Here is a 144,179-nt window from a genome sequence, read left to right as displayed (position 1 = left end):
TGTGGCATTTTACAGCAGTCCTAGAAAACTAATATTTTAAATAACCATGAGCAACAGCATAAAACAAATCAAAGAAATAAACAGCAGGCAGAAAATCACATCCTTTACTCTCTCTGTCATTAAGGCTGAACATTCCAGGAAGGCACATATTGGTTCAGCCAAGAAAACCTGCTTGCACACCAGTCAAATGTCTGTGGGGCAGCTGTGCGGGTCCCTCATTGGCTGACTCAGAGCTTAGTGGGACTTGAGCCTCTCTGATTGGACTCTCCTATAATCCCCTTGATGCCAAGGTGCAAGTCATGAAGGCTTGCGTTTTCAAAAACAAAAGATTTAACTCTGGAAAAGAATAGAATCAGATTATCTGAACCAGCTATAGTAGTACTTCAGATTATAAGAAGTTGGGATCAGTTTTGTTTCTTGAACATTTTGATTTAGTTATTTCTGTACTGTGTTTGGGTCCTCCATTTAAATGAATTTCATAACAAGGGTAATGGTGAGAAAACCATTCACCATTATGAATGGGATATATTTGTCCTATGAATACTGTTTTCCCTTGGTTTAGGGCTACCATTTGTTATTTAAGCAGTGAACCCATTTCCCTCAATTTGTCTTTACAGTAAACCATTAGATCGTAATTGCTCACTAGGCTTCCATTTTTCCTTAATCATCCAATGAAATGAATAATTACTATTTATTGCTTCCCCTTCCAATCTTCAACATCAAACTCCATTTTTCCCTTCTCCATCCTAGATTTCCTGTGTGTCAGTCATCCCTGAGGTCCCAGTTATCACTCTTCAACCCAGTTATGGTGCATTTTAAATGTCATTTTACTAATGCTCCTATCTAATTCCTCAATTTACAAGTGTAAACAAAGCACATTAAAAAATATCTTAATATATTCATTTTATAAAAACGACTTTTCACACAATATATTTTTGAGACCAGTGTGCAAGAATAACTTTGGAAAAACATTTGTACGTCATATGTGCAACACTGGAATTTTGAAGCAGCGACAATTAGCATGATTAAAATTAAGTGATTTAGTGAAGTGCATTTTTTCCAATTGGTCCTAAGTGTTTCTCTGAAAGGGGTCATGGCTCTACAAAGAGCCTTTGGCTCCCAAAATTTTGTTTGGGTGTACACATCAATTTCTAGGAACCACAATGTGGCATCCACTTGAACTTCATTTCACAGTAGTTTTTCAAGGTCTCTTGTGCAGCAAGCTCTTTCTTCAAAGTGCTTTACAAGATTTTTCTAATATTCCAGAATAATAATAAGTAATAATCCTGATGAGGAGGCTTATTTGTCCTAAATCCTATCTCTATTGATATCAAAGAGAGCTCTGAAGGTAAAATTGCCCCCTTCATGCTTGCAACTCTCAGTGAAGCTCTTTCTACTAGCCTGACCTGCCCCCATTTTTCTTTAGAGCACGTGGTGCTCTGTCAAATGTGGAATACTCTGGTGTAGGTCTCTCCTGGGAGAAGCTTATCTCTCTTCTGATGGACTCAAGAAAAGTTTTTATTTTTGTAGTTTATCTAGCTTTTGTCTCATTGTTTGGCTGAGAGTAACATCCTTTCAAACTTTTTACATCCAAATAGAATAGTTTATTTAAAACTTATTATAAAACTTCAAATGAAACATTTAACAACCATGATAAAATACTGAGCTTTAAAGCAAAATGTAATACAATTCAAAGGATTGAATTCCCAGAGTATGTTCTCTCTCTACAGAGTAGGAAACTAGAAATTAATTTAAAAAGGAAAACATTTAGAAAATCATAAACTTCTTCAAAATTCAGCAAAATTCCTAAACTATATGTTTAGGAAAAATTGTACAATAAAAAGCCATTGGGACAAGAAGAAAAACACAATAAAAATTATAATATATTAACGTTCACATGAATATTAACATTCAAATGCTTGAAGAAAAAGAAAAATATTTGTTCTTCTAATTGCTGACCATCCTCCTCTTAATTTGATGCAAGGGCCAGAAACATGTCTCACTACCCGCTCTGGATTCATATCTTTAAATCACTGTGATTAAATACAAGAAAAACAAACAATAGGCAGAGAATCACATCCCTTCTCCCTCAATCTCCAGGCAAAATACCACAGGAATGCTATTATTGGTTCAGTTCTAGTCAAGCCATCAAACTTTGGGTGAATGGGGTTTGCTCATGGGCTGCCAGTCCTTCATTGGCTGCACCAGTGGAGATTGAGGCTTGAGCTGCTCTCATTGGACAATCCCACCACCCAGTGATGCAGAATTGAATGGAATGCAGCTTTGTGTTTTAAAAATCAAAAGACTATTGGGTGAAAAAGAACAGAAGCAGATAATGTGAATGAATTGAAATAATAATTTCAGAGTTTAGTTCACTGGAAGAGTGAATTGTTTCTTCAAAATTTAATTTAGCTATTTTATACTATGTTTGAGTCCTCATTTATGTATGGAGATAAATTGATCTTATGAAATATGTTGAAAAATTTTAAGTGGGGTGTGTTGTTGGGTATACCTGCTTCTTCACTTTATCTAATGGCATATCACAGATAAAGTACTTCTAAAAAATCCACAATGATTATTGGAGGAAGGAGAATGAAAATGGTAAATAAAATTATTAGGAACCTTTTGTTGACTGTCTACATCCCTATAAAGGGTGATGTAGAAAAATAATTAATAGAAATGACCATTTAGGAAAGAGATTTAGTGAAACATGATTAAGGAAAATCTATGATTTTCCTTGGAACCAATTGCTCTAAAATATGTATATTAAAGTAGAGTTGATAATGATTTCTTTGCGGTAAAAAATACTTTACATATCAGCCAAATGCCACGTGATCCAAAAACTAGAGTAGATCCCACTTTTTAGAGCTACAGCTCTTTTCCCGCCAAGTGAGGTGGCTCTGAAAAGAGCCTTTGGGTGGCGATGCTCAGGTGGTTCTGAGGCAGCTCATCTGTGGCTGAGGTATTTGACGAGGGCCTTGGTGCCCTCGGGTACGGCGTGCTTGCCAGTCTCCCCTGGCACCAGCAGGCGCACAGCGGTCTGGATCTCTCTGCAGGAGATGGTGGAGCGCTTGGTGAAGAGAGCCAGGAGTGCAGCCTCATCAGCGATGCACTCGAAGATGTCCTTTACGAACGAATCCATGATGCTCAGGGCCTCCTGAGAACGGCTCAGGCCCTCCTGAACCTGCTTCAGAACCCTGGGGAAATTGGTGGTGAAACCGTCGAGGCAGCGGCGGCAGCAGCGCCTTGGCTGCTTCTTCCTGTCAACCCAGTGATTATTTAAGAATGTCAGCTCTTAGAAGAGGGTGGTAAGATAATACTTGAGCTTGCAAATAGGTACGGACAGCATAATCTCTTTGTAGGAAAAGATATGAATATTGATAGACCAGTTTGAACGGTTATACACTCAAATGCTAACAGTTCTATTGGTGGGATTATAAGTGATTGGTTCTTATAAATTTTCAAGTTATGAAAGTATTGTTTCAGGAGAGAAAAAGTATCAATAAAATGGGAAATATTTTTAAATTAAAAGCATAACCCTTTAAAGAATCTTTGATAATACATGCAAATATATTTCTACATGTATGAATGGAAAACAGTTTAGAAGTCAAACCAAACAAATTATAGAACCAAAAAAAATTATAGAAATTGAACCAAACGTGGACTTAAGGGTAAAGAAGAATCGAAGAAATGGAGGTCATCAATAAGCTATCATACCAAATTTCCAGGCTTCCAAGGGTGTATCTGATCAGACCTTCAAGGAATAGGTAATTCTACGCTAATAAAATAGTTCCAGATAATGAAGGAAAAAAATTCCTTTTTGTTTCTAGAAAATATAATACAATGATAAAAACTATTGAAGAAAGCATGCTGTGAGAAATCTCATTTATAAATAAGGATACAAAAATCCTACTTCAAATATTATTAAATAAATCTAGTGTCACATTTCAGAAAATACTAAATAAGGGAAACAGCTTTACTGCTGTAAATAACAAATTACAAGCATAAAATCAGGGTAAATATTATCCATAAAACAAAATACCCCATACAAACTTTTTTCAACATGAACTTTATTGTGGAATTCATTTATATAAATAATCAAGGACCCAAACACAGTCCAGAAATAGCTAAATCCAAAAGTTCATGAAACAGTACCTTTTTCAAGCTTCCTAGAAACTGAAGTACCTAGTCTAACTTGTTCAGGTTTATCCGATTCTATTCTTTTCCAGTCTGTACTCTTTTGTTTTTTAACATGCAAATCTTCATGACCTGCAAATATGCATCACTGGATGATGGGAGTGGTCAATCAGAGCAGTCCAAGTCCCATCCTCCACTGGCTCAGCCAATGAAGGATCTGCAGAACCTGACCCACAGTCATTGGTTCAAAGTGGGAGCAGGTAACCCAGGAGTGAACCAGTAAGTGCCTTCTTTGGTGTTCATCCTTGGAGACTGAGGAGGAAATTGACGTGATATTTTTTTGGTCCGTTGTTTGTTCAGGGCGCTAAACCTCAATCCCTGTTAATAGTACGTTTATTGGAGAAGAAAAAAATCTCTCTGGTTAGACAGAGAAGTGATTCTAGTTACTAGAAGAGTAGCCCCACATTATGTATTTAAGAAATGCTGAGTAAAACTACTCTAGGTGAGCAATTGTTTTTCCCATCTCATATCTGTATGAGTACTCACTTAATAGATATATGTCTTGCACCTGCCACCATGTACTTCTCATCTGCTCCCACTCAGTTTAACACTTACACTGCTCTGGATGGAATCAATACATTAATGAAAAGAATGACTACCAAATACAACTGAACAATGGGAGTTACTATCCAACCCCAGCTCACCTTGCAACGTCCATTCTTTCCTTTAGGCCCTTTGAAATGAGCCTAATCTTGTGCAAATACAGCCTAAATAGTGTGCAAATGCGGAGGATGCTGAATCTATCATGGATGTACAGTATCTTTCTCAAATTCGTAAATGGCAATGTTGAAAGGAAAGCAAATATGTTTGAGCACATCAGCAACCAGCATGGTTCCCCATGTGTGTAACTTGGATCCAAAGGATCTGGGAAGTGTCATCAGGAGAAGACTTGGAGATATAGAGGCAGGCACACAACACCTGACCTCAAATACTGGAGGAAGGGTTAACTATGCTGTGTGGGTCTCCAGCACACAGTCCTAGGACTATTAAATAGAAGCTACAAGGAGGCAGGTTTGGGCACAGTGTAAGCAGCCTGTCACAGCAGGGTGCTGAGTGACTCTACTGGATAATTGTTTCAGGCAAGAGGTAAGGTATTGGTGACCAATATGATTACTTTCAATTCTCAAATCCTCTGGCTACACTAAGCCCTGTGATTGTGTCACTTCATTGACATTTGATCAGAGTTGACCCACCTACCTTTTTGCTTATCGAAGTTTGTTATTGCAGAGAAAACAGCTTCCACTTCCTGTAAACCCAGTGATTATTTAAGAATGTCAGCTCTTAGAAGAGGGTGGTAAGATAATACTTGAGCTTGCACATAGGTACGGACAGCATAATCTCTTTGTAGGAAAAGATATGAATATTGATAGAGCACAGTTTGAATGGTTATACGCTCAAATGCTAACAGTTCTATTGGTGGGATTATAAGTGATTGGTTCTTATAAATTTTCAAGTTATGAAAGTATTAAGGGCAGGGATCAAGACTTGCATATTTATATGTATTCCTTCTTGTATTAGTCAGATCGAGTTGCCATAACAAAATACCATAGACTGGGTGGTTTAAACAACAGAAATTTATTTTTTCACAGTTCTGGAGGATAGAAGTCTCAGATCAAGGTCCCACAGGGTCACTTTCTGGTGAGAACTCCCTTCCTGGCTTGCAGATGGCCACTCTCTTGTTGTGTGCTCACATGGCAGGGAGACAGAGAGAGATCTCTGGTGTCTCTTCCTCTTCTTTTAAGGCCACAGTCCTATTAGATTAGGGCCACACCCTTATGACCTCAATTAACCACCTTAATTACCTCCTATCTCCAGATCTAGTCACGTTTGGGGTTAGGACTTCAACATATGAATGTTTCGGAGGAGGGGGAACAATTCAGTCCAAAGCACTTACACTCCCCACAAACACCAAAAATACTTGGTTCATAAAACAGTGAATTAAGAACAAGACCAGAGGTTCAGCACTGTGGGTCATTAGCACGTTATTAGATATCCAAGTTTATGTTCAATAGATGTGATGTGCTCAGCACAGTGCAAGTTAGCAAGTGCTTCCTGCCCCCTCCCCTACCCAACCCCAGCCTTGGCTGTCCCCTCCCATTAAGTTGAAAGCACTTTCCAGAAAACAAGAGAGCCCAACTAAAATTCCAGCCCTTATTCATCTTAGATCACTTCAGACCCTGTGCTTTCATTTCCTCATCTCTGAAATAAGGGGGTTCTCTAATTCTATGATTCCATCTCTATGGAAAAAGCACCTAGCATCCCCAAGTCAGGACCCACTGGACCTGGACAGAGGAGAGCCTTTCCCATGCAACTAACCTGCTAAAGCGGCTTTCCTGCAACCATTTTGTTTGGCTGAAAAGAGTGCCCTTGTGTACTTCCATTCCTTAGAAGACCACCAAGAATGGACCACAGGAGTCTCAACATAATGATTATATTTATTATTTTATTGCTACATTAGAAATGAAAATAAACTGTTGAGAAGCTGCAAATGCATGCAACTTCATGAAGATTATGGAGCAATGGAGGCACCCATTGCAGAAGATTAAAAGTGGTTTATCCTGTAGAAACTGCATGGACTACACACACAAAGGTCATCAATGGTGAAATTACTGACAGCATCTGCCAGCCGGAATTTATGCACCAATGAAGAGTTTACAAATGAGCATAAGGAAACATTGGCTACCCCTGACTCTTAGCCAGGGAGTATGGGTGAGAAGACATCAGAAGATGCCTAAAATCTCTACAACACAAAGGTTTACAAAAAAAACAAGCCGAAATCCAAGACACTCAGGCAGTAGTGAAATTTGATCTTGGGAGGAGATGCCCATTTTACGATGTTTGAACACACTTTTTCTCCTGCTGGATAGCTGGGGAAAAAAAAACACAAAAAATCATTAAGAGGGTATTTTCCTAAGTTCAGTTTCTTCCAAAGGAGCTCTTTGCCAAGTCATTGAAAGCTGCCATACCTGCTTTAAATTTCGAATACCAAGGCACTAACCATAAATCCTCAGTCAGGGCTGTGTGTGTGTGTGTGTGCACGCACACATGTTAACCAGCTGAATGTTCACTAGAATCTACATCAACTGTGTGTTTTTTTCCCCTTTGAGAGGTAGATTTATGCTGTTGTCATTTTTTCCACAGATTATTCTGAGGCTGAGGAGCAAGTGAAGCATTTTCTTCAGATTTATTTATTGCTATACAATCAGGAAGTTTCTCCAGTAGGCTGTAAATCAGGAGGGCAAAATTGACCCCTTGATCCCTGGGAGACTTGAGTATACCCAAGATCTATACTAGTTCTCCCACCTCATCTTGTCATCGGGTAGAGAAGGACAAAACCCCAGAGTTTGTATGGCTCTATAGGGATGAGATCACAGACACAAACTGCTAGATGCAGAAACACGGCAAATAACCAAAAATTGGACAAAACTAAGATGTTTCTAATACTAAGTCTAATATTCCAAGATTGGTTTTAATGTGGTTTTTAGTAATTTTCCAACAAAGAACTCTTTTTTTTATTCCCCCATTACTACTATGGCCTATTTTGTAAGAAACACTTATATAGGCAAGGTAAGAAGGCAACTATTTGATATTTTTAAACGTTGCATTAAATACAGCGGGACTGTAATTATTGCTTACTTTGTGGCATAATTGACTAGAAGAGTTTATTTACTGAACCTATGAATGTTCACCATCGTTTTTCTCTACTAGAAACCCCTTGCCCCATGACTTACTTTCCTTCGAGGGGAGAGTATTTTTTTCTTCAGTATTAGTTTTCTTCAGTTTTGACCTGTCAAACTTCTCCACTTCGGACAAGTCTGGCTTATCACTCATCTTGACTAAAAGACTGAAAAAAAATTTTTTTTACTTAACTGGCAGAACAGTTATCATACTAAGGAATCACAGCCAAAAATTCTCACATTTAATATCATTGTGTATTTTACCTGGTGATTTTCTAGAGGAAAAGAGCAACAGATCTTAGAAGAGTTGTGTTTTTATTAGAATAGTTTTTATTCCACATCATTTACTGATAGACAGTAAATGCCATTGAAGCAGGATGCACTAGAAACCAAGATGCTCTAGAATTCTGGAGCCAATATGTCTGACTCTTTTAAAATCATAGCAAAGGTAAAATGGAGGTGATAGAAACACAGGAGTAATAGGGATAGAAGAAAAAATAAGGACTGGGTTCAACCAGCTAATGATTTTGTAAAAGGAGATAGCGTTATTTGAGCACCTTCACGTTGTACTCAATTACTTTTTGGGGACACTTTTCTTGAGGGGGGTTGAGAGCAGCACACAAAATAGGGTGGCATAAGTTGTATTACTTTCTTTCCATTTTATCTGCCCAAAGACACTAGATTAAGGAGCTACAATAAGAGAGGGAGGGATTTAATCTGGTCATAACTAATTACACCTCTCATAATAGCTCCTTATGGTACTTACAGGTTTGTAAATGCTGTAAGATGGCACAGCTAACTAGGATCAGACCAAAGACTTCAGCAGAAAGGGATAAACCAAATAGAGTGGCTTTTTATTTCACCATGTTCTCTCTGCAAAGGGAGAGGCTAGAAGACGAGGTGCCCTATGACCATTTCGGGTTTGTCCAGAGGAGGAGACAAGAGCAGACCCCAGAGACCGGAAAGCAGGGCTCTCTGCGCGTGCCTGGCCCCGCCCTGGTGGGGTCAGACACCTCTAGTGCCCAGAGTAGGACGGAGAGGCCCCCAAGCAGCCAAAAGTCCCCAGTGTGCCTCTCTTCCGTCGAGGTCACTCTAAAACCCTCCTCTGACAAGCGATCAGACGCCAATCTCCAGAGTTAGGGAAACCAGGACCAATACATAAATAATGACATGGCCGGGTGCATACGCCAGTTTGTCAGAGGTAGTTTTCTTACATTATCAAATCACCATCATCGTCGTCGGGCGCACAGCCTAACCTATCGGCCCCGGGAGGGGAGAGAGCGAAGGGCCAGCCCCAGAGGGCCCATTGCGGGTGCCGCCAAACTCCTCGTCCTCGCAGCCTCGGACAAGCAGCCCCCGCCGACGGGCCGCTCCGGGGGCCGCCCCCTTGGGCCTTCCAGGGACCCACCCGGGAGGCCCGGCGTCGCGCGCAGAAGGCGGCGCCGCGGAAGACAAAGGCGCCGACCCGCCAGGAGGCGCAGATACGAAACGCCAGTCCCAACCCGGCCCTTCCAGTTCCCGAAGGACCGACACCCCCCGGCCCGCGGCCGCTGCGTCCCCTGTCCCCACAGTCCTGGCTCCGGAGGGGCCGCCCGTCCTCACCTGAAGGCTTGAAGACCCGTGAAAGACAGACCCCTGGGCTGAGACGGCGCCGCACACTGAACGAGCCTGCCTTCCCGCGCCGAAGCTCCAGTTCTCTGCCGCGTAGCCGACTCCGCCCCAGACTCCGCCCCAGCCCTCTCCGATTGGCCGAGGGATCCCTGGCCCGCCTCCTCGCCCGTCGCTCCGCTTTAGCCCTGTCGGCCTGAGTCCAGACGGTCTCGCCTCTGCTCAGGACCTCCCCCGCTGCAGCAGGGTCTTGATGACGTCACACCAGACCCGCCTCCCAAGACCGCATCCAAGCCCTCTCTGATTCGCCGAGGGATCCAAATCCAGCTTGCCTCCCTTGCCTCTCCCGCTACTTTCGTCCTGAGGGTCCACTTCCCTTCTGAAGTATACTCGCTCCTCCATGATGATTGGGGCCTCTACCATAAGCAGACCCTTCTTGCCCAGTGAGCTTTCAACGTCTGGAACTCTTGAGATCCAAGCTGAAGGAGCCCTAATCAACCTCTCTGGGCTTTTTTAGCCGTAGGAGCCCAAGTACGCTGTGAAAACCAAACAGTGGTTTGGAAGCGGTGCTCAGTGTTATCTGTTCTAACCCCCGGCCAGGTCATGGAGGAAGGGTGCTCATGGAGAGGGTGGGCGGTTCAGGGTCATTCACCCCCACAGCTGGACAGTTCTGTGACAGTGGTGCTCTCCTACGTAAAAGTCACATTTTCGATTTTCTCAGCCACTGAACATGGTACTAGTCAGTTTAGGTAATCAGAGGAGCATGTACTGAGGCTATTCATCTTTATTTCCCCAATCCCTACCACTTCTTTTGGCCCACAGCAGACGCTAGATAAATACCTGTCTGTAGATTGAAGTAATAAGTCCATGATAGAGCAGAATTTTTGGACAGCAGCACCACCCAGTATGTATGTTGGGGGAGAAAAGTGTGGATCTGGTAGTTACTCGAAAGGACTAAATGTTCAAGGTCTTTCTGGATACTCACCCAGGACCTTAGAGCGTTAAGATAAAATGGAGATAGGACTATGTCTTTAGTTTGCACCCCATATGTTCCATATGGTTCCTGTATGGTGGTAGAGATCTGCATAGATCAGCAATCACTCTCTCCACAAGGATTTCTCAAGTTTTCCCCACCTCTCTCCGCCCTTTTCTGTGGTCTTGTAGCACGTTGTGTTAATTTGAGAGTTTTGTATGTTTGTTGGAGAAATTTTTAAAACAGAAAGCCACACTCATTCAACAAATAATTTTCATTGAGTCCCTACAATATCCCAGGCATTAAATGTAATAAACACCAGTGTTTCCACCACTCAGATTTGAATGTTGTTAACATTTGGGTGTATTTGCTTTGTCCTTTTTTTTTAAAGGAATAAAAACATTACAGAAAAACTGAGGTTTCCTTGCCCCTTGTCCCACGTCCATTCATCTTCCCACTTCCTCAGGGGTAGTTCTATCCTGAATGTGATATGTAGTTTCTAGTCCACTTTTCTATCATTACAGATTTATGTGATCTCTGTTTCCAGGAGCAATATGGAGCATTGTATGGATGCTCCAGGTCTAAGACTGAACTCCTAACATCACTGAGGGTTGATAGGGAGCCCCAGACACCCACCCACGCCTCCCTAGCCCAAACTTCAAAATCTATTTTGAGTTTATCTGCCTTGAATCCATCAGAACTCATCTAATGATGATGTTTGTCCCCATTTGTCCCAGTGACCATGTAACCGCAGGCCCTCCAGGACCAGTTCAACTGACCCCATCTTATCAACAGAGCAATTAAGAGTGGTTTTTCAGGAACTGAGAACGCTTGTCGAGTTCAGGCTAGTTGAGACCATCAACCCATCAACTGGGCCTGCACAAATGTTCCATGAGTGACCTTTTTGACGTCAAGGAGCTAAAAACTCCACCCTCAGATCATGGTAACTCTGCCCTTTGGTGAACATGTGTCCTATGAGGAGGTATGAAGCTTGATTACACTTATGCAGATCATCAGTTACCTCACTTCTCCTTACCTCCAATCATCTATCTCCACACTTCAGACTGTCCGGCTTTCATCCCATAAATTGTGCCCCAAGCCCTGGATCGTGGAGACAGATCTGAGAGCATATGCCCCTGTTTCCCTGCAGATCAACCTAGCAATAAAGCTGGTTTCTTTTCCCAAAAGCTGATGCCATAACAATTGGCATTTTTTATGCTCATTGGGCAAGAGTACTCTAATTTTGTGTGATAACCACAAGAACCCCTAAATCTGTACCACACCCCTCAACTTCCTCATTCTAACCGCCATAAGGTTGTGACCACATCCCCTGTTTAGTTCACTTCTCATACCCCTCCCCTACTCCTAAAATAATGTACCCACAATAATTCCTCTATATCCTCAACCTCTTCTCTGAACAGGCCCTTCATTGTCTTCCCCTAACAGAAACTAGGCTCTTCCCTGAGGACTCTGTGTCCCCTGAAGCCCACTCAAGAGGAGCAGGTGATTTTTCTCTTGCACCACCATTGTACCACAGAGCCTGAAGGTCAGGTAAAATGTCTTCCTTGCTTCTCATTGCTGCCTTTAAACCATTCCTTTCCCACTTCCCTGAAAACTTCCAGCTTTTGACAGCTTGTTACCAACTAGCTTTCATTGTTATCGTTGTCTACCAAACTTCAGTTTTCTCCCCCTGATTTCTCAAAGATTTTAGCTCCTGGAATGTGGTTGCTTTCAACGGTAGTAGTCCTGTCTTAATTCCTAGTGAGCTCAAGAATGATCATTCTGACACACTGATTCTTTCAGTTCATTGAACATTTCTCCTCCATGACATTGTCCTTGACCCCATCTCAGCTACTCACTGGCATGGCCATACCCTAGGCTTTGTCATTGAAATTATAGCAACACCTCCATAATCTCAATTTCAAACATCCCTCTCTATGACCATTACTTCCTTTTTTTTTCCAGCTCACTTCCTTTGGTACCCAGACTCCACTATTCTTCAATCTCACCAGAATCTCTAGTTCATTGGTCCTACCAGATTTTCACCATCACTTGCTCCCTTATTGTCTTCTCTCTCCTTCCCCAGCTCAAATGTCGTGTTCAGTCTTTATAATTATTCATTTACATATACTCTCCGCTCTCCTGCCCCTCTCTCACTTTGTATTGCTTCGTTGGCAAAATCATAACTCTAACCAATCTAAATTAGACTCTATCTAAATACACCTCAAGGAACCTGAACACGTGCAGCTAAAACTTTCTGGAGGAAAATACACAACCACATGACTAATTTCAGTTTAAATTCATGACTATGAACCTCAATTGGGCCCTTAATGCTGCCAGGCACTCGCTCTATAGGTCTCCTGTCCCTTAACTTTCCAACTTTTCTAAGTTACCATTTCATACCTTCTCTTTCCTCGAACTCCCAGCACCACCTTCATATCCCAACTCTTCACTTGTTTCTTATTTCACTAAAAAATTGAAGCCATCAGAAGAGAAGTTCCACAGACTGTTACCACCACATTGCTTCACCCACAAGCTCCTGCATCTGTATACATTTCCTTCCTGTTGATATCATATATGATTGTTATGGGCTGAATTGTGTCTCCCAAAATTCATATGTTGAAGTCCTAACCCCCAGTACCTCAGAATGTGACTCAATTACCTCTTTAAAGAGGCATTTAAGGTAAAATGAGGTCATATGGATGGGCACTAATTCAATATGACTGGTGTCTTTATAAGAAGAGATTAGGACACAGACAACACAGACAGAGGGATGACCATGAGAAGACACAGGGAGAAGTCCTGCAAGCCAAGGAGAGAGGTCGCACCAGAAACCAACCCTGTAGACAATTTGACCTCAGACCTCTAGCCTCCAGAATTGTGAGAAAATTAATTTCTGTAGTTTAAACCACCCAGTCTGTGGTCCTTTGTTATGGCAGCCCTAGAATAGAATAGAATATCCCAGATCCCCCTTTAAAGCCAGCCCCTCTCCTTTCCTACTAGATCTCTTTCTCTCACACCAATTCAGTGATACCACTACCATGTTTCTCCCCCTTATCTCCAACATCATCAGTGTTGTGCTCTCTGCTAGGTCGTTTCTTTCAGGATACAATCATGCTGTCATTTCTTATCTTCATACATACACATTTTCATCATTATATATGCATTATTTTATATATATGTTCTCTTGACTCCACTTCCCCCACCTACTATCACCCCATTTCTTTGCTCCCCTTTGATGCAAATCTCTTTTACAGAAATAGGTGATTTATGTTTCCATGTGCAATATTTGAATATTATTGAATACACAAATATTTGAAGGCATCATTTGAACCAATGTTCCTGATCTACGACTGCATTCCCATAGGCCTTCTACCTACATCAATCTGGTGTCAAGAAGGAGCCCCAGACAACCATCCTTCTCTAGCCCCCTACCCTCTCTCCCTGTTCTCCACCTCATTCACTCTGCCCCAGCTGTGGCCTTTCTGCTGTTCCTCAAACAAGCCACACTCACTGTTGCCTAGGGCCTTTTCAATGTCTGTTCCTGTCAGGAATGTTCTTCCCCCAGATATCCACTTGGACTACCTCTTCACCCATTTGTAGTAGTTGTATCTATTCACTGTTTGCAATTTTTCTCCTCCTAGTCTCATTTGAACACATTCCAATCAAGAGTTCATCACCACTCAACTGAAATTGCTCTTGTCGAGGTCGTGAATAACTTCCACATTGTTCAATCCAATGGTCAATTCTTAGTCCTTGTATTACTTGACCTATCAGCAGCATTTGACAAGGTAATTAGTCACTAGTTAGCTAATGAGTCACTCCTCCTTGGTTCACATTCTTCACTTGGCTTCCAGGACACCACATTCTCCTGGTATTCCCTGACCTCATTGGCTTCTCCTTCTCAGTCTCCTTTACTGGCTCCTCCTCTCCTCCGAGATCTCTTAAAATGAGAGTGCCGCTGGGCTGGGTCCCTGTTCTTCTCATTTCTGTCTACACTCCTTTGGTGATCGCTTCCAGTCCAATGGCTGTAGAACCATTTCTCTGCTGACAACTCCCAAATTCATGTCTGCAGACAAGATTTGTATCCCAAACTACAGTCTAATATATCCAACTGCCTACTCAGCACCTCCACTCAGATGTCTAATAGACATCTCAAACTCAAAATGTCGCAGACTGAATTTCTAATCTTTTCCCCAAAAACTACTCCTACAGCCTTCTCTATCTCAATTGATGGCAATTCCATCAGTCCATCTACTCATGCCGAAAATCTTGACATCATCTTCAATTCCTTCCTTTCTTTCCCACTGTATACCCAAACCACCAGGGAATCATTTTGGCTCTACCTCAGAATGCATCCAAAATCCAACCACTTCTCACTACCTCCATTGCTATATATCAGGTCTAATCCACCATCGTCTACCATCTGAATAACTGCAATAGCCTTCTAACAGGTCTCTCTGCTTTCATCCTTGATCTTGTATGGTACATTCTCAACACAAAAAACTAACGTAATCATTTTAATATATTAATCAAATCATGGTACTTCTCTGCGCAAAATCCTGCAAAGTTACCCAATTCCACTCAGAGTGAGAGCCAAAGTTTCTACAAAAACCCTACATTTTTTGGCACTCTATTATATCTCTGACCTTTCCATCTGCTCTCTTCCTCACTCGCTGTGTCCCATCTGTGATCTCCTTACTGTTCCTCAAACAAGCCAGGCTCACTCTTGCCATAAGGGCTTTGTAATGTCCCTCTGGAAGGAGTGCTGATGGTGCTCAGGGCAAGCTACCCCAGGAGGCACCACTCTGGTATGCGGATTATTTTGAGCTGAAGACGATAAGGACTCAGAGAACTCAGGAAGAATATTTGAGTTTCCCCTCCCAAACTGCCTAAAGAATTTAAAACAAAAGATCTGTTTCAAGAAGGAGTTATTATCATGATGGCTGTAAAGATAATGTAAGATAGAGGTTACAATAGGAAAGGCACCAAGCCTCTTTTATCAAAAACTCTGTCTCTCCCTGACCACATTATCTATAGATGACCCTGAAAAGAATTGTCTTCCTGGCCTCTGAAGTCCCAGACCACTACCCACCCCCAACACGTTCCTCGACTTTAGCTGCAATACTTAAGGAAGCAGCTTAGACAGAGGGACAAGTTGCTCATTTCTGAGTTTCTCCCATGTATACATGTTATTAAACTTGGTATTATCTTCTCTTGCTAACCTGTCTTGTTAATTATTTGGCCAGCCATAAGAACCTTAAGGAAAAGGGCAGAGGGAGATTCTCCCACTTCCCCCAACAGTGCTCTTGTCCAAGATATCCATTTGTTTAAACTTTCTCATCTCCTTCAAGGCTCAAATCTCACCATTTCAATGAGGCCTACTTGAACTATGCTATTTAATACTGCAACCTGCCCATCCCCGTTCTCTCCATCTGCCTTACCCCGCTCTGCTTTCATCACTGTATAACACATGACACAACTTATTTACTTACTATATTTATTGTTTTATTTCAATCTTTCCCCATTGAAATGTAAATCCACAAGGGCAAAGATCTCTGTTTTGTTCACTGAACCCAAATACCTAGAATTATGCACAAAATGAATTGTTTTCTGTTTTGTTTTTTTTTTTACTTCCCTGCCGTGCTCAGAAAGACTACTCACATCCTGAGATGATTAAAATATTTACACATTTCCTTCTAGTACTTTTCTGTTTTTATAATTTACATTTAAATCTTTGATCCCTCTGGAATTTATACTACAAGTTGTTATATAAAAATCAGCCTAGAGGCCGCCCTCATGGCCTAGTGGTTAAGTTCGTACACTCCACTTCCATGGCCCAGGTTCGCAGGTTCAGTTCCCAGGCATGGACCTACACATCAGCCATGCTGTGGTGGTGACCCACATACAAAATAGAGGAAGATTGGCACAGATGTTAGCTCAGAGTGAATCTTCCTCAAGCAAAAAGAGGAAGATTGGCAGCAGATGTTAGCTCAGAGAGAATCTTCCTCAGCAAAAAAAAAAAATTCTGCCTAAATTTTTTCCTCAAATGGTTACTTCATTATCCCATTGCATTTATTAGCTTGTCAAGTTTTCTGGTGATTTTTGCATCATGACATGTTATATCACACTATGTGTAATCTTCTACAACTTGCGTTTTTTACCCAACATTATGATTGCTAGATTTATGCATGTTTATACTGTAACATATGTACATCCATTTTAACTGATATATAATATTCCATTATATGGATTTGCTATAGTTGATACATTCTTATTCTTGTGGACATTTAAGTTGTTTCCTTTTTTTCTATTGCAAACAATGCTGCAATTAATATTCTTGCTGTAGCTTCCTGTTAGTCTATAAACATGTCCCCTAGACGTGAAATTGCTAAATGACAGATTATGTGCATCTTTAACTTGATTAGACTACCAAATAGCTTGCCACAGTAATTGCACCAATTTACATGCATATCAGCAGTGTAGAAGAGTTCCCATATTCCCCACATTCTTGCAAATAAGTATTTCCAGATTTCTTCTTACCAATCTAATGGATGAAAATAAGCATCTCCCTAGTGTTTGAATCTCCATTCCCCAGATTATTTCATGAGGTGAACATCATTGGTTTTCTGGCCATATGTATTTCCTCTTCTATAAATTGCCTTTTGATATTCTTTTCCCATTTTTCTTTTGTTTGTCTTTTAGTATTTCTTCTTACAGGTGATTCACATATTCTATAATCTAATTATTAGTCTATAATATTTTTGGCAAAATTTTTTCTGCATTCATATTTTGTTGGTTTGCAACAGTGTAAGTGGAATAAACCTGTTTGAGGAAAAGATGATTTGTGGTACACATGCAACTCAACTGGTGGGAGCCATGTATAAGAAAGTATCCTATTAGTCAGGTTTTCAAAATGTTTTATTTAAGTACAATATACATTCAGAAAAATGGACATATCTTAAGAGTACATCTTCATGAATGTTCATAAAATGAAGACACCCATATAACCAGCCTCTGGATCAAGACACAGAACACGACCAGCCCCCCAGAAGCCTCTCTTATGCCCCCTTTTAGTGACTATGCCCAAGGACTGTAACCACTCTCCTGACAATTAATTTTGTCTCTTTTGTAGGAATCATTCAGTGTATACGCCTTTGTGTCTGGCTTCTTTTGCTCAATATTAGGTTTGTGAGATTCATCCATGTTGTCATGTGTATTTGTAGTTAGTTTGTTCTCCTTTATATACTTATAACACTATTGATTCATCCTACTGTTGATGGACATTTGGTTTTTTTCCAGTTTGGGGCTATTACAAACAGTGCTGTTATGAGCATACTTATACATGCCTTTTAGTGAACATACATATGCATTTTCTTGGATATATACCTAGAAGTAGAGTTGCTAGTCATAGGACATGGGTATGTTCAGTTTTATTAGATACAGCCAACTAGTTTTCCAGAAAGCTTGTACCAATTATTGCTTGTCTTTTAACTTTTTTTCTTACATCTTTTATTACACAATTTTCACTAACCAAAAGTATCAATCTTTTCCTTCAAAACTTGTGTTTTGTTCAGGAAATTCTTCTCCATTCTGAGGACGTTATGATTTTTGTCTATATTTTTAAATGGTTTTAAGTTTTTGGTTGTGTACTTCAAGTCTTTTATACATCTAGACTTTATTTTGTATAAAGCATGGATCTAGATATTTTTTCCATAAGGGAGACCAATTTTCAATCATATTTATTAAATTATTCATCCTTTCCCCAATACCTTTGCAATGGCTCATCTTTCATATACTAATTTCTCACATATGCCTTTTCCAATTTTGTAATCAATTTGTCAAGTTCCACAAGAAAAGGGCCTGTTGATATTTTGATTGGACTATTATTGGATTTATGGATTAATCTGAGAAGAATTTCTAACTTACTGACATGAAGTCTTCCCATGCATGAATGCAGTATTATTGGGAGAGACAATCTACCATGGGCCCTGAGCATCCCTACATGTTCTTGCTGAGTATACCAAAAATACAAGTCCCTGACGACTCTTTATCTGAGCCATTTCTCAGGGTCATGTTTACAGTGAGCAACTCAGAGGGATAAGGAGACATCTCCCCACAGACAAAGAGCAGGCTTGCTTCTGCTTTCTATAAAAGCAGTGGAACCTCCAAGCTCATTTTTCCTCTCCTGCATCGCAGTACACTATGTGTGCAGCCACTCATCATGGGTCTTTTACATCATCCTTGTGGGACTTGGGGGGCATTGGGAACAGACATAAATCAACATGAAGCTCTGTCTACTGTGTTTGCTGCGAATAATAAAGTTCTTTGTCTCTCATCCAAGATTTTCATGTCTTATGCCAGAATCCATGAAACTACAGCAAGCTAATGTGTTAGCTTGTATATAGGGTAAAATCCCAGACCCTGTGCAGTTCTTGACAAGTATATTTCTCCACTTTCAGATATTTTTAAAATTTCCTTTAGTACAATTTTACACTTTTATGCATAAGGGCTTGAACATCTTTGTTAACTAACTTCCTAGCTGCCTTAAAGATTTTGGGGGTACCATGAATAGGTTATTTTTTCTGTTGCATTTTCTAATTGGCTGTTGAATTCTACATCCTTTTTACATGTTACTAGTGTAGGTACTCATGCGGAATAAAGTACTGTTTCCTCAATAGATGGTTGGCTTCTCTTGAGAGCAGAAACCATGCCTTATTCATGTCTGTATTCTTCCAATGAAACATGTCATTCAATGAACATTTACTGAACATCTATGCATCAGTTGCTGAATAAAGAATGAGAGGTATATAACCATAAATAAAATAGGGTGCCTGTTCTCAAGGAATTTACAAAATGTAAAGAAGATAGACACATCCACAAAATATTACCATTAAGAAAGTAACATTAAACAGACACACAGATCAATGGAACAGAGTTGAAAGCGCAGAAATAAAACCACACATATATGGACAGCTAATCTTCAACAAAGGAGCAAAGAACATACAATGGAAAAGGGAATTCTCTTCAATAAACACTGTTGGGAAAACTGGACAGCCACATGCAAAAGAATGAAAGTAGACCATAATCTTACACCATACTCAAAAATTAACTCAAAATAGATTAAAAACTTGAATGTAAGTCCTGAAACCATAAAACTCCTAGAAGAAAATATAGACAGTACCCTCTTGTGACATCGGTGTTAGCAGCATCTTTTCTAATACCATGTCTACTCAGGCAAGGGAAACAAAAGAAAAAATAAACAAGTGGGACTACATCAGACTAAAGAGCTTCTGCAAGGCAATGGAAACCAGGAACAAAACAACAAGACAACCCACCAACTGGAAGAAAATATCTGCAAATCATATATCTGACAAGGGGTTAATTTCCAAAATATATAAAGAATTCATACAACTCAACAACACCACAAAAAAAACAATGTGATCAGAAAATGGGCAGAGGATATGAACAGACATTTTTCCAAAGAAGATATACAGATGGCCAACAGGCACATGAAAAGATATTCAATGTCACTAATTATTAGGGAAATGAACATCAAAACTACAATGTGATACACATTACACCTGTCAGAATGGGTATAATTACCAATACAAAAAATAACAAATGTTGGAGAGGATGTGGAGAAAAGGGAACCCTCATAAACTGCTGATGGGAATGCAAACTGGTGCAGCCACTATGAAAAACAGTATGGAGATTTTTCAAAAAATTAAAAATAGAGTGACGTCAGCATCATGGCAGAGTGAGCTTTCCCGTAAACTCTTCCCCTGATAAGATACAACAAAAGGAACAGTCACAGACCAACAACGGAATCCTAGACAGTGAAAAGCAGGATCAGAAAGATCCACACTGCCGCACATCTGAGAGTGGAATGTGCTGGGCCCCCAGAAGAAGTGGGGAGAGGCAAGGAGAACTCCTCTCCCTCCCCATCAGATCAGCGACCCTGGTCCCCATGGCTCCCAGAGAGGGGGGAGGGGCAGCCCTCTGCGGGGAAACCGTAGCTCCTGGGGCCATAGCTCCTACGGCCAGTGGGAAACTCCCACACAGAGGACTCAGAATTGCTACAGGGTACCATCAACATCTAAGCACCCCAGAGAGCGGATAACGAGGTGCGAATGAGAAGCCCCCCACGCCAGGGACCCAGAGGGCAAAAGAGAGAGCCCCCGCCCCCCCCCCCACAAACCGGACCCTGCAGCTCAGCTGACCAGACCAGACCAACAAACCCGGGGATGGCGGATCTCAGCGAGCAGCCGGGGCAGAGCGCAGGGGGCTCAGATTACACAGCCCTTTGCCCCCACACAGTGGCGGCGGGTGGAAATTACAACCAGAGATTTCCAGGATGAGGAAAAACACAGCCAACACAGGAACCACAATGCAAAGATACATGAAATCACCAGACCAGAAGGAAAATGACAAGCACCCAGAAACCAACCCTGAAGACACAGAAATCCATAACCTAAACGACAGAGATTTCAAAATAGCTATCATAAAAACACTCAACGAAATATGAGACAACACAGACAAACAATTCAATGAGATTAGGAGTTTCTTCACAAAAGAGATTGAAATCGTAAATAAAAACCAATCAGTGCTGATGGAGATGAAGAACACAATGGAGGAGGTAAAGGAGAATCTGGAATCTTTAAAGAACAGAGGTGACAATATGGAGGAAAGAATTAGCATTTTAGAGGATAGGAATACAGATATGCTCCAGATAGAAGAGGAGAGAGAACTAAGACTAAAAAGAAACGAAGAAAATGTCTGAGAAATATCTGACTCTATTAGAAAATGTAACATAAGAATTATAGGTATTCCTGAGGGAGAAGAGAGGGAAAGAGGAACAGAGAGCCTATTCAAGGAAATAATAGCTGAGAATTTCCCAAATCTGGGGAAGGAGCAGGAAATACCAGTAAGCAAAACCAACAGGTCACCTAAACATGTCAACAGGAAAAGGCCCACACCACGACACCTAGTGGTAAGGCTAGCCAGAGTCAATGACAAAGAAACAATATTAAGGGCAGCTAGACAAAAACAAAAAATAACGTACAAAGGAACTCCCATCAGGCTCTCAGCGGATTTCTCAACAGAAACTTTACAGGCTAGGAGAGACTGGAATGATATATTCAAAAACTGAAAGGCAAAAACATTCAGCCAAGAATACTCTATCCAGCAAAAATATCCTTCAAATATGATGGAGAAATAGTAACTCTCCCAGATAAACAAAAGCTAAGGGAGTTCATGGCCATGAGACCCCCACTACAAGAAATACTCAAGAAGGCCCTCGGGCCTGAAAAAAAGAAGAGAAAGGGAATACAAAGCTTGGAGCAAGGAGAAAAATAGGTAGATAAAATCATAAAACTAGTAGATCTTTACCAGAATAGGTTAGCAACCACTTAAATACCAAAATCAGAGATCAAAGGAAGGAATTCACCAAAAATAAATTTAACCTCATCACTGTAAACACACAGCCACAACACAAGATAGGATAAGGTATAACAAGAATGACTTAGAAGGGGAAGAGGAAAGTGATTGAATTGACTTAGTATAAGGAAATAGGAGGCCATCAGATAATGGACTATCTCATACACAAGATCTTTTACACAAACCTCAAAGTAACCACTAAACAAATAATCCAAACAAAACCACATATGATAAACAAAGAGAAAACTAGAAGAGTCATAAGACAGAACAACCAAACTGAATTGGCAGTCTGAAACAAATGCGACAAGAAACAAAGGAAACGCAAAAGAATCAGAAAATAAGTGACAAACAGCAATATTAAGCCCTCATATATCAATAATTACCCTAAATGCAAATGGATTGAACTCTCCAATCAAAAGATACAGAGTGGCAGGATGGATTAAAAAGCAAGACCCAACAATATGCTGCCTTCAGGAAACACATCTTAGCACTAAAGACAAGCACAGGCTCAGAGTGAAAGGATGGAAGACAATACTCCAAGCTAATGGCAAACAAAAGAAAGCAGATATTGCCATACTCATATCAGACAAAGTAGACTTCAAGATAAAACAGGTGAAGAAAGACAAAGAAGGGAAATATATAATGATAAAAGGGACACTCCACCAAGAAGACATATCACTTTTAAATATATATGCACCCAACATAGGAGCACCAAAGTACATAAAGCAACTATTAACAAACCTAAAAGGAGACATTAACAACAACACAATAATAGTAGGGGATCTTAATACCCCACTTACATCAAGGGATAGATCATCCAGACAAAAAGTCAATAAAAAAATAGTAGACTTAAATGAAAAGCTGGACGAGATGGACCTAGTAGACATATACAGAGCACTCCATCCAAAAACAGCTGACTACACATTCTTCTCAAGCGTGCATGGAACAATCCCAAGGATAGACCATATGTTGGGAAACAAAGCAAGCCTCAATAAATTTAAGAAGATTGAAACCATAACAAGCATCTTTTCAGACCATAATGCTATGAAACTGGAAATGAACCGTGAAAAAAAACTGGGAAAGTGACAAAAATGTGGAGATTAAACAACATGCTACTGAACAACCAATGGATCATTAATGAAATTAAAGGAGAAATCAAAAACTATCTGGAAACAAACGAAAATGATAATATGCCATACCAAACCATATGGGATGCAGCAAAAGGGGTCCTGAGAGGGAAACTCATAGCGATACAAGCCCAGCTTAACAAACAAAAAAAAGCCCAAATAAGCAACCTTAAATTACACCTAACAGAACTAGAAAAAGAAGAACAAACAAAGCCCAAAGTCAGCAGAAGGAGAGAAATAATAAAAATCAGAGCAGAAATAAATGAAATTGAGACCAAAATAACAGTAGAAAGGATTAATGAAACAAAGAGTTGGTTCTTTGAGAAGATAAACAAAATCGACAAACCCTTAGCCACGCTTACTAAGAAAAAAAGAGAAAAGGCTCAGGTAAATAAAATTAGAAATGAAAGAGGAGAAATTACAATGGATACCACAGAAATACAGAGGATTATAAGAGAATACTATGAGAAATTATATGCCAACAAATTGGACAATCTAGAAGAAATGGATAAATTCTTAGACTCATACAACCTCCCAAAACTGAACCAAGAAGAAATGGAGAATCTGAATAGACCAAGCACAAGTAAAGAGATTGAAATAGTAATCAAAAACCTCCCAAAAAATAATAGTCCAGGACCAGATGGTTTCTCCAGTGAATCTTACCAAACGTTCAAGGAAGATTTACTACCCATCCTTCTCAAACTATTCCAAAAAATAGAGGAAGATCAGCACTTCCTAAATCATTCTATGAGGCCAACATCACCCTGATACCAAAGCCAGACAAAGACAATACAAAGAAAGAAAATTACAGGCCAATATCGCTGATGAACATAGATGCAAAAATCCTCAACAAAATTTTGGCAAACTGAGTACAGAAATACATTAAAAAGATCATACACCATGATCAAGTGGGATTTATACCAGGGACGCAGGGATGGTTCAACATCTGCAAATCAATCAACGTGATACATCACATCAACAAACCAAAGAATAAAAACCACATGGTCATCTCAATAGACGCAGAGAAGGCATTTGTCAAGATACTACACCCATTTATGATAAAAACTCTCAACAAAATGGGAATAGAAGGAAAATACCTCAACATAATAAAGGCTATTTATGACAAACCCACAGCCAACATCATACTCAACGGGGAAAGACTAAAAGCCATTCCTCTGAGAAAAGGAACGAGGCAGGGCTGCACACTCTCACCACTCCTGTTCAACATAGTACAGGAGGTTTTGGCCAGAGCAGCTAGGCAAGAAAAAGGAATAAAAGGAATCCAAATAGGTAACGAAGAAGTGAAACTCTCACTATTTGCAGATGACATGATTTTATATATAGAAAACCCTAAAGAATCCATTGGAAAACTATTAGAAATAATCAGCAACTACAGGAAGGTTGCAGGGTACAAAATCAATCTAGAAAAATGAGTTGCATTTCTGTATGCTAATAATGAACCAACAGAAAGAGAGCTCAAAAAGATAATACCATTTACAATTGCATCAAAAAGAATAAAATACCTAGGAATAAATCTTACCAAGGAGATGAATGACCTATACAATGAGAACTATAAGACATTTTTTTTTCACCTTACCATTGTCTTTATTTTTTTTTTAATTTTTTGTTTATTGCAGTAACATTGGTTTATAACATTGTATAAATTTCAGGTGTATATCATTGGACTTCTATTTCTGCAGAGAATACATCATGTTCACCACCCAAATACTAATTACACCCCATCACCACACACTTGTGCTGAGTTATCCCTTTAGCCCTCCTCCCTCCACTCTTCCCCTCTGGTAACCACCAATCCAATCTCTGTCTCTATGTGTTTGTTTATTGTTGTTATTATCTACTACTTAATGAAGGAAATCATACAGTATTTGACCTTCTCCCTCTGACTCATTTCACTATGCATAATACCCTCAATGTCTATCCATGTTGTCACAAATGGCTGGATTTCATCATTTCTTATGGCTGAGTAGTATTCCATTGTGTATATATACCACATCTTCTTTATCCATTCGTCCCTTGATGGGCACATATGTTGCTTCCAAGTCTTGGCTATTGTGAATAACGCTGCAATGAACACAGGGGTGCATGTATCTTTACGCATTGGTGTTTTCAAGTTCTTTGGATAAATACTCAGCAGTGGAATAGCTGGATCATATGGTAGTTCTATCCTTGATTTTTTGAGGAATCTCTATACTGTTTTTCCATAGTGGCTGCGCCAGTTTGCACTCCCACCAGCAGTGTATGAGAGTTCCCTTCTCTCCACATCCTCTCCAACACATGTTGTTTCATGTCTTGTTAATTATAGCCATTCTGACAGGCATGAGGTGATATCTCATTGTAGTTTTGATTTGCATTTCACTGATAGTTAGTGATTTTGAACATCTTTTCATGTGTCTGTTGGCCATCTGTATATCTTCTTTGGAGAAATGTCTGTTCAGGTCTTTTGCCCATTTTTTAATTGGGTTGGTAGTTTTTTTGTTGTTGAGATGCGTGAGTTCTTTATATATTTTAGAGATTAACCCCTTATCAGATGTATGGTTTGCAAATATCTTCTCCCAAGTGTTAGGTTGTCTTTTCGTTTTGTTGATGGTTTCCTTTGCTGTGCAGAAGTTTTTAGTTTGATGTAGTCCCATTTGCTTATTTTTCTATTGTTTCTCTTGCCTGATCAGACATGGTGCTTGAAAATATGTTGCTTAGACCGATGTTGAAGAGTGTACTGCCTATGTTTTCTTCTAGAAGTTTCATAGTTTCAAGTCTTACATTCAAGTCTTTAATCCATTTGGAGTTAATTTTTGTGTACGGTGTAAGGTAAGGGTCTACTTTCATTTTTTTTGCATGTGGCTATCCAGTTTTCCCAACACCATTTGTTGAAGAGACTTTCTTTTCTCCATTGTATGTTCTTGGCTCCTTTGTCAAAGGTTAGCTGTACATAGATGTGTGGGTTTATTTCTGGGCTTTCGATTCTATTTCATTGATCTGTGTGTCTGTTTTTGTGCCAGTACCATGCTGTTTTGGTGACTATGGCTTTGTAGTATATTTTGAAAACAGGGAGTGTGATACCTCCAGCTTTGTTCTTTTTTCTCAGGATTCCTTTAGCTATTCGGGGTCTTTTGTTGTTCCATATAAATTTTAGGGTTCTTTGTTCTATTTCTGTGAAAAATGTTGTTGGAGCTTTGATAGGGATTGCATTGAATCTATAGATTGCTTTAGGAAGTATGGACATCTGAACTATGTTAATTCTTCCAATCCAAGAGCACGGAATATCTTTCCATTTCTTTGTGTCTTCTTCAATTTCTTTCAGCAATATTTTATAGTTTTTGGTGTACAGATCTTTCACCTCTTTGGTTAAGTATATTCCTAGGTATTTTATTCTTTTGGTTGCAATTGTAAATGGGATGGTATTCTTAATTTCTCTTTCTGCTACTTCGTTGTTACTGTATAGAAATGCAACTGATTTTTGTATGTTGAATTTGTATCCTGCAACTTTACCATATTCGTTTATTACTTCTAAAAGTTTTTTGGTGGATTCTTTAGGGTTTTCTATACATAAAATCATGTCATCTGCAGATAGTGAGAGTTTCATGTCTTCCTTTCCAATTTGGATCCCTTTTATTTCTTTTTCTTGCCTGATTGCTCTGGCTAGGACTTCCAGTACTATGTTAAATAGGAGTGGTGACAGTGGGCATCCTTGTCTGGTTCCTGTTCTTAGAGTGATAGCTTTCAGTTTTTCACCATTGAGGATGATATTAGATGTGGGTTTGTCATATATGGCCTTTATTATGTTTAGGTACTTTCCTTCTATCCCCATTTTATTCAAAGTTTTTATCATAAATGGATGCTGTATCTTGTCAAATGCTTTCTCTGCATCTATTGAGAGGATCATGTGATTTTTATTCTTCATTTTATTAATGTGGTGTATTACATTGATTGATTGGCGAATGTTGAACCATCCCTGCATACCTGGAATAAATCCCACTTGATCATGGTGTATAATCTTTTTAACATATTGTTGTATTCGATTGCCAGTATTTTGTTGAGGATTTTTGCATCGATGTTCATCAGTGATATTGGCCTGTAATTTTCTTTTTTTGTGTTGTCCTTGTCTGGTTTTGGTGTCAGGGTAATGTTGGCTTCGTAGAATGAGTTAGGGAGCTTTCCCCCTCCTCAATTTTTTGGAAGAGTTTGAGAAGGATAGGTATTAAGTCTTCTTTGACTGTTTGGTAGAATACACCAGGGAAGCTGTCTGGTCCTGGGCTTTTATTTTTGGGGAGGTTTTTGATTACTATTTCGATCTCCTTACTGGTGATTGGTCTATTCAAATTCTCTACTTCTTCTTGATCCAGTTTTGGAAGGTTGTATGATTCTAAGAATTTATCCATTTCTTCCAGATTGTCGAATTGCTTGGCATATAGCTTTTCATAGTATTCTCTTATAATCTTTTGCATTTCTGAGGTGTCTGTTGTAATTTCTCCTCTTTCGTTTCTGATTTTACTTATTTGTGCCTTCTCTCTTTATTTCTTGGTGAGTCTAGCTAAAGGTTTGTCAATTTTGTTTATCTTTTCAAAGAACCAGCTTACAAGACATTATTGAAAGAAATCAATGATGACATAAAGAAGTGGAAAGATATCCCATGCACATGGATTGGAAGAATAAACATAGTTAAAATGTCTATATTACCTAAAGCAATCTACAGATTCAATGCAATCCCAATCAGAATCCCAATGACATTCTTCACGGAAATAGAAAAAAGAATACTAAAATTTATATGAAACAACAAAAGACCCCGAATAGCTAAAGCCATCCTAAGAGAAAAGAACAAAGCAGGAGGCATCACAATCCCTGACTTCAAAACATACTACAAAGCAATAATAATCAAAACAGCATGGTACTTGTACAAAAACAGACACACAGATCAATGGAACAGAATTGAAAGCCCAGAAATAAAACCACACGTATTCGGACAGCTAATTTTTGACAAAGGAGCTAAGAACATACAATGGAGAAAAGAAAGTCTCTTCAATAAATGGTGTTGGGAAAACTGGACAGCCACAGGCAAAAGAATGAAAGTGGACCATCTGCTATCGCCATTCACAAAAATTAACTCAAAATGGATCAAAGACCTGAAGGTGAGACCTGAAAATATAAAACTCATAGAAGAAAATATAGGCAACACACTATTTGACATTGGTCATAAAGGAATCTTTTCAGATGACATGCCTACCCCGACTAGGGAAACTAAAGAAAAAATAAACAAGTGGGACTTTATCAGACTAAAGAGCTTCTACAAGACAAACGAAACCAGAATCAAGATGAACAGACAACCCACCAGCTGGGAGAGAATATTTGCAAAACATACATCTCAAGGGGTTGATCTCCATAATACATTAAGAACTCACACAACTGAACAACAAAAAAAAAACAAACAGCCAGATCGAAAAATGGGCAGAGGAAATGAACAGACACTTCTCCAAAGAAGATATACAGATGGCCAATAGGCACATGAAAAGATGTTCAACATCATTAATCATCAAGAAAATGCAAATAAAAACAAAACTAAGATATCACCTCACGCCCGTTAGAATGGCTATAATCACCAAGACAAAAAACAACAAATGTTGGAGAGGATGTGGAGAAACAGGAACCCTCATACACAGCTGGTGGGAATGCAAACTGGTGCAGCCTCTATGGAAAACGGTATGGAAATTCCTCAAAGAATTAAAAATAGAGATGCCCTATGATCCAGCCATCCCACTACTGGGAATCTATCCAACGAACCTGAAATCAACAATTCAAAGAGGCTTATGCACCCCTATGTTCATTGCAGCATTATTCACCACAGCCAAGAAGTGGAAGCAACCTAAGTGTCCCTCGACTGATGGTTGGATCAAGAAGATGTGGTGTATATATACAAGGGAATACTACTCAGCCATGAAAAAAGACAAAATCGTCCCATTTGCAACAACATGGATGGGCCTAGAGGGTATTATGTTAAGTGAAGTAAGCCAGAAGGAGAAAGACAAACACTGTATGATCTCACTCATATGTGGAATATAAACCAACACATGGACAGAGAAAACTGTATTGTGGTTACCAGGGGCTATGGGGATGGGGGTGGGGCGTGGGCACAAGGGGTGAAGGGAGACATATATATGGTGATGGACAAACAAAAATGTACAACCCAAAATTTCACAATGTTAAAAACTATTAAAACATCAATAAAAAAATAAAATAATTAAAAATAAATTTAAAAAATCAAAAATAGAAGTACCATACGATCCAGCTATCCCACTGCTGGATATTTATCCAAAGAACTTGAAATCAACAATACAAAGAGATCTATGTACCCCTATGTTCATTGCAGTATTATTCACAATAGCCAAGACATGGAAGCAACGAAAGCGCCCGTCAACTGACGAATGGGTAAAGAAGATGTGGTATATACATATGTACAATGGAACACTACTCAGCCATAAAAAAAGACGAAATTGTCCCATTTGCAACAACACGGATAGACCTTGAGTGTGTGATGTTAAGCGAAATAAGCCAGACAGAGAAAGACAAATACTGTATGATTTCACTCATATGTGGAAGATAAACACTCATGGATAAAGAGAACAGATTAATGGTTACCAGAGGGGAAGTGGGTGGGGAGTGTGTGAAAGGGGTAAAGGGGCACATATGTATGGTGACGGATAAAAACTAGACTATTAGTGGTGAGCATGATGCAGTCTACATAGAAACTGATATATAATAATGTACACCTGAAATTACACAATGTTATAAACCAATATGACCTCAATAAAATAATTCAAAAAAAAAAAGAAAGTAACACTATGTGACATAGCAGAGATATAAACAAAGCTATGGAAGTAGGGGCAATTCATTGTGACTTGGAGGATTCTGGAAGTTTTCAGACAATAAGTAGTGTCTGAGTTGGGCCTCAAAAGGTAATCAGGATCTAGACTGGTGCAGATGGAAAGTGGGGGAAAGGAGATGACTTCTCATACCATGTCTGACATTCAAGGCCTTCCACAATTTAGTCCCAAGGTACCTTTCCAAATCCAGCTGTTAAGTCCTCCAGGAAATAAAAATTAGCCTCTCATCCGTTAACCATATTCCAGACTCATCATGTTTGAGTTCCCACCATGTTGCTTTGCATTATAGCACAATAATGAAAAGCAGAAGATCTAAATTAGACAAATTCAGATTCTTGCCGAGGCTCTACAATTTACTGGCTATGATTTTCTGGACAAAAGAAAACTAGTAATGGTGATTATCTCATACGATTGTGTGATAATTTAGATAATTCTTGTAAAGCTTTGGTATAGTACCTGGCACAAAGCATGCACTCAATAAACATTAACTATTATGAATGGTACCTCTACTTTATCCATCCCTCTGGTATTAATTCTCAAGTCAATTAAAACACACTTGTATATCCATTATGTGTAATAGATTGTGTTAGGTATCATGGAGAACACAAAAATGAAGACCCTATCTCTGCCCCCAGTGACCTGTCAAGGGAAAGACATAAAATATGTCCACAAATAAGTAAGAGGCAAGGCAGATTAAAAGACCTGGATTCTTGCTCTGGCCCTATATAGCATGAGGAAGTTCGACCACATGATCACCAAGACTATTTCCAAGTCTACCATTATGATTCTATGACTTCTGTGATTGTAAGTGCTACATCAAGATTGCTAAGTGCCAGGGGAAAGTGGAAAAGAGGTTAAACCTAATTTTACCTGGGAATGTTGGGGACACCTGCATAAAGGAAATGACATTTCAATTGTGTCATAATAGATGGCTATCATTTGGTGAGGGAAGAAACGGGAGCAATGGAATTCCATGTAGAGGGGAAAATAAGAACAAAGATAAGCGTAGGGCACACTCAGGGAATACCTAGTAGTCTTGTATGGTTGGAACATCAGGATTCATAATGTTTAAGTACAGAAAAATAAAGTGGAAACAGTAAACTGGTGTCAGATCATGCAGAACCTTGCATACCATGTAAAGCAGTTTGGATTTTGTCCAATGTTCACATTAGAAGGTGGTAAGGAGACCCATTAAAAAGAGTTGTGGCAGTTGTTCAGGTATAAAATAACAAGGTGCTGAACAAGGGCTGCAGGTCTAAAAGTGGGAAGAATAGGGACAGGTTGGTAGGGGAAATTGAGAGTTTGATCTTTGACATATTAACTTTGGGCTGCCTATAAGACATCTCAATGAAAATGTCAAGTAGGCAGTTAGATATAGACATCCTGAGCTTTTAGTGCTCCATCCCACAGTTCCTCTTCATTAACATAGTAATTTGTTTAAGGTGTACTGTTTATTTTTTGAAAACTTAATGAATTATTGGCATCTTTATAGATAATACTATATTATATTAATCAATATATAATATATTATATTGAACATGTCAATACGAGGGATCAAGACATATAAACTGATTTATTAACACAAGATATATTTTCTCCCTTAAAATAAAACAGAAGAGCATTAACTATAAGAAACTCATTATAATCCCATTCCTGAGAACCCTTTTTACTGTTAGCAATTTTTTAGAAAATTCTACAACTAATAAAAATCCAGCAAAAAATGTTAGACACAATGAAAAATATTATGAAACTTTGAGAAAAATTAAAATTAGAATCTACACCATTATTTTTGTCCACATACATACAAAATAGAGGAGGATTGGCACGGATGTTAGTTCAGGGACAATCTTCCTCAAGCAAAAAGAAGAAGATTGGCAACAGATGTCAGCTCAGGGACAATCTTCCTCACCAAAAAAACCAAACAAAAACAAAAACAAAAGAAACAAACTCAACAGTTATTTTGGCAAAAATTAAATTTTCAACAATAATTTTTGTAGAAAATAAAATCTCAGCATCTATTATTGTAGATATTGATAAGAACAGTTATGAAACTCTTGAAGAACAAAAATGAGGTCGGAAGACTTTCCCTACCAGATATCAAGACTTATTACAAATCTCCAGTAATGAAGGCAATACGATATTGGCACAAGATTACACAAATAGACCAATGGAATAGAACAGAAAGGCCACAAACAGTCCCAAAAATTTATGAACACTTGGTATTTGACAGAGTTGGCATTGTGAATGAGTGAAGGAAGGAGAGATTTTTCAACAAATGATATTGGGGCAATTGGGTATTTATAAAGAAAAAAATGAAATTGGATCTCTGTTCTCACACACTACACAAAAGTATATTAAAAACCTAAGTGTAGGGCTGGCCCCGTGGCTTAGCGGTTAAGTGCGCGCACTCTGCTGCTGGCGGCCCGGGTTCGGATCCCGGGCGCGCACCGACGCACCGCTTCTCTGGCCATGCTGAGGCCGCGTCCCACATACATCAACTAGAAGGATGTGCAGCTATGACATACAACTATCTACTGGGGCTTTGGGGGGAAAAAAATAAATAAATAAAATCTTTAAAAAAAAAAAACCTGTGTAAAAGGCAAAACTGTAGAAATATTAAATGTCAATACAGAGAAATATCTTCATATTCATATCAGAATATCTTTTGATGTTGGGGATAGAGAAGGATTTCTTTGAAAAGGCACAAAAAGCACTATTCATAAAGAAAAAAGATTGATAACTGACTATATTATAATTAAGAACTTCTGTTTATTGAAAGAGACCATCAAGAAAATGATCAAAAAATAAAAGACAAAGTGGGAAAAGACATATGAAACCCATGTATAGAACAAAGGACTAAAGTTAGAATATTTAAATAACTCCTACAAACTAATTTCAAAAAGGCACACTACTCAATAGAAAAAAATTGGAAAATGTCTTGAATAAATACTTCACAAAATAAGAAATCTTAATGTCCAATAGGCATATGAAAAGATGCTCAACATCATTAGTAATCAGGAAAATTAAATTATGAGAGGCCATTTTATGCCCACTAGATTGGCAAAAATTAAAGTCTGATAATACTGTGGGCCAGCAGGTGGAGCAATGAGAACTGTTAAACACTACTAGTAAGGATGTAAATTGGTCCGTGCCAGTTAGGAAAAGTTAGTCACTAGGAAAAGTTAGGCATCATCTAGTAATGTTGAAGGTGCCCATACCCTATAAGCCAGCAATTCCACTCTTAGGTAAATATCCTAGGGATACCTGTGTTTCTGTTTTGTAACAGTCAAAAACAGGGGCTGGCCTGGTGGCATAGTGGTTAAGTTTGCGCGTTCTGCTTCTATGGCCCGGGGTTCACTGGTTTGGATCCTAGGCACGGACTGCTCGTCAAGCCATGCGAGGAGGTGTCCCATATAGAAAAGCTACAACTCTACAACTATGATACACAACTATATACTGGGGCTTTGGGGAGAAAAAAAAGAAAGAGGAAGATTGGCAACAGAGGTTAGCACAGGGCCAATCTTCCTCAAAAAAAAAAAAATAAAACTGGAAACAACCAGAATGTCTCTCAAAGTTATCATGGATAAATTATGGTATACTCATATGATGGTATACACAGCAATAAAAGTGAAATAACCAAATAACAATGAGATACCACTACACACCAATTATAATGGCTGAAATTCGGAACACTGACAATAGCAAATGCTAAGGAGAACGTGGAGTGGCAGGAATTCTCATTCATTGCTGGTGGTACAGCCACTTTGAAGTTCGTCAGTTTCTTACAAAACTAAACATATGCTTACTACACAATCTAGTAACTGTGCTCCTTGGTATCTATCCAAACTTATGTCCACACAAAAACTTGCACACGGATGTTTACAACAGCTTTATTCATAACTGCCAAAACTTGGAAGCAACCAAGATGTTCTTCAGTAGACGAATGGATAAATAAAACTGTCATACATCCAGACAATGGAATCTAATTCAGTGCTAAAGAGAAATGAGCTATCAAGCCACAAAGAAATGGAGGAACCTTACACACGTATTGTTAAGCGAAAGAAGTCAATCTGAAAAGGCTACATACTGTATAATTCCAGTTATATGAAATTCTGGAAAAGATTAACCTATGAAGACAGTAAAAAGATCAGTGGTTGCCAGAAGTTGGGGGAAGGGGATGAATAGGTGGAGCACAGTGGATTTTGGGGGAAGTGAAACTACTCTGTATGATACTGTAATGGTGGATACATGTCACTATACATTTGTCCAAACTCATAGAATGTACAACACCAAGAATGAACCCTAAGGTAAACTATGGACTTTGAGTGATAATGATATAGGTTCAGCAATTGTAACAAATGTACTATTCTGGTGTTGGATGTTGATAATGGGGGCGGCTATGTTACCACACAAAATTGGGGTTCTCTTGCTCAATGCACATAAAGAGCCAATTATTATGGCATCAGCTTTTCGGAAAAATAAATAGCTTTATTGTGAGATTGATCTGCAAGGAGACAGGAGGGACGGGCTATCAGATCTATCTCCCTGATCCAGGGCTTGGGGCAAAATTTATGGGATGAAGGGCAGGGCGGTCTGAAATGCAGAGATAGATGATTGGAGGTAGGGAGAAGTGAGGTAATTGATGATCTGCGCAAGTGTAGTCAAGCTTCGTACCTCTTCATAGGACGCGTGTTCACAAAATGGTGGTGTTGGTATGATCTGGGGGTGGAGTTTTCAGCCCCTTGATGTCAAAAGGGTCACTTATGGAGCATTTGCGCAGGCCCAGTTGATTGGTTGGTGGTCTCAACCAGCCTGACCTGGACAAGGGGGAACTCTCAGATCCTGAAAAACAACTCTTAATTACTCTATTGATAAGATGGGGTCAGTTGAACTGGTCCTAGTAGGCCCGTGGTTACAGCTATGTATGTATGGAAGCAGGGGGTATGTGGAAACTCTCTGTATCTCCCTCTCAAATTTGCTGTGAACCTAAAGCTGCTCTAAGAAACAGACTTTTTTTAAAATTAAATTTATCACAATTTTAAAAATGAAATAACTACAACTACCTGAAACAACATGGATGACTCTCACAAATAGTGTGAAGTGAAAGAAGATAGTCACAATTCCAAGTATATAAAGTATATGAAGTTCAAATATCTGTAAAACAAAACTGTGTTGTTTAAGAATGTTAGTACGGAAGATAAACCTATAAAGAAAAGCAAGTAAATCATATCACAATAGTCAGGATAGGGGTTACCTCTAGGATGGGTGGAGGAATGTCACCAGTGAGGGGGCTGGCGGCTGGGGGAGTAAGGAGGTGGGTTATCAAAGTGTTCAATTTCTTATCCAGGGTGATCATTACATGAGTGATAGCTTTATAAATGTTCTTTTAATTGGCAGTTCTCTTCTGAATGCTTCTCTTTTCTTAATAAAATGGAAAGCAAACACATCAACTGGGATTGAAGATGGGGGAGGAGGTGTTGAAGATTTGAGGAAAAGATGGTATGAAAGAAACAGATAAGTTGGAGAGTGAACAGAATAGGGAAATATAGTATTTTTTAAATCTTATTCTTTTATGAAAACTTCATTTTTCTCCTGATTTGTTTTTTCTCTCATATATAACATTATTTTATTAACTTTAATATACTATGCTATATGCAGTTATCCCAAACATGTAAATTATAAGGCTATTTAATATTTACAAATAAATTTTGAAAGCAAAATTAAGTCTTAATGAACCATATAATTGTGATAATAGTTGTTATATATTAGTTATTATTTTACCTTGAGCATTAGAAAAACTGATGCAGTTTATAGTTAGACAAAAATACACAGGGCTTATACAGGGATTTTTATTCTTTTTCTTTCAACTTTTTATACCAAGTACCTTTAGTGTTAAATTCTACATTTTATAAGTTTTAAATAGACATATGTATTTATTACCTCCTTATTTTATTGATCTCAAGTCCAAAAGTAGTTTTTAAATGTCAGAAAATATAACCACATTAATATCACAAAACTAAATATTTATATTTCAAATTACTAGATAAAAAACTATTACATTCTTAAACTTTACTCAGAAGATTGAAATGGAAAAAAGTTGATAGATCTATATAATTTTATAATTTTGCCTGTTGTTACATGAACCAATTTGTAAAAATCAATTATTTAAATTATAACATGCCTTAGTTGTAAATCCGTGTTTATATTATAATTGCATACTTCAAGTAGTAACATACATAATGTAAATTTAAAGTTTTTATAAAGGCAAACATAGTAAATTTAAACAATTACCACCAATGTAGCTTTAAAATATGCCATGAGTTTTCATTTTCTAATATTCTACAATAACTAACTGTGACATTGTCATAGAGATAAAACACATACTCTTTTAAAATGAATTTGAATCTACAAATATTGAATGTAGAAATATTAAAATTGCAACTCTTGGATAGTTCAAGAAAAAAATATCGTGTGTGTAGATAGAGAATGAGGTGAATTTGGGTAAAGGGTATATGGGTGTTCTCTGTACTTTACTTATGCTGGCAACTTCTCTATAAGTTTGAAATTATTTCTAAATAAGAAGTTAAAATGAAGAAAGGGACATGAACTGACACAGTGACATAAGTGGAAATCGATGGCGTACTTGGAAATAAATGCGTCTCTTGGATAAGAGTGGGGGAGTATGGTAGTTTATGCCCTTCTTTTCAGCTTAAAAACCAAAGCCATAGCTAAGTTATGAATTTTTGTAAATAACGTTTTCTTCCTTCTGAGAGCTAGCCTTGAAATATAACTAGCTGCTGTTCTATTTTTCCTTCCCTTCTGCAGACCTTGTGTTCCCCATCCTTGAATCCACAAGCAGAGTTCTGTCCCACCCTGTCCAAGTCTGCACAGGGATCAGACATGGGAACTTGTCTGCAGCTATTCTGGACCAGCTGTTTTCTGTTAACCTCGCTGGTAAATGCTCTCTGATCTCATATCGCCTACAGCTATGTCTTTAATTTCTGTGATACTCAGTGAGGAATTATCACTACTAGGATCTATAATCAGGTCATTATAAATGACATATTCAGTTCGATAAGGAGGGGCAAGCGGAAGTCATCATCACGATATCATCTATAAGGGGAAATCTGCAACATTTGTCATCTTGTAAATCCTCAAAATTCCAGAGTTGAAATGAATGGGACAGTTATGCAATATGTTTCTGCTTGTGAAATTTCAGTTCCTATAGTATTGCTAATAGCACACATGCCATCAATAACACAAACTCATCAAATGTTCCAGTTGAAAGTCATTTTTATTACTGTTATTATCATCAGCAGCAGCATCATTATCATTAGCACAAAACTAAATCCAGTAATAAAAGAAAATAAAATCACACCTCAAAGGCATGTGCCTTGCTGACAGTGAGTCAACATCATCTTCATGTACAAGGGACAGCACCCTGAGGAGAAAGACCGTATCACAGCTTGACAATCAATTCAAGAATTCAGCCAACATTACTCAGCACCTAGGCACAATGGGAGATTTTAAAATGTGTACAAGAATCCCTGCTTTCAAGGATATTTACAGTCTAGTAGGAGGTATAGAAGAACACCAAAAAGAACATGGGGCCACATGAGATCAGTGACATAATGGAATCAGTGCCATGTATGAAGTGTTATTGGAGAGGGGCTTCACAAGAGATTAACATCATATTCAGTGGGCAATCAAAAGAGGCTCCATAGAGAAGGTGGCATATGAGCTGGGCTTTGAGGAACTAAAAGGATTATGGCAGACTGGCATGTGGAGAAGGGACACTACAGATGGAGAGAACAGTGTGGGCCAAAGCATGGCTATGGGAAAGTTTGTGGCTTGTTTGGGGAGATAATAATAGTCCAGTTTGGCTGGTGTATGAGATCTATTTAAGTGGCAATGGTGTATAAAATGCTGCAAGTTATATGGGGACCATATTTTGAATGGCTCTGAATGACAGGCTAAGATTTCTGATCTTTAATTCATGTCACAGAAACTATATTTATTCACAGCAATAAAATATGCAGTTATTTGTGAAGAGATATGGTCATTTCACTTCCAGATTTCTTAGGGAAACTCAAGTGGTTTCTAGGAAATGTTATTGCCTTGCTATCAAAAATGTCCCAGCAGATAACACCAAGCAATCTATAGTAAATTTTCCTATTTTGCATATAACTAAATCTCTTTCCTCAAAGTCTATTCTTTCCATCCATCCAGGGACCACATCTCTTCTCACTCCCACCTCCAGCCCCACCAGTTCCTGTGACACTTGATCCCTTGAGGCAAGTCTAATTTAGGATTTCCAGCCACAACTGCCACCTTGAAACTAGGACTTACAACCTTGAGAAGTGAGAGTAGTGGTGGTGGGGGTAGTAAACAATGTCATGAAAATGTAGCCATCTGAGAAGTTCTATGGAATCCCCATCATAAGAGTCAAGCTTAGTTCTTTGAAACTAGAGTTCCTGGTCTTCCGCTCAGTTTGGTCTGGAGGACAAATGGAGGGGTCCCAGAACTCATAGTGCCTAATTAAAGTCATCTTTTAAAGTTTCCTCTTATTGTCAAGGGATTCCTTAAAGGAATGGCATTTCATCTGGGTTACAAGTTATTCAAAGTCCTCCTGAGTCTGAGGCTGTTGAAGCTGTGGATAGACTGAGGTGACTTTCTTTTTCTGACCAAGGAATCCTGTTGGGCTTTGTCTGTGCCCAACAGGCTGGTAGTTGGGAACTTCTCTAGGGCACTGACAGTTCAAAGATGCTATAGAGTGGTTGTATTAGGTAACCAAGCCAAAGAAGTAAGCTACTTAGACCAACCTGGAAAAGCTTAGAATAACAAAGTTGCCATGGCCACACTTTCTGCAGCTAGTCAGTCTTTCAGCTCTTTCCTGAAATGAGACTTCCTCTGTAGGAAGTCATGGATAGCTGTAGTGAGGCCCCATGTCACACTGGACCTTAGGATGACCAGGGAGCCTCCACGGTAGATCAGGAACACCTTTCGGCCCCGAGTGTCCCACACGTCCTGGGCAGAGGCCCACAGGCTTGGCATGCTCTGCCAGCCAATTTGGGACTGCATATTGGCAACTAGCACAATCAGAGGATACAGAACCAGGCAGGTGATTGTTCCATTGACACTCCCAGACACCAAGGCAGGAACCCAGTGGGGCAGGCCTTGCTCTGCCAAGCCATCCTGGATGGGGTCCTTGAAGGAGAAATACAGAGCACTCCCCAGGCTGTTCCTGAGAAGGACAGGCCAGAAACCACGATAGTAGCCCAGGGACAGCCGCCCCCAAAGCCCATAAGAGTTGAATTCCTTGAGAATGCTGAAGGTGCTGGGGAAGCGAGCTTGCTTGCGACCATCCTGGAGCACATTTTGCACCCTTTCAAAGGGGCTGAGTGCCACAGCCTCCACCACACCAGACATGAGCCCTGCAGCCCAGCGGTGTGCCAGGGAGTGTGGCCCAACAGGGGAGAGAGAGCACAGCAGGCTGTCATAAGTCCCAAACAGTAAAGTCCCTTGCAATGTCTTGGAGAGAAGAGGTGGGTAGATTCCCCGGTAGAAGTACTGAGGGCCTTCATGCCAAAGCTGTCGCACAGCCTCTGACACTGCCATAGCATGGATCTGTTGCCGGAACACAACCTTATAAATAGGAAAGGTCAGAAAAGTAGACATAAAGTTGGAAACAGCCCCGAGGGCGTAGGCCTGGGAATGCCAGCTTTTCTTTGCTGGAGCCTCTGCTCGTGTCCGGTGCTGAAGCTCCTTCCCGGGAGAGTGGTCCTGTTCCCCCATGCTGAATACAACTGGGTGCAGATGCAAGAAACTGGCAAGAGTGGAAAACAAGAAGTTAGATGGACCATTAAATCTGTTGGTGATCATTTTCACTGCTTAGAAACAGAGCCCCAAGAAACTCAGCTCTAAGGAAACAAGCAACTCTTCGGGCCAATTTCTGAGAAATAGGCACACTCTTAAGAAAGAAATCAACCTTAAATTAAAACAAAGGCAGTTAGTTTTTCTGAACAGTCGCCTCTATAGTGTTTTGCTGACACAGCAAATATTCTAATATTCAAAGAAGGTTTAAGATTGAAGAAAGTGAAATTGTGGAAGGAGGGCTCCAAAACCTATTTCATTCAACTTTCACCCCATGAAATTCTGCATTTAATAAACCGCTAAAATAATAACTTGTTTTCTTTCCAAAAAGTGGCACTATCTCGTAGAGGCAGAAAGACATTCAAAAGTTACAGTGTGATACTTTCTCTAAAAGTTGGTAGTAAATTTGGGGAGCAGGGAGTCTCCCCTGCCTCTCTTTCTGTAGATTCCTGACCATGTTGTGGCTGTTGCATGGCAACGCCCTGCCCTCCCCCACCCACCAGTTGAGGAACAGAAAAAGTAGCTGTTCCTGGTAGTTCGGCACCAAAAGACTTCACACCTGGCAATTTCCAAGCCTAACCTTGTAGACCTGTAGCTGTATAATAGAGCAGGGGTTCTGAACCTTGACACTATTGACATTTTGGGCCCGATAATTCTTTGCTGTAGGTGCCCATTTTGTGCACCGTAGGATGTTTAGCAGCATCCTGGCCTCTTCTCGTTGGATGCCAATAGCACCATTTGTGACCCACTCAGCTATGACAAAGAAAAATATCTCCAGACACTGCCATATTTCCCCTGGAAGTGGGGGCAAAATCGCCCCTCGTTCAGAACCACTATACAGAGGGAAGAGGCAGTGCGAGGACTCTAAACTATTGCTCCCATCCCAGAATGGTCCAGGAGCAGGTGAGGTGGTTTGAGAGGTAAACGGGGAGTCAGGGAACAAGAAGGAAATTTGGAATCAAGGGAAAATGAATGCTCAGTGCAGATCTGAGAAGCTGAGGGATTTTGTTGTGAAATAAATAGGGTCCCCACTGGGCGGAGGGCAGAATGCGCTGCAGTGGGAGATGGTGTGTGGAGGAGAGGACGCATAGAGCTGTATGGCTAGGGGGGAGGAGGAGAGGGGAGAGGGCACCATGACCCATGACCAGGCAGGGGACTCACATCTAGATTGACACGTAGCCTAGCAGGAATTGCAGACCCAGAGGTTTCACACAGAACCCTGGGCTGTGTGGTCCTGAGGGAAGGAGGGTGTTGGGGCTCTAACTATACTAGCAGTTGATGGCCTGCTGATAGGGACAATAGAGTCAAAGGGGCCCGAGGCTAAGGCCCCGAGGGAGAGGTTGAAGCCAGGCACTATAAGAAGCCCACTGCAGCCTTCCCTGGGCTGCCACACCCAGGACCTGCCTTGAAGTGCTTCTCCTCCCAGAACCACCCCCACCAGCTCCTCCTTGGTTTCTTGCTCCTGCTCCATCCTTGACCCCACAGTCTGACCTTACAACCCTCCCCTCCCTGGAGCTACACTCTCTCTTCATGGAGGGGGTGGAGGCTCAGGCTCCTGTGCTCTGCCATCACCCCTCCTCCACCCCCACATTCCAGGTTTGCCTTAAGCCTCACCGCCTTAACCCTCATGGCCAGAAGGAGACCGGGAGGGCCTCTCTGCCTCCGACACTTTAGCTGGGAACTGGCTAGGAGCAAAGGCTCAAGATGCCCACTCCTTGCATCCCTCTGGGGCACTTCTGGGCCCCTGGCAGCCACCTCCATCTCTCCCCCACCCCAGGCAGGAGGAAGCTCCACTCAGGACCCCAAAGCCACAGGGGCCCCCAACATTCCCCAGCTCTCCTACCAAGGGACTTCTTCCCCAGGTTTTACCAACACCTAAAGAAGGATGTGTGGTGAGGGAAATGTCTGTCCCCTCTTCTATCTCAGAGTGCAATAATGTTCCACTTCCTTCCCACCTTTTCCTGAGTAACCTATAAACATGTGTTGACTAACTGCACAAGGCAGGCTGACTTCGCAGAAAGACAACTGGGCTAGGATTTGGCAGGCCAGCATTCCAAATGCCAGATCTGTTATCAACCTCCTGTATGACCTTTAGAAATTCATTGACATCTTGGAGCCTCATCCACCTCAGTTATAAAATGAGCAGACAGGGTGAACCGCTCTCTAGGTATCCTCATACTGTGCATATCACAGGGGGTTGACACCGGGGAATTTGGGCCAATATTTGATAGAGGAATTATGCTTTTATATCCCCGATTCCTTCTGCCATTTTTGCCAAGCATTTTTAGGGATTAAAGGTGAACAATAATTTAGAAATACCTTACCTTAAAAATCTAATTCAACATTTTATAAATCTAATTCTTTCCATTTAACAGGGAAAGAAGGAGTCCACTTTTCTCCCATGTATTTTTCTGTTAAGATGCCAGGCTTTGAGGGCAGACAGACTCGAAACTGAATTCTGCCTCCACCACTTAGCTGTGTGACCTTAGGCAAGACACTTCACTCAGTCTCCATTTCTCAGCTACAAAATAGGACAATAGACCTACCTCCAAAGGTTGTTGCAAAAATTAATAGAATAAAATGAGATAAAGTGGTTGAGCATCCATGGCATGGTGGCCTTGATAAAAAGTATTTAAAGAAAAAAAGAAAAAGATGCTTCCCAACCTCACCATCTGTCTCCACAGAGCGCGTGCTCCTACAGGTCACTCTCAAGCCAGCCGGAACCAGAGGCAGTGGTATGGTGGAACAAATTCTGTGTTCACATGGGAGGCAGGAAAGATCTTTCTTCTGTGAGTGTAAAGGTGTCATAGAAACAATCCTGGTCAGCCTGGCCCCTTCATATGAATTCCAAAGTAGGGACCACAGAATGGGCCTGGAGTCGGCCTTGAGCAGTTATCCCTTGTATCCTATGATGCGCCTCCTGTGTTTAGAGCCTAGTAAAGTGAGCCCAGGGATTCCATACTCCCCTGGCCAGTCTAGTCCAGACAGACAGCCTCTGTGACTGCCCCAGGATCCAGCCTCCCATTCGTCGGTTCATTCAGGGCATCCCTCAGCTGGTCCTTTGGTTAGCTCACAGACACGTAGTGATCATCCACTAAATCACCATGGGTAAAGCACCGTGGAGCTAGAGGTGAATAGTACTTGGTGCCTGCCCTCAAGGGCTTGGGAATCTAGTGGGGGAGACTGGTGAACAATGAGCTAAACTATACTAGAAGGCAAAATAAAGTGTACATTAATCAAGGTCAGAGTGGAAAGGCAAGAGCAATGTAGTCCACCTGAGAGAGGGAGTGTCTAAAAAATTTCTCTGAGGAGGAGCATCTGACTTGATCCTTAACTGACAAGTAGGCTCTCATTAGGTTGAGGAGTGAGGGCAGGCATTCTAAGCTGACGAAGAGGCTTAAGGCACAGAGGCTTACAAGCATGAGCAGTGCATGGCACTGGGACACAGGCCGTGGGGAGGAGACAGAGCTGTGGCTGACGGATTTAGAATGAGGGCCATATTTGTTTTCCCCACTGCAGCCCATTATAGCATAAAGACACGGGCTCTGGAGTCAGACAGCGTTATGTTTGAATTTCACTGTGCGACTTCTTAGTTTTATGACCTTGGCCAAGTCTCTTCACCTCTCTGAGCCTCGGTATCCTTATCTGTATAATGATTGTCATGGAGGTTGCATGAGATGAAGTATATAAAATGCTTAGCATAGTACCCGGGATATTAGTTACTCCATAAGATATATTAGTAGTTTCATTAAAAAGAAAATGAAATCCAAGAATAAAGGTAAGGTTACAACTACATTGTTTTAAAGGCTGAAATCAGTCTAATGCACTGGGTTGTCTGCAGAGTGCACTTTAAATTGCTTGTTTGGAAGACAGCAGATAAGAGTTGTTCATGGGCTTTGGAGTTTGACAGCCCTGGGCTGGAGTCCCAGTGCCTCCACTTACGAGTTATGTGGCCTTATAGAAGTTGCTTAACTTCCCTTAAACTCAGTTTCCCCGTCTGCAAAATGGGATAAAAATGCCTGTCTCAACAGGGTTGCTGAGAAGCTTAAATCAGACAACAGATGGAAAGTTCCTGGCACAGAGCAGGCAGGCAGCCAAGGGCAGCTATTATTGTTTCAACTGAAAGCTTTATCTCCTAACCTTCAAGCTTTTAAGGTTTCTTTGTTGAAATTGGAAAATGTGGTCTCATTAGAGCCATGAATTGGAACACACTCTCACATATGAGGCCAGAGATAAGGGATGCTCTGTATCCAGTTGGAGCCAGCTTAGCAAATCCTCCTCCCAGCCTTGCATGAAGAGCCCCTCGCTTTGTTCTAATGGCCCAATCCAGGCACCTTTACACAATCCATTTCCTTTCACTTTTTTTTTGTTAGAGCTCTAAAACCTATTCTTTGTCATATTTGATCTCACCCCACCAGGCCGAACTGCAGATCACCTAATTCGGTGATAAAGCCAATTTAAACACAGAACAAGAGTCTGCTGAGACCCAGGATCAGATGTCATGGTACTGGGGAGAGCAGAAGCAAGAGTCTGAAGGAAGCCCAAGAGCTACTGCCAGCATCGCCCCTGATTGTGTGAGGTGAGCCTTCTCTCTACCTCTCACACCCTCTACCCTCTACCACCCCCCACTGATCCATCTGCAAGAGAAAAGCCACAGTACTCATATAGAAGGTGCTTCACCTGCAAATTTGAATTGTTTACTCCAAGGAACTCTAGGTCTTGGGGTTGTGAATAAGAAGGCAGAAAGGTGCAGGTAAGGTACCTTGGTGGGCTGAAGACAAACCCAACAGCAGTCGAGGGGCATCAGACTGTTCATTTGCTTCTAAGCATCAGGAGTCAAGAACAAGTCCCACAAGGGGCCTCTTAGCCACAATCTACAGAAGGGAAGTAAGACTTGCTCTCCAAGAACCAGAAGTCATGGAAAATGGAGGTTTCTCAGTTACTGGGCTTCATGGCCCATTCACTCTAGACAGCCCTGCATGCCGTTTCCATGGAGTTGCTCCTTCTCTGGGGCCAGTGATGCCAAATCCAGCAAAGGAGAGGTCCCCTCAAGAGCTCACAGAAGGGCAACCTAGCAACCTATCCTCAAGCCAGGAAATGAAAGAGCTGTATCAGCGGCAGAGAGCTGTGGTTCAGGGGTTAGGTTAAATTGTGTTTCATTTCTCACACTTCTTCCTCAAGTACAAGTTGAAAGATGAAGATGTTACAAAGAATGCTTGTAGGGGAGTGATTATTAACCATTTCTGGGCCACAGACTCATCTGAAAATCTACAAAGCTATGGACTTAGAAAAATATAGAGTCCAAATTCTTTGTAAACAGTTTTAGGAAGGAGCCTAGGTAGTAACCTCTGCTCTGCAGTTACACTTCATGACAGATACACTGTGAACAGATACACTGGCAGCAGGCGCATTTACTTATTACCCTCAGCATGATATGGTGTCATCACAGTGGTTCACAAACCTCCCTACACCTCAGAATTAACTACAGCACTGGTTAAAAATATAAAACACACTCCCCACCCCTAGTCCTAGTAAATCCTAATCGCCCAGAGGTGGAACTCAGGAATCTGTATTTCTAACAAGATCTCCAAAATGATTCTGAGGCAGCCAGCCTTGTACCTATACTTCGGTTAACAGCATGGGTTCTGGCACCAGAGAGACTTGGTCCAAATTTTGGCTTCACCTTGTAATTTCAGGCAAGTCATTTCACCCCTCTGAGCTTTGTCTCCTTTGGGGTCATAAGCTGTAGAAATCATGTTTTACTTTTTTTTTTTTAATAAACAGGCAGCTTGTTGTAGTGTAAAACATAGTGTAAAAAAGAGAAAGTGCCTCAGTTTCCTCTTCTGTACAGTGGATACCATAAAAATTGCCTGCCTCTTCCCCACACCTCTCCCCGTTGCCTTCCCACCCCCTCCCTCAGCACTACCATCACATCAAGACTGCTACTGAGATGGTTTGAGACCACTGATGTAAAAATGCTCTCTGGCAGCTCAGCTGGGCAAATAGTTGGAATTTAGAGAATAGACTTGAGTGCAAAATCAGATGCTGATACTTATCTGCTGTATGATGCAGGGCAAGACGCCTAACTTTTGTTTCCTCATCTGTAAAATGGAGATAATAGTCCTTGCTCAGTAATTCTACATAGTTCCAAATGGGCCCTCCCGTCTCCACTTGGGCTTTTCTCCACTAACCCTCAATCTGAGAGTAGAGAGGATTGTTTACAAGGGGCAGTCTTTGAAATCAGACATGTCGACTTTGGTGTGAGCTGTTAGCTCTGCACCTCCTAACCGTACTGCCTGGGTGCTTAAGTTCCCTCTCTGTTAAATGGGCATGCTGCTACCTCCCTCATAACGCCGCTGAGAAGAATAAATGAGACGTCCGTGCAAGCGCATTTGCACGCAGAAAGCGCTCAGTAAGTGCTTTTTCCCCGCCTCCCCGTATACAAAGGTGAGGAACTCATTGTTCACTTGATTTCTGTCCCACCTCGTGTTTAAGGCATCCGGTCTCAAAGCGCGGAGGAGAGTGGAGGCGGAAGGGGAGAGGGAGAAGGGAAGCGAGGGGGAAGCAGCAAACTCACGGGTAAAATGCAAATCGGCCCGGTCCGTGCGTCCCAGCTGCACTTGACACCGCGCCGGCTCCCGCGCCTGTGTGCCGCAGCCCCCGCCAGCCGGCTCCCCCTTTTTGCTAGCAATGGCCTGGGGCTGGAGGCTGAGCGGGGAGGCCGCCCCCGCGCCCCGCGGATTGGCCGCGCCGTCCCGCTCATCACGCTTTTTTGTCTCAATGGGCAGAGGCTAAAAGAAGCAGCGGCTGCTGGGAGGGCCCAGCGGGTGGGCGGGGGCGGCCGCGGCTGCCATGGGAACCGTGCTGCCTCTACTGGGCTATCCCTCGCTGGGCGGCCGTGCGAGGCAGCTCCATCCAGCAGCTCTGGGTCGCTTAGCGGCCGAGGAGGCGTCATCCTTTTCCCCTGCAGGGCTGCAGAGACCAGAAGGCGGCATTCGCGGCTGTCCACATCAGAGCGTCCGCTGCCCTCCAGCTGAGCACAGGTAAAGAAAGGGGGTGCTATTGCTGGGCGCAGAGAGAGAAGGGGGAAGCCCCAGCAGTACTGGGCGGCTCCCGGCTTGGGGAATCGATAACTCTGAGGCAGGGTAGGGAGCACTCTCGTGGCCCAGCTGCGCTGAGGGTGGAGGTGGGGGTTCAAATGGATGTTGCTGAATGGGTAGGATTTGCCTGGATTGAGGGGGGCGCTTTCAGGGGGTAGGAAGGGGCGAGGCGAGGAGAATTGCAAGCTGCCCGCCTTGATCCCCTCTGCATCTCCTCATTTCTTCCCGGGGAGGAATACTTGGGTGTGCGTGTCCAACTCCTATTCCTTTTCGCCATGGCAGGCCATCAAAGCCGAATCCAAACTTGAGTTGTGTGTGGCTGATTGTAGAGCTGGTAGGCCGACGGTTTCCCCGAGAAAATGTAATGGAGGGTTCGCTTTGGCTTGTATTCAGAAGGTGGGAGAGGGAATTTTCCGTCTGGCTAAAGCTGAGAGTGGGGGAGCAGGATGAGGGATGAGACGTGTTTCTGATCCTTCCCTTCCCTGCCTTCCGCGACCCCGCAGTCTTGACACCCTGAGGACTGGGATCTGCAACCCCCGCTGGACAGAGGCGAGCTTTTTCACGGAGGGCACCTGTTGCAGAGACTACGAGTGAAATAAAGGCGCTCACTGGTTTCCCAGCTGTGTAAGAATCTAATAACGGGGGAAACTTGGAGAAGGGGGTGTGGTTGAGACCTGAGGCCATGAGTTTGATGGAGATCTTATTTATTAACACAAATCTGTGAGACTTAGACCATCGCACTCTATTTTGAGAGCCCAATATTGGCTCCATACACTATTTCACCAAGAATTTGAAACAACAGTTGCCCTCGCTCCTGGAGGACTGGCAGGAGGGGATGGATGTGGCTCCGAAGAGCACCCTGCTAGCAGGAGAACACCTGCTAGCTCCTGAAGGTCGTAATTGCCAGACTCCTGCAGGGTATTTTTGGGGCAGTGGGCAAATGTACAATGTATTCCAGAGTGTTCAGGAAGGTAGAGAGAGCGACTGCAGATTGCTTCCCTGCAGTCCACTACCTTATAGACCTTTTTTTTTCCTTTTCTTTACAGTCCCTACCGAGATACAAGGAAGGCAGAACCCGGGAACATTGCTTTTGGGATTCCTCCTGCTCATTAGGCTTTTCTAAAAAGCTTGAGCATCTTGTTAAATTCAGATAGACCGTCATCGTCTGTCATGGCTAGCATCATTTCACGTGTGGGTAATAGCTGGCGGCAGAACACAGCCTTGCCGCCTTGGGCCCATTCCATGTTGAGGTCCCTGGGGAGGAGTCTTCGTCCTTTAAGGGTCAACATGGCAGAAAGAAACATGAAGTTGTTCTCCGGGAGGGTGGTGCCAGCCCAGGGGGAAGAAACCTTTGAAAACTGGCTGATCCAGATCAATGGGGTCCTGCCAGATTGGAATATGTCCGAGGAGGAAAAGCTCAAGCGCTTGATGAAAACACTTAGGGGCCCCGCCAGGGAGGTCATGCGTTTACTCCAGGCGGCCAACCCCAACCTAAGCGTGGCAGATTTCTTGCGCGCGATGAAATTGGTATTTGGGGAGTCTGAAAGCAGTGTCACTGCCCATGGTAAATTTTTTAACACTCTGCAGGCACAAGGGGAGAAAGCCTCCCTTTATGTGATCCGTTTAGAGGTGCAGCTCCAGAATGCTATTCAGGCAGGGGTCATAGCTCAGAAAGATGCAAACCAGACTCGCCTGCAGCAACTCCTTTTAGGGGCTGAGCTGAATGGAGACCTGCGCTTCAGACTGAAGCATCTTCTCAGGATGTATGCAAGTGATCAGGAGCATCTTCCTAATTTCCTGGAGTTAATCAAGATGATAAGGGAGGAAGAGGATTGGAATGACACTTATATGAAACTGAAGCGGCCCAAAAGATCTGAGCTAATCATGGAGAGGACAGCAAGCCCTGTGGCATTTCAGGGCCTTCAGCTAATAGTGATCAGCAGTGCTGACTGCAACGTGATAGAGATAGATGATACCCTCGATGACTCAGATGAGGATGTGATCCTGGTGGAGTCTCAGGACCCTCTACTTACCTCCATGGATGCCCCTCACCTCAGAGGCAGGGCCAGACCTCAGGATCAAATTCTGGTCATTGATTCTCCCAACAGTTCCCAGGCTCAAGCTCCTTCCACCAGTGGTGCTTCTGGGTATAAGAATGATGGTCCTGAGGATATACGTAGGGCCAGGAAGCGAAAATACACAATCCGTTGTTCATATTGTGGTGAGGAGGGCCACTCAAAGGAAACCTGTGACAATGAGAGCAACAAGGCCCAGGTATTTGAGAATCTGATCATCACCCTGCAGGAGCTGACACGTACAGAGGAGGAGGGATCAAGAGAGGTCCCTGGCGAACACAGTGACCCCTCTGAACCACAGTAAGGTGCTAGACCCATGCCTAAGTGAACCCTTAACTGTATTCAGAGACTAGCGATGGGAACAACGACGGTATGTGTTGGGGGGGGTGCGGTGACAGAAGGCTTCTTTCTATCTGCATGAATTAATCCACAAAGTGGCTTTCTTTGGGGAAGAAGAGGTCCTGGATACCAGCAAAGTGGAGGTGATCGCCTGACCTGTCCCTGCTCCCTCCTCCATCTGCACAAGGGTCTATTTTCTGTATGTGTCTATTTCCTTGATGACTTTATTCTTTTTATGAAAGGAGTATAACTCTTTGTTAAACCTTCAAAAATGAAGGAAAATACAAAAACGAAAGTACAAATTACCTGAAACTCTCTACCCGTATACAACCATTGTCAGCCTTTTGATGAATGTCCTTCTGGATATTTCCCTATACCTGTGAATCCAGATAGATATATGTATAGATAAAAGTGATCAAATATAGCTGCTGTTCTATACTGTGTATTTTTTCACCAGACAATATATGCTGCGGACTTCTATGTCAATGAATATATATAAGCATCAAGTTTAATGTCTCTGTGTGTGATATTACTTTTAGGAATATAAAAGAAAAATAAACAAGAAAACTAAATATGGAAGCTATAATGGAGGGAGATCATACTGCAAAGTGGACTTTTTATGCACCTCATTTACAGATGAGGAAAAGGGAAGCTGAAATGGGCTGAATATCTCCCAAAGAGCCCTTTATCAAACCTGACCTGTCTCCTCGATCAGAGTCAAATCTGCACCCACTGTTGCCTGGGCTGGTGTGGGGCACAAGACAAAAGATAAGGCACAAGAAAACTTTTGAAGGCAATAGATATGTTTTTTTTTTTTTTGCTTGTGGTGATGGTTTCACGGGGGTATGCATGTGTCAAAAGTTATACATTTTTTGAATACACTTTAAATATGCGCTGTTTGTTTTGTCAATTATATCACAATAAAGCTGTTGAAAATTTTTTGAAAAGTCTGTACCCACTAATAATGTCCCAATGCTTTCTTCTCTAATGCATCCTGAGAAATCTGATGATGGGATGGGAGTGGAGTCAAAAAATGGGAAATGGGTATTTCAGGGGCTCCATTCCCGTTCACTTTAGGTAGAGGCCGCTTGCCCTTCCCTGGGTAGATTCATTAGATTGCTGCTACTGCTGCTTCTGGACAACGCCTGGTGGCAACAAGACTGTCCTTTGGGCTGACACTGCCTTCTGCCTCCTCCCCAATTACAGAGAAAGCAGCTACTCATGAGAGTTCAGTACCAGGAGCCTCAGCACCCCCCAAGCCTCACCCTAGCTACAAGCTAGAGGACACCAGCAGCCCAAGGACTCCAGGCTAACCTCTCCCCGACCCCAAAAATGGGAATAGCCAGGGAAGGATGAAAAGCAATCCGGATGCCAGGGCATGTGAAAAAACGTGGGAATTAGCCCTCATACCCTTTTAGAACTGAGAGCATTAATAGGGGAGAGAGAGCACAGAAGGACCTTCCTGGACACCAGCTCCTGCCCCACCTCATGGTCTCATATGGGAGGGTGAATAAAAATGACGTGTGACTTCAGTCCTTGAGGGTTCCATGTTCCTTGTAGGTATATCACTTCATATCCTTGTGAGCAGGACAAGGTTGGTGGGGGGATGATTTCATTTAAGGCAGGGAGTGAAGTGAAATGAATGCAGACGTGAGGAAGTTTGTCAGGAAGGAAACAGGGATGAGCGGACAGAATGCACTGCAGTGGGAGATGGTGTGTGGAGGAGAGGAAGCATAGAGCTGTATGGCTAGGGGGGAGGAGGAGAGGGGAGAGGGCACCATGACCCATGACCAGGCAGGGGACTCACATCTAGATTGACACGTAGCCTAGCAGGAATTGCAGACCCAGAGGTTTCACACGGAACCCTGGGCTGTGTGGTCCTGAGGGAAGGAGGGTGTTGGGGCTCTAACTATACTAGCAGTTGATGGCCTGCTCGATAGGGACAATAGAGTCAAAGGGGCCCGAGGCTAAGGCCCCGAGGGAGAGGTTGAAGCCAGGCACTATAAGAAGCCCACTGCAGCCTTCCCTGGGCTGCCACACCCAGGACCTGCCTTGAAGTGCTTCTCCTCCCAGAACCACCCCCACCAGCTCCTCCTTGGTTTCTTGCTCCTGCTCCATCCTTGACCCCACAGTCTGACCTTACAACCCTCCCCTCCCTGGAGCTACACTCTCTCTTCATGGAGGGGGTGGAGGCTCAGGCTCCTGTGCTCTGCCATCACCCCTCCTCCACCCCCACATTCCAGGTTTGCCTTAAGCCTCACCGCCTTAACCCTCATGGCCAGAAGGAGACCGGGAGGGCCTCTCTGCCTCCGACACTTTAGCTGGGAACTGGCTAGGAGCAAAGGCTCAAGACGCCCACTCCTTGCATCCCTCTGGGGCACTTCTGGGCCCCTGGCAGCCACCTCCATCTCTCCCCCACCCCAGGCAGGAGGAAGCTCCACTCAGGACCCCAAAGCCACAGGGGCCCCCAACATTCCCTGACTCTTGTAGGTTTAGAGCCCTTTATTCCTCCTACACCTCTCTAAATCTACCCTTGGAGCTGATCTGCCCTCTCATCTCTCCTAGATTACAATATCATTCCTCTTTTTGCTCACCTTTTCTCAATTTTACTCTATACATGCTTGTTGAATGATTTACCCAGGTAAACAGTTTATGCTGTCATAATTTCTTTCTGGGACCAGGTAGAGCAAAAAAAAAAAATAAGTAAACGCTACACCTACCACCACCCTCCTTTTAACTGGAGTTTGCTTGGGGATTCAGTACAAGTCCCTGTTTTGAAAACCTGTTCTGTGATTCATCCCCTTTTCTGCCCTCTCCCATCCTCTTCTCTGTTGTGTAAACTTGAAATTGTCTAAATTTTTATTTCAGCAAAATGATGCAAACCTGATACTTTATTTCACTTTGTGTAACACTGGCTTTTCCTTTATTCAGGAAATATGTATTTTCCCTACTGGGAAGACATGGGAGACCTGGGCATTCAGATCAGAATAAGGGAGTTAGCTGAAAGAAGGCTTTTAGAGAATTTTGTCTGACAGCCTTCATTTAAGATTATGAGTTTTTCCCTTCCTTTCACCCTTCATTCTCATTAGTCGCCAAGAGATTAAATGAGTCTTTTGTCAGGAGAAAGCAGCCTTTGAATGACCTTCTTTTGCACCATCTCCCTCCTAGATACTATTTTCCCTTGGTTTCCATGACCCCCCTGTCTCATAGTTTCTCTCTTCCAGACCTTTTGGTGCCTACTGTTCAGTCTCCTTTGCTGAATCTTCTTTCTCTTCCTGATCCTTCAATAACAGCGATCAAAATTAAAATCTCCACAACTGGGGTTTACCAAAAGCTTAGTATGTGTCAGGCACCCTTATGCTAAGCCCTTTAAATGCAGTAGCTCTTTAATGCTCATAGCAACCCCATAAAATCGCTATTACTTTCTCTTTCTAATTTTCTATTAATATTAATTTAATTACTATTAATTGCCACATATTTCAGATGAGGAAATAGGCTAGAAAGTTGGGAAATTACCTTGGGTCACGCAGCTCTTTAGCGGTGGAGCCAGGGATGAGACACCTGGCTGACTGACTCCAAAGCCGGTGCTCCTTACTCGGGTTAGCTCTCCTGTGCACAGCATCCTGTGATGTAGGTGCTATCCTATCTGCACTAGACACAGGAGGAAAGTGAGGTCTACACTCATGAAGTGATCAGCCGAAAGTCATGAGAGCAAGTGGCTTGTGTGTCACACACAAGGATGGAATCTTTAAGGAAAACTTCTTTGACAGAAAAGAGGCTTTTCTACCTTTCTTTTTCTTTCCCTCTGGGTTGCAGCTACCCATCCTGCTGCCTAGAAACCACCACCCCCCATTCAGTCCTATTATCACATTCCATTTAACACTGTTGTTTCCTGTCTATGCTTTAGGTGCAAATAGTTGTGAATTCAACATATGTAAGAGGAGACAGCAGCAGAAGTCAGTGGAGAATGGAGTAATTGTTCAATTAAGTGGTGCTAGGGGGACTTCATCTGATTGGAAAAAAGATCAGTTTACTTTCTCTCATGACACCAAATATGAATTCCAGATCAATTTGAGAAATAAATGTAGATTTTACACAAGTGTGTACTAATTATTTAATAATATATTGTTGTTATGAAAGAAATAAAAAGAATCAAAGGTTCAAATCAACCCCTTTTAAAACTGCAAGAAAATAAATATTTATTAAATCTCTGGATTGGAGAAAACTTTTTATGGTTAAGAGTGATGAAATAAATTATAAAGGAAAGACCAATAACTCAGAAGATAGCACTAACAGAAATAAAAGACAAACAGCAAGCTGAGAAATATTGGCAACAGATAAGAAAAACAATAATAACAGCAAACTTTTATTGTGTTTGGATAGTTAACATTTATTAAGTTCTTACAAAGTGCCAGGCATATTCTAAGAGCTCTACATGGTTTCATTTCATTGTCACAATAAACTGTGAGAGAGATCCTAATATTATCTCAAGGTTCTAAAACATTCTTATGTAAGGGAAAAAAACCAGAAAATGCATAAAATGTAAATATACAAATTAACAAGTTATAATAAAGGAAACCACCACAAAGATCAAGAAATAGAACACTGCCAGAACTTCCAAAATCCCTGTGAGCCCCTGCCCAATCACAACTTCTTTCCTCTCCCCTAAAGGAAACCACTGTCATGACTATATGGCTATTACTTTCTTGCTTTTCATTAGAGATTTACCACTCAAATATGAATCTCCAAACACTATTGTTTTCAAACTTTAAACAGAACTATAATTTTTATTTATTTATTTTTTCCCCCAAAGCCCCAGTAGATAGTTGTATGTCATAGCTGCACATCCTTCTAGTTGCTGTACGTGGGACGCGGCCTCAGCATGGCTGGAGAAGAGGTGCATCGGTGTGCACCTGGGATCCAAACCTGGGCCACCAGCAGCGGAGTGTGCGCACTTAACTGCTAAGCCACGGGGCCGGCCCTAAACAGAACTATAATGCATGTATCCTTCTGTATCAGGCTCATTTCCCTTACAATTATGTTTCTGAGATTCATCCTTGATGTAGTAGCATTAGTTCATCATTTTCAGTGTTGCGCTACAGCATTCTAGTCTATGAAATTATGAGAAATTATTTATCCATTCTACTGTTGATGGACATTTGGGTTGTTTCCAGTTTGTGGCAATTATGAAAAATGTTGCTATGAACATCTTTTTTCTGGTCTCCTGGTGCACATGTGCACACACAGGGTAAATAAATAGAAGTGGAACTGCTGGCTCAAAAAGTATGTGTATTTTCAACTGAAGGGGAGGAAGAACTATTCCTCTACATTCTAGGTCCTTCTAGCTGGTCTAAGAATTAAATTGCCATGAGACAGAATAACAGGAGAAAATCAAACAAAGTTTAATAACACATATACATGAGAGAAACCCAGGAAAACTGAGTAACTCGCCAAAATGGCTGAAGCCACCACTTTAAATACCATCTTCAGCTAAAGACAAAGGAGGATGTTGTGGGTAGTGGTTTGGGACTTCAAAGGGGAGGAAGGCAATTCACATGGAGATGGAAAAGCAAATGTTTGATAAATGTTTGCTGGGCCATCTATAGACAATGTGAACTGGGAGAGAACTTTGATAAAAATGGGCTTGGCAAGGATCCTCCCAGCCCACCATACCCAGAATTATCTATGGTGATGGCCAGTTCCAGACAGGCCTTCTATCTTTAATTGTTTTAGGCAATTAGGGGGAAAGTCAAAGTTTCTTTCAATGTCTTTTGTTCTTAAAAATAATAAAGCCAAAGAGGCACATTTTGGGGTGGCTAATTCTGATCCCCCACAGTCCCGCTTTTGAAACTTTAAGAAGTTTTACAGTCCAGAAGCTGAGTTGGTAGATTGTTCCATCTCACTGAACACGTCTCTTAGTCTTGATAATAGATCAGTCCAGTTAAATTCATTTCAGATGGTGATGCAGGTAGGCTCCCAAAGTTAGACCTATGCTGTGTAAGCAAGCAATCAGGTATTTAATAAGAAGCATTTCCATGGAAACAAAAAGAAAAACAACATTAATGGTTGGAGCAAATTATAAACCAGTTTCTGAGTCCTGGGGACAGTCAGTCAAGAAGATTTCTAGATGTCAGGGTCGAAGCATCTTTTGCAGTTTGAAACGTCTCTGATGATGTCATCGGGGATTCAGGTATCTTTTGAGTGGCTTACATAGCAACAGGCATGCTATCATGCTGATCTCTCTTAAGTTTATATCAAGTTCTCCAGCTTCAGTTTGCAGGGCTTCAGGAACAAGGGTGGTTTCATTTCTCAATCATTCTAAATGAAAACGATGGAAAAAAAATGGAAAACATTAGTTTGGAGACTCATAGCCAGATATTTCAGGAGACTAGAATTCAGGATCCAGTCCAGTTTACAGGTAGAAAACAAAAACCTTAAAGACAATTAGCAGAACTAGAATCTAATATGTATAATTGTGTATTATAGTTTCTACTGAAACATAATTTTTCTCTTTAAAATCACCCTCATTTTTACCAAAGATAGCCAAATTAAGACTAATTGGTTTGCAAAATAAGTCTATTTTCATTAAAATTGGCCCAATTATTTACATAAGATAGCAATTGATCATATAGGCTATTTTAAATCCACTTTGCTGGAACTTTTCATAAGGAATCTCAGATTGAACTTTATAGGCCTCTTGAGGCCAGGAAAGTTAAGCCAAGGACTTGTCATCAGACTCGCCTGCAATACCTATAGATTTGGGTGAATTCCTCTCTCCTCAAGGTCCCCAAAATATCCTGAGGTTCTTGCACCTGCCAGAAAAGTGAGCTTCTTTACTCACCTAGTAAGGTTGCTGGGAACACTGCAATCAAAGTACCAAGCCAATATCTCCAAGTGGCTTTATTTGTTTCATAAAGTCAATCTTTGTCCCTTAAAGCTATTTTGGTAATATCCAAATCTATGTATGTTTTTCTCAAATGTGACATTCCAGTCAAAGCCTTGGTAATATAACCAATGTTTCCAATTGTGTCCTGTCATAAGGAGAACAGATTCTTATTGAACTTATGCAAATAACTACATTGCCTTGAAAATAAGAATATTCACTCATTAAGAGTTTCCCAATTCTGGAGGGATCAGGTAGGGAAAAAAAGATAAATGTTTCAATTCTGCTTACAAAAGTATAATTTACCAAATTGTTACAAATCATAGCTTAAGAGAAAAGAGAAAAAGGTTGCCTTAAATTTGAAAAAAAAAACATTAAAAAAATCAATATTTCAAATGAAAAGTCATAAAAATTATAATCATCCTCATCAGTTCTTTCAGTCCCACGTAATCAACTTGATCTCAATCTCCTATCAGCAGTTTCATGAAGTTATCAGTTTCTCCGTGAGAGTTTTGTAATTTCTTACCCAGTTCAGTTTTATGATCTGAAAGTTTTTCAGAAATCTGTATTCTATGGCTACAATTAAGAAGACAAGAAATAACAAGTGTTGGAGAGGATGTGGAGAGAAGGGAACTCTCATACACTGCTGGTGGGAGTGCAAACTGATGCAGCCACTGTGGAAGACAGTATGGAGATTCCTCAAAAAATTAAGAATAGAGCTACCATACAATCCAGCTGTTCCATTGCTGGGTATTTATCCAAAGAACATGAAAACACAAATATGTAAAGATATACGCACCCCATGTTCATTGCAGCATCATTCACAATAGCCAAGACTTGGAAGCAACCTAGGTGCCTATCAAGGGATGAATGGATAAGGAAGATGTGGTATATATATACAATGGAATACTACTCAGCCATAAAAAGGATGACATCTGGCCATTTGCGACAACATAGATGGACCTTGAGGTATTATGCTATGTGAAATAATTCAGAAGGAGAAAGTCAAATACCATTTGGTCTCACTCATAAATAGAAGATAAAAACAACAACAAGCAAACACAGAGACAGAGATTGGATTGGTGGTTACTAGAGGGGAAGAGGGGAGGGAGGAGGACAAAAGAGTGATTCAGCATATGTGTATGGTGATGGACTGTAATTAGTCTTTGGGTGGTGAACATAATGTAATCTACACAGAAATTGAAATATAATGATGTATACCTGAAAGTTATATAATGTTATAAACCAATGTTACCTCAATTAAAAAAATAGAATAAAAAAGAAATCTGTATTCTAGAGTAAGTGTCAGAGTCCTTTCCATGAATCCCTTTGAAGATGAAACATATTTGCAAAAGGATCAGAGTAAAACAGTAACTGTCTGTAAAGGACAAAAGACTTTAAAATGGCAATTGACAAAGAAATGCGGTTATTTATGTGACAACTTTAAGATAATACCTAGAATTATGATTGATAACCAGGACAGATCAGAATTTTAGGAATGTTATATAATTTTTAAAACACTTATATCAATAACATTTACCCACATAATATCATAGGTCCCCATAAAACAATGTTTAGTTATCCATTTAACCATGGTGACAAAGATTTTCAGGCAAATGCAGAAAATTAAATAGCTGTAAGAAAAACCTTAGCGCCTGTGATCAAAGACCTGATAAAAAACCATACAGGAAATTTATTCTCATAAAACATAAAATCCCTACTCTTCTGGTAGAGTACGCAAAGAAAAACTTTTCATAATCTCTTTATCAAGAGCAGAATAAAAGTTTAAGAAAATTATCCTTTTGAGAGGGAAAAAAAACAAATTCTAATTTTGAACCAGCTTACTTTTGATATTAAAACTCATTTGCTTAGTTAAATTAATTTCAATCTTAGCCAATTTGACCATGCAAAAAACTCTTAAGAGTTTTTCTTTTACAACCCTTTTATAACCTTTTAAACAAACAAAAATATCTCTATTTTTATACCTTTTTTTTACTGAAAACATACATCTTGCGTTTCTTGAATACTAACATGTTTTCCTTATTAATTTTTCATACCTTTAATCACATATATTGATTTTTAACCCTTAGAAACCTTAATTTTTAAGTAAAAACTAAGAAGTAAACAAACTTGAACTGTCTTTTACATTAGCATTCTGTAGCTTGGCAAGTTTATATATATTTTTTATAATTTCTAGAAACATCCTACTTCATAGTACAATATTTTAATAAAATACAAGACATGTTTACTAATAGACCTAAACATCTTTTAGTTTCTCTTCATTAAGAAGCCAAAAGTAGATAAACCTATATTTAGTAATTAACATCTAATATTTTATCTTATTTGGAAATGATCTAGATATTCAATGAATTTTCTATTACTTACTTTAACCTAGCAACACTTCAAAGTTTCCAGTTGCCAAAGAGATTTTGGAATCTATTTTAAGTACACATGCCATAAACTATAATTATTGTTAAAAGTTTATAAACTCTTATCTCACCTGTATCTAAATCATTTACTCTCCACAATTATGTTTTGATTACCACTCATGAAAACTTCATAAGACATTAGACAAGATTAGCTTATCATTTTAAGTTATTTTGCCGACAAATTTGTAACAGGGATAACACGAGCTTAATTGACTAGTAAACCCAGGCTGCACATCTGCATCATATCCAATGCTGATAAGTCTGAGGACATGCCTATTTTAATCAAACCAACAAACTTAAACAAGCTTTCATTTACCAAAGATTATTTTATATCATGTTAACTTCAAAAACATTTGGGTTAGTTTCTATTACCTTTAGAAATAATTTATATAAGTGCTTACTGTAAGCCAGTTAAACAGAGCTCTCTTTGAAATTATACCATCTGGAGGTAAAATATCACACATATATGACATACATATAGACACACATACACAAAGATTCCACAGCTATTGTTTTAAAACTTTAGAACAATGTATCACACCTTTAAAAGTGTGCACAAAGCATTTAACAAAGGCCTGCTTTCTAAGTGTACAATTTAACCATAGACCAATTTACCTTGGCAGAAGGGCTTTATTATCATTTTTATTAGCACCCGATATTAGCCTCTAGTTTTTATCTCGTATTCTGTGGGCTCAGGCAACCCTATTGACTTCCTTTAGTATGTTTAATTAACATTGTCTGAAGGGCAGATTCATGTGCTGTCTTACAATATCAATACTAGGGGAACATTTCCCCCAGTGAGACACAATGTCTATCCCCACAATACAATTTATAATACAATCATGCAAAAGAGATGCAATCACTTCACATAAGGCCCATAAATATATCAATTTTTCTACAAAATTTCATCTGAATTCCATCAACTCTTATACCTCTAATCATAGCTTCTATTAGGACTTCATCAACAAGTCTCAGTCTTATAATATTGGGTAGGGGAAGCATTCCCAGCCAAACATAACAACCATTTTCAACAAAACACTTAGGCAAAGTTGATATAACCTCTTTATGTAATATTAGCTCAAACATTCCAATCTTTATAATCCTATCAATCTTTACACCTTTATGGGGTTTTTTTTCAATCTAATTGTAGCCTGAGTCAGGGTCCCACCAACTGGGTTTCAGTAGACCCCAAATTTAAGTTCTTAAGGCTAGTCATTGTTTCTTTGCATTTCCTTTTTAATTTGGTCTTTTCATAGGTACCAATAAAAAAATTATGATGAGAGCTCTCTAAAAATGTTTCCAATTTAGACATTTTTCCAATTTAAATGATCCATCATCTAGCCATTGATGAGTAGGATCTTAACAGGGACTCAAACCAATAAGCCTTTTATGGCTTACCATGGATGCAAGAGGCGCCCCCAAAAGAGAGTGCAAAAGAAGCAGCCTTCACAAGATCCAGAAAGTTCACTCCCAAAAATAGTCTAAGAAAGCAAAGGCCTTCGTTGCATGGGCAACAAGCAATGAAGTTTGAGACGATCAAGTCCCCTTATGAAAGCAATTGAGACCTCCTATGACAAACTCCCTTGAGAGCTGATACAACTGGACAAAGAGAGTGAGTCTTAGAACCTCAGTCTATTCAACTGGGTGCCAAGATGCACACCGGTACATGCATCCTCCAGATGGTGGAGACCAAAAAGGTCAAAAAAGCCAAGCTCTCAAGACACAGACAAGGAAAAATAGTGACCGTCTCTGGGAGGACAAGGATCAATAAACCAAGAGTATTCAAACCAAATTTCCCAGAGTTGCTGAGTCCAAGAAACTAGATTCACCAATATTTTCTCTTGGTAATCTAAATTTAAAACAAGGAAAAAAAACTCACCACTCACGCTTCCACTGGACTCTGCAGGTAGATATCTGGGAGACTGACATGGTAAGAACTCTTACCTCCTGGCAGCTCTTGTCAGGGGTCCAGGATCTCTCATCTGCAATAGCCCAGGAGTGAGCAGCGTCCAGCCAGTAAAGTTTTATCCCATCCAAGTCACCAAACTCTAGGGGAGGAAAACAATTACTCTACCCTCTAGGTCCTTGTGGCTGCTCTAAGAATCAAATTGACATGAGACAGAATAACAGGAGAAAATCAAACAAAGTTTAATAACACATATACATGGGAGAAACCCAGGAAAACTGAGTAACTCAGCCAGAACGGCTGAAGCCACCACCTTAAATACCATCTTCAGCTAAAGACAAAGGAGGATGTTGGGGGTAGTGGTTTGGGACTTCAAAGGGGAGGAAGGCAATTTACATGGAGAAAGAAAAGCAAATGTTTGATAAACAAATGTTTGTGGGGCCATCTATAGACAATGTGACCCGAGAGAGAACTTTAATAAAAATGGGCTTGGCAAAGATCCTCCCAGCCTACCATACCCGGAGTTATCTATGGTGATGGCCAGTCCCAGGACAGGCCTTCTATCTTGAATTCTTTTAGGCAGATAGGAGGAAGGTCAAAGTTCCTTTCAGAGTCTTTTGTTCTTAAAAATAATCAAGCCAAAGAGACACATTTTAGGGTGGCCAAAATACTAGATAGTACAAAACTATCTACCAAAGTCATACCAGGTACCACTTCCTCCCTCAGTGTTTAAGAGTTCCTGTTGCTCCACATCCTCACAAACACTTGGTATTGTCAATAAAGCTTTATAAGTTTCGCTTAAGGTTTTACATATCTTTTATTTAAATTTAGTTCAAGGTACTTGATTTTGTATGCTATTGCAAATGTAATATTTGTTTCAATTTCATTTTCTAAGTGCTTGCTGATGGTATATAGAAATATAATTGATCTTTTGATATTGATTTTATATATTGATTTTGCTAATCTCTCTTAACTGTAAATTTTTATCTGTAGCTTCTTTAGGATTTTCTGCATACACATGCATATCATCTGCAAATAGTAACAGTTTTATTTTCTCTTTTCCAATCTATGTGCATCTCATTTCTTTTTCTTGCCGTACTGCACTGGCTGGGACCTAGAGTACAAGAAGTGGTGAGGGAGGACATCCTTGTCTTATTCCTGAACTCAATAGGACCATTTTTAACAATTCAGCATTAAGTATGGCTACAGGTTTTTGGCACATCATTTATCAGATTAAAGATGTTTCCTTCCATCCCTAATTTACTAAAAGTTTTAAAAATCTTCAATGGATATTTAATTTTATGGAACGCTTTGTATCTATTAAGACAATCATATATTTTTTTCTTTTTGTCTCTTAATATATGAAATTGCATTGTTTTGTTTTCTAACAATAAACCAATCAAGCATTTCTGGAATAAACCCAGTTTGGTCCTGATTTATTATAATCGTTATACATTGCTGGATTCAATTTGCTGATATTTTGTTTAGGATTTTTGTATCTCTGTCTGTAAGAGATATTAGGCTGTAATTTTCCTTTCTCATAATATATTTGTCAACTTATGGTATCACAGATTTGGTGGCCTCATAAAACTAGTTGAGGAGTGCAACCTCTTTTTTCTATCGTCCTTCAGCTTTCTCCATGTACAAACAAGGAAACTGATGTCCCAGGTGTTAAAACAGATTATTTTTCATACCTGCATTATATCCAATTATTTGCTTATAACCATTATTTATTGAACCAGTCTCATATATTCTTGTTTCCAATGTTTCACTGTTATAAACCTGCTGAAAGAGCATCCTCATTCACATACACGTTTGTACATGTGACCAAATATTTCCGGAGGATACATTCCTAGAAGTAGAGTTGCTGAATGAAGGACTATGTTCCACAGGAACCAGAGGGGGAAGTGGCCCACGGCATGATCTACTTTGGTAGCAGTGGCTCACATTCAGGGCCTTTCCTCATTTCTTAATGTGCCTGTAATACTCTTTAACTCTGCGTTACTAGAGACTTTAATATGTAATATTTAAAGGTCAGTTCAGCTCCAAGAAATCACCAAGTTACTTAAATTTTCAAATGATTTGAGAGTTTGTTTTTTAACTTTTTTAATGGAAATTTTCACCCACACAAAAGTACAGAGAACAGTATACTGAACCCCCATGTTCCCATCACCCAGCTTCAAGAATTATCAACATTCTGCATATCTTGTTTCATCTGTAATCCCCACACGTTTTTAATGGAGTATTTTAAAGCAATTACTAGACATATAAAATGGTATGATTCTTCTGTACTCTAAACATAGTTATATCTCCCCTTTTTCATTCCAAATATTTTTTATTGGAGTAAAATTCATATAACATAAAATTCACCATTTTAACCATTTTAAAGTGTACAATTCAGTGGCATTTAGAACACATTCAATTTTTTTTAATTTGTGCATTTCTCTTTATTCTGGATCAATTTTTCCAGAGGTTTGTTTACTAGTCTTTTGGACAAATTTACTTTTGGTTTAGCTGACTTTTCTATTGTTTCTTTTTTTTTTCTACTTCATTTGATTTCTACTCTTATCTTTATTACATCCTCCCTTCTACCTTACCTAAATTATTATATTGGACATCTGCTGCATATATTTTCAGTCTTTCTTCATTTTAAATATATGCACTTTGGTTTTAAATTTGCTTTTAAGTACTGTCTGAGGTGCATTCTACAAGATTGGCTGAAAAGCAGATTTTTCATTATCATCCAGTTCTACATGTTTTATTATCCATTTCCAGCAGATGTAGGCACTTCTCTGGCTGAAGACCAATGGCAGAATTTAATCTCAAGATGAACACAGGCTTCTTTAAACTTCCAGATCCACAGCCCCAACCACTTTACCTTCACCCTAGCTGAATACCACATCTTGAGGTACTCAAATAAAAAAAGGCTAATCTCGGGCCGGCTCCGTGGCTTAGCGGTTAAGTGCGCGCGCTCTGATGCTGGCGGCCCAGGTTCGGATCCCGGGAGCGCCCCGAGGCACCACTTCTCCGTCCAACGCGAGGCCGAGTCCCACGTACAGCAACTAGAAGGATGTGAACCTATGACATACAACTATCTACTGGGGCTTTGGGGGGAAAAACTGAATAAATAAAATCTTTAAAAAAAAAAAAAAAAAAAAAGCTAATCTCAGTCACTTTTTCTGGAGTAAGACTACATCACTCCCTTCTTTGTTTGGCTACCCTAAATCCTTCTTTTATGAGGATACAATTACCCTCAATAACATATTGATAAAAAAAAGGTAATCACAAATTAATTAGTTTCAAACAGGACATTTTACTACACTGTGCCAACTAAGCCCTGTTCCTCAATCCAGCTTTTGGGAGTCGGGCACTGGTTGAGCTCTTTGGGCACTAGCTGAGCTCTTCAAGAAGTAATACTGTGATTCCAATCTGAATACTGTATTTTGTGTATAAGTGGCCAGTCAGGTTGCCTGTGGAGGGGTTGGGCAGTTGGATAAGGAGATGAGGAACATGATTTGGGCATTCCTGAAACTCTGCCTCCTTCCCTTAGAAGGTGTGTGCAATTGGGCAAGGTAGTTAACCTCTCTGTGCTTCAGCTTCTTCCTTGGTAAAATGGAATAATAACAGGCAGTCCCTCATATAGTTGTGGTGAGAATTAAGTGAGTGAACATTTGCAAAGTCTTTTAAAAGAGTGCCTGGTGCATTGTAAGTGCTGTGCCATAGAATACCATCATAATTGCACCAAATGCTTCTCTCCAAACTCTGAACAGCCCTGAAGATGGATTACCTAAGCCCTCCCTCTTAGCCTCTTCATGGCAATTTCATTAAACTCAGTAGCCTTAGCTTACTTTACGCATGTGAAGGGGGGAGAGAATAAAATCTTTTAAGAGCTAACCCAGTAATCCTCCTCCAAACAGGAACTGTCTTTGGGTTAGGAACACACCTGCAGGGATGCTTGCCTAGCTGGAGAGGCGAGTGAGGTTCTGTGGACCCAGCTGGGATGGCCCCAGGCCTAGAGGAAGATAGCAGGGAAACCTCTGCAGAAGGATAACTGCAGAAGGAACTCTGGAGGATGGGAGCTGCTAAGCCAAGAAGGCGAGAAAGCCCAAGGGCCAGGCAGGAGGCTGAATGGAAAAGTTTGAGTGAAACTGGCCTGAGACTCTTTTGTGTAATTTGCTAATTGGTTAATTTTTTATTGGTTGGCCTTTTCAAAAAATTATTTTACATTGTTTAGTGTAGCCTATGCTCATGTTAATAATGAAACAGCTTTCAAACACAGAAGAGGACAAAGTAAAAGTGAAAGTCCCCCCATCTCCCCACAGTCCAGTCTGGTGTGTGTTCTTTCAGATCTGCTTTTACACAAACACCAACATACATGTTTTTGTTCTTTTTCTATAAAAGTTGGGTCATAGCAGGCACTTGGTTCTGAAATCCTCTTTCATGTTGTCTTCTATGTTGGGATGAACTTCCTCCACTGTCCCAAACCTTCAGCAAGATCCTGCTACCTGCCTTGTGCTGGCAGGTCTTTGGACTAGCTCCTTGATTTCTATCAACAGTCACTCTCAGTGAAAGGAAGAAATTACAGTTTTGCCTCACTACATTCATATAATAATATTCATACAGCTACTGCTTATGGTGACCCTAAGGTGTCAGGCAGTCTCCTCAGTGCTTTACTCGAATTCTCACAGCATCTCCTCACAACAACCCCTAGGAAGTCAATCCCACTATTATTGCATGTGGGTTCACAGATGAGGACTCGAGAGGCCCAAAAGCTGAAGAGAGGAACATTAAGGAGGAAAGTAAACATGGCAGAGGCAGGACTCAGACCTGTAGCATCTCTAAATCTTCACAATGACCTTATAATGGAGCTGTCACCACAAATGAGGGGACTGAGGCTGCAGAGTTCACAGAGCAAGATGAAGCCACTGGGAATCTACCTGCCCTCTCATTTCATAGGTATATCCCTTTTTGTAAAACAGTGATGAAAACGAGCAAGCAAAGATCTAGATGAATGCAGAGACATGCAGTGGTCATTGATTGGAAGACTCAGTAGGGTAAAGATGTCAATTCTCCCCAAGGTGATCTATAGGTTTAACACAATTACTATCAAAATCTCAGCAAGATTTTTCATAGACACATAAAAGCTTATTCTAAAATTTATGAGGAAAAGCAAAGTAACTATGATAGCTAAAACAATTTTGAAAAAGAAGGAGAAACTGGGGGGAATCACTCTATCCAATGATAAGACTTATTATGTAGTTACAGTAAATTGAATAATAGACATGATCAGAGGAGACAAATAGAGAACCCAGAAACAAACACTGATTTTTGACAAAAGTGTAAAAGAAAAATTCAATAGTTCAATAGCTTTTTCAAAAAATGGTACTGGAAAAATTGAACATTCATAGAGAAAAAAATGAACTTCAACCTGAACCTGACAGCAGATGCAAAAATTAACTGAAAACGAATCATGGACTTAAGTGTAAAATGTAAAACTATGAAACTTTTAGCAGAAAACATAAGAGAAAAACTTTGGGACCAAGATCTTGCCAAAAAGTTCTTAGACAAGTGACCAAAAAACATGACATCCATAAAAGAAAAATATTTTTTTTTTAATTTTTTGTTTATTGCAGTAACATTGGTTTATAACATTGTATAAATTTCAGGTGTACATCATTATACTTCTATTTCTGCATAGATTACATCATGTTCACCACCCAAATACTAATTACAACCCATCACCACACACATGTGCCGAATTATCCCTTTCACCCTCCTCCCTCCCCCTTCCCCTCTGGTAACCACCAATCCAATCTCTGTCTCTATGTGTTTGTTTATTGTTGTTATTATCTACTACTTAATGAAGGAAATCATACGGTATTTGACCTCCCTCTGACTTATTAGACTTTGCATAATACCCTCTATGTCCATCCATGTTGTCACAAATGGCTGGATTTCATCATTTCTTATGGCTGAGTAGTATTCCATTGTGTATATATACCACATCTTCTTTATCCATTCGTCCCTTGATGGGCACTTAGGTTGTTTCCAAGTCTTGGCTATTGTGAATAACGCTGCAATGAACACAGGGGTGCATGTATCTTTATGCATTGGTGTTTTCAAGTTCTTTGGATAAAAACCCAGCAGTGGAATAGCTGGATCATATGGTAGTTCTATCCTTGATTTTTTGAGGAATCTCCATACTGTTTTCCATAGCGGCTGTGCCACTTTGCACTCCCACCAGCAGTATATGAGAGTTCCCTTCCCTCCACATCCTCTCCAACACATGTTATTTCCTGTCTTGTTAATTATAGCCATTCTGACGGGCGTGAGGTGATATCTCATTGTAGTTTTGATTTGCATTTCCCTGATAGTTAATGATTTTCAACATCTTTTCATGTGTCTGTTGGCCATCTGTATATCTTCTTTGGAGAAATGACTGTTCAGGCCTTTTGCCCATTTTTTAATTGGGTTGATAGTTTTTTAGTTGTTGAGATGCATGAGTTCTTTATATATTTTAGAGATTAACCCCTTATCAGATGTATGGTTTGCAAATATCTTCTCCCAATTGTTAGGTTGTCTTTTCGTTTTGTTGATGGTTTCCTTTGCTGTGCAGAAGCTTTTTAGTTTGATGTAGTCCCATTTGTTTATTTTTTCTATTGTTCCTCTTGCCCAGTCAGACATGGTGCTTGAAAATATGTTGCTAAGACCGATGTGGAAGAGCGTACTGCCTATGTTTTGTTCTAGAAGTTTCATAGTTTCAGGTCTTAGATTCAAGTCTTTAATCCATTTGGAGTTAATTTTTGTGTATGGTGTAAGGTAAGGGTCTACTATCATTTTTTTGCATGTGGCTATCCAGTTTTCCCAACACGATTTGTTGAAGAGACTTTCTTTTCTCCATTGTATGTTCTTGGCTCCCTTGTCAAAGATTAGCTGTCCACAGATGTGTGGGTTTATTTCTAGGCTTTTAATTCTATTCCATTGATCTGTGTGTCTGTTTTTGTGCCAGCACCATGCTGTTTTGGTTACTATAGCTTTCTAGTATATTTTGAAATCAGGGAGTGTGATACCTCCAGCTTTGTTCTTTTTTCTCAGGATTCCTTTAGCTATTCGGGGTCTTTTGTTGTTCCATATAAATTTTAGGGTTCTTTGTTCTATTTCTGTGAAAAATGTTGTTGGAACTTTGATAGGGATTTCACTGAATCTATAGATTGCTTTAGGAAGTATGGACATCTGAACTATGTTAATTCTTCCAATCCAAGAGCATGGAATATCTTTCCATTTCTTTGTGTCTTCTTCAATTTCTTTCAGCAATGTTTTATAGTTTTCGGTGTACAGATCTTTCACCTCTTTGGTTAAGTTTATTCCTAGGTATTTTATCCTTTTTGTTGCAATTGTAAATGGGATGGTATTCTTAATTTCTCTTTCTGCTACTTCGTTGTTAGTGTATAGAAATGCAACTGATTTTTGTATGTTGATTTTGTATCCTGCAACTTTACCATATTCGTTTATTACTTCTAAATGTTTTCTGGTGGATTCTTCAGGGTTTTCTATATATAAAATCATGTCATCTGCAAATAGTGACAGTTTCACTTCTTTCTTTCCAATTTAGATCTCTTTTATTTCTTTCTCTTACCTGATTGCTCTAGCTAGGACTTCAAGTACTATGTTAAATAGGAGTGGTGACAGTGGGCATCCTTGTCTGGTTCCTGTTCTTAGAGGGACAGCTTTCAGTTTTTCACCATTGAGGATGATATTAGCTGTAGGTTTGTCATATATGGCCTTTATTATGTTTAGGTACTTTCCTTCTATCCCCATTTTATTCAGGGTTTTTATCATAAATGGATGCTGTATCTTGTCAAATGCTTTCTCTGCATCTACTGAGATAATCATGTAATTTTTATTCTTCATTTTATTAATGTTCTGTATTATGGTGATTGATTTGCCTATGTTGAAACATCCCTGCATACCTGGAATAAATCCCACTTGATCATGGTGTATATCATTTTAACGTATTGTTGTATGCGATTTGCTAGTATTTTGTTGAGGATTTTTGCATCGATGTTCATCAGTGATATTGGCCTGTAATTTTCTTTTTTTGTGTTGTCCTTGTCTGGTTTTGGTATCAGGGTAATATCGGCTTCGTAGAATGAGTTAGGGAGCTTCCCCCACTTCTCAATTTTTTGGAAGAGTTTGAGAAGGATAGGTATTAAGTCTTCTTTGAATGTTTGGTAGAATTCACCAGGGAAGCCATCTGGTCCTGGACTTTTATTTTTGGGGAGGTTTGTGATTACTGTTTCAATCTCCTTACTGGTGATTGGTCTATTCAAATTCTCTACTTCTTCTTGATCCAGTTTTAGAAGGTTGTATGATTCTCAGAATTTATCGATTTCTTCCAGGTTGTCGAATTGCTTGGCATATAGCTTTTCATAGTATTCTCTTATAATCTTTTGTATTTCTGAGGTGTCTGTTGTAACTTCTCCTCTTTCATTTCTGATTTTACTTATTTGTGCCTTCTCTCTTTTTTTCTTGGTGAGTCTAGCTAAAGGTTTGTCAATTTTGTTGATCTTTTCAAAGAACCAGCTCTTGGTTTTATTAATTTTTTCCATTGTTTTTTTAGTCTCTATTTCATTTTTTTCTGCTCTGATTTTTATTATTTCCCTTCTTCTACTGATTTGGGGCTTTGTTTTTTCTTCTTTTTCCAGTTCCTTTAGGTGCACTGTTAGATTGTTTATTTGAGATTTTTCTTGTTTGTTGACATAGGCCTGTATTGCTATAAACTTTCCTCTTAGAACCACTTTTGCTGTATCCCATAAATTCTGGCATGTCGTATTTTCATTTTCATTTGTCTCCAGGTATTTTTTGATTTCTTCTTTGATTTCTTCATTGACCCAGTCGTTGTTCAGTAGCATTTTGTTTAATCTCCACGTATTTGTGGCTTTTCTGATTTTCTTCCTATAGTTGATTTCAAGTTCCATACCGTTGTGGTCAGAAAAGATGCTTGGTATTATTTCAATCTTCTTAAATTTATGGAGACTCATTTTGTGACCTAATATGTGATCAATCCTGGAGAATGTTCCATGTGCATTTGAAAAGAACGTGTATTCTTTGGTTTTAGGATAGAATGCTCTGTATATATCTACTAGGTCCATCTGTTCTAGTGTGTCGTTTAAGGCCAATGTTTCCTTATTGATCTTTTGTTTGGATGATCTATCCATTGGTGTAAGTGGAGTGTTAAAGTCCCCTACTATTATTGTGTTACTGTCTATTTCTCTTTTTATGTCTGTTAATAATTTCTTTATATATTTAGGTGCCCCTACATTGGGTGTGTAGATATTTACAAGTATTATATCCTCTTGTTGGATTGTTCCCTTGATCATTATGTAATGCCCTTCTTTGTCTCTTTTTACAGTTTTTGTTTTAAAGTCTATTTTGTCTGATATGAGTACTGCTACCCCAGCTTTCTTTTCATTGCCATTTGCGTGGAGTATCTTTTTCCATCCCTTCACTTTAAGTTTGTGAGTGTCTTTAGGTCTGAAGTGTTTCTCTTGTATGCAGCATATATAGGGGTCTTGGTGTTTTATCCAATCAGCCACCCTATGCCTTTTAATCGAGGCATTTAGTCTATTGACGTTTAAAGTAGCTATTGATAAGTGTGTACTTACTGCCATTTTTTAACTTTTTTTCTCAGTGTTTTAGTAGTCCTTCTCTGTTCCTTTCTCCTTCTATACAGAATTGATGGTCTCTTTAGTTTGACCTCTGTCTGAAAGCTCTACTCTTTATCTCCCCTCCTCCCTCATTTTATGTTTTTGATATCATATCTAACCTCTTTTTTGTGCATTTGTATCCATTGCCCTCTTATCATGGAAACAGATAATTTCTCCTATTTGTGGTCTTCTCTTTTCCCCTTAAATCAGTTCCTTTAACATTTCTTGTAGCAGTGGTTTCTTGGTGACAAACTCCTTTAATTTTTGCTTGTCTGGGAAATTTTTGATCTCTCCTTGCATTTTCAATGTTAATCTTGCTGGGTAGAGTATTCTTGGCTGTAAGTTTTTTCCTTTTAACACTTTAAATATTTCGTGCCACTCTCTTCTAGCCTGTAAGGTTTCTGCTGAGAAGTCAGCTGATAGCCTTATGGGGTTTCCTTTGTGTGTAACTTGTCTTTCTCTGGCAGCTTTTAGGATTCTCTCTTTATCTTTAATTCTAGACATTGTGATTATGATGTGTCTTGTTGTGGGCCTCTTTGGGTTTATCTTGTTTGGGGCTCTCTGTGATTCCTGTACCTGGATGTCTGTTTCCTTCCTTAGGTTAGGGAAGTTTTCATCTCTTATTTCTTGAAATAGATTCTCTGCCCCTTTGTCTTGCTCTTCTCCTTCCGGGACACCTATAACACGGATGTTAGTGTGCTTGATGTTGTCCCAGAGGTCCCTTAGACTGTCCTCACTGTTTTTAATTCTTTTCTCTTTTACCTATTCAGCTTGGGTAATTTCTTCTAGTCTTTCATCCAGCTCGCAGATCCATCCTTCTGTATCCTCTACTCTGCTTTTGAGTCCCTCTAGCGAATTTTTCATTTCCAGTATCGTATTCTTCAGTTCTGATTGGTTCTTTTTTATATTTTCCATTTCTTTGTTGACATTCTCACTGAGTTCATCTATTCTTCTCCCCACATCAGTGAGGATCCTTAACACTCTTAGTTTGAACTCCCTGTCAGGTAGGTTGCTCATTTCTGTTTCCCTTAGTTCCTTTTCTGGGGTTTTGTCCTGTTCCCTTACTTGGAATGTATTCCTTTGCCTCCTCATTTTGCCTCTTTCCCTGTGCTTGTGTCTACATATTAGGTAGGTCAGCTATGTCTCCTACTCTTGGATAGGTGACCTTATACAAGTGATGCCTTCCGAGTCCCGCAGTGTGCTTCCCTCAGTTCTCAATGTTCCAGGGGTGACCCCTATGTGGGCTACGTGTGTCCTTCTGTTGTGGCCTGTTTGCTCTCCCTGTATGCGTCCAGGTTGGCCAAGTTATGCTCCTGGTCAGCCGTTGTAATGCTCAGCTGTTGGTAGTTGTTGTGGGCCCTTCAGTCTCTTTATCAGGTGTGGGGAGCCCCAGCTCAGTTGGCTGCAAGTTCTAATACCACATTTGTGTTGCAGTATTTCTCGTGAGTAGGCCCCCAGCGTGGCAGGTTGTTAGCCTCAGGGGCTTACAATTGCTATAAGCCTCCAGCCTTTAGGTCTCTTGTCAGCACTCTGAGGATTGCAGCTGGGTGGGGCTGGCCTCAGGCACAAGAGCACCCAATTATTTCAGACTTTGGAAGGTGGGGCAAACCCCCTATGTGGGTCTTTGAGAAGCTCAGTTCTTCTGCAGCTGACAAGCCCTGCTGCCCACAGGTCCACACACATAGTCAACACAGTTCTGCCCCGTGTGTGCGCCCCGACCTCCGGAAGTGGACCCAGTCTCTCCACAGCGGGAGCCCCACACACTCCACCACCGCCCCACACTCTCCACCCACTCCTTGTGCATGCCCTGCCCCACTGAAGTGGGCTCAGTTGCCAGGCTGCAGAGAATCCAGTCACCAATCTATGCAGGCCCATAAGTTGCCTCAGGGCTTGTTGTTGGGTGGGGCCAGTCTCTAGGGTGGGCTGCCTGCCCTGGCTGAGCTGGATTAAATCAGTGCTCTAGCGGGTGGGGCAGACCTGGGCTAGCAGGCCCCAGGGAGAACTCCAATGGCGTCTGTGCCAGCACGCCCACACCAGGCCACAACAATGGCCGCTGCCAATTTCCCAGTCCCTGTAGAGGCCTCACCTCTCACCGAGATGCCCTCAGGGCCTATCAGGTGAGTCTCTTGTCACCAAAGCACTATGCACCTTTCTTTCTGGTGATTTTAGGATGCTTTCTGAAACAGGTGACTTTGCACACGGGCCCTTTAAGAGCCGGTTTTAATTTCTTTGTGAACCAGGTTTTCTGGGGGTACTCCCCAATGTTTTAGTAGTAGGCAAAGTCAGATATTATGCCACTGGTCTCGATTGTGCTGGGTCCACAAAATGCCTACAGCAGGGGTGCTCCCCGGCTCAGGGCCCCACAACTCCAGGGAGGCTGCATACCTTTGGCCTGCTCCTGGGTGGTCATGAAGCTGGCGGCTTGTGAAGGCGGTGTTTTTTCTCTCCAGAAGGGAGTTTCTGCCTCTTCCACCTCAATTAGGATTGTCCTTTGTTGCAGGAGTTCCTCTTATCCAGTTTTCAGTTCTGTCTCAGGGGTAATTTTTCCACGAGTAGTTGTAAATTGGCTGTGTCTGCGGGAGAAGGTGAGTTCAGAGTCTGCCTACGCCGCCATCCTGACTTCTCTCATACCAGAAAAACCATTATAATTGGACTTCACCAAAATTAAAACCTCGTTCTATAACAGACCCTGTTAAGAGGATGAAAAGACAGGCTACAGACTGGGAGAAAATACTTACAATCCACATATCCAACAAAGAATTGGTATCTAGAATATATAAAGAACTCTCAGAATTTAACAGTAATAAACAAATGATCCAATTAGAAAATGAGCAAAAGTCGTGAACAGAATTTCACCAGAGAGGATATACAGACGGCAAAGCTGCACATGAACACATGTTCAACATCATTAGCCATTAGAGAAAGACAAATTAAAACCACAGTAAGCTACCACTGTACACCCACTAGAAGGGCTAAAATATAGAAGAGTAATGCCAAATGTTGTCAAAGATGTGGGAAATGGGATTTTTAATACATTGCTGGTGGGAACGTAAAATGGTAAGGGTCTGGAAACAATTCTGGCAGTTTCTTATAAAACTAAACATGCACTTACTGCATGACCTCGCAAGTACACTCTTGGGCATTTATCCCAGAGAAATGAAAACATTTTCACACAAAAACCTGCCTGTGAATATTCATAGCAGCTTTATTCATAATAGCAAAACCAAGAAATAACCCATATGTCTTTCAATTAGTGATTGAATAAACAAACTCTGGTACATCCATCTAATGACATACTACTCAGCAATAAAAAAAGGAACAAACTATTGATACACACAGCAACCAAGATGGACCTCAAGGGCATTTCGCTAAGTGAAAAAGTCAGTTTCCAAAAGGTTACGTAGTGTAGGATTCCATTTACATAACATTCTCAAAATGCGAAAACTATAGAGATTGAGAACAGATTAATCATTGTCAGGGTACAACAACTGGCAGAGGGGTGCAAATATTAAGGGCTAGCACAAGGGAGCACTTTTGAGATGACTGAACAGTTTTATATCTTAACTCTAGTGATGGTTACACGAATGCATAGATGGGATAAAATTGTCTAGAACTACACACACACACAAATGAATGCATGTAAAAATGATGAAAACCGAAAAAGGTCTGTAGTCCAGTTAACAATATTGTACCAACATTAATTTCTAGGATTTGATATTGTGTTTCAATTACATAAGATACCACCATTGGGGGAAGCTTGGTGACAGATACATAGGCCTGTATGTACTGCCTTTGCAACTTCCTGTGAGTATAATAATCTAAAAATAAAAAGTTAAAAAATATAAAGCTGGTGTGGGATCCAAATTTGCAAAAAGTAGCCTTTGTGAATTTAATGCCTAGAATTGTTCTGTGTTAGTTACTTTCCATGCATAGCTGGAGTAGTTTATTTTTTGTGTTTTTTTTTCTTTTTTTCCTTTTTTTTTTTAGTCTCTAAACCATTCATTGCTCCCAACAGGGAGGTGGGGGTTGCTGGGCGCGAGGCAAGCAGAATACTGCAGGCGGTGGGACCTGGCACAGTTGGGTCGGTGTGGCACGGCCCTCTGGTGAAGGTAGAGCCGTTTCAGTTCATGTTGGCCGAATTTATGTTGTAGTATTTGATGTAGATCCTTTCCGGGCCGACGCGCAGGCACTTGGCCAGCCGGCTACACAGCACCTTGCTGAAGGAGCGGTCTGAGCACCTCAGATCTTGCCAATGCTGTGCAGGCTGCTGAGCACGCCCGGCTCCTTCAAGCCTCCGAAGGCCAGGAGCTGGTCCGGACCACACGCACCGCGATGGCCTGTGCCGGCCCGCCTGTGTCCTGCGCCAGCTGCTGGGTGAGGTCGCAGAGGAGCTCGTCCTGCACAGAGGCATGGGGCATGTTGGTGTCCACCATCAACATCGGCATGATGGTGGAGTAATGGCGGGTACCGGGGCACAGGAATCAACGTATGCGCGCGGTTGTGCATAGCCCAGGGGCCGCAGCCCAGAAACCTGAGCTACGCAACAGCCGCCAGGTGACACCCCCAGGCCGGCTGCGGGCCCTGGCGTAGTTGAACAATTCCTCCTCCTTTTTAGCATTTTGCAGCATATACGTGCATCAAATCATCACATCATACACCTTAAAGTTACATAGGTTAATATGTCTATATCTCAATATAGCTGGAAAAAATCTTAAAAAGACCAAAAAAAAAAATTCCTCCTTTTGACAAGTTTTGCAAACATGTGCTCAAAGGAGGTGCACTAGTGTTTCTTTTCAAAATGCTGATAGTTATTTATATATTTTAAAATAAAATTACATGCACATGGTAAAAAAGTATTAATATTTTTTAGACCCAAAAGAGAGTTTGCTTATGTAGGTTATAGATCAATATTTACTGTATTGAAAATCAAAACTGAAAATAAAAATATTTATTAATTCATTTAAAATAACACTAAACCCACTATCTATTAACATAAATAACATATTTTATTAAAATAACTGTATTTTCCAAAACAAAAAATAATTTAGAAATGTTTTCTATTTTTGAAAATCTCTTTAATGTCTGCCTTAATACAAGACAGCTAGATGTTCATATTTGTTTCTGCATAGTGAGATAGTTGTGGTTGTATGTGTGGCTGTTTTAGCTGAAGTATATGAAGAAAATCCAACCTTAGGGAGATATGTAGCTGGATAAAGGAGGATTTCCCAGACACTTTGAAAGGGTCTCAGGTGTCAGGTGTCCCCAGGGTCCTCAGACCACACTCAGAAAACTGATGTGCTGGAGATACATAGTGAAATGTTTATAAAGGAAATGTTAAGGATGTCTGCAATTTGCATTAAAATACTCCAAAACATACACATACATACAAAACATACACACACACACACACACACGTCAATTCTCATTATATGTGGTAGTTATGCTCAATAAAGTCATCACAAGCAGTGAATTAGCAAATACTGAGCCATTGCTGCTAGTGGAAATACAGGGTGACGTTTCTGCAAGCCCCTGGTCATGTTCCCATCAACCAATCAATATATAACCTTGTTTCCCTTGTGTTTCTGTTTAAAGACATCTTATTTTATATTTCTTAAAATAATGAATTATACGCAGTATTTCTTTATAATAAAACACTAGCTGAGTAGGGTTTAACATTTTCCTGATCCTGGGTAACATGACCTTAAATTTCTTCGGTGTTCAGCCCCACAACAATGTTGTCCACTACACTTTTTAAAATTTGGTTGTCAACTCATGAATCCATAAATTGAGCTGCTTTTCCATAGCTTCATCACACACCATAGATATTACTTTAGTGCTTTCTGGAGTGACATCGCATATAGATCAGCAAATTTCCTCTTCCTTTCTCTGGGTGTACCGTATTGCTGATTCAACAAATTGAACTCACAGCCAACAGCACTGTAACTCATGCCTGAATGAAGCTTATCTAATGCATGGATTCTCTCTGTGAGGCACGTCACAGCCTTCTTGCAGTGTCAGCTACTGAACCCTCTTCACTCCTTCACATTCATTGACGGATATGGCACCTCAATTAATTCTTTTCCACCCCCAAGCTTTTCCATTATCTTAAGTGATTTCAAGTTCCACATTTTTCCTCATCCAACACCCCAGCCTCTCATTCCCTTAATCATCTTATCTCCAATGACCCCCTTCCATGGTCATACCTTGAACTTTGTGATCACCTAGAATTCTTTACCCTTGAAACAATGACCTTTACTACCTTCTCTCTAGCTCATTCTCACTCTTATTCCCACTGCACCAACTCTTCAGCCTTATCAAGACCTCCTTGATCTACTTTTCTCCTAGCATGGCTTCCCATTTCCTTGTTTAGTCTACATCTTATAATCAATCTCTTCAACCTCTTTAATCAATATTCTCATCAAACCTTGCCCCCAAGACATAGCTTTGAATCCACCCAAGGACTGTCTTCTCTATCTTATGCCACGGCTTCTAAGCACTTATAAAGGAAATATCACAGGTATGATGACTGGTGCCATACCATTTTTGTGGTTTTCGACCTAATAATACTCCCTAGAAAACTGCCCACAAAAATTTAGTCAGTTCCTGCTCTCATTTCTCACAATAACTCTTCCAAATCTTCATCACTACCCTTAACCCTGATAACCTATTCCTGCTCCCAACATTCTCAGTAGACAGAATCACCTCTTAGTTAACACAGGAAAAATAGAACTAAGGGTGTGAATTCCAGTCACTTCTTGGTCTGGGTTAAGTGAATAAGCCAGAGGAGGTGCCTCAGTCAATCAATTCTTAGGAGATCCATTACTGTCCAACTAACTTTCCTACATTCTCCCAGGTCCAGTACATGGGAAACCTTGACATTTTTAAGGATCCAGAGAAGGGAAGACATCTCCTGTTTTAGAGGCTAAAGTGTCCCACTACCCTTGGACCCTGTCCAAGATCAGCCCCTCTACGATCCACTGGAGTTTTGGATTTCATCCCTTCCCTTCTCAAAAACCTCATGTATCAGCCATGTCCTCTCTCTTCTACATCTTCATCTTCTCTTTCTCCTAGCTTTTTCCCCATCAGCATATGAACAGTCTCAAGTCTCTACCATTTTTTTAAAATATCCTCCCTCAATCTTACGAGACCTTCCAGCTGCAATCTGATCTTTCCCTTTCCAAACTTATTGGAAGTATAACATGCATTTACAGTCTCCATTACTTCAATGCCAATGTTCTAGTTATACATTGCTATGTAATAAACCACCCCAAAACTTGGGGCTGAAACCAATAATCATTTTATTATACTCATGATTGTGTGGGTGAGAAATTTGGGCAAGGCTGATTGGACAATTCTTCTGCCCCACTTGGCATCTACTGGAGTCATTCAGTGGTGTCCAGCTGGTGGCTAGGTTGATCAAGAGGGTCCGAGATGGTTTCCGTCAAGCCTGGCACCTTGGTGGGCATTTCTGGAATGTTGGGCACAGCTGGGCTGCTCTGTCTCTCCATGTCATCTCCAGATATCTCCATGTGGTCTCTCTAGCAGGGTGATTAGACTTCTTACATGATTGCTCGGGGTTCCAAAAGACCGTGGCAAAAGTTGCAAGGCTTCTTATAACCTACCCTTGGAAGTCAAGCAGGATCACTTCCCTGCATTCTGGAAGTTAAACTTATTTATATGGCCCACCAGATTCAAGAAGAGGGGACTACACAGGGTTATGATTACTGGGAAGAATGGTTAATAGGAACCACATGTTAAAGTCTACCACACCCATGGACTCCTCAAACCACTGTAAACTGGCAATACTCCCTGCCACTCCACTGAAATTGCAATCTACAAGGTAAAGACCTCTTAGTTGTTAAAGCCAATGTATGCTTTTCAGTACTTGCTTTGCTTCCTTTTCTGCTGAATTGGACCCTACTGATCACCAACTCCTTTGTGAAACTCTCCTCCCCTGGCTTCTGTATACCACCTTTCCTGGTTTGTCTTTCACTTTTCTGGCTGCTTCTCAGTCTCCTAAAGTGACTCATTTCTTAGGCTCTCCCCTTAACTACTAGGCTTTGTTATCAGTTCTCTTCTTACTCTGCACATGATACCTGGTTATATCATCTACACCTATCTACTGTCACTTATCTGTCACTCATCTGTGACTGGTGATTCCTCAGTATACATCTCCATCCCCAATCTCTCTCCAGTCTTCCAGACTCATATGTACACATCTGACTGGCTCTCCCACAGGTATCTCAAACATGGCCAAAGCTGAATTCATCTTCTCCCTTAAATTTGCTCTCTTTCTTATATTCTCTATCCTGTATTGACCATCCTTCCAGATTCCTTAAGGCAGAAACTTGGAAAACATCCTTAACTCTATCCTCTCTCTAATTCCCCCTCATATACCATGTTACCAATCCCTGACCATCCAACTTGCTAAAAAGCTTTTCAATTTATCCACTCTTCTCCATCCCAGATACTAGGTCTGGCAAAGGACGAGGTGGGGGTTTTGGCCTGTCATTCTGATCTATAAATTGTATAGAAATTATAGTTTACTGCAATAAACTCAAATATTTTTTTAAAAACAGAGGTGACCAGGAGATATCAGGATGGGGGCTACTTAAAGAATGAAGCTCCTCATGGGAAGAGATACTCAGTTTGGTGGCAGTGGGATTCTGTCTCTCCAGAGTGAAGTTACTTCAGCTCACGGGAAAGCCCAAGTGGGGGCTTATCAAGCTTCTTATGTCTCCAAACCTGTCATCCTGAAACTTCATCACATTTAGCTTATGTGGTTATAAAAACTGACTTCATCAAGCCACCTCATCGGATGCTAACACCTGGGTGCTAACTACCCTACTAGAACATTCTTGCTACACTTGCCACAGGTTATATAATAGTGACCACACAGGCTCTGGCTTCCAGTCAATGACCCAGTAGCTTCTATCAAACCCACCTTCCTTCAGATATAACAACAAGACATTCGGGACAAAATGTTAAAAAAACAACTACTTGAAAGTATTGACAAGCAACCCAAAGCAGAGAGAAACTGAAAGAGAATCTACACTTAAAAGACAGGACTAGAACTAGATGAGATTACCATTTTTAAGGCTTTTAGTCACAGGGCAGGCCCCAATCAGTGACCTGATGGGTAGGTAAAACCGAGTCTTTACCAGACGACATAGTACAGGGTTTCAGCAGCTGGAACTTGTAGGGGTAAAATCCTAGAATGGAGAGATCCTGACTGGTGGAGCCCTAAATTCTATGTATAAATTCCATCCAAATCTTTGGCCGACCTCTGAACCGTGCATGCACGGGGCAGTCTCCAAACAGCTCAGATAAAGCTAAAAGAACTGAATAGAGGGGCCGGCCCCGTGGCTTAGCGGTTAAGTGCGCGCGCTCGGCTGCTGGTGGCCCGGGTTCGGATCCCAGGCACGCACCGACGCACTGCTTCTCTGGCCATGCTGAGGCCACGTCCCACATACAGCAACTAGAAGGATGTGCAACTATGACATACAACTATCTAGTGGGGCTTTGCGGGGGGAAAGGAGGAGGATTGGCAATAGATGTTAGCTCAAAGCCGGTCTTCCTCAGCAAAAAGAGGAGGATTAGCACGGATGTTAGCTCAGGGCTGATCTTCCTCACAAAGAAAAAAAAAGAACTGAGTAGAAATTCAGCTGCTGATTACTTCAGGTGAGACTGTGTATGGAATCTGAGTAAAGTCAAGTTAACTGCCTCCTAAAACAAAAAAATCAATACTCTTCAGAGGGATATAATGTCCAGAAGACGAATCAAAATGACTGGACATATTGGAAACAGAAAAATGTAACCTAGGCTAAAGAAAAAAGACAATCAATGAAGACTGGCCCCAAGACGACCTAGACGTTGGAATTAGCAGACGGGAGTTTTTAAGCAGCTATTATAACTATGTCCAAGGACACAGAGGAAAATATGCTCACAATGAATAGGGACCAGTTGCATTCCATCCAGGTAAACATGACCAGCCTATAGATATAGGCAACTGATTTAAGATCTAGAAGAGACATGGCAAGCCTGGCCAGGAGCTACAGTACCCACTGACATTGCCTTAGCTCAGATTCTCATTGTTTCTCATGTAGACTATTAAAACAGTCTCATATCATCTCCCTGCTTCTGGTTGCTATTTACTAAGACCCCTCCCCCTCGCACAGACCCTAAACACATCTACATTGATTCCAGAATTAACTTTTAGAACACAGCTTTAATCAGGACTTTATTGATTGCAAGTGACAGAAACACAACTTTAACTTGAGCAAAAGAGGGAATTTATCAGAAGTCTTACATAATTAAAGGAAGGGCGAGGATCTAGGTGAGCCTCAAGGAGAAATAAGACCAGAGACTTGAACACCAATAGGAATTTACTGCTCATCCTGCATGCTGATTGCATTCTCTCAGACAAGCTTCCTCCCTGTGGCTATAAAAGGGCCACCAACAGTTCCTGGCCACACATCTCCCAGCTGTGCCACAAAAGTAGGACACAATATTTTCCCCCATCTAAGTTAGAAAAAAAATTAAAAAGAAGGATTCCGATTGTTCTGATCTAGATCATATGCCCACATATCAACCAATCAAATCAACTGTGGCTAGGGAAACAGGGTACTACAATTGGGACCCCTACTAGAACTGCATGGCTGGACAGGAGAGGAGCAGCACCTCCAAAAGACAAAGGGTCTTGTTTCCAAGGGAAAGGAAAGGCGCTGGGCAAACAAAGGTCTAAGAGGTTTCCTGTACTCTCTACCTCAATTGGTTGCAACCCCATCCTCCATACAGTCACTCATGGCAGAGTCCTGGAATTTCTCTTGTAGCAGAAACTGCTAGCTGTCTCCAATTATCCGTTCTCCCCTTTCCTCCACCCAGCATTTTGCTGCTTGGAACATGAATGTGATGGCTGGAGCTATATCTTGTACCATGAGGACAAGTGTCACACTGTGAAGATGACAGGACATTAAGCCCTTCAGAGTTTAACATGAAAGAGAAATGAATGTCTATTCTGTTTAACCCACTGTTATTTTGGATGTCTGATAACTCATAGCTGAACTGAATCCTAAGTGACAACCCCCCCACATCTAATCAAGGCAAAACAATCTAGAAGTTAAGAAGGGGCCGGCAGTGATTCAGGTTAGAGTGGGTTAGAGCCACCAGCTGGGCTTGAATCTAGGCTCTCTCACTTACTAGCTCTATGATCCTTAGCAAATTGTTGTCTCTCTCTGTCCCTCAGCTTCCTTGTGCATAAAATGAGGTTAATCATAGTATCTGCCCCATAGGTTGGTTGTGAGAATTACGTGAGATAATTCACACAAGCACTGAGAATAGTGCCATAATAAGTGCTCAGTGAGTGTTAGCTACCGTTTTCACTGCCTGCCAGTTTTACCTACTAAAGATCTTGGAAGACAGTCCCTTCCTCCACAGCCCAAGCGCCACTTTATTCCACTCTAATGAGCCTTGCCTCCAGTCCCATTCCTCCACAGCATCCTCCACGCTGCCTCAGCCTGACCTTTCTAGAACATCCCGATCTGACCAGGTCACTCCTGTTTGAAACCCCTCAATGACTCCCCATTTTCTACAGAACAAAGGCTTAACTCCTTAGCCTGGTGACCAAGGCCCTTTTGGAAGAGGGCCCAACCAGCCTTTGTGGGCTCACCTCCTGCCACTCTTCTGCCACCAACCACACCCTGGCCACACTGAACTATCTACTATCTCTATCACCAACTCCTTCCTGCCTCAAAAGTGTCAACCACTCCCACTCGCTCCCTCCTGAACTCTTTCCTCCCTTGGCTTCTGTGGCACCACACTCTCCTGGTTTTCTCCCAATCTCCCTGGCTGTTCCTTTTCCATCTTTCCCATGGGTTTCTCATTCTCCAACCCCTCAGTAAGTGTCAGGGCTCCCCAGAGTAATCTCCTTAGCCCACTCCCTATTTCACTGCATGTCCTCTCCCTGAGTGATGGCATCCACTGTCGGGCTTTTAAGCTCCCCCTACACACTGTGACTCCCAGATCTTCACGCCTGACCTCTCACCTGAGCTCTGGTCTCACACATCCCGATGGATGGTGCCTCCTGAAGACCACACAGACACGTCAATCTCAGCATGCCCAAAACAGAACTCATCTTCCTCACCCCAAACCTGCTTCTCTTCTTCACTCTGAATCTATTAGTGGCACCACCATCACCCAAGCCAGAAACCTGGAACTCTTCATTCTCTCTCACTCTTCACATCTAAGAAATTACCAAACCCTGCCAAATTCACATCATCAGTAACTCTCCAATCTGTCTTCTCCCCTCCATACTCACTGCTATTGCCCTAGTCTGGACTCATCCTCTCTAGCATGGACTCGGTAATAGTCCCCTCTCTGCGTCCAGGCTGTCATGCCTTCACTTCAATTGGCAACCTGAGTTATCCACCTACAGTGAAAACCTTATCATGCCACTGCCCTGCCTGAAACTCTTCACTGATTCCCACTGCCCAGCCAGACAAAATCACTCCTTTCCCCACAGTTATTAAATACCTACTGTGTAGCAGGAACTATGTTAGGTATTAGGAATACAATGTTGACTGTGAAATGGCCCCTGCCTTTTAAGGAATTTGCCATCCATCTGGGGAGACAGATACATAACACCATCCTAATGACATCATGTGATGAGTCCTGTGATAGATATATTTACAGAGCATTAAAGGAGCACAAGACCGAGTTCCTTGAGGACAGGGACTCGTGTCTTCCTAATCTTTGTATCCCCGACAACTGGGACCAAGTCTGATTCAACAGAGAATTGTTTTTGAATACAGAACAGATGATCTCTGATCCTCAGTTTCCCTCTATGTAAAAAGGTTCACAGCTGACATATCAAATGAATGCAATCTAAGGACCTTGTTTGAATCCTGATTTAAATAAACCAAATGCAATTTTTAAAATGAGACAACCAGGTAAATTTAAACACTGGCTAGATATTGGATAATGTTAACGTGTTGTTGCTTGTTTTTTTAAGTGTTATAATGGTACTGTGGTGTATTAAAAAGTCCTTATCGGGGCTGGCCCCGTGGCTTAGCGGTTAAGTGCATGTGCTCTGCTACTGGTGGCCCAGGTTCGAATCCCGGGCGTGCACCGACACACTGCTTCTCCAGCCATGCTGAGGCGGCGTCCCACATACAGCAACTAGAAGGATGTGCAACTATGACATACAACTATCTACTGGGGCTTTGGGGAGAAAAAGGAGGAGGACTGGCAATAGATGTTAGCTCAGAGCCAGTCTTCCTCAGCAAAAAGAGGAGGATTGGCATGGATGTTGTGTCAGGGCTGATCTTCCTCACAAAATCAAATCAAATCAAATAAAAAAGTCCTTATCTTTTAGAAGTATGTAAGAAAGTTTTTAAAAATAAAATGACGCAATGAAACATTGTCTGGGATTTGCCAGAAAATAATCTAGTGGTGTTGGGTGGGGGGTATAGCTGACACGAGACTGGCCATGCCTATGTTAATTATTGAGGCAGGGTGATGGATAAATAAACAACAAAATTATTCTTGCAGGGTTTTGTGGCAATTCAATGAAATGATCATATAAAATTTCTGATAGAGTCCCTGCCGTCTCAAAAAATGTTAGCTTTGCTTCTCCTCTCACCCCTTTCACTCCATCCATGGGGGCCCAGCAGGGGAAACAGTAGGCCAGTGGTGTGGGAATTAGAAGCCCAACATCCCAAGAACTGGAAACATACTCGGCATCATTTCTCTCCTCTGCCCGGTAAAGACCAAGTCGCTAGAGCGCCAGATGCCTCCCAAGTAGCCTTGGGTAGGAACAGCAGTGCTTCAAGACCAGTGGGACAAAGAGAAAGAAATCAAGGCTTGAACTTTTCTGTGGAGGAGAGGAAAATTGCTTCAGACATAAACACGAACTCTTGGCTGCAAAGGGCAGGTCTTTTCCTAAGCTGCTTGAATCCCTCTGCAATACTGCCACCTGGTGACTCTCTAGCATCACTTTACCTAGTTCCCAGACGCAGTTTGTTCTCATAGTTCTGACTGCACTGTGAAAATTCTGGAAGGGAACAGTCCCTCTCAACGAAATGTTCCCTGAACGGCTCACAGGTAAGCATATCACATCATATCCTTTATGTCCCGCAAAGTGCCTTGTACACAAGCTCTGTTATAACACCTCTCACTGTATTAGAATTGTTTACCGGTGAGCATTCATTCATTCACCTGACAAAGTTATTTTATATGTGTCATGTCTAGGACAGACACAAAGTTAGGCATGGGAGACACAATGGTGAACAAAACTAGTTGGGCATATAAATAGAGAATTAAGCATGTAAACAGAGAATTAAAACAGCCACCTTCCCAATCACTATAAAAGTAATCATTATAATATTTAACATTTGTTGAGCACTTAATATATCCCAAGAACTTGTCTAAGTCCTTTATATATACATGTATTAACTCATTTAACTCTTCCAACAACGCTATGAGGTAGGTAATATTATCATCCACATGTTACAGATGAAACAACAGAGGTACAGAAAGGTCATATCCCATGCCTCCTGTAGGAAGCCTTCCATGATCTCTCCAGCCCACAACTCACTGGTTCATTCAACAAATGTTTGCTTCCCCTTTTTAATATTGTTCTCTCTCAAATTCCTCCTAAAGGAAAGGTCCAAGTCTCATAAACTTCCTGTAGAAATACAGTGAACAGTAAAGGAGAACTGGTGGACCATCTCTGGAGAAGAAGTTTAGCTCAAATATATCTCCAGGTTTTCAGGTGTCTATGAGCACAGAAAGAAACGGCCTAGTAGGGGAAAAAAACAACATGATCTTGCTGACTGCCCATAGTTCGCACCCACTGGCCTGCTCATGAACAGAGCCCAGTCTCAGCCCAGGACATCTTTTAGAGTGCTGAAAACACAGGAGGCGGCCACCTTCAGCATTTTGTTAGTCCAAATCCTGCCCATTGCTAAGAAGTTCCAACTCAAATACCCACACACCAAAATCGTTATTTTATATGGAGATCTGATTGCACCCTAAATAGAAAAACAATCCATGAGCAGGGGCTTTCAGAATAGCACAGTAAGAACCTCCGAAGATCCACTCCTCCAAAAGAGCAATGAGAACACTGGCAAAAAGTGTTGAAATCAACTTTTTCAGAACTTTGGAAATGATCCAGAAGCTTGCAACAGTCCCAGGAGCATTTATTCAAGAAAACTACTGACTCTTGCTAAGAATACTAATCTTTGGGGCCCTGAGCACCAGCAGCCTCACACCCGTGGTAAACTATGAAAAGCAGCTGCCAGGTAGTTACTAAAGTGGTCAGAACAGCTCGGAGCTCCTCAGAAACTCCCATCCCCATAGCACCGTCACTATTTGATCTGTCTGTGAGCCCTGTGAAAAAGCCTCCTTTGCATGGCTTGTAGTTAGTTACTTGATGTGACTCAGCAGGAAAAGTGAGATAGCGGGAAAAGCCCTATCCACAGGGCATTTGCCAAACACAATCACTGGCAATTGTTTATCATCACAGCTGCCTAGGCCATGATGCCAGTTGGGAAAAACAAGAGACTGGCTGGGCTGGCCCCGTGGCTTAGCGGTTAAGTGTGCACACTCCGCTACTGGCGGCCCGGGTTTGGATCCCGGGCGTGCACCGACACACCGCTTCTCCGGCCATGCTGAGGCCGAGTCCCACATACAGCAACTAGAAGGATGTGCGACCATGACATACAACTATCTACTGGGGCTTTGAGGGAAAAAAATAAATAAATAAATAAAATTTAAAAAAAAAAAAGAGAGAGACTGGCTAAAAAAGCCTATAGGGTGTTGAGCCCAGATTCCAACACAGGCAGTCTTGCTCCAGAGTCTGTGCTCTTAATCTGGGCAAGCCCCTTTAACTCCTCAGATGGAGGCATTCTTATAAACCACGCAGCTTAGGACTAGACTGAGGCCAAAGTGGGTTTCCTACTCCCATTCCTTCCGCCCCAGATTTTAAATCTTAGAAACTGTATCTTCAGGCACCACAGACAACAGAGGGGACAATTTTCCCATATAAATTTGTTTAAATCACTTTGGCCCTGGGGGTGGGAGTCAGGAACAAGAAAAATCGGAGGAAAGCTAAGGAAAGGATATCTTCTTCACAACCCAATAAGCAAAGGCAAGAAAAAAAAGACCACCGCCAAGGGAGGAAGAATTCAGATTGGGGGACAGGGGATTCCCTTAGTGAGGCTTGAGGTAGAAGTTACCAGGGTGATGACCACAGGCCAGTGAGTACAGGGGCCAAGGGGTATGTGGTTTTAGCCATTCTATTTCTTGTTTTTCAGCCACATCCATGCCCTCAGTTACCTGGGGTCAGGTCCACCAAGACAGCAGGGCCTCTGGGGCAACTCCAGACCCCAGCCACAGTGTCCCATTGTGATACCGGACAGCAATGCCAATAAAAGGCAGTCTCAGTAACGAGCTCTGCTTTTGTTTTTTTTTCTTTTTATTTTAACGAAATACTAACTTTCCCAAGAAGGTTTTTATATAAAATGAAGACATTTTGTGCTCAGCACATCACATTTTTCTTTTATCAGAACACTAATGCATGAGTTCAGTGGGAGCTGCCTCATAATCCTCAGAATTGCTACCAGGGAAAGATACATGGTACAAGAGAACAGTGGAAAAATACAAGCGCAGAAAAAGCTGAGGTTTTCTGGCTTTGTGTTTCTCCTTTCATGCAGCGAGGCAATGCACGAGATAAGAACATGTGATAAGTAGACAACACCCATGCCCCTAAAGGTTGTTGTTATCATCCTTGCACACGAATGCCTATTTACATCCATCACTTATTATTTCAATAAATATTTATTGAGTGCCTGCTATGTGCCAGGCACTGTTCTAGGCACTGGGGTTGCAGCAGTGAACAAAACAGATACAGTAATTTCCCCTTATTCACGGTTTCACTTTCCATGGTTTCAGTTACCTATGGTCAACCACAGTGGGGAAGCAGATGACCCTCCTTCTGAGATATTGTCAGAAGGTCAACAGCAGCTTAATACCACATCACAATGCCTAAGTCATTCACCTCACTTCATCTCATCATGTAGGCTTGTATCTTCTCACATCATCACAAGAAGGGTGAGTACAGTACAATAAGATATTTTGAAAGAGAGAGACCACATTCACATAACTTTTATTACAGTATAGCATTATAACTGTTCTATTTTATTATTAGTTATTGTCATTAATCTCTTACTGTGCCTAATTTATAAATTAAACTTTATCATAGGAACGTATGTATAGGAAAAAACATAGTATATTTAGAGTTTGGTACTATCCACGGTTTCAGGCATCCACTGGGGGTCTTGGAACGCATCCCCTGTGGATAAGGGGGGACTACTATACAAAGTTTTGCCCTCGTGAAGCATACTACTTCCTTCTGCTTTTCCTTCTTCCCCTTCTTTTCCTTTTCCTCCTTCATCTAGTGGAGAACATCAAGCTGTAAATTAGGAGACCTAGGTTCTGGTCCTAGGTCTGCCACTAATTAGATGTGTGATCTTCGCTAGCACCTCCAGGCTCAGGTGCCCTCTCTACAGATCCTGACAGTGAACAAAACATTGTCTTGGAGCTGTGGGGAACCCCCAAATAAATATAACACAGACTCTGTTTTCCAGGGGCTCACAGACCAGTAGGAAGGCCAGACATGCACCCATATAACTATAATGCAAAATTGAAGGTGACAGAAAAGAGAAACAGGGAAAGATGACAAAGAAAACGGGAGATCTAGAAGGTTTCCAAACAAGTGGCACTGATTTGGGGCCTTAAGTGTTGCATAAGATTCAGGTATACGTGAATGGACAGGAATACTTTTCACGGCAGCATGTACACAGGGAATAAGCAGATTCAGCAGTAGGAGAGAGATGATCAAGGCTCCTGTCGGGGAGCAGAGAGTAGCTGAGCCTGGTTGGAACACACTGAAAGAGTCAAACACCAAAGTCAAAAGAAATTTTACAATGAAACAACAAACTGAGACATTTTGTACTTGGCCCATAACAATGAGCTCAGTTGGTTGTACTCAACATTTATAACCAGTACCTTTGCTCACTGGTCACACAATTCCAATAGAAGTACTAGGACTTCTATTCTAACTTACAGATAGAATGAGTTACCCCGCAAGAGCTATTCATGTGTGTAAAATACAGGAACATATGGAGGCTTTAACAGTGAACCAGATTCTGCCACATTAAAATAATGAAACTCCTATGCATGTCATTGGGAATAATATTGTTTGTGTTTTCCTCTGACCTCATACAATGAGACAGAGGATATCAGATGTCCCTTACCCTCTGGTTACTAAGTACTGTTACCAAGGAAGATTAAAGAGCTAACAGTCTTCACAGATAGTTTCAACATTAACGCTATCAAAGTAAACACCTCAAATAAGGTATATTGAGGCAAGCCTTCATATAACCACAGCAAAGTAGAAATTATTTTTTATAAATAACACAAGATAATTGAAAATCATTAGTGGGATTTCCTCAAAGGATTGTTACCATAGGCAACTGTAATATTAAATTTTGTTATTCATTGACTAGTTTGTCAGTGTTAATGTTAATATTACTACTTTTTCCTTAGGAAAAAAACCCCACATACTTCTGTTAGTTTTAAACAAGATGTTCAGTTAAAGAAATAATTAAATAGTTCAAGATCTTATTTTAAAAGGAGGTGGCATTATCTGCAGAAGTTCCATTTAGCACACTGCATAACTTCTCTTTGCACTCTTCCGTCTTCTGTTCACTTCCGTCCACTCTGGGGTCTCTGGGACCAAAGAGTCCAGCAGCAGCAGAGCTAAATGCTTTGTCACTAGCCTGTTTTCCCTCTACCAACTATGTGCCTTCCTTGCTCCTTTTACTCCATTCCTTTGGTGTTAACCAAACTTTCTACCTCTGTTTGGGTTACTATTTCTCTGTGATAAACTGATCCAAAACTCAGTGGCATAAACAATCATTTTATTTTGCTCTCGGATTCTGTGGCTCAGGAACTCAGACAGGATGGCTTGTTTCTGCTCCATGATGTCTGGGGCCAACTCAACAGCTGGGAAGACTCAACAGCTAGGGGCTTTAACCATCTAGAGGTGTCTTTATTCACAGGTCTCCTGGTTGATGTTGGCTATTAGCTGGAGCCTCAGCTGGGGCTGCAGACCAGGGGACCTATAGGTGGCCTCACCATGGGCCTGGGCTTTCTCAAAGCGTGGCAGCCTCAGGGTAGTCGGGCTTCTTACACAGCAGCTCAGGACTCTAAAGGTCAATGTTCCTGCAGATAAGGTAGAAGCTGCACTGTCTCTTATTGCCTAGCCTCGGAAGTCACAGAGTCTCATTTCTCCCTATTCTATTGGTTAGTACAATCAAAGTCTGCCCAGATTTAAAGAAAGAGGACATCAACCCTACTTCTCAATGGAAGGGTGACAAGGACACATTACGGAAGACAGTGTGGGATGGGAGATACTGCTGTGGCCATCTTTGAAAAATACAATCTGCTACATTCTCCCACCTATTTCTCTTACTTAAGTATACTCTGGTCTGATTTTTTTTTAACAGAAAACAATGTCAGGAGACTACTATTTTCACTGAGGCTCCTAAGTTCTATTAGAGGGTACCAGATGCTTTCATCCACATCCAGTCCCCATTCTTTCCTGTTCAGCACACCCAACCACTTCTCTGCTATATATGGCTCCTGGCAGAAAGGGAATTTGGTCTCCTACAGGCTGCTGGACCTGACACCGATCACTCTGAGAAGAAGAGCAGCCACTGACATATGGGAGCTGGCCTGGCCCTCACAGCTAGGCCTTGGTGTTCTCCTGATGAACATAATTTCACAGACCATCAACATCAGACCACTATGTGGCCACTATGTGACCACGGTGACCAGGACAAGAGCAAGACCATTGCATAATCATGTCTGAAAAGAGACAAAACATGTTTGACCAAACATCCTCCTATCCTGGCTAATAGTGACTGCTGCTACTTGACTAACTAGTCTCCTTCTAGTCTATCCTCCTAGATAAGATTCATTAAGACACCCAACCATAGAATTACTCCTATGTATATTCTGTTACTTTCAATAGAATCCAATCCAGAACAAAGCCTCACTTCTGTAACTCCTCCCCAAAATCACCTAACACAAGTCCAAATCCTAAAATAAATCCTTTCTCACACCCTCTGAGATGCCCCACAAGTTCCCCATGGTGTGTATTCTCCCTTGACGCACTGAGTAATCAATCCGACTTGTTCACCCACAGGTACGTTCCTGGTGGTCTCTGGCTAGAGGGCACTGACAACTCCTCTAAGGACCTTGAAATTAGAGAACACATTTCTGGCGAGGTCATTTCCGATCTGAACTCCAGCTTTCAGTCAGACTTTGGATTTGGTTATTTTACAATGCAGTTTTGGAAGATAATTATATGAATTCTTTAAAGCTCCAAAAGCTATTAAAATGCCCCTATAGTTAAAAATATATATTTATATGAGATTAGGTCCTCCAGGTTTTCTCATCGCCTTATCAAGTGCAGAAAAATTTTTGTGATAACAGCGGCAATAGCTGCCCTGTCCCCAACACAGTCACAGGACCTACAGGCAACCTGGCTGCAGGCATACAGGTGCTTAAGCCTCTGCCTCTGCTGTGAGAAAAGCAATAGGTATGGGCCCCCCCAAGTGGCTCATCAGTTGCATATACCAGATTCTAGAATATGTTTCTACCTGTTCCTCCTCCTAGTGAGCTCTTCATTTTTCTCGAATCTTATTTTGTAAAGAAAACAATGTGACATTGATTATGACAATTACTCTTTTTTCCTTCTCCTTTATAGTTCTCACTCACCTGATGCAAGGACTCGCATCCTCAGAAAAAACATTCCAAGTAAAACAATGAGAGCCAGCCCTGACAGTCTAGTGGTTAAAGTTTGGCACTCTCACGGCTTCGGTGGCCTGGGTTCGCTTCCTGGTCGTGGAATCACACCACCCATCTGTCAGTTGCCATGCTGTGGCGGCAGCTCACATAGAAGAAACAGAAGGACTTACAAGTAGGATATACAACCATGTACTGCGGCTTTGGGGAGAAAAGAAAAAGAGGAAGATTGGCAACAGATGTTAGCTCAGGGCAAATCCTTCCCTGCCAAAATAATAATAATAATAATAAATAAATAAAACAATGATCTCCATAGCCTTGTGGTTAAGTGCCAGACCTGAAACCCCACTCCACTTCAGGTTAGAGACACATACTGATTTCAAGTTGTTTAGGGAATCAGCTGTAGCAAGCAGGAAATTTGGATTGGAAACAATCCTGCCTGAATTTGAATTCTGGAATAATCACGTGTTTGTTGCTCTGATACACATGGCCCTAAATTCTTTTTAGCATCCATCTGTCCACTCTCAGGGTCCTTGAAATATTGACTGTTCAAGCAACAAAAGTAAATCATTCCTACTTAGGAATCACTTAGGACACAGTCACACAGAGTTCAAACTCACATAGGTTTCTTTTATTTCCTTTTATCTCCTCACATTTCATAGAAAATTACACTGTCTCTAAGACTACGTACAGATTAGGTAGAGATGAGGGCTGGTGTGGAGGGGAGGAATCAGTTCACAAGCATAAATGAGAGGCTCACCAAGCATGTGCAAAATTTGATTAATATTCAAGAGTCATGTGTGTGAGTGCTTATGGGGTTCAGGACATGCTATCCCCAAATATGGCACCTTGGCATAGTGAATATTTTAAGCTGAAGGAGTTTGAGAAAATGGCAGAACCAAGACGGTCACTCTGACCTGCTGCCCCCCCACTTCTCCCCTGAAACAGGTCATAAAACCCTCATGAGGGAGGTGCCCTATCTATATCCAGAGGAAAGAAATATCTTTATCTCCAAAGACAAAGAGACGCTGAGAAGGATCCTAACAAACAGGGCTTGCTAAGTTTCCCCCAGTTTACTATACTTACCTCATACTCCTTATGTTGCATATTCCTCCATGACTGTCTACTCTTCATCAAACCTAGCATAAAATACTCAGGTCTATTTCTGTAGGTCTTCATTTCCTTATGAAGGCTCCTGTGTCACGTAAAACTTACATTAAATACATTTGTATGCTTCTCTCCTGTAAATCTGTCTCTGCCAGTTTAACTTTCAGACCCAGCCAGCGACCCTAAGAGGGTCCAGAAAAACTTTTTCCTCCCCTTCAGTGTCCTACTGACTCCCTTGGAATGTGGATACAACAGATCCTTAGATTTCTGAGACATCCAGGGTCCTGGTCATCCTAGCATCTTTCTGGCCCCTGCAAAGGCTTATAATAGACCCAGGCCAGTTTGTTTGGACTTTTTTATGTGTTTCATGTGTCTGCACGTTTGGTTTTAGGGTTTCATTTGTTTAGTTTTGTAACTGGCCTGGGGAGAGATTTAGGATCCAACACTGACAAGGATCTAGAATGGATAGTGATATTTCTGAAAACGTATCCTGGCCTTTTTCAGGCTCCTAGAAAGGTTTAGGAGGGTAGGTAGAACTGTGGACTGCCACCCTCCAGGAGACTGTTAAGGCCAATCCCTAAAAGAAAGTTTCAAGCTAAGCTCTGGGACAGTAAGATTTCTGGTTCCCTCTGTACTCAAGAGTGAATAAACTGATTATTTCTCCTGAGAAGGGAGGGGTTTCATTGAGGGTGAAAAAACTAAAACTACTCATCACACCTTCTCAATTCTGGCTCCTTATACTAACCTTTCTGTGTCATTTAGATTGTCACAACTGTCTTTTCCTTTTTAACTTCAAACATAATATACTACCAGAAATTAGGAACACCTGTTTGTTTGTTTGTTTGTTTTGGTGATGACACAAGTAGAGGTGTGAGTTCCCATTGTAAACAAATAGTTACTTGAATATAACTCAGCAAGAGATCTGAAAAGAAAAAAAGCTACTTTTTTTAAACAATTTATGGTACAAGGAACTCTGACATCTACGAGTGAATAAAAAACTGATGCAAACCTTGTTTCGTTTAGCACAGTGAGATTCATCCTTGCTCATCCATTCAAAATATATAAACGAACAATAAAAACAAATCCATTTTATTTCACAATGTGAATTGCTTAGGGATTCCAGTTGGATGCACAATTCCCTGCTGTGAACTGAGTTTGCTGGAAGGCTCAAGAACTGGCACAGAACTGCTTCAAATGCTTAGGCTAGAGAGCCCTTCAGTCCTGCGCTGTAATCCTACCCAGAGCTTGCAGGCTCCACTTGCATTGGGAGGCTCTGCTCCCAGGTAAGACTGAGTCTCCAGCAGGGGTCCTGGTAGTGCCATTGTGATGGATAAATGCTCTCACCAGGAATAAACTATTTTGGGCTTCTTAAGTGCTATTCAGTTCTTCAGGTAGCTGCAGTGAGCTTTAGGGAAGGAACATGCCTGGGAGAAAACTGCACATAGTTTTGCCCTGCTTATTTTATCTTCAAAATATATGTCAAATCACCACATCAAAGACCGTCACAAACCGTGAGCTTGGTGCTCCCCAGTAGGTTTTTCAAAACACTTGATGTATCTATCTCTATCTCCTTGTATTGTAATTGCCAGTCTCCAAATGCATATAGTAACTGACAGGCTGTAAAGGTCGAGGATAAAGGCTGCCTAATTCCTTCCCTCATCCAGAGCCTCTAGTGCAGTGCCCAGCATAGAGCAGGTATTTGGTAATTTGTTAAAGAGAATCAATCAACCCATCAAAAGTAGACTCTGAAAGCAGGGGCCCAATAAAATCATCCCGTATAGGTACGATTCATATGTGCTGGTGCCCAGCCGACAACATGTTTTCACCCTGATTCTACCTGCCCGCCACCTCCCCCATCCCCAACTAACCAAAAGATTCACACATTGCGACAACACCCACACAACATAGTTACACGACCCCTTCCGTCACTGACGCAATCAACTCTCGCCGCCAGGTCCGTCAGTCTATCAGTTCCCCCTACTCCTCACCCCGTCCCCCTCATTTCCGTTCCCCTCTCCCTGAGCGGCTGGAGGCAGGACTTGCCTACGCCTCCAGCCCAAAAGAAGTGCTACAAACCTCCGCCTCGTCCGCTCTCCCGGCAGCGGCCGACTGCCCCTGCCTTGCAGCCTCGGAGATCGCAGGCTGCTGGTGGCCCTCATTTACCGTCGCTCATAATAGAGACGCGCACTGGATATTTCCCAGGCGCCCACGGGGCGACGCACAACGGAGTTCCCACAATCCTTTTCGCCTCCGCTCTCCGCACCCCCAACCTCGGCGTTAACCCCTTCACGTCCATGTTCATTGGCCCATTAACGCCTTGTACGCAGATTGCTTGGTTGGGAGATCTAGGTCAATTATCTGGTAGAAAACATAAAGGACCAGTGTTGTCCTCTTAGTCATAGTCATCTATTGAACATTTTCTCAGTTTGCTCGTAAGTTGACTTGTAAGCTTACCAGTCACTTTTAAGTAGGAGCTGAACTTGTTAAGTAAATTTACAACATGAACAGTTCATAATGATGCCTTTAAGCTTCCGGACCAACCCAAACTCTAAATTTGCAGTTTCTGACTGTTCACCTTGAACCCGTGTCGTTTCTACCCTCCATTCCCCATCTCCTTTTGATTCTTGTCTGACAAACCGCGTACCTCAATGGTTAAGACCACAGACGTTGTAAACCTGACTTTCTGGGTTTGACTCTCCATTCTACCACTACCCAGCTGTGGAATCTTGGGCAAGTGATTTAAAGCACGCTATTCCTTGCCTTCCTCATCTGTAGAATGGGTATAATAGTAGTACCTACCTCTAGAGTTGTGAGAATTTTTAAAGTTCACATGTGAGCAGCACATAGAACATTGCCTGGCAGGGAGTTAAACAGTGTATTGAAATAGAAATTATAATTATTGACTTTGATGGAGATGTCTTCTCAGCTAAGACCTTCTAGCTAATAAATAATAAGTGATAGTAATGGTTAACATTTGAGCATATATGGACCTGGTACTATGTTAAGTGCTTTAAACCCAGTTTTTGGTTGTTATTGTTTAATCTTCACAATTATTGGTAGTAGTTAAAAGTATTATCCTTTTCTCTCCTCCTTTTTGTTTTTCTAAAGCAGCTAAGAAAATTCAGGTCAGTGAGATAGCAGATAACTCAATAACTTGCCCATGGTCACAGAGCTGGTAACAAATAGAGCCAAGATTTAACTCAGATAAACTCCAATATGTCTTGGCCCTTCTCAAATATCACTGAGAAAACGGCCATAAATTCTTTTCCAGTGCTCTTTTTTTTTCCTAATAGTTGCCTCAATATCCATGCATGTCAGGAAGGCTAGGTTCTCTTCAGAGGCAGAACGGCAGCAAGCAATAAAACAAGGGTCTTTCCCTTGAAGGCTGGCAGCAAAGGCGATGACTAAAATAGCAATTGTCATAATCAGCTCACATACTCTGCCCCATCACACAGACCCCATTACTGCCTATACTGCCTAAGGCCACCGGAGATAAAGGTGCAGGATCCCCACCCCACCCCACCATTCTGTAAAGCTTGGATATTATCAAAGATTTTGCTTGTTTTAGGACAGCACCAAGAGACTCTTTAATATACTATTCTGACTCCAGCCGAAGTGCTAGTAATTACACATTAGCAGTCTGTAGAATCAGGTATTTCTACCTCAGCCCAAGAACACAGGGAAATCTCCCCTTTCCCAGACTAAAACAAAAAAGGAATTCCCTCCTTTCCCTCAGAGCCTACAGTACCCAGGGTCTTGTTATTCTTTGTCCACACCCACCCGCTCCCACTTCCCAACTTATCCTCAGGCAGTTCACGTGGTTTTTTTCAGAAGGACTGGTGATGGTAAAGCGCCAGGGGAAGGCAGAGAAGGAAAGTCCCCAAGTTTGTTGAAGGTAAATCAAGCACTGCCTTGTCCTCATCCCTGTACCATTTTGTAGCTCCTTGACCTTCTTTTTCTCTCCTCTTGGCGCTTCAGAACACATTACCCTGCGTATCAAGGAAAGCCTCTGAGCTTGAACTGCAGAAGAATCAACTTCTTGTCTTTTATTTTTTTTTCCCAACACCCAACAATAACATGCATGTCTGGGCTTGGTCTTCTACTTAAAGTGGCTAAATTTAAAAATAAAAAGACAGAGAGCATGAGAAGGCTTTTTACTTAATTTTCCCCATTATTTCTAGCTGTCAAAATAGTAGAAAATGTCAGTGTGGGGTAAAGCTGCGACAAGTTCAATTCCAGACGCCAGGAAAGATAGAAATCCTGATGCAAAGCAAAAGTGTTGACAGAGAAAAAACAAGCAGACAAGGGTGTCTCTAGGGCCTGTAGAAATAAACAAAGCGGGGGAGATTGGGGGGCAGATCTCAGACACAAACAAGAGACCCTGCCCTTACAGCTCCTTTTACCCAAAACGCCATATTTCCATTCCAGAGACTTCATCTACCTTAAATTCTCCTAATCCACCCAGTTCTTTCACTGCTGGGCATCTTGCCCTGATCTTAGAAGCCACCACCAGCTGCTACTGCTTAGCAAAGAGAGTAGGTGAGGAGAGAGGATATTCCTAAATCCAGTGATAGAAAGGGAGATGTGTTCCCAGCATCCCTAGTTATCATAACATATTTTTAGAAATGGCGTCATAAATAGTTTAAGTGTTCAAGTTCTACAGTGCTCTTGTAGTATGTTTCATTTATGTTTCTTCTTCTTCTTTTTTTTTTTGGTTGAGGAAGATTAGCCCTGGGCTAATGTCTGTTGCCAATCCTCCTCTTTTTGCTGAGGAAGGTTGGCCCTGAGCTAGCATCCATGCCGATCCTCCTCTATTTTATATGTGGGACGCCTGCCACAGCATGGCTTGATAAGCGGTGCGCAGGTCTGCACCTGGGGTTCCGAACCTGCAAACCCCAGGCCCCCGAAGCAGAGCATGGGAACTTAACCACTAAGCCACTGGGCCGGCCCCTCAGTTTTGTTTCTTAAGAGCCAGTCCGGGGTCCTAACACATATATGATGGTGTTTCTATACTGTAGTGTACGTACACTGTTGGTGACCAGTTCAGACCCCCTTTACATGGCAGATGGACCCAGCCCCCAGCACTGTGGGTGTTAGCTGCTAACTACAGCTGCATCCTTCTCTGGAGAATTGCACTCTGCAGAATAAGAGCTTCAGTACTCTACAACACCCCCACTCCCCACATACCCCTGCAACCTGCAGTCAACAACTGACTGATGGTGAGGGTACATAATGCCAGCCACCTTGCCTCAACGTGGACCAATTCTGTGGTGCAAATCCTACTCCAGTGCTTCTTGTGGGGTCAGGCTAAAGCTGGTCTTCGACTGGCTTAGTTTTTCCCCCTCCTCTGTCCTGCTTTGCTCACCCCTGCACCTGAGAGCACTCCCTCAATAAATCACTTGCACAAGAACCACCCCCTCTTAGGCTCTGCTTCATGCAACCCTCCCTAAGACTCATTCTTATCTCGTGTTTATCAGAGGACTACGTAAAGAAGGCCCTCTGTAGGCCCCCCATTGTAGGCAGAACAGTCATATCCGTCTATGGGGAAGCCAAGGGTGAGTTAAGATGCAACTAGACAGGGCCCCTCAAATTGAACTTGGACATGTGACCTAACTCAGACGAAAATGAGGCCCGGCCTCGTCCTAACATCTCTTATCTTGCTGACACCAACAGACTACAGTCTATCAAATTACAAATGAAGTTACATTGTTCATGCTTCACTGTAATTCCTTCTCACTTCAGAATATGAAAAATTCTTATAATTATTAGAAAGAGTTATGTGGAATTTCTTAAAAATTTGGTTAAATTATAATTATTTTGTGTCAGATATTCTTGTTATAATAGCATGAATCTTAAATTTATTTATCAGCTGTTGGTTATTTTATTTCTGCTAACTCTGAACTGTTATTGAAGATGGACAAAGAAAGAGGCCAAGGTTGGATGCCTGATAAGCATGCTCTGATTAATCTAGAAGTGTTAAAAAACAGACCAGATTGCCAGCTTGCAAATAATAAAAGTATATCCTAAATAAATAATCCTGCTATGGTTCAGACACATATTGGGGTCATCATTATAAACCTCTATCATAATATTGTAGAAGTGTACAGGTATTGTTTAAGAGTAATGTTCAGGTTGAGAACAACCAGATTTTTAAAATTTAAATTTGCAAAGATGCAAATTCCGTAACATCTAGCATCTCATTCAGTTTTTTCCTCCCTCATATATATCCTATCACGTATTCCTTGTACAGCCACCCATACCAATCTCAGTTGACTAAATAGACTCTCTGGCTTACAGTAAAAGTCCCAAGACAATAATTTTCACTGGGATTATCCTCTTAATTAACTTTTACCTTAATTAGGACTCAGACATATCTGGAAACCTATTTCTGAGTATATTTGAATAGACTCATTTTGGTGTGACCTCTCATAATGAGTTCCCTTTTTATTTATTATTTTTATTTATATATTATAATTTATTATTTTAATTCTTTTTTTTAATTTGTTATTCATCAAAATATATTGATCATCTCCTCTCTCCAAAAAAAATAAGGAGAGTCCTTTAAGTGGTTGCTTCTAATTTGGTAACCGAAATAAACATTCTCTATTTCATAAGAAAAATTATCACTAATTAAAATTTGCTACTCATGTGAGAAATGTTGATCATTTCTGAAAAGCCCTTTTTACATTAGTCAAATAAATTGCAATATTTATAGGTCTTGTGTAGTATTTTAGTTGTGTAAAAGACTTTCAATATAGCATAGGAAATACTACTACACTTGTTTAACACACGTATACTGAAGAGGAGATAGGACTTGCCTAACTTATCTGTAACAATAGCTAAATGAAGGTTTGATAAGAGCAATTGAAGAATGGTAAATTACCCATTTATTTAAAATTTTAAACTACTTAAACATTAGGATGGATAGAATTATACAGGGGAACAATATATTTATTTCCTTTTCATAAATAAGAAAATTATATGAGGCAAATATGTCAATTTTATTATAACAGTCCCCTCAATTGGTATTTCTCAAAACTTTTCTGGCCATCAATGCTTAAGGGTTTCCATGATTGCATATGATTAATATCACATCATCAATTTCTAATCAAAAACTTTTTCTAAGTCCATCGTCTGTCTTTCAAAACTCACCAGTTTCACCACAGGAATGATATGGAATTTCAGTGTTACACAGTTTCATCTAAAACTCATCTTTCCTGGCCTAGTCGGCAGCTACTCCTATTCTAAAAGCCCAGGTCAAATGTCACTCCCTCTGTGAAGCCCTCCCCAATCTCCTTTCTCCCAGGCAGAACTCCTCCTTTCTTTAAATGTGCACTCATAGGTCTTTACTCATACCTTTTTTAGACCTTGTATCTCACTGTACTAAAATTATATGTTGCATCAGTTAGCAATTGCATTTGGCTGTCATTAAGGAACCGATTATTTTCTATCACATAAAAGAAGTCCAAAGGTAGGCAATTCAATATTTTTATGGTGGCATCTTCCATCTTTCTGTTTGTTTTCCAAGATCAAGCTCTGCCTTCCTAGCTCGAGTTTTCCTCAGTGTAACAAAATAGTTGCTGTAGCTCCAGCCATCACATCCATATCCTAGGCAAAGATGAATAAGAAGGTAACACAAAAGGGCCCCCCAGCTTAGCAGCCTCATAGGCACCATCACTCCTCCTTCGCCACTCCAGTGCATGCATGTGCACACACACACACAGACAAAATTATGAAGCTGTCTAGGGAGCCCCACCCAACAACTTCTGCCCACATACCATTGTCCTATATTTAGTCTCATGGGCACCCCTATCTAAAAGGAAGGCTGGGGGAGCCGGTCCAGTGGCACAGGTGGTTAGGTGCACGTGCTCTGCTGCAGTGGCCCAGGGTTTGCCGGTTCGGATCCCAGGCGTGCACTGACACACCGCTTGTTGGGCCATGCTGCGGTGGTGTCCCATATAAAGTGGAGGAAGATGGGCATAGATGTTAGCCCAGGGCCAGTCTTCCTCAGCAAAAAGAGGAGGATTGGCAGATGTTAGCTCAGGGCCGATCTTCCTCACAAAAGAAATTAAAAAATAAATAAAAATAAAAGGAAGGCTGGGAAGTTACATTTTTTTCATCTGGGTACATGGTCACCCCTCAACAAAATCAGGTTTTGTTACTTAGAAAGAACAGGGAGAAAGGGTATGTGATAGATAACTAGCAATCTCTGCCATTTTTTTGGTGCCATATCTGTTTCTTTACCTAGATTGTTAATTCCTGAAAGGTTTAGAGTATGTCACATTCATTTTGTATTTCCAGGGCTTAGCACAGTACAAGACACTCAGTGGTTTACTTCTTATTTCCTTCATGTACAATATGAAGGGTTATTCTGTGTAATCTGCCTAGGTAAAAAAGATTCCACGTTTTACCAGAATGATTTTCTGTGCTTTATATTGACTTTATTATGTCCTTGATTATTTAAGAAAACAAAGCTTCCTCACTTATGAAAGAGCTAAGGTTCTTGATAATCATGTTACCTTGTATTTTTATTTTTAAATGTTTTATTGTTACTTTCATATGAATAGCCAAATATTGTTTCTCATCAGCAACTGTCCTATTTTAAGTGTTCAAATATCCTGACAACTTTAAATTATTTTTCCTTCCTAAGATTGAATCCTAAATGTAAAATGAAATAAAATAACTTGCAGGGTATCTTTGGCACCTAAAGCTATCTTTGAGATTTTCCATAGGGCCCCTGGACAATCAGACTTGTTCTTTCACCTTATAAAAATAGAGGTACTAGAAACTATTATGTTTATTCGCTATTACTATTGATAAGCTGGCTGATCTGAAGAGATGCTCGGCCTTCCCCAGGTTTAATCTGTATGGGCAAAATGTTATTAATACAAAAGTTTCAGAAATTGTATGCTATATGAGAAGTACCTAGAGATTTCTCAATGCTCTCGCTTTCCATGATGTTTCTCTTGATCAGAATCCTGGTGGTGCTTTGCCTGAGAATATTAGGCAACAGCAGTATAGCATTATCAATCGTAATTTCAGTTATTATTTTACATGTTTACTTGGCCACAACTTTACTTCTTATTAATTTTAATCTAGCATCTTCTAGGCCAGTGGTTTTTAATTGAGGATGCACATCAGACTTACCTATGGAGTTTTATTAAAATATAGATTTTTTTGGTGCCTGCTCCAGACTTACTGATTCTCTTTAGTTGATATTCTTGATATTCTCTCAATATATATTCTTCCTGTATATTTGGTATATTCATGGTGTAGAATGTACACTATGTCTCTATTATTATATATCTTAAGATTTTTTTCCTTTTTAAAAATTATGTTCATCTATTTTTTTTTTTTTTGTAAATCAGATGTAACATTCACTGTCTTTGTTGAGAATAGGCTTAATCATCATCCTTATAGATATTTTATTTAAAACCTTGGAAATTGGCTTTATTATTGAGATTGTCTCTAATATGACACATTTAGGCCCATTGGTTTGTCCTCTAGGAAAAAGGATCAGTAGATAATTTAATTCAAGAAAGAAAAAATGAGAGGGGGGCTCTGATTCGAGAACTGAAGCTTAACTACCTTAGGGGAATTCTGGATTTCTTTTTTATCTCCTCAGGCCTCTTAATTTCATGCTTTACAAGAGGCCCAGAAAGTAGAGCAAATCCTACATGCTGTGGTTCAGAGAATAACAAGCAATCTAGACAATGCCTCTGCAGTGGGCTGAATGGTGGCCCCCCAAAAGAAATTTCTACTTCCTAATCCCTGGAACCTGTGAATATTACCTTATATGGCAAATGAGTGAATTTTACCGTATATGGCAAAAAATGTGATTAAGTTAAAGATTTTGAGAGGAGGACCTTATTCTGGATTACCTGAGTGGCCCTAAATCCAAAGACAAGTATCCTTATAAGACTGAGGCAGAGGGAGATTTGACAGACACACACAGAGGAGAAGGTGATGTGAAGACGAAGGCAGACATTGAAGTGATGTGGCCACAAGTCCAGGAATGCCAGGGCAGCCACCAAAGCTGAAAGAAGCAAGGAACCACTTCTCCCCTAGAGCCCCTGGAGTGAGTGTGGTCTTGCTAGATTCCAGAATTCTAGCCTCCAGAACTGTGTGAGAATAAATTTCTGGGTTTTTTTGTGTGTGTGTGAGGAAGATTGGCCCTGAGCTAACATCTGCCAATCCTCCTCTTTTTTTTTTTTTTTTTGCTGAGGAAGACTGGCCCTGGGCTAACATCCATGCCCATCTTCCTCCACTTTATATGGGACGCGGCCACAGCATGGCTTGCCAAGCGGTGCGTTGGTGCGCACCCGGGATCCGAACTGGCGAACCCCGGGCTGCCGCAGCGGAGCACGCACACTTAACCGCTTGCACCACCGGGCCAGCCCCAAATTTCTGTTGTCTTAAGCCACCAAGTTTGTGGCAATTTGTTACAGCAGTCTCAGAACACTAATAAAGCCACTAAGATATAAAACTCCTTTCCCCAGAGGTTCATGAAATTGAACAGGCGGTAGTTCAGAATAGAGCTGCCTTAGATATAAGATTGGCTTTTTGAGGGAGAATCTTGGCTATTTTAACAGTATAATGTTGTGCTTATTATCCCTGCAGACCTCTCTGAGATCTTTAATACTACCAAAAATCTGGGAAGTAAGCCAAGAAATCAGAAATTGGGTAATTTGGAGAATGACCTCGTTGCTGGTTCAGCAGACTCTCAGATTAGGGATGGTATCTATTTCCTTGGTTTAATATGGGGACTCTTGTCTCCTGGCTGAGGAGTGGACGATAAAATCTGATCATAATCAAACATACAAACTCTGATCATGATCCCTCTTTTAGTATTTAGTATTGTCTGTTTTGCAGTTTCAGACGTATGATCTCCATCACAGCCACTGTCCTGTCAAATGATCAAGTAAATGGCCATACAGCAGAAAGAGCAGAAAAACTTGACATGTACAAGATTTAAATAACCACTACTGGAAACTTAGAGATTGAAACAACCATAGATGGAAACTTGACATATGATTGTGACACCTCAAATAATAGTGAAGATACAGAATGATCACATGCTCAGATATTAATGGTCTATCCTTCAGCTTAGCCTGAAGGATGAGCACCGGAGAGACTGAGAACCAAAACTGTCTAGCCCCATTTTCAGCCTGGTCTCTGAGAACCAAAACCACACTTTACTGTCTACATCAACATAACTTTGCTATTCTACTGTCTTCATGAGCATCTCTTTATTTTCCAGGCCTGTCCTGCCCAGGCAAATGGTTTGATTGCTCGTCACAAGAACTTCTCCAGGATACAAGGTTAATATACAAAAGTGAATCACTTTCATATATACCAGCAATGAGTAAGTGGAATTTGAAATTAAAAACACAATACTATTTATATTATCATCCCAAAATGAAATATTTAGGTATAAATCTAACAAAATATATACAAGATTTATATGAGTAAAACTATAAAACTCTGATGAAATAAATCAAACAAGAACTAAATAAATGGAGAGATACTCCAAGATCAGGGACGGTAAGACTCAATATTGTCAAGATGTCAGTTCTTCTCAACTTAATCTACAGATTCAATGTAATCCCAATTAAAATTCCAACAAATTATTTGGTGGATATCAAGAAACCAATTCTAAAGTTTACTTGGAGAGGCCAAAGACCCAGAATAGCCAACACAATATTGAAGGAAAAGAACAATCAGAGCACTGACACTACCTGACTTGAAGACGTACTATAAAGCTACAGTAATCAAGACAGTGTGGTATTGGCAAAAGAACAGACAAATAGATCAATGGAACAACACAGAGAGGCCAAAAATAGACCTATATAAAATGATCTTTGACAAAGGAGTAAAGGCAATACAATGGAGAAAAGATAGTCTTTTCAGCAAATGGTGCTGGAACAACTGGCCATTCACATGCAAAAAAATGAATCTAGACACAGACCTTATACCTTTCACAAGAACTTCCCGAAAGACCCATCAGCTCTTCAATGGAAAGCATCAACAAAGTTTGTAGCCTAATATTCTCTGAATCTCTCATCTCAAAATGCTCGCCTTGCTGCTTCCACAACTCCTGGACTGTTGTATCATGATTCTTAGTCAATTCCAATCAAGTCTCCACATTGAAATCCCCACTTTAAACCAAATTTCCAATTCTTAATAAATTCTGTCCTAACCTTTCCCCTCTGAGACACTGGCAAATCTTTGTGGAGGTGGTGTTCTCCCTTGCTGCGATAAGTAATAAACCCAAGCTTTGCTTTATCAGCATGTTGTGTTGGTGATATTTGGGGAGCTAATATAAATATATATATGATTTTATATATATCTAGATGTGTATGTAGTTATAGATATAGACACACACATATTTTGCATCCATCAATCACATGAAAAAATTACAATGTTAGAAGATAGATCATTGGGTCAAGTGCAATATATTTCTATCCAATAGTAACCAAAATGATATAGGTTGGCTGACAATTCTCAATCCCTGTCAGTCTCTCCACAGCCCTCCTGCAGCCCATCAGCTCTCCAGGAAGGAAATTATGCATCTGAAGAATGCAGACCATCCCAGGGTTTCCTTCCAGGCCCAAACCCTCAGAGAAGGTAGGAAACTACTATATCCATGTTTTCAGAGAAACAGAAATAAGTAAGGATCTTGGTGGAGAATGGAAGGGAGGGACGAATTGGGCAAAACCAAGCAAATTGATGTGGGGCAAGAAGCGAAGATGTATAATGGTCATCAACTCCTAGTGGCTGAGAGCTTGGTAAAGATGTATTGGTACAGTATTACTATATATTTAAGGAAACCTTATACACACAGTGCACATACTCTATATACTGCTGTCAGTATCTTTATCAGTGTTTCTCAACTGAGAAATATATTGGAGGGACTTCTTTTAAAGGAAAAACATTCTCTCAGACTCAAGCATTTGTATAAATTCTTTTTATAATAATATTTCTTAAATGTAAACAAACAAAACTAAATATAAACTCTGCTGTTCATAAAGCTGTTATACAAATTTAACACTAAAGTGAATTTACAAGCTGTGCACAAATTAAAAAATAACGTTAATTTAATGTGGCACATGATGTTGCTGAGACAAAACTGCCCTTAGAAACCTAAGCATACTACTGACTGGCCAGCGTGTGCTCTTGGCCTTCAACGTGCTCGTAAATGTGTCTTGTGAGGACTCAGCTTTCCCATTACTTTCCTCTTTTCAACCTACCACAAAGCCTTCGTATAGTAAGCCATGAAGTAGGAGGTTCACCTTATTTATTTTCTCACTAGATCATGACAATGAAAGTAGTAGTACCATGTGCCAACTTGATTGTAAAAACAGACTCAAACACGTGTCCTAATTATGTGGCAGCTGTTAATTATCATGCTGTCATCCAGATATTCCAGAATATGCTTAAAATTAAATGCGAAAGTAAAACATACTCATAGAAAACTCACAGACTCTGTCATTAGACTCCAGTTTGAAAAACACTGTCCTATTTACAGTATATGTAAAAATATGTATGTGCAACTATGACATACAACTATTTACTGGGGCCTTGTGGAGAAAAAGGGAAAAAAAAGGAGGAGGATTGGCAATAGATGTTAGCTCAGGGCCAGTCTTGCTCAGCAAAAAGAGGAGGATTGGCATGGATGTTAGCTGAGGGCTGGTCTTCCTCAAAAAACAAAACATACTTGTAGAAAACTCACAGACTCTGTAATTAGACGCCAGTTTGAAAAACACTGTTCTATTACAGTATATGTAAAAATATGTATGCTTAAGTTAGACTGTTTTGTTAATATCTTATTAATAGTTTCTGGTGCTATTACCTGAGTACCCACATTATTATGCAGCAGTTGACTCTTGTTTCTTTTGGACAATCAAGTGTCATGTTTGTGGGGACTAAGCCATGGTCCATTCAGCCTCACTATCCCCAGACCCCTCGAGATTGGTGCATTGGGGACCATAGCTTAAGCCATCATGACCCTCACCTACATAATTTTTAAATTGGCCAGGCCCATTAGATATTAATGAATGATTTTGAAAGCCCCATTCACAGTGTAACATACCTTCTTGCAATCCAAATGAAAGAAGACGGGCATGCTCAACCCTCAGGTAATCAAAAAACGGAAGCAAGACAATACATACATTCTAAAGCAGCGTTGGAGGGAGTTGTTTTCGTTATAAGTTGCATTGGTAGAACAAGTCACAGAGTTTAAGACTGTTTGGGGCTTGTTTGTGTGACAACTCCCCACTTCTCTCTCCTTTCCTTCTGCGTTTTCAACTTTCCCTTCCTTTCCACCTATGCCCTTATCATTTTATATGAAAATGTGCTTCCTTTTATGAAATAGTAGTAGGTAGTTTTAAAAATTGCCTACATTTGGAAAAATAAGAAATTAGCAATGTTGGATTTTCCTCCGAGTATTTTTAAAAAATTTTACGCGCCTAAGATCTGGAACCACTTGTCTAGAATACAGAGAAAAGAGGAGAGGAAGAAAGCAGAGTACGTGACACCTAGTAAGTTAAGTTGAACAGTTAAGCGCCATAATATATTTTCTACGGGAGCACTGGCAGAAATACCTGAGTGTCGTTAGGGAGTCAGGGAAGGCTTCACAGAGGAGGTAACGTTTGAGCTGGGGCTTTAAGGATTAGCAGGGGAGAAACGGCAGGGCATTCCAAGCAGAATGCATAATGCGAGCACACAGAGCACAAAAGAGCACTACGTGTCCAGAAGCTCTAAGTAGCCTGGCTGCTGTTGTGCAGAGTTCTCGGGGTTAGGTGATCAAGGATGAGGCAGGGACTATTTTTCCCTACTTGGCCTATTTCCCCTACAGCTCATTGCACAGTGCTGGGCACACACACTGCAGGAGCTCAATGAAAACTTGTTGAATTGGGACAGGGTGATCGAGTGTGCTGGGAAGCGGGACATCTGGATTCTTTCTCACGCACTCGCGGTGTGGCCTTGGCCAAGTCCCTTTTCTCAGGGCTGCGACTTGCTGCTTAGTAATCAGCCGCGGTGAGACAGCGGAGGAGGAGGTTGTCCCGAAACAGCGGGCCCTCGAGCGCCTGGAACCCCCGAGTCGACGCGCGGAAGGCGGGCCGGGCCGGGGCGGGCGGAGGTTCAGTTCCTCCTCCACTCCGGCAGGGGGCACGGGGAGTGGCTTCCCGCCGCCCTTCCCTCCCGGCCGGCGCCGGGCCGACTGCAGCAGTCGCGAGCCGCCAGCGCAGTGGGCGGGCCGGGCGGCGGCGGCGACTGAGGCGGCTGCAGAGGCCCCTGAGGTGCTGAGTGGGTGGCCGGCGGGCCGCGGTGGCCCCGAGCAGCCTCTTCGGCGGCCGCGCACTCCCCGGGCGGCGGCGGGCCGCGGCGCTCAGCCTGCCAGTGAGCTGCGGCGGGCACACCCCGCGCGGCGGCGGCGACAGCGGACAGGTTAGAGTGGGGGCAGGGGCGGGCGCGGGAGCAGCCCGGGGCCCGAGAGGGAGCCCGAAGCAGGCCATCTCCAACCATGTCCGACGAGGCGTCGGCCACCACCTCGTACGAGAAGTTTCTAACCCCCGAGGAGCCCTTCCCGCTTCTGGGACCCCCTCGCGGGGTGGGCACCTGCCCGAGCGAGGAGCCAGGTTGCCTGGACATCAGCGACTTCGGCTGCCAGCTCTCATCTTGCCATCGCACGGACCCGCTCCACCGCTTCCACACCAACAGGTACGAACGGCCGCTGGGGGCAGGGGCCGATCGCCCGCACCCTGGCCGCCGGGTCGCCGCCGGGTCTGGCCCTTCGCCCCGGGTCTCTGCCTCCATTCGCCCCCTCCCCCACCTTTCTCCGACCCGCGCTCGTTCCCGGGCTCCTTCCCGCTCCCCTCCGTCTTCACCCCTGCCCTCCTATTTTTCCTTTGGCCGGCATTTTACTCTCTCTTTTCCCCCATTCATCTGCTCACCATAGCGACTCCTCCCTTCCCCCTCCCGCCCCATCTGTACCCTGCGAATCCCAAACCCCCACCCTTGATTTTTAGATGCTCCCCTGTTTCCATCCACCCGCAAAAGTTTAACCCCTTCCACTTCCGGTACGCTATTAGAGTGGATTTCGGATGGCTCAAAATCAATCCATGGATCTTTTGAAAGGTGGCACTTGGAAAACCAGAATCTTCCTTTCCCCAATTTCTAACCTGTCTCGCAGCCCTATTTCCACCCCCCACTCCCCATTTTTTAGTGAAGCTCTAAGAAGCTAGACGATTATTTTTTTTCTCTTTCTCCTTTATGAACTCTTTGCCTTAGCGCTTTAGGCCCTGCCAAAATGTATAAGCTTAAATCTGGAAGCTTCCTTCATGTAGCATATCCCATGGTTTGCTCCCCCAGTGGAGGGATGGAGCGAGCTTTGGGATGGAGCGAGGCGGGCTTGCTTAAACAAATTTATTCAAAGGATGCACCCCCTAACTGGTTTTATTGGAAGGTAGAGTGTTCTGGAGAATTATATCATGCAAGCGTTTAAGTGTTACACCAAACGTGGGGGATTTGAAGATGTTTTACACATAGCCCCAACCTTTAATATAGGTGGATGAGATATATATACAAAGGCCTGGGAGGGTGTGTGGAGAACAAGGGAGGAGGAGAGGGGTTCAGCTATGGAAAATACTGGAGTTAAATTAAGGAGTCTAGTTCTGATTTCTGATCCAATTTACAATATGAGCATGAAGAAATCCTTCAACATTTTAATGTGTTCTGCATGTCCCTCCCACCTCTTAAATCAGTCTACGGATTTACTGAGTTTCTACCAGGTACAAGGAAACTATAAAACATGATTCTTACCTAAAAGAAAGTTTTAGTCTAGAAGCAAGGTGTTATAGTTAAATAATCATACAGAACATCAGTATAACACATTTGAAAAGTGGCAGTAAATTTGTTATGACTATTCCAAATCCTCATTGGAAAAAATAGCAAATCGAGGCCTAGAGAGAAAAGACTGAGTTCAAGGTCATAAAACCGAGTTAGGCAAAGCCAGGACTACTCGGTTGGAGTCAGTGATGAAACTTGGAACAGAACTAGTGGCTCCAGTGTTATAAATGGTTGTTACAGTTTCTTAGACTAACTCCCGGAAGACTGTTCAACTCATGATATGACTATAACATGAATGTAACATACTCATGAAACCAAGTGTGTTTAGGATTGTTTGCACCGGAAAATAATATAAGAAATACTGTTGCACGTATTTGATATTTAAGTTTTGTAGCATTGAAACAAATCGTATACACAGAAAAGTTAAATGATTTCAAAATTAGCCTGCTCTGATGATGAGGGCAAGGGAGTGGGGACAGAGGCTGAGGGTAAGCACAGCCAAAACGGGTGGGGGTGATGGGGAGTGAAGCAAGGAGAATAATACATTTCTTACAGCTTGTTCTCTTCTTTCTCCTCCTCCCCATTTTTTCTTTGTGTTTTTCTACCCTTCTTAGAGACCATGGCAAGTCAGGGTTGTTTTCCAGAATGGGGCAGTGAAGATAGAGGGGGAGGTTCCTGTTCAGTCCCAGTTTTTCCAAGCCAAGCATTATTTTTCCTAGTGACAGCCTGCTTTTTTAAAACCTCCCTCTCCTACCCTACTTTTCACAGGGCTTGGAATGGCAGTAGGAGGTCCAGTGTATCTTGTTCTGTACCCTTTTCTGCAGAGATTAGGGGAAGCAGAATCAGCAATACTTAACTGCAGATGATGTTTCTGCTGAAGGTTACCTTGCCTTTTCTCCTTCTGGAATGTTCTGCCTTCTTACCCCTCCTCAAGATGGCGTTTGAGAGGACCATATGCTTCCAATCATTTCACGGAGAAGCAGACAATTAAATCAAGTTTAGTTTAGGGAGTTCTTTTATTTTGGATTTGTATGTGTCACTTTTTTTCTCCACATCACATCATTCACCAATTCAAGCAACAATCCAAAAATCAATCTGAGTAGTTGAGTACTGATATTCTGCTTTGGGTTTAGTCATTAAAAACAAATTTCATTGAAAGTAGAAAGCTTGTCAGTGGGTAGATGCTTGATTTGCCTTTAGTTTGCTTCTTCCTTGTTACCTGATAAGAAAACTGTGGAGATTGTTTAAATAATGCCATTGATAAGGGCCTCAGGATGATGACAATTTTGGGCCTGCTCCTTTACCGGAATCTGGGCTATATTTGCAATTTTCATTAACCTTGAGAGTCAGGGCACTATTACTTATGATCCTTAAGGTTGAATGTTTGTAGTGTTCAGATTAGAGTCATCTGTGACTTAGGTCAGTCTGTCACTGGTCTAGGTTCAGTGGAAAATAAATTACATGAACACAGCCAGTTTCCTAAGAATTCACACTTTCCTAGGAGTATCTTTTAGGATTTTATGACCAAGTTGGGTTTGTCTGGAATTTTGGAAGAATAAAATAAATCTCAGTAAGCCAAAAACTTAATTATTTTTTTAATTGAAATATCAGTTTGACATATATATGTGTTTAAGTGTTTAACACATTTTTTTTTGGTTTTAAGGACAGGATTTTTCTGACGTAATTGTGGGTTTTCTCTTTGCATTTGTCCACTGTGACCCTCCACCATCATCAAAAAAGGATGTCATTTAGCAAATTGGAAAAAATTATAATGATATTGATAGGTCCTATAATTAAATTGTGAGATGAAGGAGGTTAATATGAACTACTCCATGTGTTCTTCTCTTCGTCTTTCAGGAGTACATCAGTACTTTGACACTGAACAATTGTGAAAAGCGTGTGGAAGGACAGTGCCTCACTTTTGTACACCCTATTGGCAGGATACGAAATGAACTATTGTATAAAACCGTTACTCAGTTATATGATTTTTTTAGAGCCCCATTTTCAGTCACCATTAACCAGAAAAACCCCAAGACTACTGTGTGCCCTTTGTACTACCCACAGTTTTCCTATCTCAGTATAGAATTAGAGATGGGGAAGAGCTGTGAGTTGCAGGTGGGAGAACCACGTTTCATGAAGTGAGACAGGTTACAGAGGCAGGAGGAGTTTGGTTGGGGGACTTGTTGAGACAAGCTGAGAATGAGAATCAGGCTTTGGAGAACTATCCAGGCTAGAAATGTAGATTTGGGATTAATCGAAACAGAAATTCTAGTGGCATGATAGGAGTGGAGCTGTGGGTTACAAAGGTTGAGAGAGTACAAGAACCTTTTCAATAAATTTAGCAGGGAAAGGAAGGAGAGGAGGTGTAATAATTAAAAAAAAAAAGTGAAGATTTCTTCGTTTGTTTTTTGCCTTGTTTAGTCTTTCTTTTCCAAGAACAGAGATTATAGCTCCTTGGAAGCAGCCCACAGGATAGGGAGAAATTGAAAATACAAAAGAGAGTGGGATGACAAGAGATGGATGGGATAAACCCAGAAGCCCAAATGGAAGAATTAGCCTTAGAAATGACATGGGATGTTTTTTACTTCCAAGACTGTAGAGGGGGTAGGAGGGATGGGTAACCATCCCAAGACAGTTGAGGTCGCTGGGAGGAGAGGTGGGAATTTGAGTGAGTAGAGTAGGGGGGTTGTGTCATCTGCTCTAACTTGGGACCCTGATGGCCTTTTGGGCTCCAGAGGAGTAGCAGAGGTCAGGGTGGCTGTATCGGGATTCTGGCAGGGAGTCAGTGATGAGTACAAGTGATGATAGGGGACTGTTCCCTGAGAATGAAGGCATGGCAAGGATTTGGAATGACTTTAATCAGCTTGACAGTAGGACTTGATTCCACAGTGTTCATTGGCTGGATTCTCATCCTGAGAGGTAATAGTTAGGTCTACCTGAGAGACAAAGGGCTGCAGAAGAATGTGTATAGGCTTTTCTTTTTTTTTTTTTTTTTATAATTTTATTTTATTTATTTTTCCCCCAAAGCCCCAGTAGATAGTTGTATGTCACAGCTGCACATCCTTCTAGTTGCTGTATGTGGGACGCGGCCTCAGCATGGCCGGAGAAGCGGTGCGTGGGTGCGAGCCCAGGATCCGAACCCGGGCCGCCAGTAGCCGAGCGCGCGCACTTAACCGCTAAGCCACGGGGCCGGCCCAATGTATATGCTTTTCTTAATTTTACCAAAATTCCACTAAAAGCCCTTCGTCTGTGTATTCTTGCTGAAAAGCCTTGCAGAGAAATATTCTTGCTTTACTTTTTTTTTTTAATTAAAATTTGGGCAGCAAGCCTAGTTATGAGTTAAACCCCATTTCACTGGGATTCTTTTCAACATGTTTCTTTTAAGATACGGAGAAAGTCTTCTTTGGAATAATTTTAGGGTTATAGCTAGCATCTTAGTGTTAGGTAGCTTTCTCTTAGTGGAATAAAATGTAAGGGCTTTGTAAATTTGAATAGTTCAGTGCTGAGCATATGCACACCGTGGTCATTCGTTACACATTTGAAGCTGACAGAACAGTCTAAAAGAATCACACTTAAATTTTTATTGTAAAAGCTCATTATAGAAAATTGTGGGCATATACAAAACGATCAAGACCACTCATGATCCCTTTCACTAAAGATAACAACTATCATTTTGATGTTCTTTCTATGTACATATATAATTTTTAAAAATCAAGATAGGGTATATATATATATATAAATTATGACCAGGTTATTTGCACTTATATTGTGAGTGTTTTCCGTAAATAGTCAGAAAATAAATTTTTAATGATTATAAATGATTATATATTTTATTTATATTTTATGTAAATATATATTATATTTATAATGATTATAAGAACACCATTATTATTTAATTATTCCCCATGTTTGGGGGCATTTATTTGCCCTTTTTTGGCTATTATAATATTGTTCGGACATGTTCGTACAGACATCTTTTTTCCAAATTTCTATTTGGGGAAGGGGATAGATTCTTAGAAGAACAATTACTGAGTCCAAAGGAATGAACCTTTTTAAAGCTCATATATGCACTACCAAATTGCTTTTCAGAAAGATTATGCCAATTTAACATTCCCACCAGCAGTGGATAAAAGTACTTCCTACTTTGTTTTTATCCATATTGCCTTGAAATAATAATAAAAATAATGTTTGCAAATTAGAAGCTAATAGAATTTTTAAAAATCTCTAATAGTAAAAAGTACTATTTTTCTATTTTGTAAATGATTTGTTTCAAGTATGAGCCCAGTTTCCTTCCCACTGTTAATTAAAAAAAGAAAAGAAAAAAGAGCCAAGCCTTTTAAGAATACCCAGAACCCTGTCATGGATCTGGAAAACTGAGGAACACACTGATTTTGCCCTAAGATAAGAGCACAAAACCAAGCAAATTCCTGGCTCCCTTGTCAGTGATCTAATCATTAGATTATTAAATTTGCATAGTTTTTAAAAAAGAAAAGTCATTATTACTCATGGAGGGAAACACATTTCTACCTAATTTTTGCAAGCTGAAAAGAAATTCTTATTAAAAACAATTATCTAATAGCTTTTCCTAGCACATAACACAGTACTTGGCACATAGAAGATACTGCCTAAATGTTTGTTGAATGAGTGAATGAATAAAGGTTAAAAAAAGTCATATGCGATTTGAAGACACAAGAGGAAAAATAGTTGTCCCAGGACAAAATGTGGATGTGGTTTACTGTGTCCAGAGCAAAACTTGTGATTGCCATTCAAAGCTTTTATATTGCCTTATTGCATGACTTGGGCAGTTTGGTTAATTCTACTAGGTTTGTTGATTTTTTAATAATGAGGATACTGCCTACCTAGCAAGCATATGATGAAACTAGGTAATATTACAAGGTATTCTAGGATTTTTAGATGAATTTTAGATTTTTGCCTGTTTATAAAAGTTTGTTGACATCTGCTTTTATATTTACTGAACTATAATAGTTTAGAGTGTGTGTGTCTGTGTGTGTGTTTCAGTGCTTTAAAATACTCTACCTTTAGCTCAAAGGAAAAAGTGCCATAAAATTGTCAAGTTGCCCAGATTTTGTAAATCAAGAACTTTGGAATTAAGATTAGCCATACAAAATAAGAGGGGAAGTTAAAAAATGAAATACACAATTCAAGAAAAAACTGGATTTAATGAAGGATGAGAAACAACCCATAATAGATAAAATAATAGGCTTTTCTTCAGGAAGTCATTATTTCAGTACCTTATTAGTATCAGATATACTAAATCATTATCTTAAGGATTAATTCCCTAGGCTACTGCCAAAGCAATGAAGATTATCTCATTAATAGTATAAAGCTAGTGGAAATTTACAAAAGAAAACAGATTTGTAAATTTCAAGACCAAAAAAAGAAAAAAATATATAACCCTGCAACAAATGCTACAGACAAAATGTTAATATCCTTAAATGCATAAAGAATGCTTACAAAATCAATATGGAAAACATTAACACACAGAAAAATGCTACAGTAAAATAGCTAATAAATATTTTTAATTTTGATCCTGCCAGTAATCAAAGAAATAAAAATTGATATAAAAATGTTTTTCTCCTATCAGATAGGTAAAAATGAAAATTCCAGTGCTGTTAAGGTTGTGGTCAAATGAGCACTTTTATATACTGCTTTGCAGAGTGTAAATTGATGCAGCCTTTCAGAAAGGGATTTGACTAAGTATACTATGACCCTTAGAAGTGTTCATATTCTTTGACGCAGTACTTTCCTTTCAAGTAATCTATCCTGAGAGATTATATATTTGGATAAATAATTATAAAAAAAAGGTTCATCTCAATATTTTTGTAATACCAAAAAAGATTGGAAACAGCCTAAGTATCTATTATTGAAGAAATAAGGTTAAATAAATTATGATACACTTAATCAATGGAATATTATATAGGTATTCGAATGTTTTCAAGTAATATACTTGGGGAAATGTTCAGTATATAATGTTAAGTTAAAAAAAGCAGGATACTAAAAAATATATATGCGGAATGCTGATTCTGTAAAAAACGTATATGCGTGTACAAAAAAGTACCAAAATATTATGGATTAGTTATTGCTGAGTAATGGAATTATTGGTGGCTTTTTTTTTAATCTTTTTTTAAAAATTATTTTTATTTTTATTTATTTATTTTTTTGTGAGATCAGCCCTGTGCTAACATCCGCCAATCCTCCTCTTTTTTTGCCGAGGAAGACTGGCCCTGGGCTAACATCCGTGCCCATCTTCCTCCACTTTATATGGGATGCCGCCACAGCATGGCCTGACAGGCAGTGCGTTGGTGCGTGCCGGGTATCCAAACCGGCCAACCCCGGGCTGCCACAGCAGAGCGCGCGCACTTAACAGCTTGCGCCACCGGGCCGGCCCCTTCTTGGTCGTTTTAATCTTGTTCATCACTCCTTTCTTATTCCGCCATCTTTGCAATGATCCTGATATGTATCAGTGTTACATATAACACTGATATGTAAACGTTATTTAAATATAAGAAACACTTTTTGAGCTTCTACCTGTATACTTTGTTGGTGCTTTCCTTTGCCCTGCAATGACTGCCGTCTTCCTTTAATAATAATAATAGCTGCCATGTATTGAGCACTTTTTCTGTCTGCTAAGTGCTCTGTCTGCCTTCAGATGTAATCTTCACAGTACCCGCATTTTAAAGATGAGGACACAGGCTTGGAGAGGGTGTATTTTGCTTAAAATCAAATAGTAGGCAAGTGACAGAGCAAGAATTTGAACTCAGTCTGACTCCAGAGCTTACTCATAACCACTAACCTATATGTTTTCTTTACGGATGAAGGTTTTACTTCTAATTTAAATACATTTTTATTTTAAAATATTTTATTATAAAAATTTTCAGACAGATACAAAAGTAGAGAATAGTGTAGTGAACCCCATAGACCCACCACGCAGCTTCAATGATTATTTGCATATGGCAGTGTGCTTTATCTATACCCTTATTTATTTCTCAAACCCTTCCTTATTATTTTGAGACAAATCCCAGACATATTTCATTCATAAATATTTTAGTATAAATCCTTAAAAGATAAGGGCTCTTTTAGAAATAATCATAATATCATTATCATACCTAAAAATATACTCACATTTCTCATAAATGTCATAAATGTATCCTGTTAATATCTTAAAATTGTGTAGATTCTGTAGTTCTTGTTGTGATTTCTTTTGTGTTGTGTTTTTAAGGTGGAACTTAACTTCTTGTGGAACAAGTGTTGCCAGCTCAGAATGCAGTGAGGAGCTGTTTTCATCAGTTTCTGTTGGAGATCAAGATGATTGCTATTCTCTGTTAGATGATCAAGACTTCACTTCTTTTGATTTATTCCCTGAGGGGAGTGTCTGCAGTGATGTCTCTTCTTCTATTAGCACGTACTGGGATTGGTCAGATAGCGAGTTTGAATGGCAGGTAGGTTTTTTTTCTTATATTGCCATCATTACTCGATAAGTAGAAGTATGGATTTTTGTTTTCATATTTTCCTCTCTGCCTCAAAGTAAATTTCCCCAGCGTTCATCCAATCCTGTAGATTCTTTGACAACATTAAGAATTAGATGGAATATGTAGCCTTTATTTTTGCTGATGTACGTTTTAAAGGCTTCTGATGCTACAGATATCCTTTTGTAGATTTTCATGTAATTCAATACTTACATAATGTTTCCATTATTATATATCATCAGTACCTTTCTGTGCATGAATCCAAGCAAATTTACTCTTCCTACATTATAATAAATAGCCTTTGTAACCTTATAGGCACAATATCCTTACATCAGGGTCATGTTATATATCTAAGATCACAAACCACTTTTATCATAAATACATAATTTTTGGTTCTGTAATCAGAAATACAATATAATTTCTCATTTGTATTCTCTTCATATTAGCAATGTTTTTCGCCTGACAATGTTTTTTCTTCTTGTGGCACATATACCATGTAAAATGGCTTTGTGGCAAATTGTTTGGAAATGCTGCCTTATAATGAGTGCAATCCATCAGAAAATGTAGATCATGTTATTGCAACATCTATTTTCTGATTGTAAAAGACAATAACATTTAAAGAAGCTTTCCTTGCATACAGCAAATGTTATATTCAATAGATACTTGAATGCCTACTGTGTTTGAAAGCCATCCAAATACTTGAAGTTGTATTCCAAAAGAGGAATCAAATATTTTATTTCAATTTTTTATTAGAATATCAAATAATACAGAATGGCATAAAATTAAAAGTAAGTCTCCAAGTCCCATTCTGCTGTGGTTACCACCATTAAAAGCTTGTGCAGATACAGGTATGTTTGCACAGCATTAAAAACACAGACATAAGGGGCCAGCCCGGTGGTGTATCGGTTAAGTTCATGTGCTCTGCTTTGGCAGCCCGGGGTTTGCAGGTTCGGATCCTGGGTGCAGATCTACGCACTGCTCATCAAGCCACACTGTGGTGCCATCCCGTATAAAGTAGACGAAGATGGGCACGGATGTTAGCCCAGGGGTAATTTTCCTCAGCAAAAAAGAGGAGGATTGGCATTGGATGTTAGCTCAGGGCTCATCTTCCTCATCAAAAAAAAACAAAAAACACATAAATGGGCTCATACTTCAGACAATGTTTGGCTGTTTGCTTTTTTTCAACTAATATGTCTCATTCTTTTTGATAACTGCATCATAATTTATATAATCAGTTCCCTAATAATGGATATTTAGATTGGTTTCAGTTTTTTTGCATTATAAACAATGCTAGACTGAAAATTAAGAGTTTTTAAAGAGGGAAAAAAATCCACAACCTCTCTATTTTTATATCATATTATTTCAAATGCTTCTATTTTATATATAGTTGTAAATATGATTTGGATAAAAAATTATAAAAATTAACTTAAAAATTGAAATAAAATTCACCTTTTTAATAATTTTTTAAGTGTATAATTATTTATTTATTTTTTATCTTTTTTTTTTTAAAGTTTTTGCTGGGGAAGATTTGCCCTGAGCTAACATTTGTTGCCAATCTTCCTCTTTTTTTTATGTGAACCACTGCCACAGCAGGGCCACTGACAGGCCAGTGGTGTGGTTCTGTGCCCAGGAACCAAACCTGGGCCACCGAAGTGGAGTACGCTGAACTTGAACCATTAGGCCATCGGGGCTGGCCCTAAAGTGTATAATTTAGCGATTTTTAATATATTCACAATGTTGTGCAGCCATCACCACTGTCTAAGTCCAGGATATTTCCATCACTCCAGAAAGAAACCCATGCCTATTAGCAGATAGTCCCACTTCCACTCTGCCTCCATCACCTGGCAGCTACTAATCTACTTTCTCTATGGATTTGCCTTTCTGGACATTTCATATAATTTACTCATAGAATATGTGGCCTTTTGTGTCTGGCTTCTTTCACTTAGCATGTTTTCAAGGCTCATCCATGTTGCAGTCTGTAACAGTACTTCATTCCTGTCTCAGTCAGCTCCAGCTGCAATAACAAATACCATAGACTGGGTGGCGTAAACAACGAATATTTATTTCTCAGAGTTCTGGAGGCTGATAGTCCAAGATCAGAATGCCATTATGGTCAGGTTTGGTAAAGGCCCTATTCCTAATTTACAGATGGCTGCCTTTTGCTGTATCTTCACATGGAGTGAGAGAGAGGTCTGGTCTTTTCATCTCCTTATGAGGTCACCAATCCCATCATGGGGGCTTCTCCCTCATGACCTCTTATAAACCTAATTACCTCCCAAAGCACCACCTCCAAATATCATCACATTAGGGATTAGGGCTTCAAGATATGGATTTGGGGGGGACATGAACATTCATTCCACAGTAACTCCTTTCTATGGATGAATATTCCATTGTATGGGTACATCACATTTTGTTTATTCATTCATCAGCCGATGGGTTGTTTCCACTTTGGGGCTATTACGAATAATATTGCTATGAACATTCAGGCACAAGTTTTTATATATGGATGTATATTTTTAATTCTCTTGGATACACACTTAGGAGTGGAATTGCTGGGTTATGTGATAACTTTATGGTTAACTTTTTTGTGTGTGTGTGAGGAAGATTAGCCCTGAGCTAACATCTGTTGTCAATCCTCCTCTTTTTGCTGAGGAAGATTGGCCCTGGGCTAACATCCACGCCCATCTTCCTCTACTTTATATGGGACGCCGCCACAGCACGGCTTGACAAGTGGTGCATTGGTCCGTGCCCAGGATCCAAGCCTACGAACCCCGGGCCGCCGAAGCAGAGCATGCAAACTTAACTGCTACGCCACTGGGCCGGCACCCGTTTATGTTTAACTTTTGAGGAACTGCCAAAATGTTTTCCAAAGTGGCTGTACCATTTTACATTTCCACCAGCAATACATGAAAGTTCCAATTTCTCCACATCTGTGCCAACACTTGGTATTGTCTGTCTTTTTTGATTATAGCCATCCTACTGCATGTAAAGTGGTATCTCATTGTGGTTTTGATTTGCCTTTCCCTAATGACTAATGATGTTGAGCATCTTTTCATGTGCTTATTGGCCATTTGTATGTCTTTGGAAAAATGTTTATTCAAATCCTTTGCCCATTTTTAAATCGTGTTATTTGTGTTTTATTGTTGAATTGTAAGAGTTCTTTGTATGTTATGGCTATGAGACCCTTATATAAATGATTTGCAAAAATGTTTCCCATTCTTTTCACTTGATAGTGTCTGTTCACTTGATAGTGTCCTTTGACACACAAAAGTTTTTAATTTTCATGAAGTCCAGTTTATTTTTTCTTTGAATGCTGTGTTTATGATGTCATATTTAAAAAAACATTGCTTAATCCGAAGTCATGTAGATTTTCACCTACTTTTCAGAGTTTTAGTCCTTACATTTAGGTCTTTGATCCATTTTGAGGTACTTTTTGTGTATGGTGTAAGATAGGGGTCCAAATTCTTTCTTTTACATGTAGATGTCCAGGTGTCCCAGCACCATTTGTTGAAAAGACTATATTTTTTCCTTATCGAATGGTCTTTGTACCTGTGTGGAAATGAATTGGTCATAGATGTTTGGGTTTAGTTCTGGACTCTCAATTCTGTCCCACTGATATATATGTCTATCCTTATGCCAGTACCACACTGTTTTAATTAATCTCACTTTGTAGTAAAGTTTGAAATCAGGAAGTGTGAGTACTCCCACTTTGTTCTTCTTTTATCAAGATTATTTTCACTATTCAGGGTTCTTTTTTTTTTTTTTTTTGCAATTCCATATGAATTTTACGATCATCTTGTCCATTTCTGCAAAAAGGGCAGTTGGAATTTTGATAGGAATTGCATTGAATCTGTAGATCAATTTGAGGAATATTGCCATCTTAACAACATTAAATATCCAGTTCATGAACATGGGATGGAATGTCTTTATTTATTTAGGTCTTTTTAAATTTCTTTCAGTGATGTTTTGTAGTTTTCACTGTCCAAGTCTTGTACTTCCTTGGTTTAATTTCTTCCTAAATATTTTATTCTTTCAATGCACTTGTAAATGGAATTGTTTTCTTAATTTCCTTTTCAGATTTTTCATTGCTAGTGTATAGAAATACAACTGATTTTTGTATATTGATTTTTTTATACTGCAACTTTGCTGAATTCATTTGTTAGCTTTAATAGTTAATTTTTTTCTGTGTGGATTCTTTAGGGTTTTCTATATTAAAGATCATGTCATCTGTGAAGAGAGTTTTCTTTCTTCCTTTCCAATCTGGATAGCTTTTTTTTTTCCTTGCTTAATTACCCTGGCTAGATCTCCAGGACAATGTTGAATAGAAGTGGCAAAAGCAGGCATCTTTGTCTTTTTCCTGATCTTAGGTGAGAAGCTTTCAGTCTTTCACCATTGGGTATAATGTTAGCTGTAGGTTTTTCATAGATGCCGTTTATCATATTGAGGAATTTCCTTCTATTCCTAGTTTGTTTGGTGTTTTTATCTGAAAGGGTATTAGATTTTGTCAAATGCTTTTTCTGCATCTATTGAGATGATCGTGAAGTTTCTTTCCTTCCTCCTACAGTCATGCATCACTTAACAACGAGGATACATGCTGAGAAACTTGTCATTAGGCAATTTCGTTGTTGCGCGAACATCATGGAATGTACTTACACAAACCTAGATGGTATAGCCTACTACAAGGCTATGTGATACTAATCTTATGAGATCACTTTTGTATGTACAGTCCGTTGTTAACAGAAACGTCATTATGTAGCACGTGACTGTATTAGTATGACATACTACATTGACTGATATTTGTATGTTGACCCACCCTTGCATTCCTGGACTAAATCCTAATTGGTCATGGTATATAATCTTTTTAATATGCTGCTGGTTTTGGTTTGCTAGTGTTTTGGTGAGGATTTTTGCATCTGTATTCATAAGGGATATTGATCTGTGGTTTTCTTAATTCTTCTGATGTCTTTGTATCACTTTGGCCTCAGAGAATGAGTTAGGAAGTATTCCCTTTTCTTCTGGATAAAATATTTTACTAAGATGTTCTCATTTAACATATGAACTTTTTCATGATCTTCATAATGACTCTTTTAATGACTACATAATATTCCTGATACTAGATGTGCCAGAACTTGTGAAACCATTCCCCTATTTACATCTGCTTCAATCTTTTTTCTAGATAACACAGCAGTGAGCATGTTTGTGTGGGTACCTTTTTATTCTTCAGTGCCTCATTTTTTTAAGTGCATGGTTTGTATTAAAATCAGACTACAAAGATTCTTACTGAAGTATAATCAGATGGAGTCATATAATTCTGAGAAATATTTTTTCTGCTTATTTCATGTGTTTTTTTTTTTTTTTTTTAAAGATTTTATTTATTTATTTTTCCCCCAAAGCCCCAGTACATAGTTGTCTGTCATAGCTGCACATCCTTCTAGTTGCTGTATGTGGGACGCGGCCTCAGCATGGCTGGAGGAGTGGTGCCTCGGTGCACACCCGGGATCCGAACCCGGGCCGCCGGCAGCGGAGCGCACGCACTTAACCGCTAAGCCACGGGGCTGGCCCTCATGTGTTTTATTTAGAGTTCTTATTCATAATGTTGCAAAGTGGCAGGCGTTTTTTCTTATTTTAATTGCTGACTTTTTCACTCATTTCATGACGAGTTAGAGTGGAAAACTATCCCCAACCACTCACTGTTAATGTACATGACTGACTACAACATCCGAACAAAAATAAGGCCTGCCTCAGTAATGTGTTTTCCCACTTCTCAAATTGTAGTTTGGGTACTCTGTTGCCATGGATATTTGCTGCTTAAATATGCTGAAAGGTTTAAAATGCTCTCTTGTCTTTGTGGGACCTCATAATGATGAGTAGTAAATTATCCAAGAAGATAATTACAAATTATGTGTTAGGATTAATATAGACTAAAAACCATTGACTATAGTTTAAAAATTCATATTACCTCTGTTGTGATTAAAAACAGCATCTGTTTAAATCTTTCTTTTTAACAGATGTTTCCGTTACTACTAAGTAAATATAAATGATTCATAGATTCTCTGGGAAGAAAAATGCTAATTACTTGATAAGGCAGGATTTTAACCTTAGAATGAACTAGCATCGTAGCATTTGAAGTAATATCAAAGCATTTTGCTTTGCTGATAGTTTTCTTTGCTTGCAGTCCTTTTATTATTAAAGATATATTTGACTGTTCTCAGAGCTTGAGAAATTATTTTATTGTTGAGCAGGAAAGCATAGAAAATTTAGAGTGAGTAATTCAGCTGTCACACTTGAAACCTAGAGGTGCAATTTGAAATTACACATCAGCTGTTACAGAAATGAGCTTACTCATAAAATTTTGCTGCATACTGCAGAAAATATGGCAGAAGTTTGATTTAATTCTCCCTGCTTGTCACAATTACTGATTGTAATATAAATATACCAAATATTGTTGTTCATGAAAAATATGGGATGAAAATTATTAATCATTTTTATCCTGAAATATATTATCAGTTATAAAATGGAAAATTGCTGGTCTAAGAAATATACAGGAGCCCATACAATTAATTCTGATGTACGTCTGCAGCTCTAATCCCATCTCTCCAATTGACTACTTGACATTTCCACTTGGATGACCTTATTAATACTAACCCATTATCTTATGCTGAGTCCTTGATTAGTAATGCAACTTCCAATTACAGTGTTTCCATGGAAAAAAAATAGACTCTGCTTTGTGACCTGTCTTACAGTGTAGTGAATAATGACTATTGTCATTTCAAAGGACACTTATACTTGCTTCTCTCATAATCACTACAAACTCTCCATATCCCAAATTGCATTCTCTCATTCCAAACTGCCTGCAAGGCAAGATGGCCTGGCACAGTTGAAAGCACTAGACTTGTGTCCTACTTTGGATATTGCCACTAACCATATGACCCTCCCTAGACATCATTTTTCCTTATTTGTAAAACGAGGGTGTTGGACTAGAAGATCTAGAACATTGCTTTAGGTCCCTTGCTGTAAAAATTAAGGTCTTTAAGTATATCACCCTGGATGGGTTGTATGATTGTGAAATGTCATCAACTTTCTTCTGGTCTCACATGTGGTCATCTGACTGTTATCCTTATCCACTCAGTTATTAAACAGTCTTGTTAAGTGTATTTCATTTGAAATTTTCCCTGTTGCCATTTTTCTTTCCATTTTTTGCTTATCTTAGTCCAGGCCTAGATCACAAGAGCTTCCTGTCTGATTCCAGTCTTTCCTCACTCTATTTTGTCCCCATACTGCTTTTTAACTCATCTTCCCTTAAGATCAATTTCATCAAGTTACTTCTGCTTAGAAAATGTTATTGGCCTACTACTACATATCATATAACAGCTTCTGGTTCATTTGTTAAGCTTTCAAATCCCTAGCACTGATTATGTATTTTAATCATATTGGTCTCATTAACTTCATCCTATGTTTTTTCCATCTATGGTTTTATTAAATTATTCTCCTTACCTGAATGCCTTTTCCTTTTCCCCATCTTGTCATTTTGAGAGACTACCTTGTGAAACTTAACCCAGCCACTTGAGCAACATGTGGCATTCTCTGAGCATTTATGCTACCTTTTTTAAGGGTTCAAAACCATGGCAAGGGATGGAAAAAAGAAAATACATAGATTTATTGATTGTCACATATGTGCCAGGCATATTACCTCATTTAAACCTCTCAACAATCCTTTGAGATGGATGGCATTAACTATAACTTACTGAAGACTTGGTGGCTCAAAGAAGCAAACTAACCTCCACAAGATCAAGACGGCTAGTGAGCAGTGAAGCTGGGATTTGAACTCTGGGATCTTTTTACTTCTCCCTGAAAAAATGGCCAGAGCCATTAATTGCCCTTTTTTAACACCCCCCTCAACAAACACATAAACAGAATTAAAGACATAAATTTAAGTGCTTAACATATATATAGTTAAATATTTGCTAGCAGATATTTGCTAAAGATTTAGATGAAAATTTTTCTTAAATTTTGAGAGTATAGATATTTTCCTAGTTCCTTTCTCTACCTAATTTAACAAAGGAGCTTGAAGTAGGGGAGGCCTTTCATCTGATGAGTGTTTCATTTTATTTTAGGAACCCCAGGGAGATCTTTAATGTAGTAGTATTGTGATTTGAAGTCTTTCAAAGGGAAAATAGCAAAACATTTTCTTTTTTAACATTAAAGGCTGAAAAAGAGATGGCCTTCATCTGTGCATTCAGCAATCATCCTTTCATGACACTGACTAGATAACATTAAGGCTAAGGGTGAACAATTCAAGCAGTGTTAGTTAATGAGATTTTAAAGGAAATAATACAAGTTGTTGGAAGTCAGTTATGCCCTTGGATTCATCAATGACTGTCAAAATGAAAATGTGGTTTTTAAGAGTAGTAGCTAACTTAGTTTCATTCTAAACATCATCGTCACCTTGCATAGTGATCAACTCCCATTTTTGTGGCTTCACTCATCTCTTCTATGTGATTGACTCCCCGATACCTGCCCCTTTGTAGCTCTCCTAAACTTTAATCCTGCAGCTTTGTCTCGCTGCTAGATATTTCCATTGATGACCTGTCATCTCAAACCTAACATTCGTCATTTGCTATGTTGTATAATTGTATGTTTGTGTTATTGTATTATCTTCCTAAGTAGAATTTAAAGTTCTTGTGTAAGGACCATGACTTACACTCCTTTGAAGCCCCTGTACCTATTATAGTGCTGTGGGTACAATAGGAGGCCAAATACATGTGATTGCAATCATCTTCAGGGCTAAAGTAGCTTTTCTCTTTTGGTAGCTTCAAAAGCCTAGTAATCATCCAGAGTTCAGATATAATTGCAAAGTCTATAGAACCAAAAAAACAAAGCAAAACAAAACCAAAAAGGTGTTGTTTTGTACCTTGTAAAAATGAAAGCATTATCTTTGAAAATTAGGTACTCCTCGTAGAAGAAAATATTTTATCTTCTTGATGAATAACTTAAACACATTTGTTTAAAATTAAATCCATTCTGACTTTTGGAGGTGATGGATGTTTATTACCTTCATTGTGGTGATGATTTTACAGGTATATGCATATGTCCAAAGTCTTCAAATTGTATATGTTAAATATGTACAGTTCTTTGTATATCAGTTATAACTCAATAAAGCCATTAAAAATTAAATCCATTCTAACTGAGTTTTATAGGCAATATAAAATTATAGCACATATTTTTGCTGTTCATCTCACTTTAAACTGATGTGATTTTCTGTATATTAGGCCTGCTTGCATTTCTCCTTTGTCTACACATTGTCTCTTACCATTTTTTTCTAATTTTTCTTTTATACTTCTGGTCTTTAAAGTATTTTGCTTTATATTAACACCATATTCTAAATTATTTTAATTGTCTCAAGGTTGTTAATACAGACTTGAGGACAAGGACCATGGTTTTTTTGTCTTTATATTGGCAGTTTGTCTAGCACAGTGTCTGGCAAAGAGCCAGGTAGTGGCAGCTCACTCAGGTCTCCTGAGATGGAGACCAGTACCCCTTATTCATTATACTGTGTGGGCCCTAGCCTTCATTATCATTATGAATTAAAAAATCTTAATGATGATTGACTTTTAAGTTAGCATTTTAATAAGTCTTGCTTATGATTTTAAGCTTTTGGAAAATATCTCTCATTTAATTAGTGACTATACAAAGACTATGGTGATGTTGCTGCTATGTCTAAAATAGGAGTGGATCAGAATTAATGTTTTCTGATTCTGCATTTGTTATTAGTCTTTTATTAAAGTAATTTTTAATCAATATGAAATGTGGTATTTAAAATGTATTTTTTTAAAAACTTGCTTTCCGTATCCCCTTCTTCTTATTTTATAAAGTTACCAGGCAGTGACATTGCCAGTGGGAGTGATGTACTTTCTGATGTCATACCCAGTATTCCAAGTTCACCTTGCCTGCTTCCTAAAAAGAAAAACAAGCACCGGAATTTAGATGAACTTCCTTGGAGTGCAATGACAAATGATGAGCAGGTAGAGATCTCGACATTCTTATTTAAAAGCATATATGAGAACATGTGAGGCTCAATTTATTGCCTATGTAAAGCTACTGGGTAAAATGTGGATTGCTTAGTAAATCTGAATTTGAGCTTTAACTATCTGGTTTGCAGGAAACAAATATAATATTAAGTGCTTCTGGGTATTTAAAACACATTATAAATGGTACACTAAGAGATCAGAGGTGTTGGCATTGATCTTGTTTATTATAATTTTCATAACACAGGTGGAATATATTGAGTATCTGAGTCGTAAAGTCAGTACTGAGATGGGTCTTCGGGAGCAACTTGATATTATTAAAATAATTGATCCTTCTGCTCAAATCTCCCCTACAGACAGTGAGTTTATTATTGAACTTAACTGTCTCACAGATGAAAAACTGAAGCAGGTATGTAAAGAAAATACAGATTGTACCGCTATTGGGAATACCATTGTCTTATAGTGTGTAGACTTGAATAATCATAGGTAACCACATAGATAATTAAGGTCAAAAGCACTGCTGTGAAATGTAATATTAGACAAAATGATGGTAATATTTGAGAACACTTGGTTTTAAGAGGTTTTATGTACATCTCACCTGGCAGTACTTTTCTGGGATCATGTGGATCTAGAACCTACTTTTTAGCTGTGTAGGCTTTGAAACTTAATTTCACTACTTAAGGGGTGGTTACACTAGGGTATAGATTTATTCTAAGTCAACTTAAAAAGACGTATTGACAGAATCAAAATACTGATTATTGAAAGCTATACTTGAGTGAACATCTGAGCTGAGAGATTTGAGTAGTCTTATAGAGTAATTGAACCTGGCTAGGGTAAAACGTAATGAATTTTCTTTCTGCTATTCTGAAATACACACTTCTGGTATCTTCTAAATATAGTCTTTATTGCTTTCTTTTTCTCTGGTACATAACTGAATGAATACTTAGTTCTACTTTTGCTTTTTTTTATTTTTTGCGTTTATCATCATTTACAAAAAATTTCTCTCATTTTAGTATTTCTTTCAACAGACATACTATAATTTTCTACATTCCAGCTCATTTTTCATTAGTATGGTAAATTGATGCCTTGCATTTGAAGACACGTACTGTGGGCCCCTAGCTAAGATTTAGGAAACACCCTAATCTTAGATATAATCAGCAACTTACTTAAATCATCTTAAGTGAAGACCTTTAAAAAATGCCTAATCTCATTTATTTTATTTTATTGTTAGTTTCTGTTTCTGAGTGTTATTTTCTTATAATTCTAAATTCTGGAGGTTAGTAGCCTTCCATTTACTAATTATATTTTATATGCTTTTAAAATCTAGCTCCATAATATGTATTCTAGAATTTTGAACGTTGTCAATTTTTCTGGTACTTATTTCTACATTTAGAGATTTCTTTTGTCCTGATATTCTACTTATGTACATCTGTAGCACTTTTGACATTGTACTTTTAAATTAAGTACAATATTCTTCTTTTCTCCAGTATTTTGAGGATAGAACGTCAAGGAATAGCACTAACCAGTTTTTGTCTGTGCATTCCAAGGTCAGAAATTATATCAAGGAGCATAGCCCTCGCCAACGGCCTGCAAGAGAGGCCTGGAAGAGAAGCAACTTTAGTTGTGCAAGCACCAGTGGAGTGAGCGGTGCCAGTGCCAGCGCCAGCAGCAGCAGTGCCAGCATGGTCAGTTCTGCAAGCAGCAGTGGGTCCAGTGTTGGAAACTCTGCTTCAAACTCCAGTGCCAACATGAGTCGAGCACACAGTGACAGCAACCTGTCTGCAAGTGCAGCAGAGCGGATTCGGGATTCAAAAGTAAAACGTCTAATCAATACAAAACTTTACCTTTCACTATTAACATTAGTCTCCTTCAGATAAATTTCTTGAAGAGTTAAAATTATCCTGCTATCTGGATGCCTGTGGGTTTTGGTTGTAACCGAACAAGCAGGATGCTCTGCTATTGAACAAAGCCCTCTAGGCTGAGTGCTTTGAAACACTGTTTTGACCCACAGCCATATCACATTCAGTTTTATCTGATTTTTGTGTCTGTTTTAAGTAAGATAAATTGATGGAAATAATGAGTGAGTCTCAAGATTGCAATATTGACTGCAACTCACTACTGAGCGGATCTCACTATGTTGCTGATGTTGCTGTCTATTAGCTCCTAAGAATGTTCTGTATGTCCTTTGTGTGTGTGAAATGTTTTCTTAATATTTTAATCTTGAATGTTTCTTCTTAGCTCTTTTAAAAGTGTAATAATGCTTTCTCTAATTTCTGTCGACTCTTCACAATTGAAAAAATTCCGTACAATATTATTGAGCACATAAAAAATAGGAAGTATAAATGTATATAGAATGGTTCTGTGATGCTTAGCAGGAGAGTTCGGTTCCTTGCAGTGGCGACAGTCTGGAGCCAACTTAAGGATGATAAAGGTGTCTCTATAACTCTTTGGGAACTCAGTGGTGACTAGAAGATACACAATGACTCCTTCTCTGGCTCTTACCGAAGTAGCAGAAACATAGGCAGCTTTGTTGGTTGCCAAGGGATTCCTCTGGATATGTGGTCATTCCTTTTTGGCACCAGTGACACGGAATAGAGTACCCACTGGGTTTCTAAATGGGCTTTCAAGATGGTATTTGCCTAATATGAAAAAGACATGATTCTTTCCCAGCCATTGTTAAATTCCTAGTGCTTTTGCCTGAAAGGCACCTTAAAAGCATAAGCATTAGAGATTTTGGCAATGTTCTCTACATTTGTATTCAGTATTGTTCACTATATGTTCACTCTGCACTGACACCAGTGTACCTTAATTTGATTTTAAAAGTCTTTGAAATGATTGGTTATCCATAGCTAGCCAAAATGATCACGTTTCAACCTTTCCTTATCAGAAGATTCACTGGTCTCAAATACCATAAAAATAGAATCTTGAAGAATCATTTTCAAGTCTAAGCCAAAGTCTCACTTACCAGAACCAGGGTCATACTGCAAAGGAATTTGAACATCTCTAAAAATTCTGAAAATATAGAATTTGATCCATAAAATACTTTGGGGTGGGTATGCCAGAACTGAACCTTACTGATTTAGACATTTTTATTTTGACAGAAGCGATCCAAGCAGCGGAAGTTACAGCAGAAGGCCTTACGCAAGAGGCAGCTGAAAGAGCAGAGGCAGGCTCGGAAGGAGAGGCTCAGTGGGCTCTTCCTTAATGAAGAAGTGCTGTCCTTGAAAGTGACTGAGGAAGACCACGAAGCAGATGTAGATGTTTTGATGTAATAAGGGTGAATTTATCAGCGTTCTTTCTAAGCATTAAAGTATTCTATCCTTATTTGTTTACATGCATCTTGACCAAACTTTTGGTTAGGGCTGTGCTGATGTACCATTCATAATTTAGGCCAGTGGTTCTCAGCAGGTGGTCCCCAGACTAGCAGCTTCAGCATCACCTGAGAAGTTGTTAGAAATACATACTATCGGGCCCCACCCCAGACCTAGTGAATTAGAAACTCTGGGGGAGGGACCCAGCATTGTGTTTTAACAAGCACCAGGTTATTCTGCCGCCCACTCTGGTTTTAAGAACCACTGATTTAGTAAATGTTTTGACTATTTAAACTTTAGGGTGGTTAAGTGGGCTTTTTCAAAGACTAGTACTTTTACAGTTTAGAGGATTTCAAGGTACTGCTGACAAGTAGTTTACTGTCAGTATATGTACGTGTGTAGAGATTATAATTGTTTCCTTCTTAATGTTACAAGTTCTTAGTTTACTTTTCTAAAGGGCCATAGCATAATTCTCAATTCCTAGTGGACATCTTTTTTTGAGGTTGTAGGGGTGGGGTGTGGATTGCTGTTTACAATAGTGCCTTCATTAGGTTTAGCTGTATCTGTTTTCATTCATTATTAACTCAAAGGTGTAAAAATAGGCCCTAATATCTTTCCTGTTAGGTTTGTTTTTGTTTTTCACTTTATGTGAATTCAGAATCCTTTCTGTAAGTGATAACTACTGAAGAAATAGTGTTACTAGTAGCTGAATTTTAGACTTGATGCTCCATTCAAATGGAGAAAGCAATTAAACAAAACAACCAATTCTGCTTTTCCACTGCTTTCTGAAATCTTAGGCTGTGAAGCTGTCTCAAAGGCAGAAAATATCTCTCTCAAGTTCTTTTTGTAGGTCATTTTTTTTCCAGCACAGCTCTAATTTTTAAATATTTGACATAACAGCTTCTGGCATGTGAACAGGTAAATGTTCAAAATTAACTAAAGAAAACCCTTACAGTTCTGCTAAACTTCTCTATAAATTGCTAGAAATACACAAAGCAGTGAGATATAGCAAAAAAAAAAACGTTAGCTTGTTAGCTGTTAATAGAACTCTAATTTTAAATGTGAAATCATGGAGTTTCTTTAAATGTTTTCATGGAGAGTTCGTTATCATGAACTTTAGAAGTAGTGTGATTCCTTTTCTTCTACCATATGTCTTTAAATATTCACGTGGGTTAAAGAAGATGGAAACTGATACTACTGACAATCAAGCTGCTTTCTGACTTTCATAATTAATTTCTTTTTATTGTGGATAACTTTTGAGAGGTAATCATGATTCTTTAGGAGAAGTTGTAATCGATATTTTTTGAAACTTTAGAGTCACAGGTTGAAAGGATTTCTACTTTTTTTAACTTTTTATCATAATCAAGTAACTCATTAAGAAAAAGATTAACGACTTAATTCTTAATTCTCAGTTGATATAAAGGCTTAACCTTTGCTTACAATCATGTGTTTTGAAAATTTGATTTCATTTTGGTTCCTTGAAGGTTAAAGAATTGAAACTGAGGATAAAAATTGATATATTGCAGCTTTGCTGAGGTCTGTGGTATGGTTGTAACATTTTGAAGACTACTAAATTTATACTTTAAAATTTTGCTAAAATAAAAGTATGTATGTATATGGTTATCAGTTGGAGTAGTCCTTCTCACTTTCCTCTTACCCCCTCTTTGGTACTCCTAAGCAGCTTAGAGGGCCCAAAGAGAGCTTGGGGATAGACCCCAGAGTACTCTGAGGAAGGTGGAAAGGGTCAACCTTGCTGTTTTTCCCTTCCAAGTATAGGAAGAGTAAATGGAGAGAAGAGCAAATACCGCTGAATTCTCTGCCTGCTCTTAGCAAAAGCAAAATTTCAGAGAATGATTGTCTGTTCTCTTTACCTGCTCTTCAAGGAAAACAGGCCACTTTTGAAGACCATAGAGCAGCATTTATCTATTAAATACTTGGAAACAATTTACTTGACAGTGATCAGTAAAAGAAAATCCTAAACAGGGAGTCATGATGTAATAAGAACAATTTCTCTACTCTCCCCAAAATCACATAGTCTTATTACCTTAGATTTAACTTAAGTCACTATTAAACAAGTTTACCAAAGCACCACAAAACCGGTTTAAAAAGTTTATACAGGTTTGCATGTTTATAGCAAAGTGCAGCATGAAATTTTGTGTAAATCTGGATGCACTTTCTTTACGGTACTATAAATTAGAGATAGTCCATAAAGTTGGTTTGGAGGAGATTGAAAATACCTCCTCTGATTAAAAGAAAAAAATTAAAACAACTTGAGTTTGCTTATGATCGAAGAGGGAGATTATAGTCTTTCTCCATCCCGCTCCCCCCGCCAAAAAAAAACCCAGCAGAAAAAGGCAAAAGTTCTCTTGCCTTTGTTAATGTGATATAGTTTTTTTCTGTTTTAATGCTTCATGTAAATAATTCAAGTTTGAATTATTTCTTTCTTGGAATAAGTAAAATTTATTCAATCTGGTATATCTCTGAGTTCAATTTAAAACAAATCCAACTCAGTATTTTTTCTTTTTATATATAAACCCTAAGTAACCAATTAATAAAAACGTGAGACTTATTTGCCCCAGTGTCAGTTCTCATCTGTAGAGAACAGACACTGGAGCAAATGTCTTCCCCTTTAAAAATAAACCTTGTTAACTGAGGGCATGAGAATGTCCCCTCAGATTTATCCAGAAACATTTTATTAGAGGTCTTGTATGTATGTCAATTATATCTCAATAAAACTGGGAAAAAGATTTTTGTAGAATTCTGTCAGTCCCCACCACAGCTTTTTCAAGTATGAACCTTGAGTTAAACAAAATGGCATATCTTTTTCTACAGTTTTGCAACTGAATTAAAGTAAGGCAATGTAGTATAATGTATAGTAGAGTATAAAGGGATAATTCATTCTGTCCCAACAAGAACTTAGAATAAAATAACACTTTTTTTTTCATGAGACTTGTCTCATTTTTTGTTAGGCTGTGGCAGTTTTGTCCGTTTCCTTAGTCCTTTGGGTTAACTGTTATTGCTGAATTAAACCCAGAAACTGACTTCTAATTTAATGAGTCTATCAATTGGGTGGACATCTCATTTTATTTAGAAATCTCTTAAAAGTGCTAAATCCCCTCATAAAGGAAAAATATCAGGAAACTACTGTATAAAGGTATCCAGATTCTGATGAGCTTTAAAAATTGTGAAATTTATCAAATGTCTTCATAATTAAGCCAAAAATGTTAGTACATGACAAATGTAGAAGTCTTATTTCCAGATTCTCTAGTAGAGATTTTTGTTCGTGGCTTACTCTATATAGCCTCACGTGCCTTAAAGGTGAACTCTGTACTTTTTGTCAATATCAGGCTTTTCCAAACTCAAAAATAATCTAAATGCTGTAATTCGTTTTATAAAATGCCCATGCTGTTGGATATCAGTAAGCAAAGCCATTAAATTGAACCAATCAATAATAATAGGGTGTATAACAAAACAAAAACCTTCAGATCATTGTTTTTTTGTTGTCGTTGTTTTTTGTTTTGCTGAGGAAGATCGGCCCTGGGCAAACATTCGTGCCTATCTTCCTCTACTTTATATGGGACGCTGCCACAGCATGGCTTGACAAGCAGTGCGTCGGTGCGCGCCCGGGATCCGAACCTTCGAACCCCGGGGCCACCGCAGCAGAGAGCACGCACCTTACCGCTTCCGCCACCGGGCCGGCCCCAAACCTTCAGTTCTTAAGTTTCATTTGCATAAGTTTATTTTTGGCCCAGCTGGGTCACTGGAGAACATTGAAAGTTATCTACAGTATAGCCTAATGTATTCTTTTATTTTTTTTTTCCCTGAAAAAGTCATAAGCCAGAATACTTTGTAAAATCAGATAACTCTTAGTATCTGGAAAAGAATTTTCAAGGCAAAAGTATTTCATGAACAGAGATTATATAGCAAGTTGATTCTCTTGTTAACTTTAGGGATTCTTTGCATTCATTTGTGTAATAGCTGGAACATTCCCCTCCCCTTAAACAAATTACCTTTTAGCACTTTTATCTTCAAGAAAACTGTTTGCTTGGAATTGGGAGGAGGTTAAAGTCAGTTTACAGTTTGAGATGGTTGATAGGAAAATTCCCAATTGCATTCAAATAATAGTATTGATGTTGAGCATACTGACATTCAACATATCTAAACTTAGAGGTAAATTTAATCCTTAAAAGGACTATTAGTTAGAAAATAAGTATTTGTGTACACATGTACTGTGATAACTTTGGATTCGTTTTAAGTCTGGCAAAGTAAGATAAATTTTATCTTTACAATGAAATTATGCTAAGTGGGTGAGAAGCATCTGAGAGATATTTAGACCTAGGCATCTCTGTCAGCATAGTATCTGGAACAAAGCTCCTTAGAATGCTTAATTCTTATTTCTTTGGAAAATAATTTACTTGTTCCAAAAGGCTTAGAAGGAACTCTGAAAATTCCTCTGATTAACTGGCTTTTAAGAGTAAGGAAGTTGCATGGTATAGCTGAAGATCTGAGTTGACTCACTAAAATTTTATTTTCATATTTTTTCTAATATTAAAATTATTTTCATCCTCCCTCACAATTGTATTTTAAATTAAGGTTATTAATGTTTTAACCTAGATCACATGATGGTAAATCAATATTTAATTTACATTCATACTGAACTCAGAAAAACTGGTTTGGTCTTCTCTGATTTCAATATGCAGTACATTTTCTTTATTGTCAAATTTCTTTGTTACATCTTTGTGGTCAATGGAACCTGTGGAAGTCTGTGTTCTTTTTTTGTGGTGAGGGATGGGGGTAGAAAAGAGGAGAATTGCTCTAATTATACATATGCATTTTGACTATATAGAGGTAGTTGTAGAATTAATATGTATAAATGACAAGTTAACACTTACCTATTCTGAATTGTTCTAAGGAACAGTGGCCTGAAGCCATGGCTTGTTTTGTGGAGCTGCTTGCTCTTTAATAGTAGCTGACCAATTGGATTTAAGTTGAGACTTTGGGGTTAGGTTATCTAGCTGAGGCTTTTAGGAATGGAGCAGACCATGTCTGTTCCTGTAGTGGATCAATTTAATTTCCTCCTTGAATATTCTAATTTAGATATAGGTATCATCCATTCTAAATCTTTGTGTTGGGAGTTTAATAGGACTGTTGTCAACAGCTATTAAAGAGAAACACAAGTCTATGTGAAACATTTCACAGATGGTTAAACATTTCGATTTTTTTGTTTTAGTTTTAAAGATTAGTTATGTAGCATCAATATCATAACCAAAGCAAGTAGGAAGTTGGTTTGGAGAATCTTCAAGTAGTCTTAAATACTGTAATGTATCAGATTGTTATCCAGGATTATTTTCCTGTATTTCTGCTAAATGTATTACTATATTAATGCACTTTTGTATATATAACTGTCTTCTGTACATTCTGTACTTACTACAGTGTATATAAAAGCTGTTTTTCCTGAAGCTGTGAGGGGAAAACAATAGCTGTAACACAAGTCGTTTCTATTTTGTGTTCCTTCTTGTACTTGAAAGTAGTAGTTCAGTAGTTATATCTAAATGAGTATGTATGGTTGTAATTAAAACTGGCAATGTGGCAGAGCTGTTTTTTGAAACTGAATATCAGAATGAAAAGTGTTGTTCTGGTTATTAAGAACAATTGTAATATTTTAATTGTTTCTTTTGATGTATCATGGATTTTTACAAACCCCACTGCTGCTTACTACTTTATACTTCTGAATCCACTCCTTTCATGTTCCATCCTAGAACAGTTATCAACAGAGAAGAATTGCTCTCTTTTCTTTTGCTTACAGTTTGGTTAAGGCTCCATAAACTTTTGTTTTGTGAAAGCCCCAATTTCCCAAATGTCATTGGCAAATCATTTTTTTCTGGGAGAGACCAGATTTCTAGAGAGATTAGCATTCATAGTAAGTGAAATTATGTCTAACTTTTGTTTACAAAAAATCAGTTCTGTTTTCCTTACATATTAGAGTCTTTTTAAGTTATATAAAAAATGTCTGTGAGCAGTTTTATGTATAGATACAGAAGCAATTCAGCTTTTCAGCAGCAACTTCATCTCTTGCCACTAGAGGGAGGTCTGTGGTTGCTCTCTCCTTCGGAAAATATCTTAGCTGCTTTTCTTTTGTTTTTAATTTCAGAGGTTGGAATCAACCTCATTCTCAAAATTCCTTTCGTGATGTTAAATATTTTCATTTGTTAGTCAAAGGTAAGTTAATTGAGCTTGTTTAATAAAGCCAGTCTTATTCATGCTTTCCTGCGATCTTCAATTTTTAATAAATGTGAGTTAGATATTAAGTGAAACGTGTGTGTGTGTTTTTTTCTTCTCTTAGGTACTCTAGAGCTGTACTGTCCATTATAGTAGCCAGTAGCCACATGTGGCTATTTAATTGAATTAAAGTTAAATAAAACTTAAGTTCCTTGGTCCCATTAGCAACATTTCAAGTGCCCAGTAGCCCCATATGGCAAGAGGCTACTATATTGGAAACCATAGGATACAGAACATTTCCATCATCACAGAAGGGTCTATTGGACAGGACTGATCTAGAGATTTGATGGTTTACCAGTGGACAGTACTGAGTGACTCACAACTGCTGCCTGCAGTTAACTGTTGGAGGTGACTGGTGTGAGAGGGAGAGCAAGCTGTTGTTCACTTTCTCCTTCACTAAAGCCACTACCAAAGTTGGGAACTTGGTGGTTTAATGGAGAAATTTCTCAAATATTGACTATTTCTTTTGACTATGAATAAGATTTAATGTTTGAATAATGTGGAAATTTGGTGCCAGTTTCTCAGTTTTTACGTTGCAAAGAGTGCTATGCAGCTTTCTCTGAGTTCATCCTTCTCTGATGCAAAAACAATTTTAAGTGACAATGCTGGGGCATAAATTTTTAAAGACTCCATTTTTTAAAACGGTGCTTACAAATAAGTGTGAATTTCAGAATCATCCCTCAGAGTATTTCTTTATTCTTGTGATGCATAAGCCTTAATAGAGTCACTGTTACTTGGGTCTGACAATCCTCCACCCTCTCCTTGCTGTCAGTTTGGACCTCATGGTAAGTAGGATGTTTATATTACATTATCTGTTTCTTAGTAATAGGTTGATAGATACTAGATTTAGGTACAGTGTTATTTCCCTTTGTAATAGGTAAATAACCTTTTTAACATTCCAATTTATTCATTTGATCATCAGGATCCCATTATATGCTTTTTTTTTTCCTCTTAAAAACAGATAACTGAATTTATATATTTTCAGCTTTGTCTTAAAAATTTTTCAAGTAGGACAATATAATGAATCCCCACATACCCAGATCTATTTCAACTCTTCTCTCATAGCCAATCTTGTTTCTTTTAACCCCCCACCCAATCACCTTACCTCAACTCCTGATGATAATAAAGCTAACCTCAGGTGACATATTTCATTTTTAAATATTTCAGTATCTGATTTTTAAAAGATAAGGACACCTATTTTATACATAACTATGATAAGCATTATCATACCTTTATAAATACAAATAATTCCTTAATATCAAATATCTGGTTTACTTGCTTGAAATCAAAACCATAAACATTAGTCTCATTAATTTCAAAATCATTCTGCATTTAGTTAGCACTAAGGTAGAATACTTATAAGTCCTGATGGTGTGTCTTGATCACATTCTCATTGGAAGTAAGATATCTATTTCTTTTAGATAAAAACAAATTCCAGTTGTTTTCCTTACTACTTTGTTAATAAAGCCATGAAATAATTTGGGTAGCAGGCAGGAGGGAGGGAAATAACTATTCAAGATGAGTTGAACCAGGTATTTTCTGTCTCACCTACCTCTGGGTCCAAGAATTTTTTTTTAGCCAAAAGTGGCCCACAAGATAAAGATTTGAATACCTAGTATTTAGAAAGAGTTTTACAAGGGTACTGTGGGAGACATCAGGAAAAATAAGAGATTCTTATCCTTTTATCCCTTAGAGATTAATTTAAGGAAATCTTTTTTAACAGATGTGATTGAGACCATTGGTTTTTCTTTTGTATTCTAACTCACTGAAGTTTATACTTTCCAAATAAATTGTAGAATTTAAGAGCTTAAAAGGACTTTGGAGATCATTTCTTTAGCTTGATGGTTCTCCAACTTGAGTGTGCATCAGAATCCCCTGGAGGGCTTGTTAAAACACAGATGGCCAGGCCCAACCCCCAGAGTTTCTGATTCAGTAGGTCTAGGGTGGGGCCTGATAATGTGCATTTTTAATGAGTTCCCAGGAGATGCTGATGCTGCTGGTCCAGTGAACGCACAGAGAACCACTGATGTAGCTCAATCCCTTTTTCTCCTTGCCTCCATTTTGCAAATGAGGAAATTTACAGTAAGAGGAAAGTGACTTCTTTGCCCAAAGCTTGTTAGTGACATAGCAAAATCGGAAACCAAATCTTGAGGAGCCTATTCACACCCCAAGTCCAGTGCTTTTCCTATTCTGCATTTGTTTCCTCCAGAGTAGTTGCCTCCAAACTATTCCTTCAGGGTCTTTTCTGAACATTTGGATGTTCTTGGTAGTGGTGAATCTTTATCTCTTGAGATCAGGAGTTTTTAAGTTGGAGTCTAGGGATTAAAATTGTTGCAAAATTTTTTGGCATGCTGATGTATTTTTCTGGAGAGGGCTCCATATCTTTTATCAAGTTCTCAAATGAGTTTTCTTCCCTCTAATGGCTAAGACTGTCCTTTCAGGGCGATTTTGGTTTTTGGAAATAACCAAGGGTCATTTGGAGGCTGCTGGTTAATGTGGGTGAGAAAACTAGAAATTGCTACATTTGGTCAATGAGATGTGATTTTAAAAGTAATAAGACTGGTCTTCTTGTGTGGCCTAAAAACTGGCTTTGATGTATATTAAAGAAAAGTGTTCCAGAAGTATTTGGGCAGTGACAGCGTCATTGGACTAGGTGTATGGTGATGATGTGGAATGAAGATGTTATTAATTTGAATGTATTAGCTCTGGTTATTGATTAAAATTGTCCTCATTACCTCATAACCATAATGTATTCTAGAGAAAAATCTTCCACAAATGTCTTAGAAATATTGGGTTAGATTTCACGGAATCGTTTATCAAATCTGAGAAAGCAGAACTAGATGGTAATCTGAAAACTTGAAAGAGATTGGACTTTTCGATTTAATGGTCATTAAACCTGTCTCTTTATTTTGCAGTTGAGAAGGTTGAGGCCAAGAGAGGTGAGGTACTTCATCCAGGTCCTAGAGCTGAATGATGACAAATTAAGCACTAGAATCCAAATCTCTTGAGCAGTAGACTAGTGTTCTTTCCACTGTATCGCACTGCTTTATAGCATGCCACTACTTTTCACAGTGGTTTGGGAGAAACTACCTTAATATTTTGGTATAGAGCAGTGGTTAAAGTGTGGACCCCACACCAGCAAAATCAGTATCACCTGAGAACTTGTAAGAGGTGCAAATTCTCAGGCCCCACCCTAGACCTTCTGAATCAGAAATTCGGGAGTGAGGCTCAGCAATCTGTTTTAACAGGCACCCCAGAGGATTCTGATGCACACTCAAGTTTGAGAACCACTAGTATAATGATTCTCTACTCTGGCTGAACATCAGAATCATTTGGGGAACTTTTAGAAAATAATGGTGCTTCACCATCACCACCACCCTCATTCACCCAGACAAATTAAATCAGAAATCTCAGAGGTGAGGCCTGGGCATCTATTGTTTTGTAGTAAACACTTTATTTTGGGATAATTTTAGGTTTACAGAAAAGTTGTAAAGATAGGACAGAGATCCTATATAACTGTTACCCAGTCCCCTAATGTTAACATCTTATGTAACTGTGGTAAATTTGTTGAAACTAAGAAGTTAACATTGGTACATTACTATTAACTAAACTACACATTTATTCGGATGTATGTATTTATTTATTTATTCTTTATTCAGGTCTCACTAGTTTTTCCACTAATGTCTTTTTCTATTCCAGAATCCAATCCAGGATCCCTCATTGCATTTAATTATCATGTCTCCTTAGCCTCCTCTGGTCTGTGACAGTTTCTCGGTCTTTCCTTGTTTTGTATGATCTTGACAAATAATGAGGAGAATCGGTCAGGTATTTTGTGGAATGTCATCCTCAATTTGGGTTTCATGATTTTCTCCCGATTAGGCTGGGGTTTTGAGATTTGGGGAGGATTACCACAAAGGTGAGGTGCCATTCTCATCACATCATCCTGAAGGGTACACACTATCAACATGACTTAACCCTAGTCATGCTAACCTTGATTACCTGACTGGTTTTTGCCAGGCTCTTCATTGCATTTTTCCCTTTCCATACTCTGTTCTTTGGAAGCAAGTCACTCAGTCCAGCCTACATTCACGGGGAAGAGGGGAAATAGTTTCCACCTCCTGGAGAGTGAAGTATCTACAAATATTATTGGGAATTTTCTATGGAAGATTTGCCTCTTCTCCCTTTATCTATTTATTCAATCATTTATATCAGTATGGACTCATGGATATTTATTTTATACTTTAGGTTATAACCTAATACTCTGATATTTATTTTCTTGCTCAAATTTTTCCAGCTTTGGACATGGGGAACTCTTGAAGATTGGCCCAGTGTCCCTTTGACCTACCCCTGTCCTTTTGTATTTTGAACACTTGACTTTCTGGCACTGCCCAATGCTCCAGCCCTAGAATCAGCACATCTCCGAGGAGCTGGGCACCTCACTTAAAAGCTTGTCAGGTGATTCTAATGCAGAATAAGTGTGGAAACCACTGATATTGAGGGTGAACCATATTCTTCTGTAAATCTCCTAATGCCACAAGCGGAACAAATCCTATCTTGCATCCTCAAAAAATTTAGTCATCTTTGATTCATTCCTCCTTTTCCTTTCACGTTCAATCTTGTCACCAAAACTGTTTTCTCCTTCTCGGCAACCAGAGCAGCACTTTTAAAACTTTAATGTACGTAGGGTCTTATTAAAATGCAGATTTTGGGGCCGGCCTGGTGGTGCAGAGGTTAAGTGCTTGCGCTCCGCTTCAGCGGCCCAGGGTTCGCAGGTTCAGATCCCAGGCGCGCACCGATGCACCGCTTGTCAAGCCATGCTGTGGCGGCGTCCCATATAAAGTAGAGGAAGATGGACACGGATGTTAGCCCAGGGCCAATCTTCCTCAGCAAAAAAGAGGAGGATTGGCATGGATGTTAGCTCAGGGCTAATCTTCCTCACCAAAAAGAAAAGAAAGAAAAAAGAATAATAATAAAATGCAGATTTTGATTCAGCAGGTCTGGGGTAGGAGCCTGAGATTCTGTATTTCTAGTGACTAACAAGGTGATATGAATGCTGCTGATCCACGAACTACATTTTGAGTAGTGGGCGTCAGAACAAAGACCAGACAACTTCGGACATTTCAAGAGCCTCCATGGTCTGCCTGACCCCAGTCCGCTTTCCAGCTTCATCTTCTATGCATTTCTTCATTCACCCTACGCTCAAACCAACCAGTCTACTCAGCATTTGTAGTATTCACCTTCTGATGTGGCCTCCAAAGATCTCGGCAATTCCTTCCTTTGTGTAATCCCCTTCCCTTGGGTGTGGGCTGGACCTAGTGACTTGCTTCTAACTGACAGAATACAGCAAAAGTGATGGCATGTCACTTCTGTGATTAGGTTACAAAAGACTGTGACTTCTGTCTTGCTTATACCCTCTCTTGGCCTCTCAGTTGCTCACTCTGATGAAGCAAGCTGCCATGCTGTGACATTCTCTGTGGAGAGGTCCACGTGGCAAGGAACCGAGGGACTGAGGCCTTGGTATAACAGCCCATGAGGAACTGAATCCTGCCAACAATTGTGAGTGAGCTAGGAAGTGGATCCTTCCCGGAGGAGGCTTGAGAAGGCTGCAGCCTTGTGAGAGATCCTGAGCTCAAGCACCCATCTAAGTCATGTCCAGATTCCTGATCCCCAGAAACTGAGATAATAAATGTGTGTTGTTTTAAGTTGCTAAATTTGGGGGTAATTTGTTATGCAGCAATAGATTACTAATACATTATTTATTAAATATACAATGAAATGACTTCTGTTGGATCCTTCTCATCCTTCAAAGGAAAACTCAGATGCTGCTTCCTCGTTCATTCATTCAGCAATACTTGCTGGATAACTACTCTATGCTCGGCACTGTGTTAAGCTCTAGGGGACAAGTGGTATATAAGCAGGCACAGTCTCTGCCCTCACACAGCTTACATTCACTTGCATTGGTTTTGTGAGTTTCACAAAAGAAGGAACCATGATGCACTTCATTACAGGAAAGCTATTTTTAATGCCAAGAAAGTAGGACAGAAATAATCTAAATGAGCTTTATGAAAAACTTTTCCACATTGTCATTTTTGTCATTTTGTTACAGACCAGTGAAAACTTCATTATGGACTAACATAAGCATTTAGGCACTTCTAAAATCCTAGTTCTAGTGCCTTTTAAGGCATCCCTAGTTCCTCTCAATTAGGGTGTGTTACTTTTTCTAGGCACTGCTGAAATGTTGATTGTACCTCTGTTGAGTTTGCATGCCATTCTGCCTTACAATTAGGGAGGTTTATTTGTCTTCCCCACTAGTCCTCATTTTCATTGTTACATCCCCATGGTTCCTTGCACATGTACAAAGAACTTTGCTAATTTAATATTAATAATAGCTTTGTTAATCTGAGATTAATGGGGATTTCAATTCAAATAGAGTTATTTAAAAGGTCCAAGCACCATCGTTCTTCATTTTCTCCTGTTTTAAGAAAGTATTTATTGAAAGCACGAATACTGTTTGTTTCTTTGTAAATCCGTGTTCATTTCAAAATGATTTAAATCATGATAATGCTACTTTTTAAGGTTATAAGTTCTAATCATTGCAAAATGAAGCAAAGCCATTTACAAGCTGATGAAATGAAGATAGTTTATGATTCTTCAGTATCGTAGTGACATGTATTAAAATTCTAGACTAGTTCTCTTAGTATTACATTATCCCAAATTTATCTGTAGTTTGATTTCATTTTGTATATTTGCACAATAACTTATATGATAAAAATATGCCAAAATATAAGGTGGTCATCAGTTTAGGTTAATTGCACACAAATTTCCTGAGTACTCTGATGCTTGTGTGTGCTTACAGCTAGAATAAACTCATTAGCTTACAAATTTAGAGCTTCTAATTGCCTTGCAAGGGAAGAATAGTTGCTCTTTGAGCCTAGTTAACATTGATTTGTGATTAATCATTTTACTTAGTGACTCATCTATGATCACAGTACAACAAAAATGTCATGTTTGCTTAGTGGGATTAACTCCATTTATCTCATGCACATTCAGAAAATTGCCTTGTCATCAGTGTGCTATGAGTATATCTAAATAAGACAGTTATTTAAAAGATTTATTTCCACTGGGAGTATGACCACTTAAAAACCTCCCCAAAGAATTCAGATTGAGTAAATACTTTATTATATAACTTAAAACACCATCATTTGTAGCAAAGGAGTTTGACGCCTAGCTTTTTCTTAATTTTTGAAAGAAATATTATTTTAAGTTAAAAATTTTAAATTCCCCATCTACCCTTCCCCATGTTAATGCATACATTTCTTAAACTGTTTGATGTTATCCTCACTTTTTAAATTAAATTGTCTACCAGTTCTATCTGATATCTGATCTTTTTGTGTAAATTTTGTTAGTTGTTTTAAGTCACTATTTGGTATACATATAAAACACATAAAGGAATGGTAAGTGAACACGGAGGTTGCCTGATTACCTAGCACTTCACATTGGATGGAGATGATGCCATCCTTGTTTATATACCTGTAGAAGAAATAAAGTGTAAATTTTGATGGTCTGTTTTATGCATGTGTTCTTTGGTTCACGATTGTACGTAGCTAGTTGGTTTGAGTTCGAATGAACTCAAATGAAACCAAAGGGATACAATTTGCAAAATCCATACTCTGGGAAACCCAACAAGACAAACAACCCAATTTCCTGAACAAAAAATTGCAGGGAAAACAAGAAGATAGAGGGGGGATCCTATCAATTAAAGGAGAGATGAGAAACATATGAACTAATTTCAATGTATAGACCTTATGAGAGTCCTGAATCAATCAAATTGTTTTTTAAAAAAGCCATCAGGGAAAATGTGAATACTGACTGGATATTCAATGATCTTAAATATTAAAGAATCATCATTAATTTTTCCTAGTGTAATAATGGTTTTGTGGTTGTCTTTAATTTTTAAAGAGTTTATATTTTAGAGATCTATATTGACATATTTATGGATGAAATTGTACGATGTCTGGAATT

The 144,179-nt window shown here is 39.9% G+C and overlaps 5 protein-coding genes, 1 long non-coding RNA gene and 1 pseudogene across 11 annotated transcripts; 2 read left to right on the top strand and 5 right to left on the bottom strand.

The window, feature by feature from the left end:
• Positions 1–2,947: 2,947 nt before the first annotated feature.
• On the bottom strand, positions 2,948–4,855 carry LOC101402068 (histone H2B type 2-E). Its single transcript, XM_004443123.1, has 2 exons — positions 4,842–4,855; positions 2,948–3,260 (listed from the first exon to the last, which is right to left on the bottom strand). Exons 1-2 carry the CDS (start codon positions 4,853–4,855, stop codon positions 2,948–2,950), a joined length of 327 nt encoding a protein of 108 aa, XP_004443180.1.
• A 1,765-nt stretch (positions 4,856–6,620) lies between these two features.
• Positions 6,621–9,610, bottom strand: TMSB15C (thymosin beta 15C). Of its 2 annotated transcripts, none has more exons than XM_087427487.1 (3): positions 9,477–9,610; positions 7,929–8,041; positions 6,621–7,064 (listed from the first exon to the last, which is right to left on the bottom strand). In XM_087427487.1, exons 2-3 carry the CDS (start codon positions 8,026–8,028, stop codon positions 7,027–7,029), a joined length of 138 nt encoding a protein of 45 aa, XP_087283613.1. In that variant the 5' UTR covers positions 8,029–8,041; positions 9,477–9,610; the 3' UTR covers positions 6,621–7,026. The 2 variants fall into 2 exon arrangements, with proteins under 2 accessions (XP_087283613.1, XP_087283612.1); XM_087427486.1 differs by having other exon boundaries at positions 7,929–8,033; positions 9,477–9,584.
• A 27,579-nt stretch (positions 9,611–37,189) lies between these two features.
• On the bottom strand, positions 37,190–46,478 carry SLC25A53 (solute carrier family 25 member 53). Its single transcript, XM_014797361.2, has 2 exons — positions 46,365–46,478; positions 37,190–39,740 (listed from the first exon to the last, which is right to left on the bottom strand). Exon 2 carries the CDS (start codon positions 39,707–39,709, stop codon positions 38,789–38,791), a length of 921 nt encoding a protein of 306 aa, XP_014652847.1. The 5' UTR covers positions 39,710–39,740; positions 46,365–46,478; the 3' UTR covers positions 37,190–38,788.
• A 205-nt stretch (positions 46,479–46,683) lies between these two features.
• ZCCHC18 (zinc finger CCHC-type containing 18) lies at positions 46,684–50,255 on the top strand. Its single transcript, XM_087427770.1, has 3 exons — positions 46,684–46,830; positions 47,391–47,511; positions 47,934–50,255. The coding sequence occupies exon 3, from the start codon at positions 48,058–48,060 to the stop codon at positions 49,264–49,266; it is 1,209 nt and encodes a 402-aa protein (XP_087283896.1). The 5' UTR covers positions 46,684–46,830; positions 47,391–47,511; positions 47,934–48,057; the 3' UTR covers positions 49,267–50,255.
• Positions 50,256–53,676: 3,421 nt separating this feature from the next.
• On the bottom strand, positions 53,677–94,398 carry LOC101401808 (uncharacterized). Of its 4 annotated transcripts, none has more exons than XR_015550503.1 (6): positions 94,281–94,398; positions 92,184–92,292; positions 91,071–91,298; positions 72,612–72,915; positions 60,558–60,661; positions 53,677–55,619 (listed from the first exon to the last, which is right to left on the bottom strand). It is a non-coding gene; the product is annotated as an uncharacterized LOC101401808 (long non-coding RNA). The 4 variants fall into 4 exon arrangements; XR_015550504.1 differs by having other exon boundaries at positions 60,493–60,661; positions 72,612–72,799; XR_015550502.1 differs by having other exon boundaries at positions 72,612–72,799.
• On the bottom strand, positions 72,924–74,993 carry LOC147911840 (macrophage migration inhibitory factor pseudogene; annotated as a pseudogene).
• Positions 94,399–107,474: 13,076 nt separating the features above from the next.
• FAM199X (family with sequence similarity 199, X-linked) lies at positions 107,475–135,470 on the top strand. 2 transcript variants are annotated; one of them, XM_087426845.1, is made up of 6 exons: positions 107,475–107,927; positions 116,296–116,515; positions 126,415–126,564; positions 126,815–126,976; positions 128,115–128,252; positions 129,669–135,470. In XM_087426845.1, the coding sequence occupies exons 1-6, from the start codon at positions 107,731–107,733 to the stop codon at positions 129,837–129,839; spliced, it is 1,038 nt and encodes a 345-aa protein (XP_087282971.1). In that variant the 5' UTR covers positions 107,475–107,730; the 3' UTR covers positions 129,840–135,470. The 2 variants fall into 2 exon arrangements, with proteins under 2 accessions (XP_087282971.1, XP_004443174.1); XM_004443117.2 differs by having other exon boundaries at positions 107,477–107,927; positions 128,115–128,381.
• The last annotated feature ends 8,709 nt before the right edge of the window (positions 135,471–144,179 follow it).

Source organism: Ceratotherium simum, chromosome X, assembly GCF_057802395.1.
Source record: "Ceratotherium simum simum isolate JZ-2026a chromosome X, ASM5780239v1, whole genome shotgun sequence".
Lineage (NCBI taxonomy): Eukaryota > Metazoa > Chordata > Mammalia > Perissodactyla > Rhinocerotidae > Ceratotherium > Ceratotherium simum.
Note: the sequence above shows the minus strand (reverse complement) of the source record. Positions and strands in the feature narration are given on the sequence as shown.

Excerpts from the sequence above, each read along its gene's own strand:
- TMSB15C (XM_087427487.1), bottom strand. The coding sequence starts at position 8,028 with ATGAGTGATAAGCCAGACTTGTCCGAAGTGGAGAAGTTTGACAGGTCA. Across the intron at positions 7,065-7,928 it reads TACTCTCCCCTCGAAGGAAA|CTATCCAGCAGGAGAAAAAG; the intron begins GTAAGTCATGGG and ends TTTTTTCCCCAG.
- SLC25A53 (XM_014797361.2), bottom strand. The coding sequence starts at position 39,709 with ATGGGGGAACAGGACCACTCTCCCGGGAAGGAGCTTCAGCACCGGACA.
- ZCCHC18 (XM_087427770.1), top strand. The coding sequence starts at position 48,058 with ATGGCTAGCATCATTTCACGTGTGGGTAATAGCTGGCGGCAGAACACA.
- FAM199X (XM_004443117.2), top strand. The coding sequence starts at position 107,731 with ATGTCCGACGAGGCGTCGGCCACCACCTCGTACGAGAAGTTTCTAACC. Across the intron at positions 107,928-116,295 it reads CACCGCTTCCACACCAACAG|GTGGAACTTAACTTCTTGTG; the intron begins GTACGAACGGCC and ends TGTGTTTTTAAG. Across the intron at positions 126,565-126,814 it reads CAATGACAAATGATGAGCAG|GTGGAATATATTGAGTATCT; the intron begins GTAGAGATCTCG and ends TTCATAACACAG.